Below are 133,412 nucleotides of genomic sequence, written 5' to 3' on the forward strand. Positions count from 1 at the left end.
AACAGAGTTTCTGTGTGAAAACAATAAATGAATGATATATTTTAGCTAAATCCGATTTATCATTTGAGTCAAGCCTTTTGGCTTTGCCTTATTTCATATTAAACAAACCTTCTACCTCGATTTTGTATATAGAGCGCAAACGACCGAAAATCGGAATCGATCACAGTTTACGGTTAACATGATATATACCGAATGAGATATAGGCCTACTATCGAATTAAAAAATTTGGTCTTCCTTGTGCGTAATAAGCGTCCACAAACTTGTCCGAACCGCAACGTCTTTCACATCAGTACAAATATTGGCAGTATTATTTTTTATTCCAAAATCTACATTTAAATTGATACAAACGCATATTTCTGGGCAAGCTGATGACTGTAACGATTCCCTATTGAGGCATTGCCTTAATGCATATTAACTTACCGGGAAAAGTCGGAGCTATGTCGGTAAATAGCTATATATACATAGCTAATGTTTGCTGTTTATACATGCACCGACTTTAGATAAATTTGTATTGAAGTTAGCTCCTTTAAATTTCTAGATTCAAGTTTCAACCGACACCTAGCACAACATTATGACGACATTCAGCCGACACCCAGCACGACATTCAGCACGACATTCAGCCGACATTCGTTTTTTCTACGAATGACGAGCTAAATGTTGCGCTAGCTTCGCATGTCAGCTGAATTTAAAAAATCAGATGTCATCCTGAATCTCTATTACCTTGTTGATAATGTTCGAAAATTCATAAAACGTCACTCCAATCAATTTCACCATCCCTTCCGGTCTGCCCACTGGCACCAGACCAGATAGAAAATGCCTCCGTACATGTTATACCTACCCCTAGGTATAATATAAGAACCATGGTTCTTATAGCATACCTAGGGGTAGGGTATAACATGTACAGTGGCATTTTCATTCCGGTCTAGTGCTAGTGGGTCTGCCGTAGCTTTAATTTCGTCATAATATACTTTTTAAATTATAGTAATGGTATAGCGCTCCTAACATACACGCATCATATCGTGCATGTATTTAAATTAATAGTGTTAACGAGGCATGAGATCTAAGCAAGTCGGCAATTAAAGTCCCTCGTGAACGCATTTAATTCACGTTGCATCTGAAACGTCAATAACGTTGATTAATCACGTGCAAAATAAATTGATAAATAACAATAACATAGTTTAATATACAGTCTATAAAACAACAATACAGAACTGATCAAGCAATCGTATAATACAATAGCTTGCCATGTACTAATTGATATTGCATAGGCCATAGTGTAAAAATATGTGAAGCTCTTGTTAGTCCGACATATTCTTTTTTTCTTCTTTTTGTGTTATAGTGTTTGAGATTACGACTGAGCCAGATGTACTATCGGCAACCAGGGATTTTCAGTTTTATTTTAGCTCTTTTGTCTCTACATTATTCCAGGTCACACAACAAAACAAAACAAGAACAAAAAAAAAATAAAAAACAAAAACCCACTCGTTTCACATTTTTTGTAATTCGTCTTTTCCCCCGGAATATTCATTCTTTTTTACACGCTATCAATTCGTTCTATACACTGAAATCTTATTTTAACGAAATTTTCTTTCGTTGTTACTAATATATTCTTTATAACAAATTATTGATTCTTTATAATGGAATATCATATTATTTTATTTGAAAGAGAGGTTCATCATGCATGTCCTTAGATGGACATTTTATTATTCTTTTGTTAAGAAAGTATACATAAACATCACATATGAAAGGCATTAATAAAAACAAATTTGAGCCTTCGGATTTTATTGCGGCAATACAGCAAACTTGCCCATCATTAAGTGCAACCATTTCACCGTTTTCTGTCGTCTCTAAAGTACATGTGTTTAGGTGATTAGCGAAATATAATTCAGCCGCACCATGAGAAAACCAACATAGCGCATTTGCATCCGCGCAGTCTGGTCGGGATCCATGCTATTCGCGTTCAAAACCTATTGCAATTAGAGAAACCGTTAGCGAACAGCACGGATCCTGATGCGCAGTCTGGTCTGGATCCACGCTGGTCGCAAATGCACTATGTTCGTTTTCTCACTGTGCGGCTCATTATAATAACGTGCAATTCGTCTATAATAGCTCTAGGAAGAGTGGACATAGCATGCATTTTCCAGCAACTGTTTCTGTAAAAGCATTTAGAAATGAATTTAATGTTATGTATAAAACAGAAAACTTGACATGGTTTCTTGTTGAAGGTTACAAGAATAAAGTCATTGCTTATCAAGAGAATTAATTGAAAAGACAAAACAAATCAACATGAAAGTCCTTTATGTTGCTCTTATTCCTGTACCCAAAATGGATCATTCTTATTAACTAGGATAATTTTTAGCAACCCGCGGTGTCCTGGCAGGAGCCATTTTACAAAAAAAAAAACATCCCATTGTATTGTACAAACCATAAGGGTAGGCTATGACATGTAAACAATACTATACTCTGTTTAGATGGCAATGTGTGAAGTTCTTAGACTATAAGCAATGCTGTAAACCACTTTTCAATAAAAATTCTGGTTCCGCTGGGGCTCGAACCCAGGACCTCTCGCGTGTGAAGCGAGCGTGATAACCACTACACTACGGAACCAGACAGTTACTTAACAAATAGTCAAGACCCTCGAGTGGTTTGTCGTCCGATTTATCACGTTTCAGAGTTCAGATGCGCAGGGATTGAATCACGGGGGCGTTAGCCTGAATGGTTTAATATCTAAGCATATGAACGATGAACCGTGGCAAATTTAATGACAAACCACAAGAAGACATTACCTGTTTTCATTCTTATATGTTCACTGAAATAGTTTAATTAAAAATTGCAGTGTTTCATTTATCTTAGTAGGAATGATCTGTTTTACCCGAGGCCTCGTACTTTATCTCCCAAAAAATTAAATGTTTCAACTGTAGTCGTTAAAGATGTACGGTGTTCCGTTAGGGCCAGCGCCTGCTCCCTGTGAGCGCGAAGCGCGAAGGTACGACGGTACGATGGCGAAGTGTCGTAGTGTCGCGCTTCGCCATTGTACTGTCGCGCTTCACCTTCGTAGTGTTGCGCTTCATTATCATACTGTTGCGCTTTGCCAGTGTCGCGCTTCGCCATTGTACTGTCGCGCATCGCCATCGCACTGTCGCACTTCACCATCATAGTGTTATCATTGTACTATCACGCTTCACCATCGTACTGTCGTGCTTCGCCATCGCATTGTCGCGCTTCACCATCGTAGTATCACCATTGTACTGTTAGGGCCAGCGCTTGCTCCCTGTGAACGCGAAGCGCGAATGTACGACGATACGATGGCGAAGCGCGCAACAACGATGGTGAAGCGCGACAGTATGATGGCGAAGCGCAACAGTACTGTCACCATCGTACTGTCGTGCTTCGCCATCGTACTGTCGAGCTTCGCCATCGTACTGTCGTGTTATCACTATCTTATTGTCGCGCTTCCCCATCGTACTGTCACGCGTCGTACCTTCGCGCTTCGCGTTCACTGATGGAACACCGCAGTATACTGTTTAAACATATTTATTCCCAGCAATATACATAATTATAGCAACATACAAACTTTACAAGTACAGTTGATGGAAAGGATTAGAATGAAAGAAAATCTTTAATATAGAGTTCTTCTCCTACAATGGACAGGTAAATAATTGTTTCTTAAAAGTACAGTGAAGCTTTAAATATGATAAATATGGGAATATGGTCTAGTATAATCAAATTTTTAACGCTTATTGCTTTGCACCAACGCTTATTGCTTTGCACTGATTACAGATTAAATAACATCATTCGTGTATATCTACAAATATTACAGAAACGTATACATGATTTCTTAGCCGGTTTGTAGTAAGATGGATCACGGTTCGTAGTTCAGATGCTTAGAAATTGAACCACGAGGGCTTAGAGATAATGTTAACATGAAGGGGTAAACGTGAACCGGCAATTAATGACAAACCACAAGAAGACTATTGTTTTCATTCTTTATGTTCATGAATATTATTTAAATTAAAATTGCAGTGTTTCATTTATCTTAGTAGTAATGACGTTTACCCGAGGCTCGTACATATTCCAAAAAATTAAATGTTTCATATGTAGTCGTTAAAGTACGGGTTACTGGGTTTGACTGCGCTTAGCGCGAAGCGCGTAAGGTCAGACGGTACTGGCAAGTGTCGAGTGTTCGCGCTTGGCATTGTACTGTCGCGCTTCACCTTTTAATGCGGCATTCTTACAACTGTTGCAAATTTGACCATCGTAGTGTCCGCTCGGCCATTGTACTGTCCCAGATCGACCTACGTCATGTCAACTTCACTCATAGTGTTAGCATTGTACTACAGCTTCCATCGTATTGCGTGCATCGCAATATTGTCGCTTCATTTCACTGTAGTAAACATACTTACTTTAGGCGCGCCGCCCCTGTGACGCGAAAGCCAAGTACGTCGATACGATGGCGAAGCCGCACACGACGGAGCGCGACATTATGATGGCGAAGCGTCGACGTAACTTCCAATAGCTTAAGCGACAGCCGGTTCGCCATCGCATGTGGTTTGCACAGCTTATTGTCGCCCTTCCCATTGTACGCACGTCGTTACCTTCCGGCTTGCGTTCACTGATGAAAACACGAGTATTATATCTTCTTCAAGCAATTTAGATTCCAGCATTATACAAATTAAGCAACATACTTTAGCAAGATTGGGAAAGATAGAATTAAGAAAATCTTAAATAGAGTTCTTCTACCTACAATGAACAGGTTATAAATTGTTTCTATAATTGCAAACTTTAAAATATTCAAATGAATATACTATATAATAAATTTTTTCTGTGTTAATAAATCAACATATCTTTGCACTGTTTACAATTAACAACATCATTCTTTACACGGTTAAAAACATGAAATTAACATGTTTACTTAGCCGATTTTAGCTAGATATCACGTTCATATCAATGCTTAAAATTGATCCATGCTGTTCGTAACAGTTTCTCTAACCCATATGTTTGAAAAACGAACACATGGATCCTACCAGACTGCGATGCGAGGTGGTCTGATCCATGTGGTCGCAAACGGCTACTTTGAGTTTATTTCATGGCGTCGGAAGATAATACGAAAGTTTTTAATTCATCTTCCAGACCAAGGATTATGTTTACAATACCTATTGGTTAGGCTAACCAGGTTAGGAAATTCAATTTAGAAATACTCCAGGAATAGCACTTTGTGAACATAATTAGATAAAAGTTTGAACCTAAGTACATAGCTGCCAAAATCTGATCCTACCTTCAAGAAGCTGAAACATAAAAATAAAGTTTAGTGTCCACATGTATAATTTTTTTATTAGCATACTTGCGTGTTTCTCCTAAAATATTCTATCTCCGAGGTTGTTAACAATTGGAATATAAACTCGTAAATCAGTAATACAAGTTTATGCTAAAAACATGCCACATTTCAACTTGATAAAAACCAATCCACAAGCTTCTTTCTAAGCACACAATTTTGATGACAAAAAGAATATATGTTATAGAAATATAAATATTTTTTTCATACTTTTGTGTTTACACGTTATTCACTACAGGAAAAATAGTACCGAGAGAATTTTGAATGTCTTACATGATGGTAATGCGAGCCAGTGAGTCCGATTTCGGCTCTATACTATCGTGTTGTTTCTGTTAATCATATTGAAGACAGCGTTACTGATGACGAAGTCTAGTATTTCAAACACCGTCATAACACTAGCGCCTATAAACAGGCCTATAGATCCACCAATGTCACCTGAAGAAAAGAAAAAACAGCTTAATGTGATTTGTCACGTAGAAAGGGGACATCTATTTGCGTGAGTTTTCTTCCCTGAAAAAATAAAGTTTGCCAGTTTTTATTTTCATATTGTACTTATATACATGTTTTTCAGTGAATTACCGAAGTAGAGTTAAAAACATCTGGTATTTTCACAGTGAAAAAAAATCAAATACAAAATGTATATTCTTGACTTATAAGAAATTGTACAATGAAACATGAAATAAAAAGATTTATTTTATGCTAACTAATGAAATACTGTATTCTATCAGTTAAATATTTTCATATTTCATCACTCACACTGTGAAAAATAGGGGAAAATCTATATTTTCACACTGTGAGGATATAGCTCCGCCCCTCATTACATTTAAATTTTAAAAATATTTGCTTAAAACAGGATGAAAATTGTAGCCGCACTTTCTTCTTTATAGTATATTTCTCGATTCAAATTATTTTACTTTTTCTGTTTCCCGCGCTGAGATTAAAATAGTTGCAAAATGCACATCTCAACGTAATTGAGCATAAAATAAAAAGATTTTTTTTTCGTGAATATAGAATATATCTCACCTCGAAGTGAGAAATTTTTCACATTTTCACTCGCGCTACGCGCTCGTGAAAATTTTTGAAATTTTCTCACTTCTCAGTGAGATATATTCCATATTCACTCAAAACAAACAAATATCCTCTATATTGTGTTTGTTTTACATGTAAGATAATTAATTTATTTATTTTGTTGGGTTTAACATTGCACCGACACAGTAAAAGGCCATATGACGATATTCCAGCTTTGATAATGGTGGAAGACACCATATGCCCCTCCGTGCATTATTTCATCACGAGCGGGCACCTGTGTAGAACCATCGTCCTTCCGTAAGCCAGCTGGATGGCACATGAAGAATTCTACATGTATCTTTCAGTCATGAACACCAGATCCTAATTTTGAGAGTAGGGGCCAGCATATAGTCCCCCCCCTCACACACACCCGACTTTTGACCCCAAAAACTGATTTTTTTTCAGGAAAATATAGTAAGTTAAAGAAAAAAAGCCCATTTGGGAGAGAATTTAGATGTATTGATATAGGTTTGACGTGATGTCTGTTGTCACTAATGGGGAAGAACGTTTTTGTATGTTTTTTTTTTTTGGTTGTACGAAACTTTTCAGGCAAAATCTGGATAGGTTTAGCTGGCCGGCCCCTTTCTTGCCCCCCCCCCCCCCCTCTTACCCCTGAAGTTTGAGTTCGCTCCTACGCCACTGTGTAACATGAAAATATAACGCTCTTTGTATAATTTAATTCAGATGGTATACAATTTGAATAGTAAGTACACAAGAAACGTTAAAACATTATTTCTTGACTGGACGTCCGGCGTTTTGTAGGATGGTGCCGTTTTTACCGCAGACTACAATGCCAATGTCCGAAACAGGTTTGTTTAGCTCAAACGCAAAATATATATATATAGGCAAAACTAAGATCGCATTATACTTCAAGGCTATATTAATTGCAAAATAGTAAATATATAAATGCACTTGCTTTAATGTATGATCTTGGTTGCATTTAAAGGCACAAAGTACTTGATGTAAAATGCGTATTTACATAAAATGAATTCATTTCTTGCAGACCAGACTTGCGTTTCCGGTGAATTTATTAACGATTCGTGCGTTGATTGGCAATTAGGCCTGTGTTATGTTAAATTCATTAAAAGTCAAATTCTTTGATAGGTGTTCTTTAATCCTTAAAGCAAATTTCTCGATTAAAAAATGATTCTTTGTGAGGAAAAAAACATAACTTTGCGTAACAAATGATAAAAGTAAACTGTTGTGCGTCACTGAAACATCACGACCTCATTCAACGGGTTTAATAATTTCAATTTGATTATAACGCATATTTTTTTTTTGGCATTTTAATATCTTCAGAATCCCGAGGAAATGGTTGGTACCCAAGCCTGGTAGGGCGAACCAACACATCCCTAAGGATTCTGTAGATGTTATGAAACGAAATTAACATTTGCTAATGCTGGCTGTTCTAGCATAATACGTGTAAAAAGCTCAAAAATGGATTATTGTCCATGAACGTCATTAATTAAATGTCTATGAAATGCGCGTGCCTGTCAGCGTACCTTTATGACGTTGACGTCATGCCTATTTGAATTAACCGTTATGGGACCGCAATACATCACACGGAACATCAAAATTTCTTCTTTATCTATCTAAGACCAAGTTAATTCGACCAACGTTTCCTATACTTAAAACGAAGTAAATGTCAAAGCTTTATTACACTAGTGTAATACCGAAGACGGAAGTTATGTGGACCTGATGGCTTTACTTCACTCCTACGACGCCAAACATGTAATAAAGTACGGAAGAATAGTCCACCACTGGTTGTAAATACAATAGGGTTATTATAACATTAGCTTGATCTGGAATGCAATATTCGGCTCGAGTGGATTTTGCTAGATCGGATCTCACGAGGCGCGCAAGCGCCGAGTGTGATCCGACCGTGCAAAATCCACGAGAGCCGAATACAAAGTCCCAGATCTAGCTACTGTTATAATGACCCTTTTATTATAGGCTATACCTTTACCTTTTTGATTCTTGTTTTGTACATGAACAAAATCTTCAATGTTTATCGATATTAGATGGAACTTAGTGAAATTTTTATGTGCGCTATTTATAGAATTTATGTCGGGTCATGCATAATAATGAAAATAGTCCGGCAGCATACAATACGGAAGGTACAATACGGAATTTAAAAGGTACAATACGGAAATTTTTGCCTGTCAGTTCATATTTAATTGTGAAATACAAGCCGATTTTTTTACAGAATTTATATAGGTATATAATAAAGATGGTTATATCCAGTTCGAGGGTACCTGTATTGGTGATAATGAGGCTGATCAGTTGTATAAAACAGACACAGTATAACTTACACAGAAGTGCGATAGCATCATACGCTCTCTGCTGCTCGATTTCTTCATGTCGTAATTCTTTGTAGTAAATATCAAGCTGTAGAAAATTGTCCCTGAAATTATCATGTTTTCAAACTTATTCTATTACTGTAACTGTAACATTATAGACGTAAAAGATGATTAAACAAAATTCAGTATCCTACACATAGGTCATGATTCATCACATTTGTTTTGGTCAATAATGATGCTATTATGATAATTATGTGGTTGTATTTCATTTGTAGAAGCTTTTATATGGCTGTTTAGTAGTCACATTCGCTTCGCCACGATCGTTTCTTACAGACGCAATTGTAATTTTTGTCAATGTATAAAAACTTATTTCTCAGAAATGAACAATATCATGTAGGCTAAATGATCTAAATCTATCGGGAATTGAAAGATACATGTCGTGGGTGTTGTTGGCATGTGGATATTTGGCCTTTCTTTTTTGGTTGAAAAAATGTTAGAGCGTGAAACGAAGGTCGCTGTGAAATGCAGCACTGCTGACATTCATATAATATACTAGTATAGTAAATGGGAGCTGGATTTATTTTGGGTCATTGAATATCTATAGATGTTTTATTATCATATATGGCATCATTATTGAGCAAACAAATGTGCAGAATGCTTATGATCCTAAAAATTAGTCTCCTCTTATAGTAAGATATTAGCCTGCAATGTATTGTTTATTGATAAAGACGAGTAAATAACTAGATTGCTCAGAATATTGTAAACGAAAGAAAATCAGGAAATTGATAATTTAAGAACTGTTTACATAACAAGACCATTGTAAAAATTGTTTTTGAACAAGTCTAGTCTAATGTAATACTTACCGAATGAAACTTTCTCCCATTTCGTTTCCATGTAAGAATTCGCGGAGCTCCTCTGTGAGCGTCTCTGTGGCCTTGACGAAAACATTATCCGTATTGCGCAATACATTTCGGAGATCGTTGTCGTCCTGAAGCATTTTTACTATCGAATTTAAATCTGTGGCAACGCCTGTGTAGTTTTGCAGAAAGTCTGTCATGTTTTTGTACTTGTAATATTCCACGCTGTCCTTATCTTTGAGAATAGTTTCCCATATGAGGAGGCTCGTCGATCTAATGGCCTTCCAGGTTTCGTAAATAAATTGTCCTTTCTGGCGAATTTCCGTGAAAAATAATGAAAGCATGTGCAAATCATTACTGACAGATTTGGATGTAAATATCTCTGCCAATCGCAGTTTGGTTACATTTTGTGTCGAGTTTTCTACGAAATATTCTTCTGCTAACTTGATTCCGCTCGCTAAATCTGTATAAACCCCACTTTGAATAATGAAAAGAGAGTTTCTCAGCGTTCGTAATGCATTGAACTGTTCGCCAATGTTTTCATCAAAATCTCTCCTCATGTTAGAGAAGTTCTGCATGCGCTCTTGAATAAAGCGTAAAGGTCTATCCACAGACTCGAAATAAAACGTACTTTTACTGTGGAAAAAGTCTTCACATGCGTCAATAAACTGTCCGCTGAGAGTGTGCATTCTCAGAAAGTCAAATGTGTCAGACGTATTGTGGTAAGTTTCATCAGTAAACATTTCAAAACGATTTGTCCATTTCAAAACACGTTTTATGTCTTTACCAACGCGCCTGGAATAACGTCTGGCATATGCGTTATGTGAGAGAGATTCGTTCAGAAGCAGTTTTGGGACTATCGCCTCGTTATCCTTGCGTGGAATGTCCTTAAACTTATAGTTGAATATTCTTTGACCCGTTTCGTACGCCGTATAAATCTGTGTGTAATTTTGATAAGCCCTTCCCGCTGTTTCAATCTTACTTTGCAAAATAGTTTTCAAGTATGTGTGGATCATACCTGCGGGAACACTTTTATTCTGTTGAATTGCCTCAAACATCTGACGTAAAAGAAGTTCGGTTTTAAACACGTGCTCATGAAACCCAAAACACAGCGTATTCAGTGTCCTTTCCTCCATTGCGTCACGCGCCCGCAAGAAATTCTTCTGAATAGAATATTCCTGGTAATCATACAAAAACTGTTTCCGGTTTATCGTTGATGTCATATTTTCCCGCCAATTCTTAAGAGTCTCCATCTGATTATCCAAACGCTCTAGAATATCGACTGCAAATAAATATTTTAGTTTTTTGTAATTTTCGACTGTTCCTTGTACCGTCTCTTCGAATCGCTTCAGAATTGCCGTGTTCATTTTTGAAGTGACTTCCCTTGCCCTGTAAAATCTGAAGAAAATGGATAATGTTATGGCCAGTCTGCAGTCGATATGTACACATTCGCGCAGTGATTATCAATAAACAGTCAGATCAAAAATGGATTTCATTCTTTCTATGCAACTGTAGACAGAGGTAGATAGATCCTCCGTTTGTAAGCTTTAAAAGGAGTTCCTCAAAGCTCTCTACTGGCGCCTTTGTCATTTGTGCTTCTTGTGAATTAGTTTGCTATATGTAAAGCGCCTTTGAACGTGTAATCATGAAAAGGGCGCTATATAATAATAAAATTAATAGTAATAATGATAATAATAATAATGAGTTGCCGTTACTGTTAAGATATGCACAGCAGATAATTTCAAAAACAAGACTGTGGAGATCTACCAGGTGATCTCAGTAATGGCTCATTACACTTTCACTATGGTCTAAACTACGGCTGTTGAACTTCAATGCTTAAAAGACTAGAACTTTTATTTCTTACATATATACAATTCAATGACATTGAGCTAGAAGATGCTGATCTTCAGACAGTTCTAGAAATTCTTATAACCTAGGAAACATATTTAGACACGCACCTATTCAAAAATGTCTGTTCTAATTATGGGAATAGGAGAAGAAATGCTTAGTTGCATATCAACTAGGTAAAGCAGACTTACGATTCCAGAAACTTACTTCTGTTTCAAATCCGCTGATTTAGCGAGACCTAGCAGGTTGCCTTTCACATTAGCTGAGGTCGTGGCGTATGAAATGGAACTCTCGTATAACTGATAATTACATGAAGTCGGACAGTCACATTCGACTACTGTTCTTTTCCGTATATGTTCTGAAATAAAATTGGAAATAAGACAAATAACACAAGATAAAGTATTTTGACATCTTGGAACACTTCTGCGAACTTTGGTCAATCTTGTTGTTTAATTTCTTTGAGGAACCTTCTAAAGTATTAATTAAGGCTTATATCAGTGAAATGAATTTCTAATTCCAGGTCAATTCTTTAATATATCAATATTTTAGCTTTTACCGGACAGTATGAACGGTTCTAAATTAGTACATCCGGCCATGTAACATCTAAGATTAGGTGATCACTTACCGTATGCTTTGAGGTAACAGTTAAAATATTGTTTCACTGTGCAAACTGGAAGTTTTCCTGAAACCCAACATAACAAATTGTACTTTGTATAAAAATGTTTTTATATGTGTGTGTGTGGGGGGGGGGGGGGGGGGGGGGGCGGCTGCGGCTGTGTCACAGTGTGACGGCTTTATTTCAGTATCGCATTCAGTTTTAGTTGTTTCAATACATGCATACGTAATACATATTATAAGTATTAATATATAGATAATAGTTACATTTGCATTCAATATTCTAAGCACTGGAACTATTTTTTTCTGAAAAAAAATCCATGTATAACATGACGTAAGAATATGTTCTAAATACACAGTTCAACATCAAAAACAAGCGACTACAAGATTACGTAAAAAACTGCTCACCATTTATATTAGGCATGTAGAAATTTCGACAGTTGCACTTTTTGCCAACGTAGTCCGTAACACACTCTAGGATGCACATTTCCGGTGTATATCTTTCGGTTGAAATCAATGTTCGCTCTCCGCAGTCGCCATGAGGTTTGGGTAAATTTTTTATCTGAAACGCAGAATGTTGTCAAAATTGTTTTCAGTTGAATTGAAAATTATTCTAAATATGTTCACACTAACAAACAAACATGTGAACGGATCTTGATACAATCATACACCATAGGAGTCTGAAATTATATCAATAAGACTCCAGAAGTTTGTCTTAAAAATATCCCCTGTATATAAAATAAACTTCTGCGGTCTTATTGATAGAATTCTAGACTCATGTGCATACACATTCTGTCTTTTCTGATCTCTGAAAAGTTCAATCTATGATACTGAAAAGTAGAAACAATGAAACCACGATACTGAAAAGTAGAAACAACGAATAAGCAATACGGTATGACTCCTTGATGGAAAATTATTTCCTATTAATTTTCAATCACTGGAGGAAAGATGACACTAGTAATTCATGGCTACTTGCCCACAGAGGTTCTTTTTCACCAAATGTGACGTAAATTGTATTTATATATATGACACTGAAAAATGATAAAGTGAGTGAAAGCGGTATTATATGTTGGTATAAAAGCAAGAATTTAGGAATATATTTCAAAAGCGTTGCAACGATTTACTCCCTCCAGCATAATATTTTTGTTAACTAGTTAGGATATCTTGCAAAATTCACTTGTCAATCACTTTGTACCATTGGTCACTGACACAATATTTTATAGATTTTTAAGAGAAAGAAAAAAAAAAACAAGTCGCTAATCTGTCGGAGCAATCCCAAGGACAGAACAACGTATACGAGCAATTATGAGGGCAGAATATTCTACAATAGCAGATTGTCATAACTATATAATTGGTACATAAATTTCGTATCATGTTTTCCTAAACTGCATGCTTATCAAAATTCATATTATTTATTTAACGATGCGTAAGTCGTTTATGGTAGATATGAAATAAGAGAACTTTCTCCGCTGTTCTATAGTCGCAGCTAAAATCATACTAACCACAAGTACGCCGAGTCCCACGAACGCATGCGCACCCGCGGGTATGGCTAATCCAATTTCCTCCACGCGAGGAAATTCCGACTCTGAGGTGGCCAGAAGTTTGATCCCGTTTGCATCGTGAGGGCCTGGCATAGCATTATATCGCTCCACATTAAGAGTAAGCCGAAGGCCATGTTCAGCCCCTATCAACAAAATAAAACAGATATCATAATGTTGTGTTTAGTATTGAAATTATTACTATCGGCTCATAATCAAGCTATCCAGAATATATGTCAAATAACGATGAGACCGTTTCCCTGAGTTTCATAAAAAATTTAAAGAAAAAAATCAACGAAAATGCAATTTATTCAGATATAAATCAACGTAACTCGGGGGAAAGTACGCTTCATAACTCGGGAATGCACGTGTCGCAACTCGGGGAATGCACATGTCGTAACTCGTAGAATACACGTGTAGTAACTCGGGGGATGTACGTGTCATAATTCTGGAAGTGTGTGTCGTAGCTCGGGGAATGTACGTTTCGAACTTTGGGGGAAAGTCGTGCCATAACTCCGGTAGTGTGTTTCGTAACTCAGGGAATGTACGTGCCATAATTCGAGGAATGTACATATCGCAACTCAGGGGATATACGTGTCGTAACTCGGGAAATGTACATGCCATAACTCGAGGAATGTACATGTCGTTACTCGGGGAATGTACATGATGTACGTGTCGTAACTCGGGGGATGCACCCGTGGTAACTCGAGGAATGTACATGTCGTAACTCGAGGAGTATATATGCGTTATATGGGAAAATATCCGTGTCGTATCTCGGGGGATACATGTACGTGTTGTAGTAACTTGGGGAAAGTACATATGGTAACTCGAGGGATGTACGTGTCGTAACTCTGGGAGTAAAGGTGTCGTAACTTCGGGATTGTACATGCCGTAACTCGGGGAATGAACGTGTCTTAACTCTGGCATTGTACATGCTGTAACTCCGGCATTGTACGTGCCGTAACTCCGGGAATGAACGTGTCGTAACTCCGGCATTCTACATGCCGTAACTCCGGGAATGAACGTGTCGTAACTCCGGAATTGTACATGCCGTAACTCGGGGAATGCACGTGTCGTATATCAAAGTTTGATAAAAACACTAAAGAAACAGAGCACAGTAATGGCATTGATCGATTACACGTTTACACTACAGAACTGATTTGTAAACTAGTAGTGTGGTAAGGGGCACTGTGTAAGTAGCAATGAAGGGGTCTCTTAGAAAATTACACCTTACCTGAAAATGACACGTCTAGCTGAGATTTGTCGTTAAATGTATAACACATCCCGTGGTCGGTCAAGGTCGTGGTAAAATTATCTGCCGAACACCTTTCTCCGGCCCAGGAACAACTGAAAATGGCGTAAATATAAAATTTTGATATACAGTTTTAGGTTTTTCTAAAAGCTTGTCATTCATTACACTACTCAATATAAACTGCAGCTTATATTGAGTAGTATGTATTCGAAGACGAGGATCGTTCGTTTTTTGCAGAGTTTGCGATGTTTTCACGAGTGCTGGAGAACTTCATCTTACACCACCCCGGGTGTAAGATGACTCTCGTGCTGTAAATGGCGTATATAACGACCTACATCCGTTTGGTAGCTTTGTGCATTAATCTTTTTAAGTAAAAACCGGATAAAAATCCAATACGTTGATAGTAACTGTTCCTTTTTGTTCCTTCCAGTATACTTTTCGATAAAAAATACACTGTACGTAAAAAAAACCTTAAAGCTTTCTTTTTTCACTGCCTTTGTAAAAGATGACGTATTTCCTGTGTATGGACGGTAGTTTAGACACGCTACTGTAAGAAAACAGTACTATACAAGCAAGTCATTTGTTTGGTTTTATTTTAACTACCATTTGCAAGAATAAGATACTGTCAGTGGCTGCAAGTCTGTGCAGATCTAGGGGAATATCCGGCTCTTTGGTAACTGTTAAGCGGTGATCTCATGTCATTATACACTTTTCCATAATTATTCAGGGCAATCTTTAACTTCTAAGTAACCATCTGATATACTTATGTCTACAAAAGCAGTGGCTCGGGAAATTAATTCTTCCAGTGCGACACCCTCTGCATAACGTAATAGTTATGACAACGACAGTCATGATACTAAGTTGTTGCTGCAGTAGTTATTGTTGTTGCTACTATAAATGCTGCCGCGCCCGCCTCGGGTTACAAAGCTGAATTTTGAGAGCAGTCAACACTTTTGGTCTTTTAGTCCTGATGAGTGCAATCTTGTGGTTAACCAGTTAAAATGTAGAATTCTGAAACTCAGTCCTTATACATAGTTTTTAAAATCAACTGTAGCACTTAAAATTAACGCAAATTAAATAAAACTTCTGAGAACGTTCCAAATCAGATGTAACCCAATCCAGTTGATAATGTAATGTATCATGTATATAGTGTATCAACGCTAGACAATCTACAAAAAGGTCTCGATTGTTTTCATTCTTGCATCATACTCATTGAAATAATTTTGATAAAATCATACTGGACTTTATTTGTCCGAGGTATAATGACCCGAACGTCATGCGGCAAGTTGACGTCATAATTGACGTCAAATTTATTTCTCCCCGGTCTGCGCTTCAACTTTATCGCAGGATAAACAAAGCTTGACTTTGTTTAACTGGCAACGAAAACATGATTAAAGCATTACCTAATTATAAAATCGTCCTTGCTGTGTCCAAGTTTGGTGTACAATTCGTCCAAACCAATGTCCAAATGCGAGCTTTGTAGCGAAGATGTGTTAATCGAGTCTTTACTTCCGTCATGATACATGTCCTCGATAAGCTGGTAAAGGTCAAGTTCACTGGCTTCTGTCGCCCTATTCAAGTTGTAAAAAGAAATCATTCAATATTTAGTTAATAGTAATTTCAACACAGTGTGAAAGAAATTCAGCTAATCTAAAACTATGGAGACGAATGCGAAAAGAACAGCTACCCAAAGAAACTGGCCGCTACAATTAAAGGGGAAGCAATCCCTAACTATAAGATGATTTTATATGAAAGCCATCGAAGAAGCATTTATATGGCTGGAAGGTTTTCAAATGTGGTCACAATACCCCTGTTGCATTGAAGTTTTAAAAATGGCTAACCACGGAGGCAGTCATTTTAGTGTGTTTATGGCGTCTTTACACAGTGCTAAAATATTTGTCTAGAAAATAATTGATAAGAATAAATTGTGTAGTTTGTTGAATTTCAAGTGTAAAAAAACTTGATAACTACTTTAAATTTGTTCTACTTGCAAAAGTGGAGAAACAATTTTACATAATGACGGAAAAACAGTTCAAATAAATTTCTAAAAAGTCATTAAATCCGCAATTGTGTTTTGTTGCCACGGAGAAAAAATTGCTGTCCTTTTGATTAAATTATTAAAATATTCACAATTTTCAATTCTGAGCCGATTTTAATTCTTTTCTTTTTTCTTTTTTTTTGTTTTTTTTTTTTTTGTTTCACTGTCATAATGATTTTTAAAGACCTAGCAGGCATAATCTTTAAAGTACCATAACTAAATGGTAATATTTGAAAGTGTTTTTAATTTTGATCACAGCAGATTGGAGCAACATATTGATATGTTATGCAGATGATAACGGCTTCCGTGGCCAGTTAGAAAGCAATTATGGTGTTGGTCAATCTCATATTTCTAACATTTTTTAAAAAAATAGTCGAGTTATATTACCGGAATGCATTCTGGTTGCAGATTGTAATGGTGGGAAACACGAGACTCTGGTTATAGTTAACTTTGATGTTGACAGCGATCGGCGACTGTAGTAAGTACTGGACACGATCAACAACCTGAACAACCATCAGACTGGAGCAGGTCACTGTCAGTAGCAGCCAGAATATCCTGAAATAGAATAATTGTGAGTTTTAGACAACTACCTGTCCTAAATTTACATAAATAATACGGAGTTAGATCCCCGGGCAAAGTTTACGTTCTACGTGACATTTTGGAAGAAGATCATTCGATTTCCACCTCAGATGCAAAAGTGGCAGCTACTTACAGAGAATTTGTTAGTACTGATATGGAATCTTGAAATACTTGTTAGCGTGACTGAAATACTGACGGGAAACGGAGCTCTCTTTCGCTCCTTGCCTCACATTCACTGAGGCGGGAGGTTGACACACTGTACCACTCTGTATTGTTATGCCCTCTCTTATTTTTTTTTACAGATTTGAATTTTCATTTCAAATGTATAGAGTAAGAAATCATGATTTTTGTAATATTTTTTTTACTTGAGTGTTAATGTACCAATAAGCACCGTCGCGGCAAAAGGGGACCTTCATCTTGTTTAGACTCAAAGATGATAATATTAACAAACTTCGATCGAACTGGTAATAATAGGATGGGAATGACGCTGGCCTTGTACATCATTGTATAGCCCTACATACCTTCTTAACATACACGTATATGCATTATTCTTTCATACATTTGCTCTAAATTATTGTCGCCTAGAATTTACAAAAGACGGGATTTTATTGTCCCTTTTCCAAAATAAAATGAGAGACAGACGAGTGGGGTAAGAGTAAATCTCGGAAATATCTATTCACTGAGTCAAGCCGGAATATTACAGTCATATTTTCTGATATTGTAACATTTAATTTTATTCGAGCTAACTCGATTTTAAGTACCACTTACAAAATTCCGTATAAATGAGACATACCCATAGATTAACCTCATTATTTGGAAATAACTGTGATGAACATAATTCTAGGTTAAACTATATAAATAGTCAGTAATTGGCATAGTATAATGATATAATTGATATCCATTCATATAATTTAATGACCTCTAGGATATTAACATTATTAGGCTATTTAATATTTAACAAATAATCAAGGCCTTCGAGTGGTTTATCGTCTGATTTACCACGGTTCAGAGTTCTGATGCGTAGGAATTGAACGCCCGAGTGGTTAAAAATGCTGAAGCATCTAAACGATGAACCGTGGTAAATTAGAGGATAAATCACAAGAAGGCATTGATTGTTTTCATTCTGACATGCTCATTGACATATTTTAATAAATATTATGCTGGACTTCATTTACTCGAGGAGTAATTATCGAACGTCATGTGCCAATTTGACGTCATAAGTGACGTCATAATGTTCTCTTATCGTCAACCGTTGTTTATCGCGGAATATACAGAGCTTGATTTCCTTCTTTGTTTAACTGGAAACTTAACCGAGTCATGTTAGAATAGGTATTTAACCCGACCTAGAATCTTGGTTAAACTTGTTTTAAGGTCCGATCATACAAGCTCCAACTTGGACTCGCTATCCCGTCCAGCCTGCAGCGGTAGCCATTGCATTAAATTACTTTTCTTACAAAATGAAAAAAAAAATACATTAATGAATTATAAGTTTCGAATTGTAAATGTATAGTTAAACATTATCATCCATCTACTCATGAAATGCACCAGGTTAGGAAACAGAAAGTAACCAAATTATTTATTATTTAATTGCGTTGTGTTTCCGACGGTCATAAAAGTCCCATGTGGACGAATTAATGGATCGTGCATCGAGTTGCTTCTAAAACTTGAAATAAAGTAATTAATCAACTGCAAAATTAATGGACAAATCAGAACAAAATGATTTAATCAACTCTGTTCGAAGGACTGATTAGGGAATATGCTCGAAGACCTAATATACTTTTTTATCCTACCCTCATACAAGATATAGCTTAAAATCGGCCTGCCTAATAAACTTTGCTTTATCTAGACAGTGTCAAGATATCATTTTTGCGGGAATTTTTGAAATCACATATTTTATCATAATTTTGCATTGAAAGCGTCACCATTGTATTGGAAATGCTTGAACTTAGAAATGAGTGGTCAAATTATAGGTTTTTATCCAGAAACAAAAATGTTATTGCAATTTTTCACTTTTACAGCACTTCAGCCGGAAATTTTGAAAAAACCTTTTTTCCGAATTTTTCATAGAAACCGTTATCATTGTATTGGAAATGTTCTAACTAAGAAAATAAGCGGTAATATCAAAGGTTTTTATCCAGAAACAAAAAAGTTATTGCAATTTCTCAATTTCATCCACAAATAGAATTGCACTTGCAAACGTCGTATATGACGTCAAGTCTGCACGCTGTTGCTCTTTCCAACGACTTTTCCCTATTTTCTGAACAGGTAGGATAAATAGAATATTAGATTACTGTCTGAAAAATTTAAATTTATTAGGCTCGTCTACAAAAAAATATAAGGCTCGGCACAGCCTCGCCTAATATATTTTCTTCAACTCGCCTAATAAATTTGAATTTATCAGACAGTAACCTAATATTCTCTATCTAATGTTCTATCAGTACACTTTTTATTTTGCCAGTATCTTGAAAACAGCTATAAGCTACTAGTAAACATTTTTGCAGTTTTTTTGGTTGAATTGTGTGATTAATGACACTGACCATTTCAATAAAATCGAATATTGCTATCATGATTTTATACACTTTTCAACCATTTGATAAAATAGGCATATTCAACAAATCAGTGCCATTTACTTCAAACATAAATCCTTTCGAATTATCTTTACTAAAGGTGTTTGCGTGCGGGATGGGGATGTGTGTAGAAGGGTGTGTGTGTGTGGCCGGGGGAGGGGGAGGTGGGTACGGGAGAGAGTGGATGAGGTTAGTTCTACGAACATGCAATAAAACCCCGCATTAAGACCTCGTTTTATTTATTTTTTTAATACATGTACCAAGGAATGAAATTACAGTGCAATTTCTGAAACATGCCTGTTCACAGCCTAGTATAATTTGTTAAATACAGGAAGCGGCAAATGTGATCTCATTCAAAGCTGTATAAAATGATGGGAAAATTGTTTTGAAATTAAAGTGGCATTATGCGCATCTTACTGCACATATTGTGTTGTTGGTGAATGTTTTATAAAAGCTATTTTTGATTGCTGTGCATTTAAATGTGTTAAATTAACGATAATGCAGCATAAGTATTTGAAGTTGATGCTTTAGAATTAAAGAAATCAAACTAATAAAATAAAAAAATGTAGTTCTTTTCTCCAATCTTCAACACCGTGATCTCCCTTACCTATAGGTAGAGATTTCTGAAGTTGAAGGGAAGCAACTCCTGTGTGCAGTTTGACTTTTCTTAAAAGGACTGCCCATGTCATAATAAGAAAAGTCATATTTGGAAAGATATTATTTCGTAGTGGTAACAGGAAGAGTTTGGTATATTGGGTTAAAAGCTATAATTTCCTCCACCCTTTTTACACACACATCTATTTCAGCTGGATTTTTACTTGAAAATTCCGCTTTAAGGTACATCAACAAGTGTAAAGTACATCTGTACAATAATAATCTGCGAATCATCCTATGTAATATTCTATAGTTACATTTTTATTGGCCAGAGGCATGATATAAAGATGAGATCAAACATTTAATAATGCATGTATAGTAGGTTTGATGTATTTCAACAGGTGCAAACTAATAGTTTAGATTTTACCTTGAAGCTTCTAGTCTTACCGAAACACCAGAAACAGGAACTAATATCTTGTTGTTATCCTGTGTTACGGTTTATGAATGGATTGTGATTAAATCTATGTAAAGAAATGGAAGCGTTGACGGCCTCGATGGCTGGATGGTTAATGTAATTTGCTCGTCAGATGTTGTGTCAGTCTGGTCGCTTAAGGCCTGAATTAGTGTATATAAGGGCACCGGCGGTCTTCCTAAACGATTTAAGCTGGAAGGTTGCTACATGACCCTTAGCAGTTATCTGTACGACATAAAAACAAAACAAACACTCAAACAAACAACAATAAACCATTAAAACGAGGCCACACAAGGTCTCGTCAACTTGTCATTTCAGACTAAAACTCCACAGGTCTTGCGCGCGATCCCTGACCAAGACAGACGATGATTGGACATATTGTCTATTTCCAGCAATCTTTCATTACCAGTTTTATTTTAATATGTAGATGAATTGTTTAAGGTTTAATAGTACATCACCAAAACATCACATTTTTATAAACGAACAACGTCTTTACCAACAACCGACTTGTTCTTTTCCTAAGTATATGGATACTAGAACTATTCTCAAAAAGTTGCTCCCCGAAAAGAGAGATAAAAATCAACAATTTTTGAAAAGGATGTTAAAACCAGTTACGTGAAGTTTAAGCGCTGGGACATTATTGAAAAGGCATCAAAATAAAGACATGTACGTGTAAATGGTTTTCTTTAAAAAATGGTGAGTTTTAAAGGCGTTACGTTGAACTGTCCTGAAGTGTGGCCCCTTCATGCAGTCCCTTTTCGGAATTATATATGCATATATGAGCAAATTGACCGTTGTCTTGTAGAATAATATGCATGTTTTATATGCTGTTTAATTTTCATGTAAAACAAAATTTTGTGAGAAAAGAAATGCAGTAAATACTAAATGTACCTGAAGTCCAATTATATAGCTTGTGAAACAATCTTCTTTCTTCTCATAGAAATAGGTTATCTAGTATCGACAATTTCAAAGGTTCGTGGCATCGTAAAAAAGATGTTTTCAATGCTTTGGAATCTTTCATATACTGACACGAAGAATTGAAAGTAGGTTTAATCAGGTGCATTTTATAATGTTGGAACATCACCTACCGGAAAATGTTGCTTACATAACGTTAAATGAAAAGGTATTTTGAGTCATTAAAGTTTGGAGTGCATTTTTTCAATGAATTCAATTTAGCATAAACTTAGAAGAATATATATATATATATATAATAACATAATTATATTGAAACGGGTATCGAATGTACTATTATTCATACAGATGGCTGCTTAGTCTAAAATAGATATTAAAAAACAAGGAGCTCAATTAGTAATGCGGAAATGTGCTGCCAAGCTTTTACAAAAAGCCGCTTCAATGTGAAAATTACGTTTTCACCAAGAAAATCTTTAAACCAGGACTAAGTAAGTAGCAATAATGTTTGTGAAAACTGAAAGATGAAACTGGGATGGATCACAAACTGCCACAGCAATATACTAGTTCTATAGCTGATGCCCAAAAATGACTGAATCAATATTTTTGAAAATCTAAAGTAACTTTTAAAAACAAATTCCTTACCTTCTTAAGATAAATGCATCCCGGAGAGCTATATATCTGAGGCCATGTAAAGTTGTGTACTGCGTAAATTCGTAACTTAGATCACTCCACGTCACCTTAGTGTCTTCGTCGTTTGGTCCGTGTATACGAGGAGTGATGCTCCGTCGGCGCCGGAACTCCGTCTGTGGGTGTAAATGATCAGGCTCCGCGGGGGCACCCCCTATATCTGAGTTTTTCATTTCTAGAAAACTTCCATTTCTAATCCCAATCGTATTGTCATTCATTAATGCACACTGAATCCAGTCCACAGATTTTTAAATTTTTTTTTATCTGCAAAGTATATCGTAATATTTATCTGTATACGGTGCCAATAACTCTTCGATTTTCATCTGACAATTTAGACTCAACTTTGCATTATATAGGTATAGAAGATATCGATAATTGTTACGGAATCAACATTTTCCCTAAACATTCGCAATACATAATGTACTTTTGCAGACTTAACCTTTTACTCAAAACAGTTTCTGTAAATGGCATAATTTATAGAATGATTAAAATGGTCCCAAATGTCATTTATCCATAATTACGTACACGCTTAATTGCATCGTTTACTGACTCACTAATCCTGCGAAAATATTCATATTACATACAACATATTTAAAACTAGGCATAGTGTGCTGAACGTATGTTACTATAAAATGTTGATATTGGGCATGGATTGAAAAGAAAACCGTGGGATGTATCGGAGATATTACGAGCCATTATCCGGCAGGAATCACGGCGGTCGGTCTGTTCTGATAATAAAGTAACATATCTCTATCAAACCCCATTATGTATAAGTCAGGTACGTGGTCAGTCAATTATCTACAACGTTTCAATCTCTCCGAGGCTTTACAAAAATGCATTTACTTCTCGCCGTTAGAAATTAAAATCCCTTCCACTTGATACGACAGCAGAATAGCTGTTAAGTAACTTTCCTACATACATGATTTATGAGAGAGACAGGTTTCTTATTTTGAGAGAGAATAATATTGTGCTCCTAAAGTCGCACTATATCTCCACTGCAGGCCTCCAGACGTCGATTTTTGCAATAAAATCGTCGTACCATACAAAATGCCACGCACCGTATCATTGGCGTTAAGGAGATGCAAGTCTTTAAGTTTCTTTTTTTTTTAATTGTAATATTTCATTTTATATACGTCACGCACACACGCACGCACACAAAATAGTCATGGACGACTGTACTACTATCTGTGTATTAAAGAAAAAATCGAATAAATTCCTAACCGCTTCTTTAATAATTCAACGTTTGTTGTATCATTTAATGCAGTTTTCTTTTTCATTCTCACTTCTCTGGTAATGATGTTTCCAGCAAGATAAAAAAATAAGGCGTCGTTATTTCTTGTTTGAACATGAAGAAAAACAATATAGCAGTGATTTTATTGGCAAACATCATGTCTTTCTACAAAATGTACTATCATTCACAACAAGCGTTGCGGTATTCTTGTTTCATGTCGTATCACTATGAACTATGCCAATAATTAGATCGGCAAAGTTCCAGTTCCAAAAGTGATGATCTACAATTCTTTTTCCAAGATCGAGAAATCAGTGGCTTTACATATTTATCTGTCATATATATTTTCGTGCATGGAATCTTAAACTTGTGCCATAATGTCTTCAGGTTAGCACGTTCTAGACTTACGCCCCAATCCGTGAATCTAGTTCCGTCAATATCAGACTGAAATGAAATGAAAGTGATAATTACGTCATGAGTTGGACTAGTTCTAGACATGGCGCTTTCTATTCTGTGGTACGAACTCTTGTATACAAATGGCGAATCCGTTTCCGAGTGGCATGTGATTTTCACAATGGCTTCCTAAATTATGCATTTCTGTGGCCTTGACCTTTGGCATACAGACCCTTCGAATAATAGACCATAAGCAAGCATCCTATAGCAGGTAAGTGATAACTTTAGAGTATAGCTCAGTAGTGTGAGTTCCCCATTTACAAAACAACAACCGATTCAGTCATAGCTCGGCATGGTTCATCACCGGAAATTGCTCGACTCGAGATCAGGGCAGCATCTAGAGGATGCTAAAATCCTTTGACTTCACTGCAGAGCAGAAGAAGGAACGCAAGACTCGCCTGCTGGTGCCAGCAATGCTAATTATTTTAGTTTTTTTTATTTAGTTTGTCCCTTTAAGCGGCCAAGAGACTCCCTTGAATAACACTGGAAGAAGACCTTATCATGATGCTACAGACTTTAGTTTAATGAAGATATATTGAACGGTTCATTAGAAGTAGTTGTTAAAGTTGTTTTTCTATTTTAGCTCTAATAGCCCCTAAAATGGACCAAGTGCCCCCATTTGGACAAATTGGGGCGAGGACCTTATAAGGATGCTACAATCCAAGTTTGATGAAGATCTATCAACTGGTTAATAAGAGGAAGTCATTTAAAGATTTTTCCTATTTTTATCTCTAGTGGTCCCTATAAGGTGCTCAGTGGCCCCATTTGAAAAAAAAAAAAAAAACATTTGAAGAGAACATTATTGCTACAGACCAAGATTGATGAAGACCCATCAGGAGATTCATGAGAAGTTGTTTAAAACTTTTTTTTTGTTTTTGGCACTAGCAGCTCCTAAAACGGACCAAGTGGCTTTAAATAAAACTAGGAAAAGACCTTAATTTCGTAATTTTGTAAATATTTCAAGCATAGAAAACACTGTTATAAATAAATAGCGGATATAGAAAGTCAAGCTTGAAAGCAGACTGATCCTGATAAGTATATCTTATGAAGTTTTCAATCAGGTCTGTTGCCGCTTGACAATCTAAGTCCGTCGATTGAGTGTCATCATGAATGAGACAACTGCGTCTGTCGCAAATCATGAATCAAGCAAGTGGCATAGTCATAATACAACTAGATGTGTGTCTTCAACCTAAACATGACAAAGAGATATAGACACCCCCAGAATTAACACCAATTCACCCACACGTCTGAAACTTATTCCGAAGCCGACCGAAACACTGACATCCCAAGAATATCTACATAAATGTCGATACTAGTTAGTGAAGTTCTGTTCCATTGATATATTGGACCAGTCGGTATTTTATTACATATGATTGTTATGTTGTTTTATTCTTTTTTTGTATTGGAGTAACAGAAAGCACATTTAAATGTTTGCTAGGCATGAAACAAATATAGTCTAAATGTGCATGACGCGATTATGTAAGCACAGCAGGACTGTGCCTACAGATAATTTAGGAAACTGAAAAACTAAACACACCAAAAATGCAATATTAAGGGACATTGAAAAAAGCAAACGATGCATCTAGAACGTGCCCAAATGTGTCATAAAATGCTAAAACACAGGCACCCCTGAACCCACAATGGCCTAGGCAGTCTCCTACACCCCTTCGCTACAACTGAAAAAGGCCAGCTACGCCAGTGTGTCTCAAAAATTTTGAGGCCAACTACACCAGTGCATGTATTCAATATATAACCCTCCCTATAATACCCGGTCAGTATTGTACATGTGTAAATACAGTATAGCAATAGGATCAATGCATCAGTTGTCATGGGAACTGAAGTACAGTTGTGTGACCAAAAGTTTTGTTCCACTTTTATTTTTTGCTTTTCAGTTATTTTTAAAAATGTTAATAAAACTGACAATCTGCATGGTAAAAGTTTATTTATTATTTTAAAACATTTTATAATAGACATACCTTAAATGCATATGCTTATTTCACTAAAAACACATTTTAATTAAAAAAATATATGACCCTTAGTCACAAACTGTTCGAATTTCAAGAAAACGAATACGAAATAAAATTATTTTTTGTGAGTTTGATAGGAATATAACTTATTTATGAGTATTTGAAGCCATTATATAAAACTAGAATATGCTTTTGTAGAAAAGCGCATGTCTCCCCCAGCGCACAGTAACAGGCAAGAAGTCAATAGGGGACAAAAGCGAAAGTCAAAGAGACACTGATGGTTGGCTGCAATAGGGATCATCTACTCGGCTTGTTATAACACCTTTTCAAATTATGTGACGTGGTTGCCATGCGTATTGGGTGTACAGGACTACCTATAGACATGGTATAAACATCTATGGGATACTTGACTCGAAAGTTCATGTAGATCCAAGTTTGACCTTTAGCCTGCAGGCGGCAAGAAGTTTGCCTTTGCGACCAGTGCTGACCAAGATCGGCTGATCATGGTCAGAACTGTCGCTATCCGGTCCGTAGATTTTTTGTGTTACACAGTGCTACACCATCTGTATTTCCTTAGACAAAAACACGAACACGGAAGTCCCCAAAGAAGAGGCGCGTAGAAGACAGTGACACTGACATTGCGTCAGAAAACGAGGACAGAGTTCATGCTGAAACCCAAACTGATATACCATATATCTGCAACCATCAGTTCTCATTCAAATATTGAATCAAACCCAAAACTGAAATAAATGCAGTTCTACACAGGATTTCCAAACTTAACTATGTTCAATACTATTCTACAGCTGCTTGTTCCAAATAAAGACAGAAGTCAAATAATTTATTGGGATAGACGCAATCCAAATCAATTTACATGTGGTGCTGATTATTTTGATTCCGATGATGAAGATGACGACTCAAAGCAACCATTCAGATTACACAAACTGTCGCTTGAAGATGCGTTTTTGTTAACATTAATGAAATTAAGATTGGGATTACTTAAATGCGCTTTCACATTTCACTTGCGACTGTATTTAATACTTGGGTGAATTTAATGTACGTTGTACTCGGCTCCGTAGTGATATTTCCACATCGAGACATTATTTCAAAGTATATGACACCTGAATTTAAAAAGCAATACCCTAGAACAGCGCTTATAATCGACTGTACAGAACGAAAAATTGAAAATGCCATCATCATTAGTAAGAAATTCTCAGACATATTCGGATTATAAATCAGCTAACACATTTTAAGTCTTATTGGTTCGGATAGCAGAGGTGGAATCATGTTTGTGTCTCACCTGTACACAGGAGGTATATCAGACAAAGCTATATGTCAACGAAGTGGCATATCCGATCGTTTAAAACTAAAAATGAAACGTGGAGATTTAAAACAAGGTGACGCCATTATGGTAGATAAAGGTTTTACCATTGCAAATGAACTGTCTGAAATTTGACCCACCATTTTTGGGAAAACGAAAACGATTATCTACGGCTGATGTTCAGGACGCACATGTTATAGCACAACACCGCATACACGTCGAAAGAGCAATTGGAAAAGTGCGAAATTTCCGCATATTTGATCGAAAGCTACCGATAAAATCTGCTGGTGTTGTCAACCAAATTTGGACTGTTTGTTGTCTGCTGTCTAACTTTCAAGATCCCATCATTACTACAGCACAGAAGAACCTGATTAGTTTATGTCTGCAGATTTCAAGTATGGAACTGCAACATTAATGTAAAATTGTGCTAAATTTATTTCTGTAGACAATTCATGCGGTTTTTCATTCTTCCTTTAGCTTCTCTAACATTTTGCTTTGATATGGAACTTGTTAATTGTCTTACAAACAAATGTGTCATGAATGTAACTTTCAACAAAGACATTATATCCTTTATCAAATGCCCCGTTTTTACCATTTTCCTTTATGCAATCAGCAATTTGAATAATAGAAAATAACTTTGGTTTCCCAGGCAGCTTTTTAGTCCATTCAACAGAGCTTGAAGTTGCCATTTTCTGCTTTAATACAATGATAGAATGGAAACTCTAGAAATTGTGAGAAATGCAGTAAACATGTGAATAAATGCAGAATACATATTTTGTGAATTGTTTGATGATGCTAATTGTTTATTTATTATGGGCTAATCAGGGATTTATCTAAGGTTTAACAGCTAATTATCAACACCACTCTCCTACTAGCCAGTGTATTGCTATTGTAAATACTGCCTAGGGTTCAGCTGCAGTTTATCTGTTTACCTAGAACAGACCACGTGACTCTTCGTTGATATGGTCTATAGGGTTTTCAATGTTCAAGCACGTGACCTTGTTCTTTATACAAGCGACCCCAAAACTGATAAGGGTCATCTACTCAAGTCCTATCATCCTACGAAGTTTGAAGGTTTTGGGTCTAGTGGTTCTCATGTTATTGATCGAAAATGAAGTGTGACAGATGGATGGCCCCTGTGACCTTGACCTTAGATCAAAGTGACCCCAAAAACACTAGGGTTCATCTACTCCATAAGTTCTATCATCCTATGAAGTTTGAAGATTCTAGGTCAAATGCTTCTCAAGTTACTGATGGGAAATGGATTTCCATGTTCTGAGCCCTGTGACCTTGACCTTTAATAAAGTGACCCCAAAATCAATATGGGTCATCTACTCTGCAAGTTCAATCATCCTATAAATTTCAACATTCTGGGTCAAGTGGTTCTCAAGTTACTGACCGTAAATGTATGTTCAGGTCCCTGTGACAATGACCTTTAACAGAGTGACCCCAAAATCAATAGGCATCAATTACTCTGCCTGTCCAATCATCCTATGAAGTTTCAACATTCTGGGCCAAGTGGTTCTCAAGTTATTGATAGGAAATGGTTTTCAATGTTCAGGCCCCTGTGACCTTGACCTTTGATGGAGTGACCCCAAAATCAATAGGGGTCGTCTACTCCATAAGCCCTGCCACTCTATGAAGTGGAGGTTCTAGGTCAAAATGTGCTCCAGTTATTGATCGGAAATGGATTTCCATGTTCTGGCCCTGTGACTTTGACCTTTAATAGAGTGACCCCTTAATCAATAGGGGTCATCTACTTAGCATGTCCAATCATCCTATGAAGTTTCAACATTCTGGGTCAATTGGTTCTCAAGTTACTGATCGGAAATGGTTTTCCATGTTCAGGCCCCTGTGACCTTGACCTTTGATGGAGTGACCCCAAAAACAATAGGGGTCGTCTACTCCATAAGCCCTGTCACCCTATGAAGTTTGAAGGTTCTGGGTCAAATTGTTCTCCAGTTATTGATCGGAAATGAAGTGTGACATATAGACTGACAGACAGGGCAAAAACAATAAGTCTCCCCCAGTGGGGGAAGCCATAATTATCAGCTGTTGAAGTCAAGAAATGGCACTGAAATTTGGGCAAAATCCCTAGCATTATGTCCGTTGTTCTTTGTTGTGATTCAGACCAGTATTTTCAGGGATGTTTACGTAAGTTGTGGAGGATGGACCATCCGCCATTTCTAATATCTCACCATTAACCTTTAGTTCAGGTGAGCTCATAAATTGACGTATAAAAACAAAAGACAGGGCCTGTAGATTCTATTTTTTCAGTAAGTTATGTGTGTGTGAAGGTGTATGTTCATTTCTAGCACACCTGATCCGTGGTATATAAAGTTCCCTCTGGAAATTTCAGGCATGGAAATGTCACTCGTAGGGCTTTTACATGACAAAGAAGATGCTGGCACTGGTGGTGATCCAGTTATTCAAAGACAGTGAACTCTCTAAGACATGGAGGCCCATCCTCCTCCCTCATCATCTCAAGTTTTTGAGTGTAATGTCTATGATCAGTATCAAGAATAACCTCGAAGCAAGACATGCTTTTCTATGTTTTATTCCTACATCATAAAATGGCAACATGAAAATTGACCATGACATGTCACAGCTAATTAAATGCACCAGTATATCTATGCAAGGTAAAATTCTATAGAATTAATACAAATATACAATACAAATTTTTTAACAAAAAAAAATTCTTGAAATTTTAGAACAATTCTAAACAATTTTACATGCAAAATTTATACTATGACAACTTTAGTGCAATTTATATTAATTCTTAACAATAGGCTTAATTACAAACAATATGATACAACAGTAATGGCACAAATTACATCTGAGCCGCGCCATGAGAAAACCAACATAGTGGCTTTGCGACCAGCATGGATTCAGACCAGCCTGCGCATCTGCGCAGTCTGGTCAGGATCCATGCTGTTCGCTAACAGTTTCTCTAATTCCAATAGGCCTTGAAAGCTAACAGCATGGATTCTGACCAGACTGCGCGGATGCGCAGGCTGGTGTGGATCCATGCTGGTCGCAAAGCCACTATGTTGGTTTTCCCATGGTGTGGCTCATCTTAATTAATGAACAACTTCTTCACTTACCCAGACACCAACTCCACAATCACTGTACTCAAACTATCCATATGGGCCAAAAACTAATACAATAATGAATCATGAACACTATATGAACTGTGCAAGTCATTTTTTAAGATTCACAACATTTTGAGGTAAATATTTTAGGTAAAGTATATTTCAAATCGGGGCTCTATATTTATCAAAATTTAGAGTTAAAACAAATTCTCAATATGTCACATCTTTGTCTAATGCAAATAAATTTTGCTAAAATTTTTGCTGACCTATCTGAAGTAGCAGGATGCACGTACGTGCCAAGTTTTGTTACAATCTGTGCTGACTGAACCTTTACCCCATTAAATTTCTAAAATGGACTGTTCTATCATTCAATTTGGACAGTGGAATTTATCATTCGAACAGATTTTCACTGAAAATTTACTGACCGAATACAGAACAGTGTAGACCATGCCGTATTTTCTCAAAATATTTTGCTTTGTACAAAACATTAATCAAATATGCTAACCTACCTCAAGCGTTAACTTTAGACAAAGTGTTGAAAGTGACAAATATTTCAATTTCTCATATGTTTGTTACTTTATAAGAAGCTGTATCAAAATCTGTTTTAAATACAGCAAAAGTATGGCAAAAATGTATTTTTACAACTTCAAGTCTTAATCTATATTTGGAGAAATAGAGGAAATATTTTGAAATCCTGCAGGAATTTATTAATGCTAACTGACAGGACTTATTTTCATGAAACTTTGCATTAATAAAATTCTGTAACATTCTATATGGTTTCAGCAATGAAGTAGCATCAGCAATTTAAATATTTGGTGCTTTCATTCCTACATAATATTGATGAATGTTTTGTAACCCTGTAAGTCTAAAAGTACATTCAACCACTTTCTTAAATACTAGAAATTACAATATTTGGTCAGGTCAGTGCAACAGATGCTTGAACCAAAATACATAAACATACCTGAATATCTCAATTTCTTTCATTTTGGTTTTTGATTCTCTCTAAAAAAAAATTAAATTTACAAAATATTCTTTTGACAAGACCGCTCAAAAATATAACTAATGTCATGGTCATGTGATAGATCATTGTTACAAGCATTCAAGCAATTTTTTTATCCAGTTATTCCTATGCAAAAGATTTACAAAAAGTGAAGAGAAAAACAGATTTTCACTGGACATGTGCTAAAATCAAAGTCAAGAATTCATCAAGATGGAAGTGCAAGAATCAAAACTTAACAAGTGTATACTAAATGCCAGAAAAACATAACAACATTGATTGTATGAGCACTACCTGTCACACCTATGCACCATAATTAACATCAACATGCATTGCATAAAAGAATAAACAAAACCAAAATACAGTGAAAGCTGAAAGGACTCTAAATCAGGACAGTCAATATACGCCTTCTGTTTTCAGTGTACATGTTATACCTTAAAAATTAAAATACATTCTAAACGTCAAATCTGAAATGAAACTAGAGGTTTTACAGGTCTGCAGTTTAAATAGCTATTTCTGTAGCAAGGTTTTTACTTGAATTCTCTATAAATATAACACAATACTATTATTATACATCATCTTACAGTGATAACTAGATCTTTAACAATTTTCAAAATAACTACTTAGTTTTAAATCATAAAAAAAAAACACAAAAAAAAAACAACAACAAAAACTGATAGTATTTTCTCCTGTAAATTTCAACAGTTTTGAACATGAAATTAAATTATTTACTGAAGGACTGTTATAAAATTTTCAGGATATTTTGGATAGCGTAAAAGCAGCATTTCTTTGTAAACTTTCTGAGAAAAAATTGTTTCAAAATTTTATTTTCATGGGCCACAGTTTTACACAGGTATAAAAGTCACTTTCGTCCATAAAAACTGAGAGTATTAAATTCCCGAAGTTCCAACTACCAGCCCTGGAGACAAAGAGAATGATGAATAATTTACATGGTTATCTGGAGCTTGTAAAATCAAGCTGCAATTCACTAAAAACCTTGTTATCTAACGATTACCTTGGTCTACATGTTTGACTGTATCCTAGCCTATATTGCAGTAGTTTCAGAAAACATATTTTTTATTTCTTCTCAACCCAAAGATCACACAAAGAAATAATTTATGGTAACCTTTCAAAATGTGCAATTCAAACCTTTTCCAACAAAATACAGCGATTTTCTGCACCATAAAAAGTCTTTATTATAGTAATTAACAAAGATTTATTTGCTGTAACCTAAATAATGTATAAAGTAATTAAAGAACATTTTGCAAGGCAGAAAATGTGTTCAAACAAACATTTCTGGTACAGCTATTTCATCGACAATTTTCAGCAATAAAATAAACTCAAATCATGCATCTACATTTCGCTCTGTTTTAATATCTATCTAAAGATGAGATTCATAAAATCACAATTTCCTAATTAGTTTAGTTCACAGGAACTGCAAGTACCTTTTAAAGAGAGACACAAGTTTCCAATTATTTTATAATACAAAGAAACTGCAGGTACTTTTAAAGGGAGGTGCATGACTAGTCTATCATTCAGTTTGTGTGGTACCATTTATTATTCGAAGGGGTGTTCACAGAAAATTTACTGTCTGAATAGCGAATTGTGCAGACCATGATCAGCCTGCATGGACGTGCAGGCTGATCTTGTTGCACTGGTCGCAAAGGCAAAATCCCTTGCCTTCAGCAGGCTAAAGGTTAAAAGGAGAAACGAATATCCAATTAGTTCAGTACACAGAAAACTGCAAGTACTCTCAAAGTGGGACACCAAGCTTTTTATGAAACAAGAGGGCAATGATGGCCCTATATCGCTCACCTGAGTGGAGTTGCTTGCTTGAACAAATTTCTTAGCTAAAGCTTTAAAAACAAGAAAATTAGGAGAGTAGGCCAAGGTAAAGATTATGCAAGATTACTTTTAAAATCTGTGAAAAAAATATTACAGGTGGTCCAAATCCTTTTGTTGTAGCTCAGAAAACAAGAAAGAAAGCCAGTAGGTCACATTGATGGTCACTGAAAGTCTAAGATCGGCATGCAAAACTATACAAGTCATCAAAATTTCAAAGCTCTATCTTATAAAAACAAGAAAGTAGGTCAGCAGGTCACATTCAAGGTCACTGAAAATCAGTTTTAAGATCAGTGTGCAAAACTGTACATGTCATCTAAATTTCAAGGCAGTATCTTAAAACACAAGAAAGTAGGTCAGTATGTCACATTCATGGTCACTGAAAATCAGTTTTAAGATCAGTGCGCAAAACTGTACATGTCATCCAAATTTCAAGGCTGTATCTTAAACAAGAGCTGTCAGTTGACAGCGCGGTCGACTATTCTCAGTGCTTGATAGCATAATTTAAGCTATGAGCAAAACTTTAACATTACAATGAGCATATTCTGAGTCGAAAAGGGGCCATAATTCAGTCAAAATGCTTGATAGAGTTGCCTCCTCCTTTTTACAGACTGGGGTCATGATGGTAAACAAGTATGCAAAATATCAAAGCAATATCGCAATGGACTTTGAAAATATTTGGGGTGGTATGCAAACTTCAACATTTGTGTGACGCTAACGCCGATGCCGGGGCAAGTAGGATAGCTCCCCAATTCTTCGAACAGTCGAGCTAAAAACAAGAAAGTAGGTCAGTAGGTCAAAGTTACAGTCAAATGACCCCTAACTACTTGGGGACATACAGTAATTATAATTAAACAGTCTAGGAAATATGATCAGATCATTTTTGAAGTATTTTTTCCTGTATAACTCATATAAAAAATATGACCTTCGGGGTGGGGCCTCTTTTCACCCCAGGGGCATAATTCGAACAATCTTGTTAGAGAGCCACTAGGTAATGTTACATACTGAATATCAAAAGCATAGGCCTTGAACTTTCAGACAAGAAGACTTTTAAAAGTTTTTTTCTATGTAAGTCTATGTAAAACTTGGGACCCCCGGGGCAGGGCCTCTTTTTACCCCAGGGGCATAATTTGAACAATCTTGGTAGAGAACCACAAGGCAATGCTACATACCAAACATCAAAGGCCTAGGTCTTGTGGTTTCAGACAAGAAGATTTTTTAAAGTTTTTTTTCCTATATAAGTCTATGTAAAACTTGGGACCCCTGGGATGGGGCCTTTTTTCGCCCCAGGGGCATAATATGAACAATCTTTATAGAGGACCATTAGATGATGTCACATGCCAAATACTGAGGATCTATGCCTTGTGGTTTTGGACAAGATTTTCAAAGTTTTCCCTATATGTCTATGTAAACCATGTGACCCCCAGGACCACTAGATGATGCTACATACCAAATATAAAATCCCTATGACCTGGCCATGGCAACCAGAGTTCTACATGGAATTCAATTCTTTGAACAGTTTTTAAAGAAGACCATCCAAGGAACATCCCTGTGAAGTTTCATCAAAATTGGCCTGATGGTTTAGGAGGAGATGTTGTTTAAAGGAAAGTGTGGACGGACAGCCGGACGCTGGACGGCGAGTGATCACAATAGCTCATCTCGAGCCTTTGGCTTAGGTGAGCTAAATATGTCCATGCCGTATTCAAACCATTTCACTGATCACTGTTATCAATCAACAATTTTAACTCAGAAAACAAAATAGTAACACAATTTCAAATAATGCCATACTTGGCAAGATTAGAATGTAAGAACCTAATACATGTATGTAAAAGAAAATTTAAGCAATTCAAGCAACAGTTGTTTGAAAAATGTTTAGTTTCAGAAAGTCTTAAAAGTATTCTCTAAAACAAGAGGGCCATAATGGCCCTATATCGCTCACCTGAGTATCATTGCTTTAACCAAAAAAAAAAAAAATTTAAAGAAAAAATTCTTACAAGGTACAGTTATGTCAAATTACACCTAAAAATTGGAGGTATCATCCATGTTGTACCACAGAAAAGTGGTCTCAGGTTTTCCCTACGGCCAATAATAAAAAATTACTAAATAAGCTATTTATAGTAATATAAAAGGGAAGTAATATAAAAAAATATTGTAAGCCAACAAAAGAAGGATCTGCCAAATAAAAACAAGAGCACTGCAATGCAACACAAATGCAGAGCAATATTCACATAAAACAAAGTCATATGACCTTTAATCCCTAAGTGTGACCTTGACATTGAATTTAGCCATCCGAAACATGCGCTCTGCACATCCTTTCAATGAGTGAACATTTGTGTCAGATTTCTCTGAAACGAGCATGGGAAATTGCTAACCAACACACAGACAGACAGATGGACACCGAGGCGATAACATAATACGTCCCTGTGGGCGTATAAAAAAGAATCGAGATCTTATGGTGATACAAGTTGTGTGCAAGTCTGGTTAAAATCAAATCATAAATGAAGCTGCTATTGTGCAGACAAGGTCAAAATAGCTAATTTTGACCCCTTCAGGGGCCATAACTCTGGAACCCATAATGGAATCTTGCCGGTTCAAGAAGGGAACCAAGATCTTTTGGTGACACAAGTTTTGTGCAAGTTTGATTAAATTCAAATCATAAATGAAGCTGCTATTGTGCAGACAAGGTCAAAATAGCTAATTTTGACCCCTTCAGGGGCCATAACTCTGGAACCCATAACGGAATCTTGCCAGTTCCAGAAAGGAACCAAGATCTTATGGTGATACTAGTTGTGTGCAAGTTTGGTAAAAATCAAATCATAAATAAAGCTGCTATTGTGCAGACAAGGTAAAAATAGCTGATTATGGGCCTTTCAGGGGCCATAACTCTGGAACCCATAATGGAATCTGACCAGTTTCAGAAAGGAACCAAGCCCTTATGGTGATACAAGTTGTGTGCAAGTTTGGTAAAAATCAAATCATAAATAAATCTGCTATTGTGCAGACAAGGTCAAAATAGCTGATTTTAGGCCTTTCAGGGGCCATAACTCTGGAACCCATAATGGAATCTGACCAGTTCCAGTTCCAGAAAGGAACCAAGATCTTATGGTGATACAAGTTGTGTGTAAGGTTGGTAAAAATCGAATCTTAAATAAAGCTGCTATTGTGCAGACAAGCTCAAAATAGCTCAATTTGGCCCTTTTAGGGGCTATAACTCTGGAACCCATAACGGGATCTGGCCAGTTCAAAAAAGGAACCGAGATCTTATGGTGATACAAATTGTGTGCAAGTTTGGTTTAAATAAAATCACAAATGAAACCACTATCGTGCAGACAAGAAATTGTTGACGGACGCACGCACGCACCGACGACGGACGAAGGGCGATCAGAAAAGCTCACCTTGTCACTATGTGACAGGTGAGCTAAAAAGAAAACACAGCAAAAAAAAACATTCTTACAGTTGTTTTGCTTTTAAGGTAGCGAGTCCACAATAACATTTTGCAATTTTCCTGTAATTACATTTTCTCATCAGGCAATTTGGCATTCTTCTCATGTAAATACATCTCAATGAGAACATGGTTTTACACAGAGAAATGGAGAATGCTGAATTCATATATGGAGAAGAAGTAACTGGCTGGTTGACATAAGAAGTCCACTGCTTTAACTTAACATGTTTATATAAAAACTGACAATTTTTTTTTGTGCCACTGTAGTTTGGGAAGTTCTTTGCTCATTTTGATAGACAACAACCCTCTTTGCATACTTAACCTTTACCCTGTTAAATTCTGAAATGGACTGGTCCATCATTCAATTTGGGCAGTACCACTTGTTATTCAAAGGGGTGTTCACTGAAAATTTACTGACTGAATAGCGGACAGTGCAGACAATGATCACCCTGCGCATCCTGGTCTGCACTGGTCGCAAAGGCAGAATCATTTGCCGCCAGCAGGCTAAAGATTAACAACTCAAGCTTTGCAGCTGGTTTTACTTTTTTGGCATACGACCTGGCATAACAGTTTCATGTGACCTGGCACAAGATTTTTATGTTGAAAACAGATTATTTTCTTTGTTTGACTGTTTTATTAAATAAACTTTCTTTTAGCATATGGTGAAATGTCATCAGGATGCTCTGAATTTCTATGTTTAAAAAAAAAACTGAAACAATCTTAAAACATAAAATCTACCTGAGCATGCATCCTGATATAATTTTGAAGATGAATTAATGCGGTATGGACGCAGTGACATTACGACCTCGATCAACCTGCATACTTTCAAACATTCTGCAGCATTTTAAACAGTCATTATTACAAACTCATCTTTATACAACAGAACCTGAAACATCAATCTTTCCCATACTGATGTCATCTGTGACATCATATTGTTGTGTCCTGTTATTGTCAAAAAGTTTATCAACAACTACGTTTTCTATTCGCTTCGGCAAATAATATATTTATTTATTTGGGTTTTACGGAGCACCAACACAGTATAGGTCATATGGTGCCAAACAGGACTACAAATTTTGGTTTCATATCTCCAAACAAATCTGTTTCATTTATGCAATAATTGTAAGTCTACATGCGCATGTAATAATTAAGAAATAATGTAAAGAAAACAATTGATTTAACATTATTAATACACAGAAAGAGGTTATAAGTCCGCGGAATAATTTCATCAGGGCATAGCCCGAGTGTTATATTCTGGTGAAGTATTGCCGATTTTGAGTGTATTAATTTAGGTAAAACACGCTTTTGCTAAACATTATTTCGATTCTAATATGCTCTTAATCTAGTAGTGCTCTTTCGTGGTTGCAACAAAAAACTAGATGCCCATGGGCAACATGTCGAGCCTGCCAGCTGTCAAAAGGACTAGGAGTTGCACATGACACCCTGTCTCATTGAGGCAAACATTTATGCCAAATAAAAAATGATAGCAAAAAGTTACAATATAAGTTATTTATAGTAACAACAAAGGGAAGTAAATCTTTAAAAAAAATCTAAGTCCACACAAAAATCCTTACAAGTAGAGATAGGTCAAAATACACCTCAAAATTGGATGTAACATGCATATTGTACTACAGGAAAGTGGTCTTGATTTTTCCCTACGACCAGTAATAAAAAAGTACAATATAAGCTATTTATAGTAACAACAAAGGGAAGTAATTCTAGGTTCTTGCACATGACACTCAATCTCATGATGGTGAACAATTGCCAAGTTACATCAAAATCCCTCCATGCATGAAGAAGAAATGCTCCGGACAAAGTCATTATTGAATTTAATCTTTGACCTCCAAGTGTGACCTTGACCTTTGAGATAGGAACCTGTGGTTTGCGCATGACACTCCGTCTCACTGAGGTTAACATTCACGACAAATATAAATGAGATTGCTCCATGCATGTCAAAGTTATGGTCCGGACAAACAAATCTGGACGGACGCACGCACAGACGGACGCACGCACATACACCGAACAGCCATTTGGACAATTACGTCTTCCCTTCCGCAAGCGGGCTCGACAAAACCTGACGTCATCGCACGTTAATGTGATGTCATTTCAGCGTATGCGTGTTTTAAGAGAAGCAAGCACATCAGAATAAAGAGTACTAGCTTTGTATAAAAAGATATACGCGCTTGTCGCGGACTGATATTGCGTTCCTAGAGTTGCCCAATATTTCCGCCCCAGAACCTGCGCATATTTCGCCAAACATATCTAATATCCTACAATTACTGCAGCTAAAATGTTACTGGGGAAAACTAGAGACCTGTTAAGATGAAACTTTAACAATGTATATTGGCCATACTGGAAGGTAACGATAAAGGTATAAATGTATAAAACAGTGGGAGTAATACTAGTATTTGAAATAGAGCACATTTACTACGTAACATTGTAACATTTATACATATTTTTACACATGATATTTCGATATAGATATATATATATATACATAAAAATAAATACAATGTCATGATATCAAGAATCAACAACAGCATAAAACCTCGGAACAAATAAAATTCATTCACTGGAGTACATAACACACCAAAGATCACCAAAAAAAAATCTGGCATCAGATTTGCTGAGTATTTATATTATTTTTTAGGGTGGATTTAAACTTAATATAGTTCTGTATTAAGCAAAAACAGGTTTTAAAAATATAGAAATAATCTTATAAAGTTTGGACAAAATCAGTTGCTTTAATGGCCTACTTGCCAATTTATTACCAACTTGAGAACCAACTCTTTACTTAAACAAATGTTCTCATAGTGCTTCACAATTAATCAAACACCTTTTGCCAAATTAATAGGCAGAAATTGTGTAATTCTATCAACAATATACATACCCTTTGCCAAGAATGATAACTTTGATGCTTTAAAAAAAAGTATTAAATCAAATCATTAAAGGCACAGAACTCCAGATTTCACTTCAAAATGATCTTTATTTAAAACTGAAGTTTGGTCATATTATGCCATTTGAACAGGAGTTTTTTGTTTCTAAACTATCAATCAAGAAAAAACAAAACATGCCAGAGTCGGGAAACAAACCTGGGCTGCCATGCCAATAAAAAGTTTTCTGCATTCTTAATCAATACATGACAGAGGAATACATTTGTACGTATTTAATGATCACTAAATACAAAGATTTAAAATTAAGGCTGTTTACCTAGAGAATATGTTACAAATAAAAATAACTAATTCTCATGTGTTTCCTTCCGTAACATATAGTCTGTCAGTAATTAAGTTTCAAAGCTTTCTTAAGAAATATCGCATTAATTTTCTGATACTTAGAAAAATTGCTCTTTTTTTTTTTTTGTTGTTGTCATATGATCTGGAGGTCAATGCCTTTAAAATACTGACGAGTCTTGAGTTATCTGATTAAGTAACTCGGACGCATGGACCTGAAATCTGACTATAAAATAATTTTAGCAGGTGTCATACAAAATATGCTTAATAACCAGAATACCGCATTCAGATCTTTGGCAAAGTTGAGCTCAAAAAACGAACTTACAAACAAAAGTTCAATATCAGTGATTCAAATGAGATACACAAACAAATACACAAATGTAAGCATAAAATATTGAAAATAATTTCTAAAATAACTTTTAACAAGTTTAACAACAGCATTACACATAACCCCAGTACTAAACAACAGACAGTCTGTATTACAAACTAATGATAGTATTTACATATTTCTACATCTTTCTTCTATGAAATACCGGTATAATTTATTATAATTAAAAGCAACAACAATATTCAAACAACAACGCTGTTCTTAAAATGTGAGCCTTCGTGTTGAAAAGAACCATCTTAAAGAATGCAAAAACTGCCAGTCTAGTTTTAGTTTTATGCTAATTTTCAACAGTATCTTTTTCACGGCTATCAGTTCACTTTACTTGTATTACTCGATTCTCTTCTAATCCCTGAGATGTTTTCCTCTAGAAACTCACAAACTGTCCACATGAATCCAAGGTGAATAAATGTCTTTTAGTCAAAATGTTTTGCATGTCCTATATTAACCCTTACCCTGCTAAATTTCTATAATGAACATGTCCATCTTTCAATTTGAACAGTACCATTATCTGTTAAAAGGGGTGCTTCCCAAAAAGATACTGACCAAAAAAAATACTGACAGAATAGCGAACAGTGAAGATTATGACCAGACTGCACAGATGTGCAGGCTGATCATAATCTACACTGGTTGCAAAGGCAGAATAAATCGTGTTAAGCATGATAACGGTTAAGAATGTGGAACTTTTTTTTGAAAATTCAACAAGTGGCGCTATTCAACATGTGCTCACATACAATAAATATTTATAAAGATATATATGAAATGAGTACAGAACATGGGACTCTGATGTTTTCCATCACCTAAGTATAATAAAGAAAGCCTGAATGATGGGAGGTAACTCCTCCCTTATGAGACATTACCACAACCCAAACTATCTCCCTTAGTTGCTACAGCCGGTACTTGACAATTACCATATGAAAGGAAAATTTACACCTTTTAAATGAAACTGTAACTAAAGTAAAACTTCTGTAATGATTCATGATTAATTTAAATTTAGCATATAACAAGAGCAGATCGCCTCCAACTTTATTCAAATTCTTTGAATCTGAAAAACTCATATTATCCAAGAATTTTTTTTTTTCAATTCTAACACGCCATCTAACCAAAAACTTACTTATTTGGTGTCTGGTTTATTCAAAGTGTGATGGTTTATGGAAAAAACGCTATTGGTGTCCGGTTTATTCAAAGTGTGATGGTTTATGGAAAAAACGCTATAATTATGATTTAACTACACTTGCAGTCGTCTTTGTTGAATACAAAACAAACTGCTGGGCCTTGTTAGAAATTAAGTATTTGTATTTTTATCAGCAGTAATCTCGACAACAAAATGACTAAGCACTCTGTAAAATCTGTAGAAAAGCTCTTGATCCCCGGCAGTTACAGGGTAAGTTTATCCTCTTTGGTTATAGTGTAAAATAAAGATTAAAATAGTTGGGGTGTTTAACTGTACTTTGCAGTTAATATGTATCAAAAATATATCGCATTTTAGAACTATAACATCACTTATTGTTATAAACTTGTTGTTGAAAACAAGAGCTGTCACTATTGGTGATAAATGCCCCTGAAGCGTGCCCAAGAACATTACAGCTGTCTGTGCAAAAAAACACACATCATTTCGTGACCCTGACCCCTGAGACCCGGGTTATAAGCGTGACACACCTTCACAATATGGTTAACATTTGTGTCAAATTATTTTCAGACAAGAAACACCTTTGACTTCTAAGTCTGAACTTGAGGTCTGGGTCTTGAGCATGACAAATCATCTCAATATACAGAACATTTATGTCAAGTATTTTTAAAATCCCTTCATCAATGGCAGAGTTATGGACCAGACATGAAACAGACACTGTTAACCTTTGACCTCTAAGACACTGTTAACCTTTGACCTCTATGGTTTATGGATAAACCATAATTTACAAGACAAGAATTTACACGGATGAAAGGCCAGTGCGATTTTAATATGCCCACCTTTGGGGACATAAAAAAACATTAAAATTTTTTATGTGTATTTACCAGCATACTGCTTTAATGTCTAAACCAACTATAACATGCCCTTCAAGCTGAATCTTTATATTTGCTTCAATTAAATATCTTTAACAGTTCTATTATAATATGTAACTGTAATTCTAAACAGCAAGAGAGAAATAAAAAAAATTATAAAAGTCAAAACTGGTCAAAATTTGACAACAGAGCGGTGGTTTCATCCTTATCACTGCCTGCTAAATCTTTTATTGAATCGTCAATACCAGAGAGGTAGAAGGGAGTATTTTGCACGATATCTGACCGTCCAGAGTATATGCCTTGTAAGTGTCGTTTATTCACATCTGGTGTTACATTTGTGTCAAGTGAATACGGACCATCCGTTGAAACATTAGATTTAAGAGAACTGCTGCTCACGTTTGAGGCATATGATGAAGTCTGCGGAAATGTACCAAGAAACGACTGACCAAATGATGAATAGTCTGATTTTTCTTGAAAATTTTGAATGAACTGTCTCGGGCTGAAAGAATTCGGGTTAACTCCAGGAAATGCACCAGCAGAACTGTTTCCGAAGTTGTTCGGCGAAATTGCAGGTTTGTTCGGAGAAACGTCAAACTCCGGAAACATATCTGATTTCATCTGATTTTCTATGTTATCCTTGTTAAATGCATTGCTTCCGTTACCAAGACTAACAGAACTTCCCGTATTTTTTGAAAGACCTTGAGTAAAATGATCAGATTTACCACTGTATGATTTTGATTCGTAACCTAAAGTGTCTAATGAATTCCCAAAATCTGTGCCGGATATCTGGAAACCTGACCATCGTTTATTTTGAGAATTCTGCTGATACACAGTCCCGTGACTTAAATTATTTTGAGAATTAGGAAAATGAGAGGTATGGCCAGCAGATGCCGATCTATGCAAGTGTCCACGATTACCACTTGCTGAAGTATCTGAACTATGAGTGGCGGTAGAATCCGATGACAACAATGCACTTATCTGTGAATTCTGTAATGGCAAATTTCTTGCCGAAGACTGACGCAACAAACCGTGTCTAGTTGTTACACGACTGTTTGAGACTGGAATGGCACCATAAGGCTGAGAGTTTGTCCCAAACCTTTTCATAATCTTCTGTTTCAAGTCTATTGAAGCACTGCTGTCTATCTGTTTAGCACTTGTATTTTGATTTATTTTCACACTTTTATCACCATCTTTCTTTAGCGAGTTCGATACACTTTCAAAGGGACTGAGGTCTAAATCATCACTTTCCGTTAAAGTCGAGAAATCTGGTGAATTAGTAAAATCAGAGGGTTCAAAAAACCTATCACTGTCTAGAAAATCTGGTGATCTAGCATTACTGGAAGTTCTATTTATAGTGCTTTTATCAGGTAGGTTAATGAAATTTTCATCACTCAAGTTACCTCGCGGAAAAGTTGCCCTTTCCTGCATATTAGACTGTCTAGAATCACCACTTTCATCATCAATCCTGAATGTTCCTGAAATAACACTAGCTCTTGATCTGTTGCTAGGCAACCCAGGAATAACTCCAAACATCTCCGATTTAACATTTCTAGCATTTTCTTTCGTATTCAACAAGTTTTCACGACCCGCACTTAAAAATTGAAAATCATTTGAATCAACTTCCTGTTTTATAGTCGTAAACTTCTCAGTTTCCTTCCGGCTTTCAATTTCCACATTATTCAGCACCACATCAGTTAATGACTGGCCTGTTTCTGTAATTTGACTAGATGCAACAGATGTGGTTGGAGTTCTCGGACTATTTCCGACTGACGGTCCCATCACTACATCATGCTGCTTAGAATGTTCAATCAACTGTTTGCGCACTTTAAAAATGTCTGAACAAAAATCACACATAAACGTTCCTTCGTCGTTATCATGAGATGCCACATGCTGATTAAGCAAATCTGTAAAATGAAAAAAAAAAACTATATCATGTTGTGAAAATTCTCAGCTTGTTGTAACAATATTCTCGAGCGATCTGAACATCTTGGTTCTGCTGTACATTACTGCAATATAAGAACCTTACTCAGAGATCACAGTAACATTCCAAAGGACATTTGAGCTTTGATACATTTGTATGAGCTAGATATTTGTCCAATGGACACTGGTGCTTCCACTTCCTGTCCCTGTACTGCTATACTGTACTTGTTGACAATGCAAGACTTAACTAGAGCTATCACTAAAGGTGATGAATGTACCCCCTGCATGCACTGACACAGTACATTGCAATTTGACACACACAAGATTGCATAATTGTGTGGACTGTATGTATATAGACTGTATGTATACAGTATAGTAACAAAAAACAAAGTCCCATAACTATGCAGAATATTTATCTAAAAGAACGTAACATGCACCATGCACAACCAGGGTTGGTACTGATCACTTGTGTGAAGTTTCATTAAATTGTGTGCAAGGGTTCGGAAGATTAGGCGTGCACAAGATTTCATATGCAGACTGTATGTACATAGTATGTTAACAAGAAACAAAGTCCCATAACTCTGCAATTTTTGTTGTTGAAAGAACCTAACATGCCCAATGCACAACTACTGTTGTTACTGATCACTTGTGTGAAGTTTCATTAAATTTTGTCAAGGGGATGAGGAGAGATGGTGCGCACAAGATTGTGTCTATGTATATAGTAAAGTAACAAAAAACAAAGTCCAGTAACTCTGCAAATTTTTTTCCTGAAAGAACCTAACATGCCCCATGCACAACTACTGTTGTTACTGATCACTTGTGTGAAGTTTCATTAAATTGTGACAAGGGGATGAGGAGAGATGGTGCGTAAAAGATTGTGTCTATGTATATAGTATAGTAACAAAAAACAAAGTCCCGTAACTCTGCACTTTTTTTTTCTGAAACCTAACATGTCCCATGCACAACTACTGTTGTTACTGATCACTTGTGTGAAGTTTCATTAAATTGTGTCAAGGGGATGAGAGATGGTGTGCACAAGATTGTGTCTACGGACAGACGGATGGACAGACAGACAGACAACCTGAAACCAGTACTTTGTTGTCGGGGGTACAATTATTAATAAACTTTATATTACAATGTGATGACAGAGTATGAGTCAACAGAGGGTATGGGTACGGGTATGGTAATAGATACTAAACAAGAGGGTCATTATGACCCTGGATCGCTCACCTGAGTAATATGAGCTACATGTTTCAAAAGCCAAAATGATGCTAAAATATTAAGAAAGTAGGTCAGTGGGTCACATTTATGGTCACTGAAAGTCAGTTTTAAGATCGGGTGCAAAACTGTACATGTCATCCAAATTTCAAGGCTGTATCTTAAAAAACAAGAAAGTAGGTCAGTAGGTCAAGGTCATAGTTAAGTGATCCTTATCACTTGGGGTCATCATGTAATTATAATTAAACAGTCCATGATATAAGATCTGGTAATTCTTGAATTATTTTTTCTATATAACTCATATAAAAAGTGACCCCCGGGGTGGGACCTCTTTTTATCCCAGGGGCATAATCTGAACAATTTTGTTAGAGATCCACTAGGCAATGCTACATACCAAATATCAAAGGCCTAGGCCTTGAACTTTCAGACAAGAAGATTTCCCCCCCCTCCCCCATATATCAGTCAGTGGTGTAACTGTTTCAAGTTATTGCAGTTTATAACCCATTTGAGTTATTGCTTATATTTTCATAACTTGTTTCAGTTATCATAAAATATTACGAAGCCATCCTGTGCCAATTTCTCATTTTGAATGTGACTAATGCAATTATTTCCTGAATCCTTGAACTCTTATCTTTCCAGCTATGCAGTAAAAATTTTTTATGCAAGGCTGATAAAGTTTTACACAAAAGGTTTAAAGCTATAAAACTCTTAGCATCCCATTATGCTCATCAGGTCATGATCAGACTAAAAGAGAATTTGATTAACCACAGATTGCTACTTATTTCACTGTATAGGTCACTTTGTGAGAACAGCAAAAAGACTTTTTTTGAATAACTTACCTGAGTTAACTTATATTTTATAACTAATACAGGTTATAAAATGCTTGAAAAAATAACTGAAATAGGTTACATAACTTAAAACAGTTACACCCCTGACTGTATATGTCTATGCAAAACTTGGGACCTCCAGGGCAGGGCCTCTTTTTTGCCCCAGAGGAATGATTTGAACACTTTTGGTAGAGAACCACTAGGCAATGCAACATACCAAATATCAAAAGTCTAGGCCTTGCAGTTTCAGGCAAAAAGATTTTTAAAGTTTCTTCCTATATAAGTCTATGTAAAACTTGGGACCCCAGCGTAACAATTTTAACAATCTAAATTCTTGCTAGAGGACCACAAGGCAATGCTTCATACCAAATATCAAAGGCCTAGGTCTTGTGGTTTATGACAAGAAGATTTTAAAAAAAAATCCTGTATAAGTCTTTGTAAAATTTGGGATCTGCGGGGTAGGGCCTCTTTTCACCCCAGGGGCATAATTTGAATAATTTTCATAGGGGACCATTAGATGTTGTCACATGCCAAATATAAAGGCTCTATGCCTTGCAGTTTTGGACAAGAAGATTTTTAGTTTTTTCCTATATAAGTCTATGTAAAACTTGGGACCCCTGGGGAGGGGCCTCTTTTCACCCCAGGGGCATTATTTGAACAATCTTCATAGAGGACCATTAGATGATGTCACATGCCAAATATTGAGGCTCTACGCTATACGGTTTTGGACAAGAAGATTTTTTAAGTTTTTCCTTTCGGTTGCCTTGGCAACCAGAGTTCTGTGTGGAATTCAATTCTTTGAATATTTTTGAAAGGGGGCCACCCAAGGATCATTCCTGTGAAGTTTGGTGTAAATCTGCCCAGTGGTTTTCAAGAAGATATTTTTAGAAATTGTTGACAGACACACAATGCATGACAGACATCAAGCGGTCACAAAAGCTTGGCTCAGATGAGCTAAAAACATCATCAAAAACACAAGAAATTGTTAAATATTTCTAAGTCCGACTCCAAACATGGCCAAAACTCCAGAAAAAACTAGAGCTATCACTAACGGTGATTAATACCCATAGACACAACTCTGATACAGGGAAAGTAAACTGTAAACTGTTTAAACTGTAAAACTGTTTCATTTGATTAAACGCCTATTTTTACGCAAAACATATTCAATGGCGTTTTACAAATACATAAAAATACGACAAAAATTAAGATATTTAATGACATATAACATAAATGAGCATAAATACCATTGTGAATAAACTATTTAGTAAGCATTAAAAAAAAAAAAAAAAAAAAAAATGATCAGACATCAGATAAGATTAATAAAATATTAAGATACAGTAAGACAGCTGTTTGTTATTAAGTAAAAATAAGTGGGTTATTGCGACATGTCCAGAAGTTATTACAAACAACTGTATTTTGTATTTGTTATAATATAGTTCATTTTCGAATGTATTTACACAATAAAATCATCCAGTTCACGTTCAGTTTCTTAAAAATTACAGTCACAGTCTCTAAAAGAGTGCAAGATAATCTCCAAAATAATGAGTTTTCAACTTCTTTTTGAAAACATCTATTGAGTCCGAGTTCCTTATTTCGAGAGGCAATTCATTCCAGAGTTTAGGTCCAACAGTACCAAAACTTCTGTCGCTGAACGTTTTGCGCTTGTTGAAAGGAACAACGAAACACCCAGTAACGGAGTTTGAAGAACGCAAGTTTCTTGTCTGTGTTTGTTTTATGAGAAGTTCAGAAAGATATTCTGGAGAGTTTCCAACTGAACAATTATACATGTAGGTGAGCATTTTGAATGTGATTCTGGCTTTGATTGGTAGCCAGTGAAGGTCATACAGCGCTTACTTGGAACTGTCATATTTTCTTCGATTTAGGACAAGTTTTGCACACATGTTCTGAATTCGTTGCATTTTGTTTACTTCGCTTTGAGCAATACCATACAGAATGACATTACAATAATCTAAATGGGATATCACCAATGACAGGACAAGGGTTTCGGTAGCCTCTTTGGTAAGATATTTCCGGATACATTTTATTCTGAAGTAGTTGAGCATTGCTGTTCTACACTTTCGTTTTACATGCTCTTTTAGATTCAAGTTTTCATCCAGGAATGCACCTAGATATCGAATAAAACTCACTGATTTCACTTCATCACCTACAATGCATACTTTGTCAGTTGAACACTTAGAGAGCTGTTGCCTACTACCAAACATGATGAAAGTAAAATGCTGTAATCATGGCCCCTGACCTTAAAGTGTACCTTAGTCTTGAACATTGTAGTTATCTAGGTTCTGCACTCTGCATTTCATCCTGATGAGGTTAACAGTAGATTTAAGAAAACTATTTTGAGTGGGTACGAAGATCTAGTGTGTCATGTGAATAAGGTTAACATGTCAACTGATGCTACTTCTATGAAATTCATTCTAGTGGTTTAGAAGAAATGGAGTGACCTGCAAGTGACCTTTATCCTGAAATCAGTGACCCAGGCTGTATGCTCTGCCCATTTTAATGAGAGTAACACCTGATGCTTATTAACTGTTAAATTAAAAGCTTCTCAGTTGCTTAGAAGACATGGAGCAGACAAGCATCTAGCTAATTAAGCTATATGACCTTTGACGCATGCCCTTGACCTTGGAGCCGGTGACCTGAGCTGTATGCTTGGCACATTGTCTTGATCAGGTAAATAATTGATGCTAGTTTTATGGAAATCTCAGCAGTTTAGTTTAGAAGATATGGAGCAAATAAAAAATTTAGCTATATGACATTTGACCATAAAGTGTGACTTTGACCTTGGACCTACATCAAAAAAGTATGTTCCCCCCTCCCCCTCCCATTTCTGAAAAAAAAAAATTCCCTAAAAAAAAAAAAAAAAAAAAAAAAATTTTTTCTTTTTTTACTTTTTTACATAACCCAACCAACAAAACCCTTTCTAGATTTACATGATAAAGTTAACTGTACCATTTAAAACATGAGATAATGTGATTTTAAATCATTTTCTTTTTACTGTAACATATTTATAAAAAAAACACTGCTTTTATCACGACGCAATTTTCCCCCTATTTTAGTGGTAATGGCGCAATTTTCCCCTCCTTATAGGCCCGCCACCATTCCCCCAAAGCTTAACAAGAGCACCGCCTTGCGGGTGCTGACGCTTATCTGATTTTTTTTGTATAATAGAAATATTGTCCTACCCATGATTTTCTAAGTCTAAAAAGGGCCATCTTTCTTGCAAAAAGCAGGACAGAGTTATGTTTCTTGATGTACAGTGTCCACTTATGATGGTGAAAAACTGTTGCAAGTTTTAAAGCAATAGCTTTGATAGTTTATGAGAAAAGTTGCCTTAAACATAATACTCAACCAAGAAAATGATTTTCTAAGTCCAAAAGGGGCAATAATTATTGCAAAAAGCAGGATGGAGTTATGTTGCTTGCTGTACAGGGTCAGCTTATGATGGTGAACAAGTGTTGGAAGGTTTAAAGCAATAGCTTTGATAGTTTAGGATAAAAGCTGACCTAAACATAAAACTTAACCAAGAAAACTGATTTTCTAAGTCCAAAAGGGGCAATAATTCTTGCAAAAAGCAAGATGGAGTTATGTTTCTTGATGTACAGGGTCTGCTTATGATGGTGAACAAGTATTCCAAGTTTCAAAGCAATAGCTTTGATAGTTTAGGAGAAAAGTTGACCTAAACATAAAACTTAACCAAGAAATCTGATATTTTCTAAGTACAAAAGGGGCCATAAATCTTGCAAAAAGGAAGATGGAGTTATGTTTCTTGCTATACAGGGTCAGCTTATGATGGTGAACAAGTATTCCAAGTTTCAAAGCAATAGCTTTGATAGTTTAGGAGAAAAGCTGACCTAAACATAAAACTTAACCAGGCAACGCCGACGCCGACAACCGCTCAAGTGATGACAATAACTCATCATTTTTTTTCCAAAAAATCAGATGAGCTAAAAAGACACTGACCTAGTAACCAGGGTTGTTCCCTGTGCACTTGAGGTAAGCACCCGATCCTATTTTTATGAAAATTTTACAAGCAGTTTAGATGATAAGGACCCGACACAAAGTTAATCTAAAAAAATTTGACCACTGACCTCCAAGTGTGAACTTGACCTTTCATCTAATGTCCTGGGATATGGGCTCTGCACATCATCTTGATGTGTTTAATAAGTGATGTCTGTTTAATGAAGTGGTTAAGAAGATATGGAAGGGACATTATAGACGGACATGTGCGACTCATCTTGTCCCATATTCTTCATGAGGATATAATAAACACTATTGAAAGTGCTGAAAATTTCTGCATGTCCACATTATGTAGATAGCATAAAACAAGTTTCATTTCATTTGGATGGAGACTGAAGGAGAAGTTGAGTGCACAATGTTCTGATCTAACTGTAATATTTCAATGTCTAAACAAATGGCCATTACTATGATGTATCAAATGTGATCTTAGACCAAAGCATTCTCTAGTTATTTGGCAAAAAAAGTTCTTCTGTTCTGGATCAATATGACCTTGACCTTTCAACCTACTGATCTCAGAATCAATAGGAGTCATCTGCTGGTCATGATCAACCTCCCTATTCGTGATCCTAAGCCCAAGCATTCTCAAGTTATCGTCTGAAAACGGTTTAACTGTTCAAGGTCACTGTGACCTTAACCTTTGACCTACTGATCTCAAAATCAATTATTACAGTGTCATGATAAACCTCCCTATTAAGTTTTGTGATCCTAGGACCAAGCATTCTCAAGTTATCATCAGGAAACGATTTAACTGTTCCGGGTCACTGTGACCTTGACCTTTGACCTACTGATCTCAAAATCAATAGGGGTCATCTGCTGGTCAAGAAGAACCTCCCTATGAACTTTCATGATCCTAGGCCAAAGCATTCTCGAGTTATCCAGGGCTCCAGATAAGATGCGTATTAGCGTAAATTACGCTTTGAAATAATGCATATATGCATGTCTGATTATTTTTTAGCATATAAAAACGTATATGAAATTACAGAAACGCACGCAATGACTGTTTACTAGCGTAAACAAAATCTGAATCATCTGGATGCTTAACGTAACAGAGCATGGTCGGCATTAATTCTCCCACAATGAACATACACACGTGTTGAATGGTACTCTATAAACCTAGGTTAAGCTATATTATACACACAATGCGTGCGTAAATCAAATAGTTGGGAATAAATATTGATAGTACCGTGGTGTATTTTAAAGCAGTGTTGATTTGAAATCTCTACATCCTGTCCAGAGTAAACAACAAAATGTCTCTTTCTAAGAATGTAAAAAGTGAACAAACGCTCTACAAATGCTTTAAACCAACAAGAGGACCATGATGGTCCTGAATCGCTCACCTCTTCCCACATGACCCAGTTTTGACGGACGCACGGACTGACGGACGACGGACACCGCGCGATCACAAAAACTCACCTTGTCACTTTGTGACAAGTGAGCTAACAAAAAATGATCACAAAACATCGTTAAAGGTATATTGAATAATCTATTGGATTCGGTAGTGATTGTGAAGCCAAAGAAAGCCAAGAAAGAAAAAGAAGCAAAAACTTGAATGCTGAACTGAAACTGAAGTGCAAACAAATTCACGTGGGAAACACCCAATATGTTATAAAACTGATTTCTGCTTTTTTCTCATTTACAAATTTTCAGGAGTAAAATTACTCCTAGTCAGTTTCTGATTTTACCATTTTACTCATTCACAAGAATTATGATGAGTAAATACTCATAGGCCAAAAAAATTATCTGGAGCCCTGGTTATCATCTGGAAACCAATTGGTCTAAGGACCGCAGTGTTTTTTTTTCAGGCCAATTTGCGGCCTAAATAGGGCCCCAATCCCAATGGCAAATAGTATGGTTTTTTCCCAATTTCAAAGCTAAAATTCCCAAAGTTAAATTTATTTTCTTTCTTTTTTCAACTTTTTCAAACAAGACTGAAACCTTAAACATTTGAAACACATGACAGTTTGCTAACTTAATGCATAATGATAAATTATGGCCATTTTTTTCTTAAATGTGACATTTAAATAAAAAATATGACTTTTAACAATACCCAATTTAGGCACATTTTTCCCAATTGTAAAGGCCCTGTCTACATTCCCAAATTAGTGGGTAAAAACACTGGACCGACCGACCGACAGACATTAATGGATAGTTTTTATTTTATTTATTTTGTTGGGTTTAACGTCGCACCGACACAATTTTAGGTCATATGGCGACTTTCCAGCTTTAATGGTGGAGGAAGACCCCAGGTGCCCCTCCGTGCACAATTTCAGCACGAGCGGGCACCTGGGTAGAGCCACCGACCTTCCGTAAGCCAGCTGGATGGCTTCCTCACGTGAAGAATTCTACGCCCCAAATGAGGTTTCGAACCCACATCGATGAGGGGCAAATGGTTTGAAGTCAACGACTCTAACCACTCGGCCACGGAGGCCCCTTATTAATGGATAGACAATGCACAACAGATAGTGAGTGGTCACTATAGCTCACTCTAAGCACTTTATGTTCTAGTATGCTAAAGACTGACCGGCAGATTTTCATAGTTTTCCATAGTCATATAGGGACACTTGTCACACCTGAGGCATCTAAATTTTTAACACAAAATATGGCTTTACCAATTTTAGTACAGGTCACCAAAAGAACATTTCTGAGAATTATTTCAAAACTGGTCAAGCAGTTTTGAAGAGGATTGTGTTTGAAAATTATTCTATAGCTCTGACGGCCATGTTTTTTGCCAAATCAGACAATTTATATAAACTTTGGTAAAAGGGAGAGGGGAGGACATTAAATGCAAGAGATTTGTAAATAAAATAATACCTTGATCTTGAAACTCTGTTTCACAGATTTCACACGCTAGTTGTTTCTGCTTCTCCACACCCATACCACACATGTGAGTTTCTAGACTATGCTTGTCCTCAAAGATATTTGTGCAGACATTACACGCCAACACACCCAGGTCATGAGCCTTGATATGTTCGGCATAGAGCATCTCGTCACAAAATTCCTCGTAACACTCACTACACACATAAACATAGCTTATGGGATCAACACAATGGTGATTATCCAAGTCAGTTTTCTTATCAAACCCTATAACACATTTTTCACACTTGAATGACTTTCCTCGACTTCTATAATGAAGTTTCATATGCATTCCTAAGCACTCTTTAATCGTAAATGCTTTTTTACAAAGGCTACACCTTTCAACCATCTTTTCACTGCAATGTGCCATGTGTCTCGACAATTCGCTACTGGTAATACATCTTTTTCCACATTTGGAGCAGCAATATGGACGGTCTCCAGTATGAAGCCGGCGATGCACATTTAACTGACTTTTATCTGAAACGCGTTTGTCACAAAATTCACATGCATAAGGTTTTTCACCTGTATGTGTTCTTGTGTGTTTTACAAGGTCAGTTTTTCGCTGGAACCGTTTATCGCAAATCTGACAGGGATAAGGTCGCTCCCCTGTGTGAATCATAACATGGCGACGCAAATCACACTTCTGTCCAAAACCCACATTACAATACTCACATATATGCTTTTTCTCTTTCAGTTTTGTACGCCTATTTGACCTAGTACTATTTCCACTTTCCGCTGGTTCATCCTCTCCTTCATTGGAGTTCGAGTTTGACTCTTGTCCAATACTGTCAACACTTTTAACTTCATCAATCTTTTTTATTTCAAAATTCTCAGATTCACAAACAACCTCACTCTTTAGTACAGCCCCATCTTCATTTTTCTTAGCTACACCACTTTCCACAGAATCTCTACTTTCACTGTCTATTTTTTCAATATCATCTTCCTTTCTTTCTTTTTCTCTTTTCCTTTTCTTCTTCTTATGCTTGTGTTTTTTCTCTTTAAAGGGTATTATTTTTGTCAATTTAATCTTTAAAGGTTCTACTGTTTTTCCAACATATGAAATACTAGTGTCAGCATTTTCATTTTCAGAGTCATTACTTGGAGCAATTTCAGTAACAGCTTCTGGCAGACTTTCCACGTGATTATCAGATTTTAGACTTTCCACAGGAGACATAGGTTTTGAGACAAAAGGCAGCTTTTTCTGGCCAAACAAATTCAAATTGCTCACATACTTGGGTTTAAAACCTAATTTCTTTGGAGTCCTTTCTTCTGTGTCACTCATTTCAGTGTCAGTAAAATCATATACATCTACATCTTTTTTAGCTTGCTGTTGTTTCGCTGTATCAATGTCCTTTGTTCCAGTTATTTCCAATTTAGATTTTCCTTTAGAACCCTGACCTTTCCCTTGTATTTTATTGCCTTTAGGGGTTGTTTTATGACCTTTAGAACTAATAAAAAACTCTTCTTGTAACATTTTTATCCTATCAAGCTCATCATCTGATTCATCAACATTGTACTTCACATTTTCATTTATTCTTTTTCTCAAGTTTTTAGATTTTGCCGTCTCCCCTTCCTTTTGTGCTTCGGCCATAGCTTCATTTACAAGTCTCTGAAATTCATTTTCAACACTATGTTTAACTTTCTTTACCACTTTTTCCTCTTTTATTTCTTTATTTAGGTCCATTTCAATTGCCTGTTTGATTTCTTTTTCACTTACATGCTGCCCTGTATTCTCATTATTCTCAATATTGATTTTGGAACTATTATCAAGGTCTGTACTCTTAGCTTCAAGCTCAGAAGTATCTTTGTTATTTTCATCAGAAAAATTCTTTTCAACACCTGAATTTTGAACTATGGCATTTTCTATTGTATCATTCAATTTCATGCTACATTCTGTAGCATTTTCAACACTGATTTCAATTTCTGAATCTTTAACTCTATACATTTTACCTGAATCTTTGAACTTCTTTTCAATTTTTTGTTCCTTCACTGTTTCATTTTCAACAAAGACATCAGGTATGAAGTCTTTAAATTTATCAGTTTCACCAGCATCTTTCAGTTTCTTTTCAATTTTCAGTTCCTTTTCTGCTTCCTTTTCAGCACTGATTTCAGGTTTGGCATCTTTAGATCTGTCAGTTTTACCAGCATTTTTGAGTTTCTTTTCAGTTTTTTGTTCCATTTTTGTTTCCTTTTCAACACTTATTTCAGGTATGGAATCTTTCAATCTGTCTGATTCACCATCATCTTTAAATGTCTTATCAATTTTCTGTTCTTTCTTTGTTTCCTTTTCATCACTTATTTCAAGTTTGGAATCTTTAAATCGGCCAGTTTCAATTGCTTTTCTGTGTTTCTTTTCAACTTTCTGTTCTTTTTTAGACTCCTTTTCAACAAAAATTTCTGATTTGGAATCTTCAAACTTTTCAGTTTCACCAAAATCTTTAAATTTCTTTTCTATTTTCTGTTCCTTTTTTGTTTCCTTTTCAAGGGTCTGTCCACTTTCACTAATTGCCTCATGTTTTCTTTTCTTCGGATTGAATAACTCAAATGCCTTTTGAAAGTTTGGACCAAGTTTTAATTTCATGGTAACCTTTTTATCAGTATTGTCTGTTGATGTTATGCTAACCATCTGACTTTCGTCTGTTATGTTTGATAAACGCTTTTTCGTTGAGCACTCAGTCTGATCAATCTTTTCAAATATATTGCTTTCTTTTCTGTTGCTTCTTTCGTGCCTGCTTTTATTCCCTTTTCTGCCAACCTTTTGAGATGTACTATTACCCTCTTTCAACTGCACTTTCTCGTTTTCTTTTTTATCAACCTGTTCAGTAACCTTGGGTTCTGAAACATTTGTCAATTTTTCTTCTTTTTTACTTTTTTGGTCCTCATCAGCAATACCTGCTGAACCTTCAGATGTTTCCATTCTTTCTAAATTATCTGTTTGTTCTTTTTCTTTCACACATGACTTTTTAGATTCGTCTTTTTCAGCTGCATTTGATTTTAATTCTAAAGTATTACTCTGATTATCATAATCTTCAACATCCATTTTACTAACCAGCTCTTGTGTTAAACATTTGCCTGGAACATTTGCTGTATTACCTTCTTTATTGTCAGACTTATCTATTAGACTTTTAGCTTTTGTTTCATTATATTTCTCACCTAAATTAACTGAACACTTTTTTATACCTGATTTTTCCGGTGTTGTCTTAATTTTGCTTTTACTACGTGTAACCTTTTCTTCAGATTCAGTATTTGCTTTTTGCACAGAATCTGTATTCACCTTTTGTACAGATTCACCACTCTTCTTTATTTTAACTTTTGAGCCAGAGACATCACCAGCTGCTGTGGATTTAATGGTTCGTTTCCTTAAATTTTTGCCATCTGCATTTTCTGCTTCAGTTCTAGCACTTCTTGTGCGTAACGCTGCTTTTAGGTCTTTCTGTTTTGTTTCATTTTCATTATCTTTATCTTTAACAGATTCACTATTAGATTTAGGAGATACTTTGATAGCTTTAGATTTGGTTTTATCAACCTGAGACTCTATTTCTTTCTTTTTCTCTTGATTTCTTGTGACAATTTTAACATCTTTAGAGACAGATTCTTCAATCTTTTCTTCTGACTTTTCATCTTTTACTTCTTCTATGACTTCCTTCTCACTTTTGTTCTTTTCAGTATTTTCACTTTCTTTCTGTTTTGTATCTGTTTTCTTAGTTTCAGCTGTCCTTGACCCAGTAGTAGCCAAAGTTGCAAAATCTGTTTTTGTTTTTCTTTCTCTTAAATTAAATGTTCTTTTCTCTGGCACTGGTGGTTTCGGCTTTGGACGGTAAGTTTTAGGTGGAGACGTTGTTTCAATATTTGCCTTTGGTTTGCCTTCTAATAAAGACTGCCGATTCAAGTATGGTCCATATTCGATTTTCTTTCTTTTTGAGACTTGAACAAGTATAGTCTGAGGTTTATCTTCAGCTGGGGGTGCTTCAGTTTTTTCATGAACTCTTATTTCTGTGACCTTTTCAGTTTGCTCTTTACGTTTTTGTTCTTGAATTTGAAAATATTTTCTGATTTTCATTAATTTCCCTACCTTGGGTATTTCAAAGTCAACGTGATCATCCTCTTTCTTTTCTTCAGAATCTGCTGACGTTGAAACCTTTGGTTCAGTATTTGACACTGAAGTTACTGTACTTGTTGCTGTTGACGATGATACAGTCACTGAAGAGGAGGTGACAGAAGATGTATTTATTAAACTGCTTAGACGTGCATTTTCCAGTTCAGTCGACTCTTTTTCAATTCTTTCTTTTTCTTGCTCCAAAATATCAGTTATGATACTTTTATTCATTTCAAATTCTTCTGGTGGATTAAAGGCTGGTTCGTCAACTTTAATGCTGGTGTCAATTTTACTTTTAGAAGTATCTTCAATAACATTTTTAAGGAAATCCTCAGTTTTCATAAAATCATCAAGTTGACTCTTATTTTTCATATCTTCTTGTTTCTCATTAAATTCATTTAATAAATCTTCAATCTCAGAATAACCTTTATCAATAATCGGCTCGCTTTTAGTGTCAATGTCATCTATTAAACGTTCCAGATTGTCTTCATCATTAGTGTCACTGATTTTGTCATAATCCTGATTCATAATTACTCCATTCTCAAAGTATATTTTTTGTTTTTGACCATCAGGATCACCAGCTGTACCAGAGGTACCAGGTTTATTAAAATCACCACCAAGAGAAAAAGTCGGATTTATAAATTTTTGTGTGAGAGCATTAAAGTATCCAGTACCAAGTGTTATATCTATAGCAGGACTAGCTAGAGACGAATGACCACCAGCATTAGTAACTGAGCTGCCAAATACTGGTGGTGTTGAAGATGGCACGCCTGCTGTTGGCAAAACCTCAGCTGCTGCTGCTGCACCACCAAACATATGAGGTTTTGATGACAAGGATGTGGAATCAGAATCGAGGATACCACTAGGTACTGCCGGTGACACTTTCGGAGAAACCATAGTTCTTGCTGAATCAGCTCTAAATGTGGCAAACTCGCTAGGCAGTGTTGGTCTTGGCACTGGACTTGAGCTGCTGCTGTGATCCAAAGATCCCTGATGTACTGGCATCTTTATCAATGAATCAATGTCTTTCTTTCTCACAGACCCTGCCTTTGGTGAAATATTTAATGGATCCATTATGTCAGGGAAATATTGTGACTTTGAAGGAACTTTGTCATGATCCTGAGAGCTTATTTTAGTAGGTAAATCCAACTTTCGCTCAATGGGTACTGAAGCAACTTCAGAATCCTGAAACATTCCAAAATGTCTCACTTCTCCACTTGAAGTGTTTGGAAGTGTCGGTGGAGAAGTTAAGAGATTCTCATTATTGCTGTGGTAAGAGATTTTTTGTGGTGTGGAGAGGACATCTAGAAGAGGTGCTTTACTAGTACCTGATTTAACTGGAGACAGCAAACTATCTGACGGATAGAGTGTATTTGCTTTAGTCACAAAACCAGCAGTTACTGTTGTATCAGCTGAGACAAACGGTTGAAAAAGTTTCTTTGATTCTTTGCTTATAGTAATTCCAGAATCTTGTGGGGACCCAGTACTTTTGCGAGACAACTGGCGGTCAAACCCTGGTGCGCTCGTTTTCACTGGAGATGTAAAAATAAGGGCCTCTAAGGGATCAAGCTGTGGTGCTGTAGAAGGGAACACATCTGATGGAATCTTATTTTGAGAGTGCTGAGCATTTTGAGGCTTCTGAGAAATGTGCTCCATTTTTTGTAAATCTTTTGGAAAAGTCGATATATATGTAGAGCTAGAACTTTCATGTGATTTAAATGTCCCAGATCCTGAAGGTGCCTGTGCTGAAGGGGTAGTGTTGGTGTTACTGGAGATACTAGTAGATTTGACGCTTTGAGATTTTTGCTTTTTCTCCTTAGCCCTGCCACTTGGCTGCTGGGGAAGACCCATGTTCGGTAGAGGACCTGTTACAAGTCCCACACCTGAAATAACAAAGACAGAAATTATAACTATGTAAGTATAATTTTATTATTTAATTTGGTGAAATTTTCCAACATGTTCATTTCTAGCAAGTTTGGCATAGAATGTATATATGACACTGAAAAATGAGAAAGTGAGTGAAAATAAAGTTAGAAAATTGGTAAAAATTTTTTGGTAAAAATGCAAAAGGAATGCAAATTTTTCTGCATTATTTCAAAAGCATTGTAATGGTTTACTTTACATGTACCTTCTGCACAAACATTTTGGTTATTTATAAGAATATCTTGCAACTTTCTTATGTCAGTAAGTTTGTACCACTAGCCACGTCCAGGGTACTCATATTTTATGGATTTTTGAGAGAAATTATTTTCTGCCTAAAATGTGTGGGTTAGTCCCTTTAATATCTGAATGTGGATTCAAATCAAATCACCTATACAGCTATAATTTCATTTCTACCAGGTATATATTTCAATGCGTTTGTGTCATGTGACTAAAAACAATTTTTAACTATATTTCTCAGTTACAAACATTTAACTATGGTCAGTTAACCTCATCCATGTTCGTGGACTATGTATCAGAACTGATTTGTTTTCTGCAAGTTGATAACTTCAAAACAAAATCCTGAGGTAAGAACAACTAATTTACCGTATAAGGCCTAAAAAAAAATTCTTTGTTTCCGGTATCATGCTCAAAAAAATTAGGGTAGGTAGGTCGGAAAAATGTTTTTTTGGAAACTCTTTTTTATAAAGGGAGACTTTTCGGAAATTATTTTTGTGTCAAAAAAATGGATACAAATAAGGGGGTTATGCCTTTAGAGCATCAGTAATTGATTTCTAACATCACTGGCCATGTTTAAGCATAAAAAGTGCAGTTTTGCAACTTTTTGTTAAAAAATTGAAAAAAATATTCTCCAAGGCCATAAAAACATTTAGGGTCGGGCCAGGAATTTTGGGTAGGTCGGGATACTGGAAACAAACAATCTTTTTTTACGCCTGACAGGTATTTTTTACCTGCTGCTAATTTTTAGTATTTTTTTACGGCCAATTCAGATTCGTAAATATTGGCCTCGTATAAATTTGCCACGTAAAGTCAAGTAAAGCAGTATCATGTAACAGTTTTCAATCTGTACAAATGACACTTTGATATAAATGGGAGACAACTTTGACGATTTGTTAAATGCCGTACCATCGTACTTTGAATTGGATGTTATACTTGAGTCGATTATACGAAAAAAGACAATATATCATATAGTTTATGAGAAAAGGTGGACCTAAACAAAAATTTTAACCAACGCCAACGCTGACCATCAAGTGACAACAATACCTTGAATACCTTGTAGATTTTTTTTCAAAAATCAGATGAGCTAAAAATGCAGACGGTTGGAAGTTTAATGAACTTTTCACAGGGGATGGGACATGGGTATATTATTTTGGACCTCAAAGGCAGACAAACTAAAAACAGGGCATGAATAACCAGTTATCACAAAAAGAACTGAAAGTTGAGAACAGCTTCTTTACACATTTTTTTTTCAATTCCAAGCGCCCAAGTGGTCATCTGCACATCAAGCTTGTTCATTTTTGAAAGTTTCAAGCAAATCAGGCTGATAGTGTGAGACGAGTTGGACACAAAAATTTTTGGGACGTACGGATGTACCAACAGCAGCAACACTAAATGCCCACACATAAATGTGCGGGGTATAAAAAATATGTCTTTAATAAGTACCTGTGACATTGACCATGACCAAATATTTGGAGATCCTGGTTAAAAAAAAGACAGAAAAAGTAAAACAAGAGCTGTCTGTTGACAGCATGCTTGGCTATTCTAAGAATTGGTTTAGGGTCAAAGTTTCAAAGCTATATATCAAACATTAAAAGACAAAATATAAAATGGTAAGTGAAACTTCACTAACTTATTTGTCTAAAGAATGGCCATAACTGAGCCAAAATCCTTGTCCTAGTTATGTAGTCTTGCCTACATATGGAGACTCTGATGGTTAACAAGTTGTCAAAGTTTGTAAGCCATACATTCTGTATGTCAAACAGTTAAGATTTCCAAGTTCAACAACAGTGCCAGACTGACACAAATTACCCCCGTCAATTCAACGACCATAATCCAAGAATGCCTGGGGCGATTTGGGTTGTTATGTGCCTGGGGCGATTACGGTGGTTATCAAACTTGGCCGAGATATTATGCCGACAAACATTGTCAGTAAGTTTGGTGAAGATCGGATGAAAACTGTTCAACTTAGAGAGGGGACAAGGTTAAATTCAGTTTTTCAAGTAATTCAGGGGCCATAATCCAAGAGTGCCTCGGGCGATTTGGCTGGTTATCGAACCTGGCCGAGATATTATGCCCAAAAACATTGCCAGCAAGTTTGGTGAAGATCGGATGAAAACTGTTTGACTTAGAGAGAGGACAAGGCTAAATTCTCAGTTTTTCGAGTAATTCAAGGGCCATAATCCGAGAGTGCCTGGGGCGATTTGGGTGATTATCGAACTTGGCCGAGATGTTATGCCCTCAAACATTGTCAGCAAGTTTGGTGAAGATCAGATGAAAACTGATCGACTTAAGAGAGTGGACATGCTTTAGATGCAGACCGCTCGCCCACCACGGGTGTTCACTGATCAATATAAGTATAGGATCATATTTAAAAATATTGGCTATGTTTAGAGTTTCCTTAATAACAATCGGATAGTAAAATTTTAAGACGAACAAAATAAACCACGCAACTGTTTGATTTACAACATATGGTAACTTTTGTGATTGCAATGTGTTTAATTAAACAAACATTGACATCTCTGCCTCTTGATATAGAATACATGTAAAGACGTGTTTGTTACATGTTTACAGCTGCCAAAGTTTACAGTTAATACATCCATACAATCAATAGAGATGGATCTTTTCGGTAGACAGTTTAAAGGTTATGATGTGCAACTTTTATGAACACACAACTTATTAAAAAGCCGAAAAAAATAGACTGATTGTTTTTACACTTCGCGAATATAAAACTTCGCGAACATACTCAATATTTCAAAATCGTGAACTTCTGTCCCAGCGAAAATACATGCTTTTACAGTATTCTTGCCCACAGATAGGGACTATTATATAAGTAAACAAAAGATAAAAGTTTCAAAGTCATATCATATGTCAAACAGTTTAAAATACACAAAATATAAACTGGTACTAAAAAACTTAACCAAGATTTGAAAGTTAAAAGGGGCCATAATTCAGTCAAAATCCTTGATAGAGTTATGTACTCTTGCATAAAACTGGACTAGTGGATGGTACACAAGTGTTGAAAATTTCGAAGTTATATGACAAAAGGTTTTGTCAAAATGTGGACTGGACTGGTACAAAAAAACTTAACCAAAGTGTGATGCCAACGCCATGGTGAGTAGGACAGCTCTGCTTATTCTTTGAAACCCTACATTTAAGTTCATAACAAATTATGCAGCAAACGACCTTGACTGTTGACCTTTCTACTTTACCTGGAGAAATCATATGAGGTGTCATAGAAGCAGCCGCTCCTGAGAAAACTGCTTGTGGAGGAACCAAAGGGACACCTGAACCAGTAGACAGGGCATGCTGTGATACCCCACCCATCAGATCCAAGATACTTGCTGGCGTGGGCATTCCAATCCCTGTAAAACACAAAACAATTTAAGTGCAATAAACAGGTAGGAATCTATAAATTCTGTATTGTTTTTCCGTACAGATTGAGTATCTAGACATTTTCCAGTTTCGAGCAGAGCTAGCATAAAATGTTAGTTTGTTTTGTAGGTTTTCAATTTAAGGCCACTGTATGACATACAGTGACCTATGTCACCTTCCAGCTTTTAGTTGTGGAGAAAGACATTACAGTACTTGTGTGACGTTGTGTCCTTCTTTAGAATTCAATTCAAGTATGTGAAGGCACCTGGGTAAACCCATCAATCCTACCTGAGGCAGTTTTCAACTGGCAAGCAACATCAATATTAGTAAGTGATTCTTGCAAATGACCTATTCTACCTTTTAAAAGCAACTGGCCAGGGAGGCCTAAATCATAGATAAGATTCCAATGTGAACAATGCTATTGCTTTTCTAGAGCGAAAAAAAAAGAAAAAGAATTCAAGTAAAAACAAGACCACCGCCTTGCGGGTGCAGACTGATGCTCATTTGATTTTTTTGTCTCTGTATAATAGAAATATTGTCCTACCTGTGTGTTTTTATGATATTTTCTAAGTCCAAAAGGGGCCATAATTCTTGCAAAAAGCAGGATGGAGTTATGTTTCTTGCTGTACAGAGTCAGCTTTTGATGGTGAACAAGTGTTGTGAGTTTTACAGCAATAGCTTTGATACCGTAGTTTAGGAGAAATGCTGACCTAAATACAAAAATTAAACTTAACCAAAAAATCTGACTTTCTAAGTCCAAAAGGGCCATAAGTCTTGCAAAAAGCAATATAGAGTTATGGTACTTTCTGTGCACAGTCTGCTTTTAATGGTGAATAACTGCTCCAAGTTTTAAAGCAATTACTAAGCTTTGACCATTATGGCGAAAGTTGACCAAAATACAAAACTTAACCAAGAAATCTGATATTTTCCAAAGTGACTGGGCCGATTTGGCCCGAAAAGGACCAGAATTCTTGCAAAAAGCAGAATGAAGTTATGTTTTTTGCTGTACAGAGTCAGCTATTAATGGTGAACAAGTGTTGCAAGTTTTAGAGCAACAGCTTTGATAGTTTAGGAGAAAAGCTTACGCTAAACAAAACTTAACCAGGCAACGCCAATGCCGATCAAGTGATGACAATAACTCATCATTTTTTTCAAAAAATCAGATGCGTTAAAAATGATATCAAAATAATGCCAGAAAATCATTTCTGTCAATGTAACAGCTGAAATCTAAACTGATCAACACCCAAAACAGGGGTGATTAAAATAAAAACTTTAATCAACTTTACCAGATTTTGACCTTACCTGGGTCAGGAGGTGGCTGGTTCCCTAACATCGCATTGGCAGACAGTATATGCAGCTGCATGTGATGCTGGTATGTTAACGTGTTGTTAAACATCATTCCACAGAGTGGACACACCTGGGCTACATCATCCAGGAATGCCCCACCCCCAGGAAACAACTGATTGTCCATGTTGTTACTCTATCCCTGACCACATCAAACTAAAACCTTTACAAAATCCTGTACCGTCCCTCTTACAGGACTTTCAAGTACAGAGTTTCAATATTTTCAATGTTTATGAAACATTATCCAAGTGGCTTCTTCAGTCTTTAAGACAACTTCAGCACATGTATCAGTTTTTTCACAACCATTCACACAACCAGTACTTTTCACCACTCACATGATGTTTTTACACAATTTCATCCATTGTAAGTGTAGGGTATTTAAAAAGTTCTGAAGAAATAGGTCTTTTCTATCTTTGAAACAAACTTGTGAAAGTTTATGCTATTCCATGGCCAACTGTTCATTTGAATCTGCTTCGAAGCAGAAACAGGCAACTTCAAAAATTCTTGTCAACCACTGCTGAAATCCTATTCTTGAACTGTTACATCTTTCACCTGAAATAAAAGAGACAAAATAATAAACGTATCTCATTTACAGAAATTTTGAGTTAATATAATAAACTGATAAATACTAATCAAGTACATGTACGTCAATGACAAGAGCTGATAGTTGTTTGCCTATTTTGATGCTGGATAGTGAAATATGGCATATATTGCCTGCTGCACAGTAAATGGGCCAATTTTTTCAAAAAACATGTAACTGCATTTTATTTATAGAGGAACATCTGTTTCAAGTTTTGTTAAAACTGTTTTCAATGTGTCTTATTAGTATTCAAATGCTGCAGTAAAAAAAAAATCACATAATCAACCAAAAAAAATTTTGAAAGCCATTTTATGGCTGAAAATAGGCCGTTTTTTCATGTAATGCGTTAGCATTGGATTTTTACACTTTTCAAAAAATGCTACACTGTTTTCAAATAACAAAATATAAGTTTGATTTGAATACCTTTAAAAAGATAATTTTATTAGCTTTAAAATGATGTAGAACATTGATGATCACTGAAGTCGTTACATTTTTATGAATATGATAATAAAGAGTGACTCATGTAACACCACTGTTTTTAACAAAAATGCTAAATTTTGAACTGAACACAAAATGTCTTAATTTTACATATTCAAAATAATTTTCTTGCTCACTGTCTTACTATGTTTTTGTAGAATATGAAAAAAATGCTTGCAGCACTTATCAATGGACATTTTAGTAAAAAAGTCCATTTAAGCACCCAAAAAACCATTTGCGTGAAAAAAAGTGTAACGTCCGTCCCCCACTATTATTTTATAACTGAATATGAATATATTGATATTAATTACTTTCATATATGCTTAATGACATACCTATCATGAAAAAATGAAAAATAAATAGATCTGCAGCCTTGCTGGGAAAAAAATGACAAAATATCAAAAGTTATGTGTAACGTCCGTCCCTGTAACGTCCGTCCCCCTATATATGCTTTTCTTAATCATGTACAAAATGTAGTGTTTTCATGTTTTGATGGTAATATCTGATACTATTATTTCACAAGAGTATGTAAAAAGTATGAAATTATCAAAAACAATGTTGAAAAAAAATTTTTTTCATACTTTTGAGGATTTTAAATTGAAAACTAGAAAAAAAACTGAAAATTAGAGCAAAAATCTTTGTTTTTTATGCTATGTGAGGAAATTTAAATGAAATTAACTCCTGTTTGATAGGACATGCATCAGTAAGTAATAAATATATAAAAAGATTCATTTAGATTTATATGATGTTGTATCATCTTCATCTGAAACATAGGGGGACGGACGTTACAGAAAAGGGACGGATGTTACAAAAATTGTGATAATTGAATACTTCATGTGTTCTGATTTTGTTATCCATCAATAACTTTTTGAAGGTTATATATTGATAAATAAAGATGCTGTGTGTTAAATCATTCCCAACAAAGCATTTATTTACAAATATGAGGCCATTTTTCAAAAGAATAATATGTCACATGTAACGAGACCTCTGCTGGAACAACAGTTGGCTATAAAAACAACATGAGAAAAATATACAAAACTGATAAAATGGATCCACTTAACTGGGCCCAGTTTATACATGTATATATCTCTGGATCCTTGTAAGATTCTAAAAACAACACTTACCCTCTTAACGAGTCTTGTATAAACACATACTTTGGGAAAACTTAAGCGTTATACAAGGTGCCATAAAACTGGACCCTGTATATACATTTCTGGATCCATACCTAGTCCTTGTAAAAACACTGACTCGTTAATGAACATTGTATATACAAAGTGATTTCTTTTGAAAAACTGAGAAAGGGGAGGAGCTTGCTGTCATATGCAGATTAGGAGTGGGACTAAATGTGTGAAATTCTTTTAAGTTGAACTAATTTTATGATCCAGGCTCATGCCAGTGATGATGGCCATATGGTTGTGTAGACCCTTAAATTGAATAATTTTTTTTTCTAAATTATGATCATTTCATAAACAAAATCTGATGTGTCATGGCAATGAACCACAGATATTTTAAGTAAATGTACCAACTGTTGTACAGGGTGCAGGGTATTTTTTTTTTCAAACTCATATTAAGGACCCAAATAGTATTTGTCATTACGACATATTTTCCCCTCCTAATGGATCCTTCCTTCAATCCCCAAAACTGGGGAATAGAAAATACTGTCTATCTAAATGTATTTTCAGCATTACTTTCAGATTACATACTTAAGGGATTTTTCTTAATCTATGTATATCAGTATGATTTATAGTGGTATCTGTGAAATTCTAAGTGAAACAAAATGATCCTCCTCACCTCGGTTAAAAAAGTGTTTGATGTCAGAGCTCTTATCCCCTTCTTATGCGGAGATGATGATTGCTGTCACTTTCTTAAAAGTGTATGATAGTATATGATACATATCATTTACATGTTCATGAAAAGAAATACATTTGTATTTTAATACGTTTTCTCATTTTGTTCTGTTTCGTTTTGTTTTATTCTTCAACATAGTTTTTGCAAAAAAAATTGTTAGAAATTATGGTGAATTTGTAACGTCCATCCTAATTTACTTAACTATAGAAGTAAGATGTACCATTACCACACACATATCTTTTATTGAATGACATTAGCATAATAATGAAAATTTAGAAACTTTTCATTAAGTCAGTGAATACATAAGACGAACACTATCAATTTCCTGATTAAAAAATATTACTGTTTTCTTTTTCCCTCCATATTTTAAGACTCTTATTCAGCATATTTCTTTTTATTAGCTCATCTGATTTTTTGAAAAAAAATGATGAGTTATTGTCATCACTTGAGCGGTTGTCGGCGTCGGCGTCGGTGTCGGCGTCTGCGTCGGCGTTGCCTGGTTAAGTTTTATGTTTAGGTCAGCTTTTCTCTTAAACTATCAAAGCTATTGCTTTGAAACTTGGAATACTTGTTCACCATCATAAGCTGACCCTGTATAGCAAGAAACATAACTCCATCTTGCTTTGTGCAAGATTTATGGCCCCTTTTGTACTTAGAAAATATCAGATTTCTTGGTTAAGTTTTATGTTTAGGTCAACTTTTCTCCTAAACTATCAAAGCTATTGCTTTGAAACTTGGAATACTTGTTCACCATCATAAGCAGACCCTGTACATCAAGAAACATAACTCCATCTTGCCTTTTGCAAGAATTATTGCCCCTTTTGGACTTAGAAAATCAGTTTTCTTGGTTAAGTTTTATGTTTAGGTCAGCTTTTATCCTAAACTATCAAAGCTATTGCTTTAAAACTTGCAACACTTGTTCACCATCATAGGCTGACCCTGCACAGCAAGAAACATAACTCCATCCTGCTTTTTGCAAGATTTATGGCCCCTTTTGGACTTAGAAAATATCAGATTTCTTGGTTAAGTTTTATGTTTAGGTCAACTTTTTCTCTTAAACTATCAAAGCTATTGCTTTGAAACTTGCAACACTTGTTCACCATCATAAACTGACCCTGTACAGCAAGCAACATAACTCCATCCTGCTTTTTGCAATAATTATTGCCCCTTTTGGACTTAGAAAAATCATTTTCTTGGTTGAATATTATGTTTAAGTCAACTTTTCTCATAAACTATCAAAGCTATTGCTTTAAAACTTGCAACAGTTTTTCACCATCATAAGTGGACACTGTACATCAAGAAACATAACTCTATCCTGCTTTTTGCAAGAATGATGGCCCTTTTTAGACTTAGAAAATCATGGGTAGGACAATATTTCTATTATACAAAAAAAATCAGATGAGCGTCAGCACCCGCAAGGCGGTGCTCTTGTTTTATTACTTTGTATCATTTTTCATTCATCTAGATAGGTTTAACATTAACAAAATCTGTTTTTATTCAGTAGAGCCACATTAAAGCTTGAAAAACAAATGTATATAATTAGTGTAACGTCCGTCCTCTCAAAATGTAAGGTCCGTCCCCCTTTGCCATCAGTTTCTCTTTACTAGTTTTGAAGCCTAAATAAAAAAGAAATATACAAAAAACTTAAATGTTTAATAACTTATGTTCTTGTGTTTTCATTTAAAAGGTTGTTATCCAATTAAGTATAATATTATAAATGGTAACAGGAAAAATATGAGTATGGCTGTTTTTTTCCTTCTCTGCTTCGACAGGTAAAATAACAAAAAAAAATTTTTTCCCAATTTTTGGTAAGTTTCTTGTAAAGATGTACTGGTTTACTGATTTGGTGAATTTTCTCATCTTAATGACAGTAAACAGCTTCAGAAACAAGCTTTTTACATTCCCATGTAACGTCCGTCCCCTTGCCCAACCACTGATAGAAAATGATGTATAAAAACAAAAATTAGCAAAAAGTTATCTATTATTTTACTTTTTCATGAAGTTAAAACATATAACTTCATGAAAAAGGCTTAACAGGTAAGAAATCTTTAACTTTAATTTTTGACTTTGATGCTAACACATTTGGCCCATTTACTGTGCAGCAGGCAATATGAGAAAACTAATGGCTAGCATCACCGAAGTGACTAATACCCTAGATCTATATGCTGATGTTGGATAATAGTTTACTATTTCCTATCTAGAATAAAACGTAAAATAATGCATCAAATGTAACGTCATATTTTGACGTTATGATGTCGTGTTAATTGACGTCATGATGTCATACATATGTTTGTATACATTGTATGTTTGCCTGAAGACGTATTTTAATATGAAACGTGTTGCAAACTCGAGTTGTCTTCTTTTTTTAACCATACCAGAACTAGAGATGCTTTTGAGAAAAGCGCATGACTCCCACAACTGCCTAATCATCTAAATAGTAAGTCAGTCTGCGCTTTCTTGGACCCAAAATGTACCCTATACTACTTGTGCATGCGATTTCTTGCACACCATACCCTATACTATTAATAAAAGTAGTATATATAGATCTAAGGGTACGTTTTGGGTGCACGAAAGCGCATGCGCTCTGAGGATTTTTCGGTAACTCAAGGGCCATAATTCTGAAGTGCCTGGGCCGACTTGGCTAGTTATCGAACTTGGCTGAGGTCTTATGGTCAGACACATTTTGTTCAAGTTTGGTGAAGATCGTGTGAGAAATGTTCGACTTAGAGTGCAGACAAGCTTTGTGACAGACACACACACACACACAGACAGGAGTAAATCAATATATCTCCCACACCACTGTGTGGTGGGAGACGTAATAAAACGGACATACCAGTTCCAAATTCATGGAATATTTCTGCAAGGGTAATATAATAAGCTTTGTCATATGATGTGTATGCTGATGCAGAACAACACTTTTTGTTTGAATCAAGTAACATTTGAGACACAGTTAGAGTCACAGTGTCACAACTTTTACCTAAAACTGGGGTATAATTCATGAAATATTTGCGCAAAAGATATATAGACCTTGTATCATAATCATAATTCTAAGTCTGAATTAAATACATTCAGTAAATATCAGAGATGGAGTAAAATGTGCATTGAAACTTACTCAAAATTTTAAGTACATTTTTTTTTGTAAAAAGAGAGCACGTACAATTTGTGAAATATTTAAGCAAGAGTAATAATAGACCTTGTGTTATGTGATGTTAGTGATGATATATGATGACTATTTTCAGTTTTAATCATATCAAATTAGTAAAAACAGAGATACATAATTTATGTAGACTGAAAGTGTTTAACATCCTAAATAGCCCCGTCAAGCTACAGCCTTGTTCATCTGTGAAAGTTTGAAGCAACTCAGGCTAACAGTGTGGGAGGAGTTGCACACAATGATTTCGGGATGGACGGACAGCAGCACTGCTATAATGCTCCCCCCCCCCCCTCCACCCCAAATGTGTGGGGGCATAAATAGATAAGCATCAGGAACACTGTTTAGATCTAGTAGTAGGTTCCTGCTAAAATTAGTGTTTTAACAAACATGACTTGACATTTTACTGAAAACTGTAACATTAAACCGTAAAATAAGTCCCGGCACTGTGAGCATATAAACGCAAGTGTCATAACACTCAAGAGTATGTTTATTATTGTCACTGTAATGTCACAGGGTGAGAAAAATGTGCAGTCAGTCCACTCCTGGGCTCAAACCAATGATACCTAGTTTGATCTCTTTCTACTGGGCTAACCAAGAACCTATTATTGTTTATACTCCCCTTTAAGTTAATCAATCCCTATCCCATGCTATACATCTGAGATTCGTCCTCACTGAAAATGGTCTTAGAGTATGTATAGTCACAGTCATATTTCTGGCACCAAATATCAAAGAATAAAAAAAAGTGCAGTCAGAGTTGGATTCAAACCTATGACCCAGTAATTACAAACCAAATGCTCTACCGAGCTAACCTGCTGGCTGACATATATTCTTTACTTAAAATATGACTAAAATAGAAGAAGTGGAAACTGCACAAGTCGCTCAACATGACAAAAAATGTTACAGGCTCGGTTTCTCTGAGCCTGTTCATGAACGTTAGTGGAAATGCATGCTAGTTTGTACCAAAAAAACCTAAAATTTCTGTTTGGTTAAAAATATATTTTCATAATTCTCACTATGTTGGTGATTAAGTCACTTATGGCAGCTTTCATAGTAAGGGGCCAAGGTCAGGTTGCAATAACAAATATATATCACTTTGTGTCATCAATATGGAACCCCGCTGAGTCACCCAACCCGTATGGCAATTTTCAAGGCGTCACCTCTACTCCAATAAAATGGGGATAGAAAATACTCAAATCCTGTATAAATATGACATAAATCACTGAAAACTATATAACCAAGGTAATTAACACAACCAAACAATGACACAAATTCCAAACACAGGAGTGGTCGAATTATGTAAAATATTCATTAAAAATGAGTGAAAAGGAGATTAATGGACTCTATACTTAGCTATCATTATGACGAATATCCAAAAAGTGCGTGTACTATAGCAAAGAAACTATAAACAGTCACATTTACTCAAAATCACAAGCTTTGCAACGTGAACATGTTTGTGATCTGGGTCGCGAATACCAGTGACACATATCGTGTTGACAGATTTATTTCAATAACTTCTTGTATTTGTATAATTAAGTTAAATCACTTATTGTTTATGATTCTTTACGATATATCCATGCCAGAAATGTATTGAATGAAAAAAGAACGTGTCTAGAAAGACTACAATACCTATTTTTTAAAATATGCTGAAAGAGCCAGGCGAGACGAAAATTTGTAAGGCGAGACACTGACCCCGTTTACACAACAAACAAGCAAACAAATTGAAGCCCTATTCTTGTCTAAATTTTGTTTCAGAACGTTTATTAGGTGAAAATTTGCCCTTGTTTACCATGGGTACTGCAAATACAACTGGCATATCGCTGAATTTGGAAGATTTTCATGGTTTATTTTCATCAAAACAAAAATGGCGTCAAACGAGAGGGGCGGTTATAAATGTCAGCCATGTTATTATTGATTACGTCCCTTTATAGACAGGAAGTCACGACCACCAAGAGTTCCTGATAGAAAATTACGGCCTATCAAAGATTTATTCATTATTTTGGGATACCCATTCTATTCATTTTTTCTTTGTTATCTACCAATAATTACAGTGATAAATTAGGCTAAAACGTAGGTATTGATCATTCTATCAATTGCTTTAAACTCAGCAGGGGCGTCGGAAGTGGGGCCGCAGGGGCCGCGACCGCGGCGCCAATAATTTGCCCAAAAACGATTTTTTGTAAATTCATAAGTTGGAGTCGCAGGTCCGCGGACCCAATATTTTGTATAGTATATTACATTTTGCTTCGCGTTAAACAATACACGCTGTCCAGATTAGTGTGTTACCGTGGTGACGGTGACACGATCGGGGGTGTTAATTGGAGTCATACACACGTGTCCGTGATTGGACTTAATTACGCATGAACAAATCAGCATGTTTTTAATTGGCATGTCTTTAGTCAATATAACGTTTAAGCTATACCTAGGCGCAAAGATCTAAGGTATTAACTTATAAAATTCAGAAAAATAATTATCATGTTTTTATTTAATGAAAGAGGTATGTGTTAAGATTTATCACACCGCTAAGATGTAAGGAATTAATTACATAAATTGGTTTTACTCAAAAAATGATATTTCAAACAAAAATAAGAAATGAATGTAACATGAATGATTATTGTTCAATACATTAAATACAAAAAAAAACAAAAAAACAAACATACATGCATTCTTTGTATTGCGTTATACATTATTAATTAAAAGAGTTTATTAAGCTTTATTTTGCTTATAGTCATGTAAATAGTAAGAAAACACTGGAGACTTGAGATGCGATTCAGTACCCTTAAATGCATCAGAACTCGCCACTTATGATCCTGTTTTAAAAAAATTTCAGGGGGAGGTCCCCATTACCACCCCCCTCGCCCTCGCGGCCCCAATATCAAACACCTTCCGACGCCCCTGTAAAGTTTTTCATAGGCCTATCCATTTTAGAAATCTATAGGCCTAATAGACTAAATGATACCTTACAGATCTATCTAGATCTACAAAATATAGATCTATAGATCTACTGTCCTGCTGTAAACTTTAAATAATTGCTAATTTTCATTATAGATTTCACTGTACACATACAGACCACTGGCACCAGATCAGAAAGAAAATGCCTCCGTACGTGTTATACCCTACCCCTAGGTATTCTATAAGAACCATGGTCATGAACGGGAAAGTGCACTAACCCGTTTCAATCGTACATTTCTCAACTTAAACGCGCAGTTCGGTGAATGGGTACCTTGTATATTGAACAAGCGATAATTTATCTTCCATCGTGTACCAGTCACATTGTCTCAATATTCCATATTGCTGAGATTATCAACATATTTTATGCTTTCGTCAACGTTACAGAAAAAACTTGCTTGAACTTCCCTAATGAACATCCGGTCTAGCGGTCACGGCAGTGCGCACATGTTTGGCGAAACGTAAACAAACAAAAACAGATTTTAAAAAAATCACAATTTTACACTAAAACTCGAAATGATGAATGAAATTCATCTTGTATATGATCTTTAATTTGAAATCGTACATTGGTCTGCATCTGTTCTGTATATTTTATTCATTTTGCACATTTTGCTGCATTTTCACATTTTAGCGAACACGTGTAGTAAAATGACGATTGACATACATTTTCACAACTGCCAATCAGAATGGTTTTGTAATCTAGAACGGAACTTCACCAGGGAAGTTCAAGCAAGTTTTTTGTGTAATGTTGAAATTACTATAAACTACGCGTTGTTTTTCTAAGATAAGATGTATTGAAAAAATGTGACCGGTACACAATGGAAGATAAATTACTACTTGTTTGATATCCATAGTACACATTTACCACACTGCGTGTTTTAGGTATGAAATGTGCGATTGAAACGGGTTAGTATATTTTCCCGTTCACGACCATGGTTCTTATAGAATACCTAGGGGTAGGGTATAACACGTACGGAGGCATTTTCTTTCTGATCTGGTGCCAGTGATACAGACCATCATCATCATCATCATCACCGCCATCACCATCATCTCGTGTTAATGTTGTAGATAAACTTCTGACCACGTCTTTGTTCCTGCATTGTTAATGAGACAGATTATGAAGATGCCACTTCTGTCATTATGCTATTTGTGATAAGGATCTAAAGAACGATGGTATAGAATTATTTGCATAATTCGATCACATGTAGATCTACTGTTTGTCATGATATTAATCTGTGATTTCATTGGTTGAAAATCGTAAATTGATAAGACAAGATCTGGCGGGAAGCAATAAGGACAGTGAGTAAGTGGACATCCACAGAACAAGTGCGCTCTACTATGATATTAAAACGGCTACGTTCCCGCAAGGGGTTTGACGTCAACGGCAGATAGATATTTAATTTCTTAGTTAGGTCGGTTAAGTGAACCGACGTTGAAAGTGACACTAAAGTTATTATTTAGTTATATTAACTGATAACCAGTGTTCAAAAGCTGACTATTTGTTTTGTTATACATGTAGATCTTTCGTTGAAATCAACGTATTGTGGATAAATTAAGACAGAAACGTCCGTTCTACATACACCCGACTTCCCAGAATTTACGGCAGCACGCTACTAATAAATCAGTTATGGATATCTCAAAGTCTGCTTGATTTTATGATATCCTAAACTCGATTCATGATTATTAATAATTCATACACAATAATACTATCGAACGATTTATATTTTTCTATGAAATCATAAAAGCGATTTAAAGATATCTTATATAGAATGTTGTCTTTATTTTTTTTGATATCAATATATTTCATTTAAAGATATCATAAAATAGAATTTAAGATATCCATGATTAATTTTATGTTCATAATAATGTTGTCCTAAACTCGAAGTTTAGTGATATCACAAAATCGGTTTATTCTATGACATTCTCCGTTCTATTTAATGATCGAATTCATTTTGTGATATCTAAATGATCATTTATGGACGTCATAAAATAAAATTAAAGGTATCAGTTAATTAGATTAAAGACTGGTTAAAATAGTTGATTACATAAAAACGTAATGTTTACTATAATAATAAATTGTGTCAAAACCAAGCAATATGATGTTTTCTTTGAAATACGGAATATTTTATAGGTGTCTGGCCGAATGCGTGGCTTTTTACTTGTAATTTTGTAAAAAACTGGATCGGTTATTACTTTAGATAGTGTCACTAGATATCACATGGAAGAAAAAATACCCAGTCAAGCCTAGTACTATTTTATCTTACGAGTAGCTTCCCCTGCATGAATTGTCGGATAACCGGTGATTTTATACGGACGACTGTTAGGACCATCGTAGTTATGACGTTACGTTTCGACGCCCTACATTATACATCGCACTGTCATATCACTGTTTTCTTTCATTTTTTGAAGTAAAATTGCCTTTATGTTAATCCAAACATATTATTATATTCATATTTTTGCTGTCAAATAATAACACATGAATTTTCCTTACCTTGTGGCTAATTTTGAACGCTAATTTGTAAATGTTCCATAAATTTTCACTTGACAACTGTAACCAGATCGAGGCATAATTTTTTCGGGAAACAATTGTAAAATTGTTGCATATTTGTATTATCATGTGCATATGAATTATTGTTTTGTGATTGATTTTATTGACTTTTAATTTGATGTCTATATTGAAATAGTATATATGTATTAGATATATATAGATAGATATATATATTGCATTTTAATTTTGTCTTAAAGTTCTACATGTAACCAATTTGCCGGACCACGAACTAGATATTTACGAGGTTGTAAACAGCAGATATTATAACTATGAGTGCTACATCAGGTTCCTTATCAACATTTGTCTTATATATGTCCATCTAATCAATATTCTAATTGGTACGTGATGTGTTATATCTGTCATGCCAAATTATAACTTAAAATGCCAATCAAGTCCTGTGGACGAGATCTAATTGTCAGGTCCCAGGATTATGTGCTAAAACTTGTAACTGAACTTGTTGTTAGTAACTAATACGATCACGGTTGTGACTACGTTATACGGTGTTGCATGTACGGGCTACGATTTTACACATATGGAGTTGTGCATATGTGTTAAGGCAGGGTTACAGCGGTCCATCCTGAGAAAAAGTTAAAATGGTGCATTTTAAGCTATCTGAACAAAACAGTTTTGAAATGTACACGCAACTCGCCTGCAATGTTGGAGTACAAGATGAGATCAGGGGTGGTGGTGGTGGAGGGGGCGGGGAGATCAGGGGTGGTGGTGGTGGAGCGAACCTCCTTGAAAATTTTTGACGCTATAGACAGTTCAAAGCTGTGCCATGATTTCAAGCGATTTCAGAAAAATATATGAGCACATCAGAGTAAAATAAACACACTACTCGCTGTATAACTGGAGTACACGCAGAGAGTTGGGTTCGGGGTCCTCCCCAAGAAAATTTGAAATTATACAAGACCATGCCGTGAATTCCCAGTCAAAATTTCGCAGTAGAGAACTGTGGCAAGTCTATATCTGCATGTAGTTTTCGTGTGGCTATCGGTGTGTAACATTAACATATTGCATTGACCGTTAATTGTAGGCTCTAGCATTTATTTTTATCCATCGGTATTTAACAAGTTAGAAGAGTTAAAGACCCACCAATACCTAGTGGTCTACTTTTCCTCCCACATGAACTTTGTGCAAATAATTCTGGTAATACTGGTATCATACAACTATTCTACAAGATGACAGGTGGACAAGCTCAGTCCGGTTTTCATAACTTCATCTGCAAACTTACTCAGTCATTCTCTTCTCAGTATAGTTTTATAAAAAATAAAATAATAACTATCTTACACTGTATATAGAAACAAAGTGTGATCTAAACTCACCTTAATACATGAAGTACCGTGCATACTTCTACATTAATTGAATAATATATTTAGTAATACATTGTCTTAGCCTTATATCTGTTACTGTCAAACTGTAATTAGACACTTGTTATTTCTCATTTCTCCATACAAAAATGTATAATTACAATTATGGAACAATCTGACTGAAATACTTGATCTTCTAAACCAAGATCCGAGAAGGACCCATTCTTAATCGTGTTCTGTATATTTTTGATTTCCAGAATTGCTATTTTTATTTTCGCAATTCTATTTTTTTTTATTTTAACCAATCAGACGACTTGTTCGAATGTCAAAGATTAAGAAAAAAATGTGTAGGTTGTCAGGGACTCGAATTCGGGACCAGTCGCTTACAGAGCAAGTGCTCTACCGACAGAGCTAAGGTTTACCGACAGAGCTAACCGGCTGACACTTTACGTCATAAAAATGTAACTATCAAAAACCCAGTCTAAATATAGATTTTGCATTCTTACAAAATGTTGTAAGTAAGCCTTCTGCCTGGCTAACGGAATGGTCGTCAGAACGAGGCTATCAATAGCACGTCTTCAGATCCGAAGTATAGCGTAATAGGAGATGTACTTTAGTCAGACAGCATTATGGAAATACAAAAGGTTACAGTTAGTTAGTGGTGTGTCTTTAAGGTAACATGACAATAGCCACTACTGACCTTGACATTTTAAAGTGATAAGTACAAATATATGTAACTCTCAAAGTTAGAATTGAAGCTCAAACAAAAGATGGCACTATTAGTGACAAACGCCCCCGAGGTTTGTCCAAGAATGCTACAGTTCGATGCGCAAAATATGCCTTAATAGTTAAGTTATGACTAATTTTTCGACAAGAGAAAAAATTTCTCCGAAGGTAACCTTGACGTTAGAGCTAGGGTCTGGGTCTTGAACATGACACACTAACTCATCATAGGGAAAATTGTGACAAGTAATGTTTGATGATGGCAGAGTTATTGACTGGACAAGAAACATAAATGTTAGCTTTTTAATCTAAGTTTGACTTTGACTTTGAAACTAGAGATTTTGGACTTGCGTCTGACACCTTATTTTAATATAGGGAACGTTTATGCCATGTAATTTTAAAATGTCTTCACCGACGGAATAGGTATGGAACTGACAAGAAACTGACAAGAAACACACCACGTAAACCGTTAACCTCTTAATGTGACAGCGATCGTGGAGCTAGCGGTCTGGTTGTTATGCACGACACGTTTTCTCGTTATCGGGGAATATTTTTAATGTTTTCATTTTCATTCCCATATTTTTGTTTCTTTCTTTGGTGGTTTGTATTTGTATGTATGCCTTTATATAAAACAACAGTATGTTTATTATTTGCATGGCTTAAATGCATGTATTTAGTCAATATCATCTTTGATATAATGGTAAACTTTTCTGATCTGCCATATCGGCTTATGATACTTCTCTGTTGTGTTGTCACATAGTTCATGAAGGAATCTGAATGTTTACGAGAAAAAAAAATGTCGATGGTGAGATTCGAACCCACACGATAAAAGATCTGTTTAACATGGACTGTATGCTTTACCACTGAGCTAATTTGCAATTGGTATAAAATCTTAAAATATTTAGATTGTAACATGATTAATGACAGAGTTACGAATCGGATATGAAACAGACCCTCTTAACCTTTCACTTGACTTCTAAGTGTAAACTTGATCTTGGAGCTAGGGGTCTGGGTCTTGCGCGTAACACATTGCCTCCTTATGGTAAACATTTATGCCAAGTTGTTTCAAAACCCCCTCATGGATAACAGAGTTATATATCGGACACGTAAAGATCTATTATGATATGACTTCTAAATATGACACTGACCTTTGAGCAAGGGATCTGGGTCTTGCGCGTTACACATTGTCTGATTATAGTTACCATTTATGCCAAGATATTTCAAAATCTTTCCATGGATAACAGAAATATGGATCGGACACAAAAATAACCCTGTTAACACCTTGACCTTGGAGCTAGGGTTCTCATTTTGATAAACATTTATGCTAAGTACTTTTAAAACCTCTTGACGAATGGCAAAGTTACGATCCGGACACAAAACAGACTGTTTGACTTCTAAATGTGACCTTGACAGTGTAGAAAGGGGTCTGAGTGTTACACATGAAACGTCGTCTCATAAAGGTTAATATATTTATGCCAAACTATTTCAAAATTCCTTCATGGATGACAGAATTACAGCCCGGACAAGAATTTACAAAGTTACGGTCGGCATTAAAATCAAAGAACATACTGTAGTGTAAATAAAAAGGTTATTTGCTGAAACATCTTTAAATGATGTAAGGATGTTATCATTAAATAAAATCCTAAAATTATCTAATGTTTTTGTTTTTATTTATTTTTTTTTTCTTGAAATAGATATCATGTGATATATACTTAATCACTTAATAACAACATAATATATTAGGCCCTAATAGATCCCTCAGAAGCAATGAGGACAAAACAAATAGTAAATATTGCAGACTCGATTTGTCTGATAGTTGGTTTAATTTGTACGCAAGTTAGCAGTGTACATGTATTTAGACCACGATAATCCGTAAATAGCCAATCGCAAAGCAGACCTGTACTCGTCTATATTTCATATACAACAGTAGCGTTGTATATATATCGGGGGAAACTTGGGCAAAAAACGCGTGAATTTCGTGTCAATTTACCATCTAACAATACAGGCTAACGCCGGAGTTAAATGACCTTGCAATACTCTCACCAGTTATCAATGGGATAAAAAATAAGACTGACTTGGAGGTAAATTCAGTTGACAACGTCTAAATATTAATATCGTAAAAATGACCCCATGTTATTGGATATCAATAAAATTGAATTACAATAAACTACATATTTGTAGTGTAGAACCAAGTGGAAAAAACGTAATTTACACATTTACTGTCTGAAACGTTTCCAACAGTTGTAACTTTTATGTTCACTTGTTATAAAATAGACATGTCAGCACGATCCTTACATTTGCAAACAACTGGATCCAGTTGTTCGAAACTTTAACAGGCGATGAGTTAACGGTCGATTAACTTTATCATTAGATTTCAACAGTTTAGAAAACTTAGAAAATCAAATGTACTTGTTAAGGATTATAAACACTAAATCATCTTTACAGTAAAATTAAAACATCATACTAGTGTTTCCCACCCACCAAGACTAGTATCTTGAATAGAAATTTAACAGGCGGTTAGTTTAACAGCTTAATGCAGTGGTTGTGGGTTCGAGCATCATTGGGGTCACGACCATGACTACTCATATGACCCCAGTAGTGGTTTTCATAGGAAACGGAGTGGTTACAATAAGCTTAAAGCTTTCATCACAATCGAGCTAAAACAAATTAGTATAAACTAAACTAAACTAAACTAAACTAAATTACAGCCCGTTAAAGTTTCGAAGAACTTGGCCCAGTTAGAAAGTAGAACAACTACATCATTCTTACAAGAAGGACACGATATAGTAAAAGGTGTTCGTAGTCTACGAGCATCTACGCACTAACTGTATCCTGATAAACAAAATAAATAAATAAATAAATAAATAAACACCGACACTTGTTCCTGTTTAAATAAGAACAAAAAATGAATATAACGTTAACCATAACCACGCTGTCACTTTACACCGATTGTTGAAAAGTGATTTCTAATAGAATCTGATAAATTGTATGTGATTATGTATATCACCAGTAAGCACTAGTCCATACTTAAAATACCAGATTACTTCAAACAACAATATTTTTTTTATCCAACATGTTTACCTCCGATTTGCTGTCAGCCTTTTTTGTAGTTTCGGAACCTGGCTATCGTCTTGAATCAACGTATCTGTCATCGTGTTTCGCCAACAAGCAAACTCCTCACAAAAACTAATTGTTCAGCATGCAGTTCAGTTTTGAGTATTTTTGAGAAATCCATATTTATCTAATTAGCATTTGTGATTGCAAATGACTCAAAGTGTTAATGAACGTCAAATCTTAGTAAATCCGGTATTTGAGTAAAACTGAATTTATACAAAATAACCTGCATTCTTTCATATGCCCTACTGACAAATAAGCGCTAACGGTACAATGCTAATATCAGTCTTATAAAAACACGTTAATCCTAATTTCTATAGAACACGTGGGAGAGTTTTCAATAATTACAGTTTTTATGTCACGTGGTCTAAGTCGGATAGACAACTCGTGCCGTTGTCTGTCCTATACTTAGATAATTTACAATTATGCTTTGCAAGGAATGAATCTGCAACCATGTTTTGCACGGAATGTCATGGATCAGAGGGATAGACTGGCTATATTCATCACTAAAACCCAGCAAACTGTATGAAATCTAAAGTGGTAGGATATTCATGGCATGAAAGTTGTGCATTTTAAGCCATCTTCGAAAAAGAGAGAATCCGGTTGAAATGTACACATTACCAGTCTGCATAACTCGAGTACAAAAAGAGATTGGGGCTCGGGGTCCTCCCCCGGAAATTTTAAAATTATACAAGATAAAATGGTGCATTTAAGCCATCTCTGACAAAAAATGAGCAAATCAGATTAAAAGATACACACACGCACTACTTGTCTGAGTAATTTTAGTAAAAGTAGAGGCGGGGTTCGGGATCCTCTTAGAGAAAAAATGTGAAAAATTCAGTAAGGCAAATTTATACATTTTAAAGCCATTTTAGACAAATGATTGACAGGTTACCATACTAGACTAGTAAATCGGAAAACCGGTAGTGGGCTCAGAAATGATTAAGTTCCACAAGAAAATGGTACGTTTTTCTCAGCCAGTTTAGACATAAAATTGTTAGCAAAACGTTAGTGTGATTCACTAGCAAAAGTACAAAATTACTAGTAAGTGCCTATGAAGGCTGTTAAAAATGACGTAGACTTTTGCCGTCAAAAGCCGCATATTGTGTAAAGAACAACGTGACATATATCATTGTAATTCGCAATTTTCCCCTTGTTTACTCATACATTTTAGAACGTTTTAATTACGATATTTACGCATTACCGGCGCAGTCGCTTTTTAATGTCATGATTTGACTTTTATCGCTATGTTCGCAAACGTTTGTTTGTTAGAAAATAAGTCAAAGTGCAGCAACACGCCAGGGCTACATGCACCGAGAGTATGGCATCATTCGGACGTAGGGGGCGTGGGGGGGGGGGGGGGGGGGGGGGGGGGGGGGGGGGGGGGGGGGGGGATGGAGAAGTAAACAATGTTTTAAAAAACTAAGTGAGTATTGCTGTCTTTAATGCATGTTATGTCGTCATCGGCTCGCATGCATAATCAGGCAGTTGTTTAGTTTTGTAGAAATTTTGGCGAAAAGCTACTGAAATTTATACTACCGCCTCGGTAGCCTAGTGGTAGAGCGTCCGCTTCGAGTGCGGAAGGTCGTGGGTTCGATCCCCGGCCGCGTCATACCAACGACGTAAAAAATGGTACTAGCAGCTTCCTCGCTTGACGCTCAGCATTAAGGGGATAGTGCTAGGACTGGTCAGCCCGGGGTGTGGTACCATGCCACGTGTCTACGGCGTGATATTCTAGTGAGGCAGCACTATAAAGTTGAGCATTGTGCTCACTGCTACAAGTAGACACCGTCATTTATATGACTGAAAAATTGTTGAAAAAGACGTTAAACCCGAACACACACACACACACACACACACACAACACACACACACACACACACACACACACACACACACACACTGAAATTTATAAACTAACGTAGCAGTGGTCATATGTGTCTTGATATTCAGGTAGTACAAACGATTCGCAAATGATACAGACTTGCTTAATGACAGCGGAGGTGGAGGGGGAAAAAAATCGTGATTCGACGTTAACGTCAATGTTTGACGTCTCGGATAAAGACCAAGTACTCACGTTGAGCACCTGACATAAGTGTTCATACTTTTTCAGTATTCTAACCAAACAACTTATTATGACTCGGGTATTTTTCATCAAAATTATTAAAATAAATTTACAAATATTGATAAATGCAATCTCAACGAAGACATCGTTAACGTTATTATCATTATTATACTTGATTTAAGATATGAACACCGTGCGCCGGGTTCGTGCAAGGCGAAACTCGTGACTGTATGTTCATAATCACGTCAAACCATTTGCAGTGATGTTAATAGAAAGTTGGTCTATAAAAAAATCAAACAAAAAACAACAACAACACCCCCCCCCCCCCCCACACACACAAAAAAAAAACAACAACACAAAAGACAAACAAAAGTAACAACAAAAAATACACGGGCATGGTGCTTGTATATCCCGACAGTGTGCACAGGTTCAGTTCACAGTGATAAATTTCTGGAAGTTTATGAATTTCAAAGGGCCATAACTGTAAAACAGGGTACGGTACATATATTTCCAGGGACTATGCACCAGTTCACTTCATATGATACTTGTCTGTAAAGAATAGATCAAACACCTTGAACATTATTGGGTAATCTGGACGGACGGGCGGGCGGGCGAGCTGGCAGGCGGACGGACAAGGCTGCGAAGATAATCATGCATTTTTTGGGGGCCTTTAAAATACCACAACACGCGATGGTACAATGAAACGTGCGACGGTACAATCAGTAACAATGCAAGATGCGACGATACGATGCGACGCGAGGCGCAGTTAGCGTTCTTCTTTAATATTATCCTGCAAAAGCATTAACTTGGTAATGTTTAAGTCCGATTTTTTTTTCAAAATGTATCTTGAAATTCAAAATCAGATACCCACAATGCTTTAATATTATAGCTTAGGCGTAAAAAAATTGTTTGTTTCCGGTATCCCGACCTATCCTAAATTTTTGGCCCGGCCCTAAATGTTTTTATGGCCTTGGAGAATATTTTTTTCAACTTTTTAACAAAAAGTTGCAAAACTGCACTTTTTATGCTTTAAACATGGTCAGTGATGTTAGAAAAGAACTTACTGATGCTCTAATGGTAAAGCCACCTTATCGGCATTCATTTTTTGACACAAAAATAATTTCCGAAAAGTCTCCCTTAATAAAAAAAAAATGAAAAAAAAAAAAAAAAAAATCCGACCTACCTACCCTAATTTGTTTGAGCATGTTACCGGAAACAAAGAATGTTTTTGGGCCTTAAGTATAATGCAATGTAATTTTTAGCTCCTGTTTTATTTTTCACTCATTTTGTTCAGTACTGCCAACGGCGTAGGCCTAGATTTGTTTATGTATTTTTTGATCCAGTGATGTGTTTCCATAATTATTCTGCCCTGTATATTCAGATATACTTTGATTTAAGATATTAGATCCATAATAGTGTTCCTCCTTTTGAAGAGTGGGCATAGGTTTAAGGCCCACTGGGACCATTTTTCCCCCTTATATTCCTTTTTTTCTAGTAAGTGTTTACATTTTTTAAGACTCTTATTATTGATATATTGTACAAAAGTGAGAATGTGTCATTTGATAAGCGATATTCTTGTTCAAAGTGAATTTATCTCTGAAACAGAGAGGAGCAAAGTAAGACATATTTAAAAATACTGAGTTACATGCGGTAAAAGTTCTCTATTTTGCCTTTACTCTTTAGATTACATATTATGGAAGAAATGTAGGTAGGGTTTTACTTCTGCCCTAAGGTTATTTTTGAATGAAGTGAGCAAAATTTTAAACAGTCCCACAGGACTCAACCTTATTTTTTCAATGTTGAGTTAGAATTCCGTCTCATTAAATCCCTTTACTTGAGGCACCCTGGAAAAAAGATTTTGACGGTTTTATTATGCCCCCGGAGTTGGGCATATTAAAATCGCACTGTCCGTGCGTGCGTCCGTGCGTGCGTGTAAATTCTTATCCGGGTTGTAACTCTGCCATCCATAAAGAGATTTTGAAATAACTTGGCATTTATGTTCACCGTAATTAGACGACGTGTCATGCGCATTATCCAGACCCCTAGCTTTAAGGTCAAGGTCGCACTTAGAGATCAAAGGTTAACAGGGGTTGTTTCTTGTCCGGTCCATTACTCTGCCATCCTTGAAGGGATTTTAAAATAACTTGGTATGAATGTTCCCCATAATGAGACGACGTATCATGCGCATGATCCAGACTCCCTAGCTCTAAGGTCAAGGTCGCACTTAGAGATCAAAGGCTAACAGGGGTTGTTTCTTGTCCGGTCCATTACTCTGCCATCCTTGAAGGGATTTTAAAATAACTTGGTATAAATGTTCCCCATAATGAGACGACGTATCATGCGCATGATCCAGACTCCCTAGCTCTAAGGTCAAGGTCACACTTAAAGGTTAAAGGTTAACATGGTCTGTTTCTTTTCCGGTCCATAACTCTGCCATCGATGAAAGGATTTTAAAATAACTTGGCATAAATGTTCCCTATAAAGAGATAACGTGTCATGCGCAAGGCCCAGACACCTAGCTTCAAGGTCAAGGTCACACTTAGAAGTCAAACGTTAACATGGTCTGTTTCTTGTCTTGTCCATTTATCAAGGGATTTCAAAATAATTTGACACAAATGTTAACCATATTGAGAAGCTGTGTCGGGTCTCTCAGTTCAATGTCAAGGTTACAATATGATTCATACCTAAACTATTCTGGCATATTTTGCTCAGACAACTGTAGCTTTCTTGGGTACGCTTCGGGGGCATTTTTCACTAATAGTGAGAGCTCTTGTTTTGTGTTTAATATTTTTTTACCAATAGATTGACATTTCTTTTATCAAAATTGATGGCATAATGAATTCTCTGCAAACGTTTTGAACAGTGGCCATCACTTAGAAATTTGTCTGTACTTGAGCTTGAGGACATATCATAAATTATACAAAATTTATAAAAAACGTATGGAAGCGTCCTGTTGCCAGCAGAGAGATTTAAATTTGTCTTACGTACGACTTACTATCTCCTACGTAGGAGTTAGTATCTCCTACGTAGGACTTAGTATCTCCTACGTAGGACATAATATCTCCTACGTAGGACATAGTATCTCCTACGTAGGACATATTAAGTACTACGTAGGACTTAGTATCTCCTACGTAGGAGATACTATCTCCTACGTAGGAGTTAGTATCTCCTACGTAGGACTTAGTATCTCCTACGTAGTACATATTATCTCCTACGTAGGAGTTAGTATCTCCTACGTAGTACTTAGTATCTCCTACGTAGGAGTTAGTAACTCGAACGTATGTCACTGACTAAAAGACTCTCAAGCATGCGCAGTGGAACAATATACTTGTATGTACTATTATTTAGTAAGGATTATCTGATTATCTGATACCGGTAGATTACATATTTGTAAATAATTAAACATCTCCCTTCTTTCAATGTCTCACACAAACTTCGTAAGTATAAATTAAAGACACATTTGACCAAGTTCTGAATTTGACAGATGAAGTAGTCAATAAATTTGCTTTAAGAGATATTTTTGAACATTTTATTTTGTTGTTGTTGTTTTTTTTTCTTGTTTCTTGTTTGTTTTTTGTCGTTTTTTTTTTGTATTTTTTTGGGGGACTATGTAGTTTGGGTATAGTCACACTGCGATACCCACAAGGTGCACTTCTAGGCATTGCTCCAGGCATGGGCAGATATCAGGTTATAACCGCCGACAATCCATAAGCCAACCGGGCAGTTTATGAGCATGAAGAATTGAAACATGTCATATGAGGTTTCGAACCTTTACCATTCGGCTATGGAGGCCTCTCTTGAAATAATGTAGAGAGTTCAAAAGTATGATTAAAGTATATCATGAAAGTTACTAAATATAGTGACCGCCAGTTATTGTTTTGACCGATTGCGTGATTTGATTAATAAACTTTCTCTCAATAAAGGCACTGACCTACAAATTTTGGCTAAAAATGGTCTTTCTTTAAAATTGAAGTTCGGTCATACATACTATGGACATTAAAATTCGAGTTTTTGTTTCTAAACTATCCTTAATCTTCTCAATCAAGGAAAAAAGATGCCAGAGCCGGGAATCGAACCCAGGCCACCACGGCAATGAAAATTTTCCTGCAGTCTTTAACAATATACACCACGGAGGAATATGTATACAACGACCCTTGAATGTAGATATTTAATAGTTAGGCAGTTTACCTCAGTAAAACGTTACAAACGCTTTTCAATTTCCAGTGTAGAAGTTAGTTAAGACAACTAGTTCTCATATGTTTCAATAATATATAATCTGTCTGTAATTAATTCAAAGCTTTCTTAAGCGGTATTAGCTTTAATTTCTTGATACTGGTACCTAAATTTTCTCTTTTTCCTGTTGTCGTATGATCTCAAGGACAGTGCCTTTAATAATCAATATCTATTAGGTGTTATCATCGTTTGAGCTGCGCCATGAGAAAACCAACAGCGGCTTTGCGACCAGCATGGATCCAGATCAGCCTGAGCATCCGCGCAGTCTGGTCAGGATCATGGATCCTGACCAGACTGCGCGGATGCATAGGCTGGTCTGGATCTATGCTGGCCGCAAAACCACTATGTTTGTTTTCTCATGGCACGGCTCAATTTTCTTTTTCTACATTCAGGTCAAGCATTAACTTGTTACAGGAAATCACTTTTACTGCATCTAAAGCATGATTTAACATGATAATAAACTATAGATACTTTTTTTTTTGTTTTAAACACCCATTTCTTCTTGATTTGTATATTAAAGATGATACATTTATGAAGTTTATTAAGGTATAAAGTTCATTAACACCTCTCCTATTCATCTGGTAATAAAAGGTACTCGTTGGCAAGCACTTCATTATACTGACTGTGAAGGTCATAAAGGATGTTCTATGATCCAGGGCATTGGGGTCAATCAAGGGTTATGTTACATCATGAACACATTTGCAATGTTCTCTAATGAGATGGTGATTATTATAGCTAGGATGAAAACTGCTTAGCTTGCATTTGTCCAGTCGTTTAGAGTCAGAGGTAAGAGGTATTGAATTTTTTTTTAGAAAGTGGTATCAGAGAGGAAAGTGCTTTAGATTTAATGACTCTAACGACTGATGCGAGTCTATAGTGTTCCGAAAAACTAATGTCAAATCAACTTGTGGTCCGACGGTTTTGCTTTCTTTAACATGGTGTGTGTATCTTCTATATATTGTATAATTATGTTGTGAAAAAGAGGAAGAATAGAATAGTATTTAAATATAGTGAAGCATTTTTTGACAGTAAAATCTTTTAATTACCGAATATCACGGCGAATTTGTAGGTTTCAGTCATTAAATCTGGTTATCCTTTGTTTTGTTAAGTGTATGCCTAGAGAGAAGAAATTAAGGACGAGTAACTTGGTAAACATGATTTATTCCCCTTTATCGCTCTTCACAGTAGAGGCTATTTTTTTTAAATATAAGAGCTAATTTCATGCGAAATAACCTTTACAATTTTGTTTAATCAGAGTGACTAGATAAAAGAATAATTGACTAGTTGAAACTAACTAAATGTTATAGAACATTGATAATCGTGTCATGCAATCAGGTTTATATAAATTCATTCTTTGTTATTGGTTAGAAACAGTGGTTAAGAGATAATTTCACTGATTGCAATGAAAAGTTATTTATTTAAGCCCCTTCTCGAGACAACACATAAAATACAAGTATATATAGTTTAGAAAATAAATTAAATATTGCAATAAATACCATTTATCAGCACGCAATTAAAAAGTCAACCAGCAATGTTCCATTAACACATCTACCGGAAACGCGAGTAGGACCACAGAACGCTGCAGCTCCCCAAAATAGGAACCCTTACGTACGAGTTACTAAGTCCTACGTAGGAGATACTATGTCCTACGTAGGAGATACTAAGTCCTACGTAGGAGATACTATGTCCTACGTAGGAGATATTAAGTACTACGTAGGAGATACTAAGTCCTACGTAGGAGATACTAACTCCTACGTAGGAGATACTATGTCCTACGTAGGAGATACAAAGTCCTACGTAGGAGATACTAAGTCCTACGTAGGAGATACTATGTCCTACGTAGGAGATATTAAGTACTACGTAGGAAATACTAAGTCCTACGTAGGAGATAATAACTCCTACGTAGTACTTAATATCTCCTACATAGGAGATACTATGTCCTACGTAGGAGATATTAAGTACTACGTAGGAGATACTAAGTCCTACGTAGGAGATACTAAGTCCTACGTAGGAGATACTAACTCCTACGTAGTACTTAATATCTCCTACGTAGGAGATACTATGTCCTACGTAGGAGATAGTAACTCGTACGTAAGACAAATTTAAATCTCTCTACTGGCACCAGGACGCTTCCATAAAAACGGGATGGTAAAAGTTGTTTAAAAATTGCAACACAGTGCGAAACAAGGTCAACTTTAAGAATATACCAAGTGAATGCCAATTTTTAAACATTACTATTAGGTGTTTAATACCTTAATTTCACCAGGCACCAGAACAACGTATGATACTGCTGTTCTACCACTCCGTTGCCGTAAATTCTCGACGTGTAAAGTTGCGTAAATGTACTACAGTGTATCCGAATTACACCATTTTGTATCATTTTGTACACTAGTACTAGTTTATACACCAAAATTGGAGTAACCGAACACTTACAATTAATAAGAGCCATGCCATGAGAAAACCAACATAGTGGGTTTGCGACCAGCATGGATCCAGACCAGCCTGCGCATCCGCGCAGTCTGGTCAGGATCCATGCTGTTCGCTTTTAAGGCCTATTGAAATTGGAGAAACTGTTAGCGAACAGCATGGATCCTGACCAGACTGCGCGGATGCGCAGGCTGGTCTGGATTCATGCTGGTCGCAAACCCACTATGTTGGTTTTCTCATGGCACGGCTCAATTAATTCAACAAGATACGATACATACTTTTCTCATGATAACATAAACAGGGTCACTGGAAAGTAGTGCATGTACCTTAAACCTTTAGCCAGCGGTCATGTTTACAGCAATCAAATGCAATGTTCTACATTTTTAAGTGTCTTGATAAAAGGTGGATTACATCAACCAACAATGTTCAAAATGCTGATATCGTGAAAGTAACTGATTGACATCGAGCGAGTATGGGAAATACCTTCGCAATATTTATAGTTACCAAATTGAAACAGTAACTTAATCCCATTCATATTTGTTGTGTACAATATATTTTCATGTAGCAACAACATGTATTATATATATCTAATCAGTATATATATATATATATATGTTTAATCTAACCAGTGACAACAGAGCAACCAGTCTTTGTACATTGTATGGGACAAGCCTTGTTCGTAACATTGTATTACAAGTGTTTAGTCTGTAATATACACTGGCATCAGACCAGAGATGAAATGCCCTTGTACATGATACCCTACGTACACCTCAGAGAAGTTTGAAAGACACGGTCATGAACGGGGAAAATACTAGCCCATATCAATCACAAACTTTTTACTTAAAACGCGCTGTTTGGTAAATAAGCACAATGCGTATTGAAGAATTGATCATTTATCTTTAATAGTATTTACAAATGGTTCTCACCACGGAGATATTCCGCATTTTTAAAACATTTTGTCCACATAGTAGATTTTTCTTGCACGAAATCTCATGGTAAAACAGTAACTACTAGTTTAGCGTTTAGAGCAACACATCTACATTCGCACATGTTGTTGACCACCAATTTACCTCTGTATGGAGACACGCGGAGTCGTGAGTTCAATTCCTGGTCGTATCGTCTTTTTCCGTGACGATTTGATAGAAGACATTGTGTCTAAAATCATTCATCCTCCACCTCTAATCCATGCGCAGAAATTGGCAGTTACTTGCGGAGAACTGGTTGGTACATGACTGAAATACTGCTGAAAAACGGCGCTAAATCAAAAACAAACAAACAAACACTGTGATACGAGGGCCGTATTAAACATAACAATCGCGCGCTTCCGTAAAAGTTTGACATGCAAGAAATCCATGTTTAACATGGATGAAACATGAATAATGCAAAGTTTTATTAAAAACTGTAGTACCGTTTCGGAGATATTTAGTTTTGTACCAGGTGTAGTCATATACACTAAACAAAGTTCCGGAAAAAGCGTACATTAAAGCACTTTAATCTTTAGAAATACCCGCAAGGCAGATGCTCAGTGAACTGAATACTTCTTATAGGAAGCCTGCAGTATCAACAGAGATGGTACATAAATTTGAACTTTCCAGAAATGTTTGCCATAATGAGACCACGTGCTGAACACAATTTTCAGTCATTTTGGTTCAAATTCATGATAGTACGGTGAAATCAAATGTCATAAAAGCAGTAGGCCCTATTTCATACCCGCTCCATTGTTTAACCCTTAAAAAGATTTTCATGTAGCTAAGTTCAAATGTTTGCCATAAGGACACGACCTGTAGAACTCAACTCCATTCACCCTTCCATTGAAATAAAACTGAAATAGGCCCATGTCATTCACGCTTCCTTTTAGAATAATATACGTGTATCAAACAAAAAGCTTTGCAATTTTTACAAAGAAAAACATTTAATGAATAAGCTCATATTTTGATATGATAGAGTTTCAATGTAGTCAAATTTCTACTTCTTGTAAGGCTTCCTTGTTACGAACAGTCAAAATGTTCTGTCTAATATGTATGTCTTTGTTTACTGGTTTCTTGCTATAATTCATAATTAAGAGATTTTACATGATCACAGTTGTGTGCACGCTTATATTTTCTTCATATAATACTATTATAGTTTATTATAGTTTCGTTTTACTTGAACAACTAGTTACCTCTAAACAAGTTTGCTTTGGAAGCAACTGAAAGCTTTGACCAATCAGGTCCGATAATATGAAGGTCAAACCATTAAATTAAACGCTTCTCATGTGATACTAAATCATGTTCCTGGTCAAAAAACAAGCCAAAGCCTGACGTTGGGACATTATACTTAATACTCGTCAATAAGCTATAGTAATTAATATAGAAAGCAGCTGGGAATACATTTTGTTAATTTTACGAAGACTCATATTCTGAGTAGCCGTTGATTTAAAGTCAAAAGGAGATTTAAGGTCAAATGTACATATTACTGACTCAATTTAAGCCGCTCATGAAGGCTATTTATGAAAGCTCTTTTCAAGTAGTTTCGTATTTAAACTTGTAGAAAATTTGTAATTTCAGAATTGTGCGGACGTTGAAATACTGCCAAATTATGCACCTTTTCATGTGTAACGTGTCACATAACACTTTTTTGGTCAGTTTGTTGCATTGCCTTTACCTTGACAAACATGATCATCTAAAATAGTGTGCATGTCTGATGTCTTGAAAATACAGAATATTTCAGAATACTTATTATCTTAATATTTCATTAAGTATGCCTTATGCCTGTGTTTTGTTTTCATCAAAATGTATAATTACTAAATCAACATCATTCAAATTTCTGATCATTGTCAATATTATACTTCTGTTTGGTTTTTAGTCTTCTGCGTATAGTGCATGGGGCTGTGAGTCTTTTAAATGATAACTAATACAGTCAAACCTGTGTTAAGCAGCCATCCAAGGGAGCAGCATAATCTGGCTGCTAAAGGCAGGTGGCTGCTTAAGAGAGGTTGAAATTAGAACAGAAATTCAATTTGGGAAGTAAGCTGACTGGCCGCTTAAGGCAAGTTGCGGCTTAATAGAGGTGACCGCTAAGACAGGTTTAACTGGTCAACGTATAGAACCTAGCGACATACCTGTAGATATCTATAGACAGATAGGTAGGTAGGTAGGTTGGTAGGTAGGTAGTCAACTCTTATCTTTTTTTAGTATATGTTTAGTTTATACCGATATATTTCAGCTGAACTGGGTTGAAAACCTCGCCTATTCAAGTACTTTTGCATTTTCCGTCTGGGCAAAATCATTAAAGGTTTAACACGAAAGAAGTCGAACCTATTCGTGACCGGTTGAGTGCAGCACCTCAACCAATAAATTACAACTCTTATCAAAGAGACACAAACTAAACACATTTTATCAACAGATGGCAATTATGTTATTTAGCAATAGCCGCTCATTTTATTTACATTAATTAGAACAATAATGTTTATCTTCAAGCTTTATTAATTCAATTTACAGTAAATTAAATATAATATCTGCAGTGTCTTTGTTTTATGTGAGAGTCTTTTTAACACCCGAAGATTTTTTTATGTATACCGAATCAAAAATGTTCTAGATTAAAAACGGTGCAGTTATTTTTATGGAACTATGGCGGCACTAACCCGACTAGAAATTCATGGAATGCGTATGGAATACAGGATGAAACATTTCAGTTGTCATTTGCCAGTTGTTATTTCCTAAATGCTAGGGGAGACCGGGGATAGTTGTTACATTTTTCATATTTTATATTGTATCGGATGAATTATTTAACCGATTTTGTCCAGCTTATTATCTTTGTAAAGCTCATTTATTGCAATTTTCAAATTTGTACTATTAATTCTAAAACGAAGAATATTTCTATCCGATAAAGATAGTTGTATCATGTTGGTGAAATGTAACAACTTACCCCACCGTTGGGGTAAATTGTAACAGTGTCTGGGGCAAATTGTTACAATAAGCAATTTTACAATTTTACAAAGAATTTACATTTTTACAACACAACAGTAAACATACAATGCTTTCCAATCTGTTTATAACATGTATAACACAGCATTTTCATTTCACAAATGAATCATTTCACCGAGTTGGTAGTAGAGCCTTGGAAGTTAAACAAAACCCTGCGAATTTCAAACTGTACAGGTCCATACTCTATTTTTTCAGCATTAATTCAAGCCTGATTAATGCTATAGGCCCCTACTATTTACTCAAACTGCTTCTTGTTTTTTTTTTTTTATCTATTTGCATGTATATAGCCTCTAGGCAATACAATATGGTTAAATCAAAACATCTCTTCCATTTCTCCATCATATCCACAATGATGACAAATAGGACGTTTACATCTGTTTACATTTTTCTTTTCTTTTGTTGCTTTCTGTTCTTTAGTTTTGAGCACTTGTTTTGCTCATTTTTAGCAAATTTTCCACAGTTTCATGGTGAATTCTTATTTTACTATGTTAGCACTCTTTTCGGGCGTATTTGTTAAAAGAGCTCTTTTACATTCTTTCCCCATCCAGCAGTCATTCTAAATTGGCATTTCTTATCTGGAGAAAACGCAGGCCTGTTGTAGTTGCTCGCTGCTCTTAGTGCACTTTTAGATTTTATTGACGCCACTGTAATGTTCATTTCTATTCACACCAATCAGGACAAGATATATATATCTCCACTGAAGAAGACATCTTCATAGACAAATTGCAATAATGTTTGTATCGCCAGAGGAGCTCTTATGGTTTAAGATGGCAGAGGTGCCAAGGCAGCTACACAAAGTCGACAATATAATGTATACAGCGCATAATATCGTCAGTTACATTTTTGCCATTTGAAAAATCTATATAGTAAATGGCATGGTCATTTCACTTCATTTTCAGTAGTATGCGCATGGGGTAGTTGACATCTCTGCTATTCAATGTAACTACAGCATAGAGCCAACAATGTCCATCCCCATATGCAGCTTTCTGGTTCAATCGGGCATTTACTATAACAAAAGTAGTGTTCTTGTTTCCCTTGTCTCAAACAGGAAGGTCTAATACGGTTGTTCCAGTCTCAAATTCTCTTGTGAATCTTCTCTTTGGGGTCAACTGCTAGTATGTACCAACGTGCCCCGCACTAATTGTAACAACATGCCCCGACCCCACAACACGTGACAATATCTAAGGTAGACAACTCAGAGAAAGCATGTAACCTCTTGAGATTTTACGATATTTAGCACAATTCCTTGCTTAGTCCAACAACATTTTTAAAGTTTTATATATATTTCCAGTGAACGGGTTGTCTCTTATTCAGATAATTACTTTTTACAATTTTTGCATACCAGTTTTCAGGACGCCAATACTGTTCGTTCATATGCATCTTTCGTGCATTTTCTAAAACCTTACATAAATTCTACTTTACAATAATTAACATTAGCCTCGAACTCGTGACGATCACAATTCAAAAGTTTCTCCAGTTAGTAAGTCTTAATGCGTTTATTAATATTAACAAAACTTTGATTTCTCTATATATTGAAGAAATATGTACATATCTGGATTTCATTAAATAAAACAGCACAACTATAATACGCCATGAAGCGCATATGCATTCTTCCCGCCAAATTAAATACTGCGAGCATACCACTTAACTATGTTTGTTGGCGGCTAAAACAGCGTTTGGGAAAACCGCCGGTACCTAAACTCGCAAAACGTGAAATTCGGAGCTATTCTGCCACGACATAAAAAGATTCCGTCGTCACGGTAGCAATACCACCGATATAACGCACGTATGACACAAATCTGACGGGTCATACGGCGTTGTGCGTGTTACTTTTGTGTAAGCGTGTAGTCGATCCTTTTTTGAGCCCACCATGAGAAAACCAACATAGTGCGTTACGCGACCAGCATGGACCCAGACCAGCCTGCGCATCCGCAATTAGAGAAACCGTTAGCGAACAGCATGGATCCTGACCAGACTGCGCGGATGCAAATGCACTTGGTTTTCTCATGGTGTGGCTCGAAATTTTATTCAGCTTTATGTTCTAGTATCACTATCGTAGGAAAATAATAGCTAAATGAAAAAACAGTAAAAAAAAATATATAAAAAATGAATAAAAATAATTACACAAGGAAACAAGCAGGTTTAATAAAGACGACTGCCCATTCCGTTTGAATATCTTTAATAAATTGAAACTTATATAGACATAGATCAATATTTATCTTATTTGTTGACTTATCTCTCTTGCTTTTATAATTGGTAAGTTCTACTCTGGGGATTAAAATTTATGTTCGGATGTGAATCACTAACGATTACGCCTGGTTTCATACGTGGTTGGACGTAATAGATCTATCAGACTGAAATTAAATGAAAGTGATAATTAGGTCACGAGTAACATCAGGCTGAAATGAAATGAAAGTGATAATTACGTCACGAGTTTGACGAATTAAGTTGGTGGGATATGATAATGCATATATTTATTGATAGAGCTTCAAACGCCTGTGGCATATGTATCGCAACCGCTCTGAGCATTTCTCATAGCGAAACCTCTCAGAGCATTTCCAATGTCGTCGCGTCACCGTCTATGTATCGCAGCCGCTCTGAGCATTTCTCATAGCGAAACCTCTCAGAGCATTTCCAATGCCGTTGCGTCACCGTCAATGTATCGCAACCGCTCAGAGCATTTCCCTTGTCTTGATTTTGATCGGCTTAACGTCGAACCGACAAGATTATATATAACGGCTTTCCAGTTTTGATGGAGGAGGAAGACCCCATGTACCACTCCGTGCATTATTTCATCACAAGCGGGCAACCGACCTTCCATAAGCCATCTAAATGGCATTCTCACATGGATACTTCAACGCCCCGAGTGAGACTTGAACCCACATCGGCGAGGGGCAAGAGATTCGAAATCAGCGACCTTAACCACTCGTCCACGGAGGCCCAAATTTCCCTTGTCACCATCTATGTAACGCAACCGCTCACCATATATGTAACTCAAACGCTTAAAGCATTTCCCAAAAGAAGTTTGAACTAAAGTGGGGCATCACGATAAATTAAAACATTGAAATCTATTTTAGGTCCCAGAAGGAAACTTCTCCCCATAATAAAGGGCAGTGTTGGAACAGATTTAACACAAGCTAATATATACCTCGTTCCAAGCTTCCTCATCCAGTATCCCGTCCATTGTAATCGTTTTACCATTTAAATGATAAGCAATATAATTTCTCGGCAGTCCGAAATTCCAGCAATCCTTTTTTGACGCCACACATACGTGCTTTTCATTGTGTCTCTGTACGAATCGGTCAAAGTATAATTTGCCTGAGGGTGTCCGAATCATTGTATCCCCACACGCGGAGCGGATCGCCTCTGCCACACTCGCCATTGAGGCTCTTTTATTTGTCGATCCCCAACCGGTGTCATAGCCAATGCCTATTCCTATTGCGAAGAGTACAAGTCCTATCACAGAGCATATTATCAGAACTTTTCTAGTCTGTACATCTACTAAAATATAACTTGGCATTTTTTTCAAACGAAAATGAAAGTTTTGAAATTTAAAATTTCGGTTATTTTGGTAATTACTCGCAAAAAAAGACCTTTTAACACAGTTGTATTACTTTGTAATCAAACATACTTATTCGGCATACAAGTGTATCTACGTACTTGTTCACTAGTACTGATGTATGGTCACTCGATTGCTTATCTTGATGGTATGCTTCTATAAAAATATCGAGAAACTGAAAATATGTAAATTAATGCATGTTCGTGACCAGAGATAATGAACAAGACAATTAAATTTTTGTACACAAGCCATCATGTGCAGAATGAATGGTCCTCTTTCTATGTCTTTAATTTGGGTCTTTATTGAAATGTCTTGAGCAAAAATCGGCCAGAAAACACCTTTTCACATGTCGGATACTTATACCCATGTAAAAATCTTGTAATTCAAGTTGTCATGGCAAAACATACGCAATACTTTTGAAATTCAACACACATGCATACATGATAATGTGTGTCATTAAGTGGATGGGTAGACATTTAATTGGTCTTTTCGTTGTTCACCACGGCCCTTAAACGGTCATTACGTGACCTGCATGTTGTGTTACAGTAGCGAGCAACATCTTGCACCAGATTTATTTGAAATCGTACATTTCAGTATTTTATCGTTTGCAATTGTTGTGTGTATCAAAGTTATGGTGGCTGATTTCAGCTATTTCGTGTTTTTGTGTTGGTGAGGCGAAAACACGACAACACGAAAACACGAAAACTCGACAAAACCTAATTTGTCGAGTTTTCGTATTGTCGTGTCGGCGGGGCGAAAACACGAAAACATGACAAATTTTACGCGAAAACTCGACGTTTAAAGAGCGCCGACACGACAGATTTATCTGTCGAGTTTTCGTGTTGGCGGGTATAAATATGTCGTGTCGGCGCCCTTTATTTATCGTGTTTACGCCCCGCCGACACGAAAACATGACAAATATATTATTTGTCGAGTCTTCGTGTTGTCGTGTTTTCGCTCCGCCGATACGAAAACACGAAAACTAGACAAATTAGGCATTTGTCGTGTTTTCGCCCCACAGACATGACAACACGAAAACACGACAAATACATTATTTGTCGAGTTTTTGTGTTGTCGTGTTTTCGCCCCGCCGAAAACACGAACAATTCTTTTCAGACATGTCTTATAAAATGTAGAGTTATTCTGAAACCAGTGACAAAATGTTTTAGAAGCATCTTTCTTTCTATTCGAACGAACCGCCAATTCATTTTTTCATCTTTATATTCATTAAAGCTGCATTAGGAGATTTGAGATTATAAAACAGTACAATAATATGTCAGATGTCAGTTATCGTTTTAAGAATACGAAGTGTATGTATTACTGACACGGTTCCAGAAATATTTCATTGGGGTACGGGGAACGGCTACAGTTAAAAAATGAAGGTGGCATCGGCGAGCCGAGTGGGGTTAGGTACGGAAGGGGGTAACTCCTCACGTTAGAGGGCCAGGGCGTGTCTGCCTTTAAATGTTTGAAATATATATATAAAATGGTGGCCTCTGCTGCAAATTTTGAAGTACGGGGGTTAACCCCTTCCTGACAGTGGAGTCATGCCCCTCTTTCAGGGGGTCAGAGGGTATCCTCACGGACATTTTTGAAATATAGGAATGAAATGATGGCCTCTGTTGCATTTTTGTGTCTAAATTGCGAAAAAAATATTATTCCTTTGCCAAAATAGTTGGCTTGGGTGCAACTATGACGAGTACAGGTCACTTTTGGGGTTGGGGATGGGGTTTGGGGGAGGATGGCACGGCCATTGGCCCAGGCCCAGGACCCGAGCCTGTACAAATAGAAAAATAATTACGTATATGCATGGGCCTCAATGGAGATTATCTTATTCAAACGAAATACCCAACCCCCGTACCTCAAAATTTGGGCTCAAAAATGCAGCAGAGACCACCATTTTATACATATATTTCAAACATTTAAAGGCAGAAACGCCCTGACCCACCTAACATGAGGGGTAACCCCCTTCCGTACGTATGAAACATTTCTGGAACCGTGTCAGTTATACATACACTTCGTATTACTCTACATTTTATAGGATATGTCTGAAAAGAATTTTTTAGGTTGTCGTGTTTTCGTGTCGGCGGGGCGAAAACACGACAACACGAAAACTCGACAAATAATGTATTTGTCGTGTTTTCGAGTTGTTATGTCGGCGAGGCAAAAACACGACAATACGAAAACTCGACAAATACCTAATTTGTCGAGTTTTCGTGTTGTCGTGTTTTCGCCACGCCAAGACGAAAACACGAAAACACGACAAATAAATGGCGCCGACACGTCATATTTATACCCGCCAACACGAAAACTCGACAGATAAATCTGTCGTGTCGGCGCCCTTTAAATGTCGAGTTTTTGTGTTAAATTTGTTGTGTTTTCGTGTTTTCGCCCCGCCAACACGAAAACTCGAAAAATAAAGTTTTTGGCGAGTTATCGTGTTGTCGTGTTTTCGTCCTGCTGATACGACAACACGAAATGGCAGAAATCAGCCACCATACAAAGTGGTTCAATCTTTCTCCTCGCTGGTGATCAAAAATCATTGCATTGTTGAAGGAAGATTCTTAAACGATTTGGTACCGCCATAATTTGACTTTAGAGAGCAGAAACCTTTAACTTTGTATTGGCCCAGTTTTCTCCTGTAACTTTAGAAACGCCAACCAGTAGAGTAATAATGGGACCTATGCTTTCGTTATCTTCTTTAAATGTCGATCTTTTAAAATGATATAATCTTAATCACAATTAACACTTGGTTGCTTCAATTAATTCTTTACCATTTGTATGTAACATCACGTGCAATTTCCAGTATTAGTAACTTGAATTAACAATCTGTAACTGTTCTAGCGGTGGCATTCGACAAGTTATTAACTAAATTAAACCTCTCTATGGATTTTTTTGCCACACACCGTTCCTCGGCGGCGGTACCGTTTGACGAAATTGTTCTGTTCTTGTTAACTACTTTACTATAATGCTGTTATTACTTTTGCTATTTACTATAATGCTGTTATTACGTTTGCAATTGTCATGTTTATTGCAACACACATATCACTATAATGCTGTTTTTAAACATTATTTAATAGTGGCCTTGTTATTTGTGTGAAATCAATTTTATAAGCAATCTTCGTTTTGGTCCCCTTAGTTTAACCACACAAAATGATTGAATTCCGGATTGGTCCGGTTCATTTGTACAGTTTACATATTTGCAATGATTTGGCTCATATTGGCCGAGATTTTTAAAAAATGGCTAAATATTTGCTCGGTCCCTTTATATAATACACACAAGTTATCTAATGTTGTGTCCAATATTGCAAAGTTGAATAAAAATATTGGGATTTGTTTCAAGAAAGCTGTGTTTCAGGAACGTAGTTAATCCTTTAGGACCAATGTCCCTGTAAATATGAAATATATTGCCCCAATGGTATCATTAATATGCAATTGTTTTAAAAAATTCTTGACTGAGAGGAGTGTGCTTCCGAGATTTGTGAGCTACATTTGGCCAGGGGTAACCATCTTGATTTGAATGGTTGATTCCCTCCCCTCCTCTAGATAGGAATGTCTGACACAAATTTCATTACTTTTTTGTGATAGCCTTTGGCATCATCCATGCTGTATATATATGACACCAAGTCAGAATTTAACAGACACAGCAAAGCTATGTCTTACCGTAGTAAAACACTAGGATCAAACAAATAACTTGTGTACACTCAAGTTTATTTACGGTTCATTAAAAACTGATATTCCAGTACTTGTTTCCGCAGACTGAGAGGACTAAGACTCCGAAATTTCGGATCCTCTTTTGCAGCGCCCATTAGAATATATGGTATAAGTCAAAATGCCAGAAATGCGAACTGATGAAAAACATCTTATCAGATTTCACTGACCATGTGAAGGCCATGACATTAAGAAAAGCTTTAAGCACATACGAGTTATTTTCCAGTACCTTGGAAATATATGTTCAGAGCAGCCCTGATTTATCCTATAGAGTCTAGTGTCCCTGCTTGCAATGTTACAAAGGCACATCAGAGAGCTTTTCAACTTTTAATTGATGTTTTATTTTGGACCGGCCAAACTGGGATTAAATGATGTTGATACATACATACATACACACATACGTACATACATACATATCAAAATAATGTTAACAAAAATGGAAATGTTTAGGAATTTTAACAAGCATATTTTGGTACAGTCTTAGAAGCTTTTATACTGTATGCTACTAACCTCTTTATTATACAAAGACCTTCACACATTACTGTTAAGACTAATTTAGGATTTTCTTAAGTGTATACAGTAACTATTTCCGTTGATACTTCGGTATTTGTAACATAATTTATTGAATGACTATCAGTAGTTCTGTTCGAAATTAGCTATTGTTTAAGCTTAATGATTGTTCTCTTTATTTGTAAATATGAGGCTTATTCCAGCATATGAATGACTATTTATAGCACATTTTTGGAAACTTACCAATGACAAAGCAGCATGTTTGATTTGATTAGTTACGCATGTGAGTGTGGAGAAAGTTGGGGAACCGTGAACAGTTCTTTCACCAATACAAAAATAACTGGGTACAAATGGGGAATTGTATTTCCAATCGAAGTATTAAGTGAGTGTGAATTTCTTCCAGTAACTTCTTAATTATTCCCAAATGATCAAAAATGTAAGCAAACACACGCCTGGTAAACTACAGAGCTACCTCTTTAAGAGGTATACGGTAACATGCTTACAAATGCATTGCCATGTACATATTCTAATGCTTTAAAACTGCAATTGACAACCAGTCTAAACAATACCTGCTGTCATGCAAGCTGGCATGATTACATAATTGTAGCTGTTTCACGCCTGGTAATTTGTGGTCGTGGTGATGTTTACCAACAAGCTGATTTAGCAGTAAATTTGGCCATTTCGTCATGAAAGCACTTTCATTGTCAAATATTTACATTTTAACTAATATTAAGAAGAAACCGAAGCTAAATGTTAACTGAGAGACAGACAGATGACTGATGACGGACATCCAGATTGTTGGTAAACATTACCACGACCACAAACTAAGAATGAATTAGCAAACTGAAAGTTCTCTGTAAAGTTAAATCATATCTACATCGCCTACCATTCCCCGATTTTTGATATTCGATACACTGCTTGTTAAAATGCAAAAAATATGATGACACTAACCTTTGTTGATGTTCTTTTATTGCGACGTGCACTACATCGAAAGTTGCGACAGAGCATTTTACCGTATACCTCTTAAAGAGGTAGCTCTGTAGTTTACCAGGCGTGAAACAGCTACAATTATGTAATCATGCCAGCTTGCATGACAGCAGGTATTGTTTAGACTGGTTGTCAATTGCAGTTTTAAAGCATTAGAATATGTACATGGCAATGCATTTGTAAGACTTTACGAAAAATGTTTGTTACAAAAAACAGAAAGATATACTTGTTCTAGTTAAAAGTTACTACTTAAAATGAAAACATTATGAATGAAAAGACGCCCTCCCCTCTCCTTAGATGTCACGAAAAGTAAAATTACTGTATACATGTAATATAACTGAAAACTATTCCTCAGCTGTTCATAAGTATCTAAGATTTAGGAACGTAACTTTAGTTGGCAGTAAAAATGCATACGTTAAAGTTAGCCAGTAGAATAATTTCTTTGCAAAACGTTTATTGTTTTATTGCAAATTCGCATAATATAGCAGATGTTATTTATAATATATCGATACACAGTGATATTATATAACGTTTGTATGTTACCAAAACAAAATAAATGTGTAACAACAGAAACACATTTATGAAATTAGAAAGGCATAGCCTATTTCATTAATTGTGCGCAAATACTTTAGTATACAACAGTTAGCTCTTTTTCTAAATATAAAAGGTTTCAATCAGGTAGTGGTTGACATTTAAAATACTATACAACTCCCTCCACCCCCTCCCAGAAAATAAGCATTTTATTGTCAAGCACCGGTCTGTTCAGAAGTCTGGCACTCTTATGCTTAAAGTCTGTAATCATAATTATAATGAAACACTGTTTTTACTTGAAAGTAACATACCGATCCGATCGGATATGTGCCGGTTTATGCGAAATCAATTTTGACTTCACGGTCACTTCAAAATCTTTCACTGGATTTGTAAGGACACTTGGGAATAATGTTTCATTTGTACGTGTAATAAATTTGATTTCGGGAATGTCTACACAAGTCCCCGTGAGTAAATATGGCGGAACATCAAGTTCTTCAATATCAGTTGTGTATTTGCCGTTTATAGATTGATATTTCCTCATGGCGTCCATCATATCAAAGAGCGCTTTGTAAATATGCCATCGGTCGAACCTGAACTTCTTGTCATCTATGTTTCTTTTAAACTGAACTAATCCCCATCGATCTTGAAGTAGTAAATTAATGACGTCACATGGTTGCCATGACCACCATTGTGCTTTTGATTTTGGAACTTTCTTGTATTGTCCGTCTACAACAGTCAGATTCTGCTCAGATCTGCCTAATTGTAGAAACCAGACCTCGTTTGCGGCCGGATTAGGTTGCACTCGTTGCGAACTCTCTGCGAGCTTTACAAATGAGAGCGAGATTTCAACGCTCCAGTATTTGTCCTCGTCACCAGGCGTGTTTACCGTTCCCTCAGTGAAAACCGCTTTCCTAGCGTCTGGATGCCAGTCTTGATATTGTACAGTGATGTTACGGGCATCCCAGGGGGATTTATAAATCAACTGATCCATCATTGTACCTAGAACGTTAATCTGCATTTGTTTGTAATTGAACATAGAACCATCTACGTCCATTAAAAATTCCACGCCATTTTCCTTCCAAATCTGCGAATCAGGTGTGTTCATCGTCGCCCATAGATTTTTTTCTTGGATGTATACACCAATATACATTCGTTCATCGTCCCATCGCATTTTGTATTTCGTATCCAAGTAAGGTTTTGGATATACCGTACTGCGCATGTCAACAAAATTATCGCTCCAAGGAACCTGTAAAGACAGGGTAAAACCCATTAACATGAAACAAGATTTGTAGGAAGATGGAATGAAGCTAGTACATGTACAACAAGTGAAATAAATACAGCCAGGAAATACACTGTCTCTAAATATTAAATGTGAATAAATGTTAAGTAATTTCTGTAAAATCAATGTATATTCAATTTTGATTGCTTTAAAACAGACAAAGTTCATGTTTCATGGCTATGTCTCCTCCGTTTTTACTAACATTTTCCCCTCTCCTTTATTATAACTTCTCTTTCTTTCATATATTTCATAAATAGCTACGATTTTGCAATATGTCAACAAAACCACAGAAATATTTGGTAAACGAACAGCATCTTTACCAGCAATCTAACTGTTCAATATATGTTGCACAGTACCGTCCCATGCGACTGGATACTAAAATATCCCCCAAAAGTTGTCGCCATATAAAGGGTGTCATTTGTAAAGAAATAACAGTAAATGAAATTAAGCTGAACCTAGTTATGTGAAATTTCAGCAATCGAAAGTGTGACCTTTTATGCAGGAAATCAGTAAATTTACAGACATTTTATAGGGTAACAGACATGTTTTCTATGTTGTACAACTATTTACGTAATATAACTATTTCTGTCTATGATTTGGTAATGTTTGACTTTTGTTTTTCAAAAACGTGAACCTAGCCGTGAACTGTAAATTGATATTTTAAGTAGCCCGTCTACTATATCTTTTCACTACAGTTTCTATCTGAGATGTGTGGCTGTCCCTCTCTTTTCTATGCCCAGAGCTTCAAACTTGGCCTTTTAGTTGGGTAATTAGGTATTCCATGCGACATATTGTCTTGTTTATTGTAAATGTTTGTGTCAAGTTACATAATGTCCATCTATTGACAAAAACTGGAACTCAGTATTGAATGGACTATATGATCTCAAAGAAACCCTTTTGGCCTGAATTAAATTTCGTCCTCACGTTGCCATTATTTAAATATATAATTACCAGAATTACAAACTTTTTTCTATGTAAAGCTAATTATCAAGTTGTATTGAATTGTTAAATGTTTTTAAACTAAATCGAAAATAAAATTATTTTTAAGCATATATGTTCTGTCAGAAATGACTCGATTAGAAGTATCTTTTAGTATATTCTATCTACATATTCCTCAGAGCAGTTGCGCCATCTACGTAGCGCAACCGCTATGAGCATTTTCCAAAACTAGTTTGAAAAAAATGCCGGACACCGCAATAATTCAAAACGTTTGAAGCTATAGGTGTTTGCAGAAATCAGAATTTAAGATAATACAGGAACAGATTAAACACAAGCAAATATATACCTCGTTCCAAGCTTCCTCATCCAGTCTCCCGTCCATTGTAATCGTTTTACCATTTAAATGATAAGCAATATAATTTCTTGGCAGTCCGAAATTCCAGCAATCCTTTTGTGACGCCACACATGCGTGCTTTTCATTGTGTCTCTGTACGAATCGGTCAAAGTACAATTTGCCTGAGGGTGTCCGAATCATTGTATTCCCACACGTGGAGCGGATCGCCTCTGCCACACTCGCCATTGACACTCTTTTATTTGTAGATCCGCGACCGGTGGCATAGCCAATGCCTATTCCTATTGCGAAGAGTACGAGTCCTATCACAGAGCATGTTATCAGAACTCTTCTAGTCTGTACATCTACTAAAATATAACTCGGCATCTTTTCAAATGGAAATGAATATCCTTGTAAATCACTTGCTCAAAATGTCCTGTGGTTTGTTAATATACTTAATAAATAGACATGCGTTTACATAATATGCATATATTACCATATTACAAGTGTATCGACGTACTTGTTCGCTAGTACTGGTGTATAGTCTCTTACACGATTGTTTATCTTAATGGTATAATTCAATATAAATAACGATTAATGTAAAGATATGAAAATTAACCCATGCTCGTTACCAGAGTTGTATCAATAGACAGTTTCATTTACATTTACTGGGTCTTTTATGAAATATCGGCCAGGAAATACTTGTTCTTCATGCCGGATATAAATATTCAGTAACTTAAGTTGTCATGTTAGAACCTCCGCGAAAATAAATCCTTTTGATCTGGCTTTATTGGAAGGAAAACAGATACAAGGCATTGACATTACCCGAAGGGTCGCACAACACCCACCTCTGTCAGCTCGATTTTATACGTTTACACTTAAATATTGAGGGTGCCCGAATCATTGTATCCCCACACGCGAAGCGGATTGTCTCTGCCACACTCGCCATTGAGGCTCTTTTATTTGTCGATCCCCAACCGGTAGCATAGCCAATGCCTATTCCTATTGCGAAGAGTACGAGTCCTACCACAGAGCATGTTACCAGAACTCTTCTAGTCTGTACATCTACTAAAATAAAACTTGGCATTTTTTTTTCAAACGAAAATGAAAGTTTTGAAATTTAAAATTTCGAATATTCTTGGTAATTACTTGAACAAAATGTCATTTTTAACACAGTTTTATTACTTTGTCATAAAACATACTTAACCGTCATACAAGCGTATCTATGTACTTCTTCACTAGTACTGATGTATGGTCTCTCGATTGTTTATCTTGATGGTATGCTTCTATAAAAATATTGAGAAATTGAAAATATGTATATTAATGCATATTCCTGACCAGAGATAATGAACAAGACAATTAAATTTTTGTACACAAGCCATCATGTGCAGAATGAATGGTCCTCTTTCTATGTCTTTAATTTGGGTCTTTATTGAAATGTCTTGAGCAAAAATCGGCCAGAAAACACCTATTCATATGTCGGATACTTATACCTATGTAAAAATCTTGTAATTCAAGTTGTCATAGCAAAACATACGCAATACTTTTGAAATTCAACACACATGCATACATGATAATGTGTGTCATTAAGTGGCTGGGTAGACGTTTAATTGGTCCTTTCGTTGTTCACCACGGCCCTTACACGGTCATTTCATGACCTGCATGTTGTGTTACAGTAGCCAGCCACATCTTGCACCAGATTTATTTGAAATCGTACATTTCAATATTTTATCGTTTGCAATTGTTGTATGTATCAAAGTTATGGTGGCTGATTTCTGCCATTTCGTGTTTTCGTGTTGTCGTGTCGAATACACGACAAAGTTTACGGGAAAACTCGACGTTTAAAGGGCGCCGACACAACAGATTTATTTGTCGAGTTTTCGTGTTGTCATGTTTCCGCCCCGCCGATACGAAAACTCGACAAATTAGGTATTTGTGGTGTTTTCGTGTTGTCGTGTTTTCGCCCCTTCCCCCCCCCCCCCCCCCCCCCCCCCCCCCGACATGACAACATGAAAACATACAAATACATTATTTGTCGAGTTTTCGTGTTGTCGTGTTTTCTCCCCGCCGACACGACAAGTACTTTTCAGACATCTCTTATAAAATGTAGAGTTATTCTGAAGCCAGTGGCAAAAGGTTTTAGAAGCATCTTTCTTTCTATTCGAACGAGCCGCCAGTTCAAAATTTCTTTATATTCATTAAAGCTGCATTAGGAGATTTGAGATTATAAAACTGTACAATAATATGTCAGATGTCAGTTATCGTTTTAAGAATACGAAGTGTATGTATTACTGACACGGTTCCAGAAATATTTCATTGGGGTGCGGGGAACGACTACAGTTTAAGAATGAAGGTGGCATCGCCGAGCCGAATGGGGTTAGGTATGGAAGGGGGTAACCCTTCATGTTAGTGGGTCAGGGCGTGTCTTGACTGAGAGGAGTGTGCTTCCGAGATTTGTGAGCTACATTTGGCCAGGGGTAACCATCTTGATTTGAATGGTTGATACCCTCCCCTCCTCTAGATAGGATGCCTGACACAAATTTCATTACATTTTTGTGATAGCCTTTGGCACCATCCATGCCGTATATATATGACACCAAGTCAGAAATTAACAAACACAGCAAAGCTATGTCTTACCGTAGTAAAACACTAGGATCAAACAAATAACTTGTGTACACTCAAGTGTATTTACGGTTCATTAAAAATTGATATTCCAGCACTTGTTTCCGCAGACGGAGAGGACTAAGACTTCGAAATTTCGGATCCTCTTTTGCAGCGCCCATTAGAATATATGGTATAAGTCAAAATGCCTGAAATGCGAACTGATGAAAAACATCTTATCAGATTTCACTGACCCTGTGAAGGCCATGACATTAAAAAAAGCTTGAAGTACATATGAGTTATTGTCTTTACCAGTACCTTGGAAATATGTGTTCAGAGCAGCCCTGATTTATCCTATAAAGTCTAGTGTCCCTGCTTGTAATGTTACAAAGGCACATCAGAGAGCTTTTCAACTTTTTATTGATGTTTTATTTTCGACCGGCCAAACTAGGATTAAATGATGTTGATACATACATACATACATACCTATATACATACGTACGTACGTACGTACCAATATACATACATACATACATACATACATACATACATACATATATATATATATATATATATATATATATATATATATATATATATATATATATATATATATATTATATATATATATATATATATATATATATATATATATATATATATATATATATATATATATACACATTAAAATAATGTCAACAAAAATGGAAATGTTTAGGAAATATTCTTTTAGTTTTACGTGTATTAAACCTTTAACAAGCATTTTTTGGTAAGTCTTAGAAGCTTTTATACTGTATGCTACTAACCCCTTTTTATAATACAAAGACTTTCACACATTATTGTTAAGACTAATTTAGAATTTTCTTAAGTGTATACAGTAACTATTTCCGTTGCTACTTCGGTATTTGTAACATAATTTGTTGAATGGCTATCAGTAGTTCTGTTCGAAAATAGCTATTGTTTAAGCTCAATGATTGTTCTCTTTATTTGTAAACATGAGTCTTATTCCAGCATATGAATGACTATTTATAGCACATTTTTGGAAACTTACCAATGACAAAGCTGCATGTTTGATTTGATTAATTACGCATGTGAGCGTGGAGAAATGGAACAATAACTTTATATTAATTCTAATGAGGACAGCCCAAAATAAATATTAAAACGTTTTAACTATGAACACAGAGCTCTGTTCATGCAACACAGAGCTATCTCCTTAGCGACATGACTATCTCCTTCACGACAGAGCTATCTCTCACAATAAAAAGTGAATAATTTTATTCCCCAACCATTTTCAGTACATATTTTATTTCCAAATGCATTGTATATTTTACAGTTATCTCACGCCTACTCGGTTTGCTTCTTAATATTAGTTAAAATGTAAATATTTGACAATGAAAGTGCTTTAATGACGTAATGGCCAAATTTACTGCTAAATCAGCTTGTTGGTAAACATCACCACGACCACAAACTAAGAATGAATTAGCAAACTTAAAGTTCTCTATAAAGTTAAATCATATCTACATCGCCTACCATTCCCCGATTTTTGATATTCGATACACTGCTTGTAAAAATGCAAAAATATGAAGACACTCACCTTTGTTGATGTTCTTTTATAGAGACGTGCACTACCTCGGAAGTTGCGACAGAGCATTTTACCGTATACCTCTTAAAGAGATAGCTCTGTAGTTTACCAGGCGTGAAACAGCTACAATTATGTAATCATGCCTGTTTGCATGACAGCAGGTATTGTTTAGACTGGTTGTCAGTTGCAGTTTTAACGCATTAGAATATGTACATGGCAATGCATTTGTAAGACTTTACGAAAAATGTTTGTTACAAAAAACAGAAAGATATACTTGTTCTAGTTAAAAGTTACTACTTAAAATGAAAACATTATGAATGAAAAGACGCCCTCCCCTCCCCTAAGATGTCACGAAAAGTAAAATTACTGTATACATGTAATATATCTGAAATTCATAAGTATCTAAGATTTAGGAACGTAACTTTAGTTGGCAGTAAAAATACATACGTTAAAGTTAGCCAGTAGAATAATTTCTTTGCAAAACGTTTATTCGCATAATATAGCAGATGTTGTTTATAATATATCGATACATAGTGATATTATATAACGTTTGTATGTTACCAAAACAAAATAAATTTGTAACAACAGAAACACCTTTTATGAATTAGAAAGGCATAGCCTATTACATTAACTGTGCGCAAATACTTTAGTATACAACCGTTAGCTCTTTTTCTAAATATAAAAGGTTTCAATCAGGAGTGACAGACATTTAAAAAACTATACAACTCCCCCACCCCTACCCCTCCCAGAAAATAAGCATTCTTTTGTCAAGCACCGATCTGTTCCGAAGTCAGGCACCATCATGCTTAAAGTTTGCAATTATAATGAAATAACGTGTTTACTTGAAAGTAACATACCGATCCGATCGGATATGTGCCGGTTTATGCGAAATCAATTTCGACTTGACGGTTACCTCAAAATCTTTCACTGGATTTGTAAGGACACTTGGGAATAATGTTTCATTTGTACGCGTAATAAATTTGATTTCGGGAATGTCTACACAAGTCCCCGTGAGTAAATATGGTGGGACATCAAGTTCTTCAATATCAGTTGTGTATTTGCCGTTTATAGATTGATATTTCCTCATGGCGTCCATCATATCAAAGAGCGCTTTGTAAATATGCCATCGGTCGAACCTGAATTTCTTGTCATCTATGTTTCTTTTAAACTGAACTAATCCCCATCGGTCTTGAAGTAGTAAATTTATGGCGCCACATGGTTGCCATGACCACCATTGTGCTTTTGATTTTGGAACTTTCTTGTATTGTCCGTCTACAACAGTCAGATTCTGCTCAGATCTGCCTAATTGTAGAAACCAGACCTCGTTTTGGGCCGGATTAGGCTGCACGCGTTGCGAACTCCCGGCGAGCTTTACAAATGAGAACGAGATTTCAACGCTCCAGTATTTGTCCTCGTCACCAGGCGTGTTTACCGTTCCCTCAGTGAAAACCGCTTTCCTAGCGTCTGGATGCCAGTCTTGATATTGTACAGTGATGTTACGGGCATCCCAGGGGGATTTATAAATCAACTGATCCATCATTGTGCCTAGAACGTTAATCTGCACTTGTTTGTAATTAAACATAGAACCATCTACGTCCATTAAAAATTCCACGCCATTTTCCTTCCAAATCTGCGAATCAGGTGTGTTCATCGTCGCCCATAGATTTTTTTCTTGGATGTATACACCAATATACATTCTTTCATCGTCCCATCGCATTTTGTATTTCGTATCCAAGTAAGGTTTTGGATATACCGTACTGCGCATGTCAACAAAATTATCGCTCCAAGGAACCTGTAAAGACAGGATAAAATTCATCAGCATAGAATACAATCTATAGGAAGATGGAATGAAACCAAGTACAGCTAGTACATGTACAACAAGTGAAATAAGAACAGCCAGGAAATACATTGCCTCTAATAATATACCCATACTTGATATGTGTTTGTTTGCAAGCTTATTTATGGCCGCCCCTGGAAACCGATTTAAGCGACTTCCTGTTTGATATTTGTCTTTGTTTTTTACAGTAATTATAGTTTGAGGATAGTGAAAGACACAAAAGACGCTCAAATTCGAGAAGCTTCCCTGGTTCTTCTGCATGATAGGTTTTAATGTATCCGTTAATGTAACTCTTATCGTTGTAATTCTAGTTGCAAGAGAGGGAGCTCTACATCTGGTTTCCTAGTCAGATAGGCTAACAGTGTTACCATTAGACCACTACGTCTGCTCTGTTTTACTGACATTATGAGTTTATATGAGTATGAGCTAAATTCTTCCCTTTTATTCCTTTCCATGAATTGATATGTAAAAAATCAACAGTGCATTAAAATTTAGAAAATACAAATAAAGTCTTTGGAATGAAACGGAAGTTATGTAAATAAATGAAATAATCTTTTACAGTCAATTAGATTTGAAGGGCAGTAATCCGGTCATAAAAGAACCTATATTTTTCAGAAATCATGCAAAGAATTACAACTTAACAAAGCTAATACTTCCTACGTACAACCGTCATTTTCGGGGTGACAGTTTATAAACTATAGAAGATAAAACATAATGCTTACTTTATGAAATAAACTGTAGGAAACTTTGTCAAACTACATAATAAAGCATGTTCGATGACTGACACCTCTACGTTTTCCTGGTTCGGTGACTTCTCAATTTTTCAATTGAGATCAATATTAGTGAAATAGCCGTATGGTGTCAGCCAACATTCATCATGGTACTATTCCTGCTGAAGACCATGGAACATGGAATTTGTCTATTTTAAAGCTATCAAATTTGAACATACATTGATTTTACAGGAATTGCTTAACATTTATTCTGTGTTTCACCTTACACAGAATTTGAATATCAGTTCTAACTGTGTTTAATCTCTTACTAGTGACTACTGCGAAAACTCTATTCAACGGCATATCCAGTGTCAAAGTGAGTCTATTTGTCTATTTTTAAAGCTACCAATCTCGAACAAATCTTAATTTTACAGAAATTGCTTCAAATTTATACTGTGTTGCAGCTATGTTTTTGCTTTGAACTTACACATTATGTAAGAATAATTAACTTTTTTTGCTTTACATCAATACTATATCTTAAAAAATGTTGCAGCTTAAACTGAATTCGACACTGGATAGGCCATTGAATAGAGTTTTTACAGAAGTCACTAGTAAGAGATAGTCTGTATCGATTAAATCCCAGTTAGAATCGTTATTCATTTCAATAATTGTTATACACACAGAATAAATGTTAAGCAATTACTGTAAAATCGCTGTATTTTCAATTTTGATTACTTTAAAATAGACAAATTCCCTGTTCACTGGTTATGCCTCCCCTTTTTATTAACATTTTCCCCTCTACTTTATTATCACTTCTCCATTTTTCATATATTTAATAAATATTTAAGATTTAGCAATGTGTTATCAAACCGCAGAAATATTTGGTAAACGAACAACATCTTTACCAACAATCTAACTGTCCAATACATGTTGCACAGTACCGTCCCATATGCGACTGGATACTTAAAAGTATCCACCGAAAGTTGTCGCCATTCAAAAAGAGTGTCTTTTGTAAAAAAATAAAAGTAAACGATAAATGAAATTAAGTTAAACCTAGTTATGTGAAATTTCAGCACTGGGATATTTTTGCAAGTACATCAAAACAAAGATATGAAATGGTATGTTTTTAATTTGTTTTGTTTTCTTGGGTTTAACGTAACATCGACACAATTATAGGTCATATGGCGACTTTCCAGCTTTTATGGTGGAGGAAGACCCAAAGTGCCCCTCCGTGCATTATTTCATCACTATGGAAGGGAATCTCCGCCAGGACATGCATGCTGCTAAATGACATTGCTATGTTATTTACTTACATATGCGTTCTGCAACATTGCAACTGCGTTTTAGGGAATTTTCGCCAGGACACGCATGCTGCTAAATGACAAATGCATGTTGCCTTGTGTTATTCGCTTTAAACTAAATGCAACATCCATGCGTCTTTGTGTTACCTTCCATCCGTTAGTGGCACATACCTTGCATCTTTCGTCACTGCATGTATGTAAAACGCATATTCTTGCGTGTAAATGGCAAATGCATCCATTCTGTCGAATATTGGAATGTTTATGTGGACAAGTTCTAAGTGTTTTGTACGTTTTACTTTCTGAAATTGATTAAATCGTTCCTCGATTATATAAAACTAACACATGCATGTTAACATTTAGTTGTTGTCCGTTGTTTTTTGTTTTTGATATATAGGTCCCTGTTGTAGACCTTTTCTATGTAGGTCCCTACTAGTATACTATACTTTAAATTTATAGATCCTTAGTATTGCAATGATTGAAATGTATGCAAGGCGAAAACAGTGCTAAGTAAGCACTAAGCAGCACGAAGTTAATCAAATGCAACTTTAACATTTGTAATATGAAATTCGTAGAAAGCTGGGAACCAGAATTTCCGGCAGTTTCCGTAAAATCAGTGAACCATGAACGGTGTTTTAGTAAAATAGTACTCATAATTTCCAGCTGTCCAGGGACGTAATTTCCACCGAAAACAACACAAGTATACACGGGTAAGTTTAGACTCTCTCACCGTTTAACCCACGGAAACTACCGAACACGTGAATTTGCTGTCGAGAGTGGTCTCCCGTGTATACTAATTTGCGCTAAAAATTTTGCTTTTTGTTGGTTTCCTGTAATGTTGTAATGCACTACCGTGCTTAGATTTTTGTTATACTGCAAGTTTAAATATTTATGAAAGCCATATGTTTTAGTATATTATTTTTGCCGGGAAATTGTAATATAAACAAGAACAAAGTGGTTGCAAGCATCACTAATGTTAAATCCAAAAAGCAGTAATAATGAAGTTATGAAAATTTCGGAACGTTGTTAATAGCTCTTTACATTCAGTAGCAACAACGTCAAACACGCGTAAGAAAACATAGAATACAGTTAGTAATAGCATGAGTATACATTTCAATATTGCACTAAGCAAACAAAAAGGTTGAACGCACTTGTCAATTACATGCAAGAATAACCGATATTCATGAAAGGACTGTTTTCTTAGCATTAAGAAGCATTAAAGACGAATTTCTTGTAAGGCAAATGTAAGAAACTAAAATGCAGTTGCAATGTTGCAGAACGCATATGTAAGTAAATAACATAGTAATGTCATTTAGCAGCATGCATGTCCTGGCGGAGATTCCCTTCCATACATCACGAGCGGGCACCTAAGTAGAACCACAGACCTTCCGTAAACCAGCTGGATGGCTTCCTCACATGAAGAATTCAACGCCCCGAGTGAGGCTCGAACCCACATCGGTGGGGGTCAGTGACCTTAACCACTCGGCCACGGAGGCCCCGTATGTTTTAAAAGGCCCTGAATTTTTCGAACGTGTGACCCCTTTATGCAAGAAATCAATTTACAGACATTTTACAGATTGATATACATGTTTTCTGTACTGTTCAATTATTTACGTAAAGTAACTCTTTCTTTCTGTAATTTTGTGATGTTTGACTTTTCTCCAAAAACGCGGACCTAGTCGTTATTTGTTAATGGATATTTTAAGCAGCCTGCTTTCTATATCTTATCACTACAGTTTCAATTTGGGATATGCGGTTCTGTCTCTGTTTGTTTTGCTCAGTGCTTTATCGGGGTATCTTACCTTTCAATTTTAGTAATGTCGCCAATACTCTTAAATTTGACATTCTATCTACATATTCCTCAGAGCGGTTGCGCCATCTACATAGCGCAACCGCTATGAGCATTTTGCAAAACTAGTTTGAAAAAATGCCAGACACCGCAATAATTCAAAACATTTGAAGCTATAGATGTTTGTAGAAATCAGAATTTAAGATAATACAGGAACAGATTAAACACAAGCAAATATATACCTCGTTCCAAGCTTCCTCATCCAGTCTCCCGTCCATTGTAATCGTTTTACCATTTAAATGATAAGCAATATAATTTCTCGGCAGTCCGAAATTCCAGCAATCCTTTTGTGACGCCACACAGGCATGCTTTTCATTGTGTCTCTGTACGAATCGGTCAAAGTACAATTTGCCTGAGGGTGTCCGAATCATTGTATCCCCACACGTGGAGCGGATCGCCTCTGCCACACTCGCCATTGACACTCTTTTATTTGTAGATCCGCGACCGGTGGCATAGCCAATGCCTATTCCTATTGCGAAGAGTACGAGTCCTATCACAGAACATGTTATCAGAACTCTTCTAGTCTGTACATCTACTAAAATATAACTCGGCATCTTTTCAAACGGAAATGAATATCCTTGTAAATCACTTGCTCAAAATGTCCTGTGGTTTGTTATTATTCTTAATAAATAGACATGCGTATACATAATATATATATATATATTCTACCATATTACAAGTGTATCGACGTACTTGTTCGCTAGTACTGGTGTATAGTCTCTTACACGATTGTTTATCTTAATGGTATAATTCAATATAAATAACGATTAATGTAAAGATATGAAAATTAACCCGTGCTCGTTACCAGAGATGTATCAATAGACAGTTTCATTTATTTACATATCTTATATCTTCCATTATGTGCAGGATAAATGTTCGTCTTTCTATGTATTCAGACTGGGTCTTTTATGAAATATCGGCCAGGAAATACTTGTTCTTCATGCCGGATATAAATATTTAGTAACTTAAGTTGTCATGGTAGAACCTTCGCGAAAATGAATCCTTTTGATCTGGCTTTATTGGAAGGAAAACAGATACAAGGTATTGACATTACCCGAAGGGTCGCACAACACCCACCTCTGTCAGCTCGATTTTATACGTTTACACTTCAATATTTCGCAGTATAACCTGACATAAACTTACAGTAAACAATGTAGCCCACCTTTTGTTTCGATAATCAGGAAAGCCGAGACAACACGAAATATATGCCTCACTAGCCTAGTGGTAGAGCAACTTCTTCGAGTGCGGGAGGTCGTGGGGTCACTCTCTTGCCAGAAATACAAAAGTGGGGGATGGGGGAGGGGGTGGGGGATGGTGCTAGTAGCGTCCTCGATTCGCGCTTAGCAGGATAGGTCAGGTCATATGTTCCAGTTAATTTGGCATTGTGTTCACTGCGTTTTAAGTAGACACCTAAAAAATTTAACCCGAACTCACATACTGGTGTTTATTAGCACTTTCCGATGTATACACACAATTATTGTGTATCGATACCTCATAAGGTCATCTAATAAAACAATTAAAATTATTTTTCTTTTGATACGATAAAACTCTGTTCAACGATTTATTGTTTGTGTTGTGCCTGTTGTTAACAATAGTCCAAACATTTAACAAGAATACCACCAAAAAGTTGTATGGGAAAATATTTGATAAAAAGTATGGTAGGAAACAATGAATAAGCTATGTAGAACTCATTTCAGTAAAATGCAGCAAAAAGAAACTCCGCCCAAAACGAAGCAGTGTACGTTAGAACTAATAGAACAGGAGATGATATAACGATACTGGTGTCTTTGTTGTAGACCCTAAGCAAACAGACAGTATGATTTGGTTTCATGAATGTTGGAGAGAAAACATTGCCTTTCTAGTGTTAGTAGGATCTTTATTGTTGTGACCTCTAAGTTTCGGCATATGGAATGAAATGTATTGCATACACAAGGTTGTGCTTAAATGCAGACTTACGTAGTTGCTCATCCAAAATGACTGAGTTTCAAACTTAGCCCAGATGTTATCAAGACCATTATTCTGATAAATGTCTAATCAGGAATGTGGGCTCTATATTATTATTATTATTATTATACCACATTTATATAGCACTCTTTTCATGCACTTGTACACGTTCAAAAGTGCTTTACAGAATAAATTGCAAAAATACAAACAAATACGTATACAAAGATAATGCATTCCACATTAACAAAAATCATGAATGAAAACAAGTATAATTTAAAAAAAACAAGATAAAAAAAATAAATGTATCGGTCAGTTAACAAAATATTGTACAAAAAAGTGGGTTTTGAGCAGGCTTTTGAAAGCAGCTAGCGTGTCAGCTTCCCTGATTTTGACAGGAAGAGAGTTCCAAAGCTTTGGAGCAGTGCACGAAAAGCTGCGATTGCCATACATCATGGTATTAGATTTTGGCATAACCAGTGACAGCGTGTCTTGCGATCTTAGGGTCCTGACCGGGTTTATACACTTCTAGCATATCCCTAATATAGGCAGGGGACTGATTGTGTAACGCCTTAAAGGTGTGGGTCGAAACCTTGTACTGCACCCTGTATTTCACTGGCAACCAGTGAAGCTCCTTCAGAACCGGTGTTATATGATTGCGACGGGGCGTCTTAGTGATACGCGAGCTGCGTGTTCTGGGACATGTTGCAACTTGTTAAGTGTGCTGTTTGGTATACCACTTAACAAGGCATTACAGTAGTCTAACCGTGAAGTAACCAGGCTGTTTATAAGGGTTTTTGTGGCATCACTGGTAAGATACCGTCTGATGTGACCTATTCTGCGAAGTTGTGCATATCCAGCCCGGCACACCGAGTTGACTTGTTGTTCCATATCCATACCGCTGTCAAATACTGCTCCAAGATTCCTAACACATTTCGTGGATTTTATCACAGAATCACCGACCTTCACAGAAACGTCATCAATGTACTTGGAGTTACGCTTTGATGTCAATAGCATTACCTCAGTTTTGTCAGCATTGAGCTTCAGCATGTTGGAATTCATCACGAGACAATTTCAGTCAGACAGCTCTCAATGCGGCGCAAAGCTTCACTTCTGGCCACAGCCTCTATCGGCTTAAAAGATAGGTATAATTGAGAGTCATCAGCGTAGAAATGATGAAGAAGTCCATGACGTCTGCATATGGCACCCACGGGTTTAGTGTACATGATATAGTTTTTTGGACCAAGCACTGATCCCTGGGGCACACTGTATTTCATCAACGTAGGCGTCGACAACTCACCATCAACGCATACAGTTTGATAGCGGTCACTAAGATATGATGACATCCATGCAAGTGCTTTGTGTGTGACTCCAAAATGATGTTCGAGCCGGTGGAAACAGTGTTTGGTGATCAATCGTGTCGAAAGCCGCGAAAGATCGGTAGCACGAGGACTGTTACAGAATTTTGATCGAGAGATGTGAGGATGTCATTCTGTACCTTTATCAAAGCCGACTCAGTTGAATGAAACTTTCTGTAAGCAGACTGCAGTCCCTCATGTAGCTCATTTTCACTCAAGTGCCGCTCAAGACGCGCATCTACTACCTTTTCTAAGATTTTTGAAATGAAAGGGAGGTTAGATACAGGCCTGTAGTTTTTGAGAATGTTTGGTTCAAGACCTGGTTTCTTAAGCAGGGTCTTATCCTAGCACTTTTAACTCTTTTGGTACATAACCTAATTCCATTGATGTATTTATGATGTTTGTTATCAGCGGCAAGAGCTCATCGAGACATTTCTTCAGAAGCCATGTTGGTAAAGGGTCAAGTTCGCAGGATTGTTTGGAGATTTTTGTATAATTTGTTCTACCTCTTCTATCGTTGTAGGAGCCAAATCAATAAGACAGTTTGCTACTTCTTGGTGTTCTGGACAATGCAAGTCTACTGAATCACGATCAGTTTGGCTATTGCGAAATAATATCATTCCTAATGTTCTCAATTTTCTCGATGAAAAAGTCACTAACTTCTGCGCAAGTTCCTTGGTGATGTGTTAGAGGGACGGGAAGCATCTTGGCTGTCTCCTAGTAGATTTTTGGTTATCTTGGCCAAACTTTTGTGGTCAGTGCCACACGACTTCACCTTATCAGAGAAGTAGTCGGTTCGGGCCTGAATAGGAGTTTATTCATGTAGCACATTGGTCCCTATAAAGTTGATGGTCGATTGTTAGTTTGGATTTACGCCACTTCCGCTCAAGCTTGCGTTTTAAGTGTTTAGCCTCATGAAGTTCGTCTGTAAACCACGGACAGCTAGGTCGAAGAACGATAGTTTTTGTGCGTAAAGGAGCGTGTTTATCTATCAGTAGGATAATCCTTTTGAATATGCATTTACTAGCTGATCCACGTCTGCGCCTTCTGGAAGCGTATTAGTGCAAGGGACGCTGAGATGTCTGTTTGAAAGAACTTACGTCAATAGAGCGTAGTTTCCGAAAAGAAACTTGCTTCCGTATCGGAGCTGGTTTTGCGGCACTGGCGTTGAAGTGAATTGCATGGTGATCTGTGACATATTACCAGTATTGTCACAAAGACTGGATCGATGACCTCGACACATGATATTATTTTGCTGTCGTTCCTGGTTATTACAACATCTAATGTATGACCGCGGGCATGGGTTGGTCCGTTCACATGTTGATGCATACCACTGACTGAAGTACACTTTTAAATCTGACAGCATCTCGGTCTGATGGAATATCAAGATGGAAATTCATGTCTCCCACAATGATGATGTCTTTAGTCAACTGTAGCATACCTGCCTAGGAAAGTAGGCCATTCTTCCTCTAGAACACACTAGTCTTTAAACCGTTTTGTTTTGTTGGTGGTGGTCTATATATCACTGCCACTCGTGCAGAAAATCCATTTGATGCTCAAATTACAATCCATGTATTCAAATTGTTTAAAATCTTTGTCACGACTAGATGCAACAACACGAAGAGTAAATGCAGACTTATGTATGAGAGCCACACCCCCTCCACGGCTGCCGCTGCACCGTGCCACACTTTTAATTGAATATCCATTCGGTACAAGTTCGCCAATACACGTTTTATCCATGGTAGTTCCGAGCCAAGTCTCAGTGAGTGCTACCAAATCAAATCATTGAAACTATGTGATCACACAGAGAAACTGTCTTATTTTTGACAGATCTTGGATTGAAACTGCATACACGAATTTTCTTCTCACTTCTTCCTGTTGTAATGGATTTACATCTAATTTTGGTAACATTTTTGGTATTTTGCTGCTGAATTTCAAGGTTTTGGCTATCCATACAATTTGAACTGTTTATACAGATTTCATTTCGTGGTCGAACTATATTATGATTTCTTCAGGCAGTACTTGTAAATTATACAAATGGACCCCTTTATTGACATCCCATATTGATTTAACTTTATGTTTACCTCCTCTTGAACCTCTGTATTTAAAATACCAACTGTTTTATTGTTGTTAAAAGAGGAATATCTGGCCGAAATTTCCCCCGGGCATACTTTCCAATATCAAGTATGTTCACGTTATTGTATTGGTGTTTGACATGAAAAGCTACAAGTGATAATTGGCCAATCATTGTGTGTGAAGAGAAATCAGTTGAAAATTTCAACGTTATTCTGAAAAAAAAATGCACAAATAAATTGAAAAAATACCAACAAAATGCAAGTATTTCACAATATTTCACAAAACTATTTACATCAATCTTCCCACAATCAACCAATACAAACTCAAGACAACTTCCACATATATATGTTTAGTAATTCTCGAGAAATAATCAAATAAATGTCAGCGAAATGAAATGCAGCCTACACTTGGCGCAATATATAACGGTAAATGGTATATGATACTTTCAAGTTAAATAATGAGGAAGCACTAAGATGTACAATGAATGAAACACAACAAACATCATTTTATCCCGCCTAGGGGCGTGAAACTCACAATTTAAAAAGAACAAGAAAATTATAACTCAAGTGTTATATGTTGACGATTCGTTGGTGTATTTACTTAGAGGGTATTGTTGTTGTTGTTGTTGTTTTCTTTACCTCCTCCTTAGGAGAACAGCTTACGAATACGCAGCAATGGATATAAACAGTTCACTTCTATAAACACTTGTATACAGTCATATGCTGATCAACTGGTATTTTGGAAAGACAAACTGTCAATATTGTGCAATCAGCCACCTCTCAAGAAAGACCATTGTTCTAATATTGCTAAAGGTCAGTCTGTAAGAGACCTTCATTGAGATGATAGAGCAAGGTTACTTTCACATGCAAGTCACCTAGGTTCAAAGGCCAGTTTTTGCCTTATTGGCAACGTTTGGTGTTCATTACCGAAAGAGGAATGGTCATATCTAGACAGAGCCTTTTTAAGGAGTTGCAGAGTGAGTGAGTCACAAACTTAATACATAGAAATAACGACATAGTAACAGCACGATACACAACATACTTATACAGAAGTAGTAGTATAAAACTTACTTATATACATACCAATAAAAATATTACAATAAAGTGGATTTAAAATTAGCATAAATTAATTTTACAAGCATCAACAAAGCAGTATCCGGAATTTCGGTTGAAATGAAATGCCTGTACCCCTCTATCATATGAAATAAATGTGGCAAATAACAATGCCTATACTATAACAACTCAATATTCAAAAGAAAATAAAAATAAAATTATTACACCTGAAAACGGTTACCTTCTTTTTGACGCATTCTTCAAACTGAAACGAAAGGAATTTTTCCACGTGATGGCCGACACAAATTGTTTCCATTGGTGCTCTTTAATTTCTTTCCTGCTTCCTTTTTTCTAGACGAAGTGAAACTTATTTTTCTCATTTGTGTTGTTCAATCTGATGCCATTATTACTGGCCAGATCAGACTTTAAAATAAAAACTAAAAATTTTGCGAATTTAGAGCAATCTGCACCACATGGACATACATAAGACTAGCACACATGGACAAACATACGCAAAGACAAAGGCAAAGCAAACACACGAGGACTAAACGAACAAATAAAGAAACACAGTAGGGCACCGCCTAGGAACAGTCTGTGGCAAAACAACTATTTGGGAGCTTAAACCAGGTTTATGGTATGCACCTAACCTAACTCTTTTTGGTCATACACGTTTGACTCTTTCCTATCTTTCGAAGAAAGATCAGCTTGAATTCGTAACATGTCAAGCACCATTCACTGTCAAACATATTTTAATTGTTTGTGTGAACTTTGCACAATGGACGGATCCAAAAATGTGAATCATTAATGTTTACATAAAACAGACTTGGACTGTCAAATACGATTGACCTAGTTTACACAATAGACCACGTGCGTTTTGTTTGTGATACCGCTTGTGATCACTTGACCCTGGTATGAATAGAGTAACAATTGAGGGAGGACTTAGATGAAATTTATCGACACAAACTGGGACTGTCCATAGTACAGCATTTGTTTGACGTGCAGTCTTTGAAAAAATTCTATCTATGTTTTGGCTTTTTAAAACAGGCATGCATCTGTCATAAAACCTTAACATGAAAAGTTCTTATTTTCATCTATTGTAGCGATATATGCCGATTTGCCGTAATATCCAACTCACTCAGTCATTCACCCCGTTCAGACCACCGTTGTTTCAGACCGCCTCGGTAGCCTAGTGGTAGAGCGTCCGCTTCGAGTGCGGGAGGTCGTGGGTTCGATCCCCGGCCGCGTCATACCAAAGACGTAAAGCTTCCTCGCTTGGCGCTCAGCATTAAGAGGATAGTGCTAGGACTGGTCAGCCTGGTGTCAGTATAATGTGACTGGGTGGGGTATCATGCCACGTGTTTACGGCGTGATATTCCAGTGAGGCAGCACTATAAAGTTGGGCATTGTGCTCACTGCTACAAGTAGACACCGTCGTTTATATGATTTTTTTTTGAAAAAGACACACACACACACACACCGTTGTTTCACCCATTTGCTCTAATTTTCTGTGTAACATTATTTAGTACGTCACAAAACAAACAATCAGAGAAATTAAAAAAATTCATAACACGCCATATCATGTTTTCTACTGTGTTCGGGTAGGGCCCATTAGGACTGTAAATTGGTAAGGGCGACGATGCGATAATACGATGCGAACAACATCGCACTTCTGCATTGTGTTTTCGCAATGTATCGCCCAGTCGGCTTAATGGAAAGATGTGAAAATTGCGATATTAACACCGCCTAACATACTTTCGTAATAACGTCCTTAGATCGAGCAGATGAAAGTGCATTGAAATGATTCGTAAGTGCTGTGTTAATATCGTGTCTTCGCATCGTGTTATTGTGTTATCGCCCTCGCCAGTCTACATGGCGAAGAGGCGAAACAACAATGTCCCCAACGGAGCACCATTAGTTATTCTTGCCGAAGTTATCTTTTCAAACGTCCTATTTTGGCATCAATTACATGATGTTTTAGTCGATTATCTTTATTACATGATAAGTTGACCACAAGGTCTGATAAAATCTTTGAGATAGAAGCCAGGAATGAAAATTAGTAAAATAATGCCATACTATGAGCCAGAATGTTTATTCTACTGACAACTTTAATGTGTCAAAAAAGTTCTTCTTGTAGTGTTATTCCGCTTTTATTTCAAACTATTCTCTAAGACGATTGCCCTGGTGCAAGTAAGTTTACCTTCGCGACAGCGTCAAACGCCAGCAATATTTATGAAGATTTTGATTGAGCGGGAGAGAAAGTGAAAATACGAGAAGTCGCGTTTTGATGTTTTGACGAAAGATCCGTCACGAATAAAACTACATTACAGCCTCACCGACAAAATAAATCAATGATTCAAATAGTGTGTATCGGTTAGCTTAGCTGAGTGATTCGTGTAACGATTCAACGGCAGGATATTTGTTTCCTGTCTTGACGACAAATCCAGGGGCAGCCGTTATGTTAACTGATCGCCGTCGTCCTTACTAGTGTTACAGAACTATCGGTTGTAGGCTGATTATGATTTCAAACAGTTAAATGAAAATTGGATTGAACATAGTCTTATTTACCATGTTTTCTGCTTTTACCATTTCAGTTTTCTTCTTTACAAGGTAAGCACGTTTGATTCGGAAAACAATATAAGAAATTCACATGACGATGGCTAAAAATATTGTCAATAAAGGTACAAACATAAATATTTTGTTCCCAAACTCAAGGTTTTGAATTCGGTTTAACATTATAACCTCTGAAAAGTCTTCGAACGAAGAACACTTGAACTATAGAACAAACAATTACTATACAGCACTGGCACATAGACCATGTCTGGATATACGTATTGTTGCTAGTGACCAGGTACCAGTCCCTAACCACGTGCATTCTTCTTTCAGCCTGATAAATAAAGGCCGCAGCTAAAGATTCCTGAACATTTTGCATTGACGTCTGAAACAAAAATTGAAATAAGCTTGGGTACTTATTTGATATACTTGAATATGTCTGAACTGATATTCGAAATAAACTAAAAGGAGCTTTTGTACAACACTATTGACTAAAATATAGTTAGAACTGGGTCCAAGGTTACAAAACTAAGTATCGAAACCAGTCTCAGAGTGCAGTTTTGCTATTGGCCGATTTCACGTTAGAACTAAAAAATCAACCAAAGAAGCAAGCTTGGGTTTTGAGACTGGTCTTTAAACTCAGTTTTATAACCTTAGACAACATGCCTTTAGACTGTCAAGTGCTCAGCTTCGCGTCCTAATGTTTTGTATTGATGTCTGGCCCGGATGTAGACGAGATTTTGTAGAAGATTCTAATACAAACTAACTCACGGAGTTATTCTGTCTGAATATTTCACAAAAATGGAAATTAACGAAATAATACTTGGAATAGATTTAACAGACAAAATATTTTACGAACTAGAATAAGCATTTGTAATGTATTTAGAGAATAAAGGTATTAAAATTGATTCGTAATACTTTATTGCATTTAAGAATTAACTTAGCATTCAAAACAAATTGTTTGCATTGATGGTAAAAGTCGGCATTCTGTTAAGAGAAATGTTCTCTTTGTAAAATGCTTTAGCTTATAAATGTCGTATTTTGAAGTGCTTGGGGAAACAGGTTAGAATTGTTTAAAGTAATGCTTGAATTTTGGGAAAATGTCACAAAGTAATAAATTTATTAAAGTAACATGTGTAATATTGTCAATTTGATGTTAAAATAAAGAACAATCTTTAAGATTAGAGCTTTGCAGCCTTAAATGTTTTATTTCCCCACACTTTGACAACTGATGCACTGTCACAAGTCCATACGGTTTCTAAAACTAAATTATGCTTGGGCTGAAATGTCATTTTAAATTAATTTGCATTTGCTTTTCTTCAATAAAAAAGGTAAAACATTACAAATTCCTACCGTAACGTTTTCTTCGGTAAGTCTATTATCTTTCTTTAGATCCATGTACCAGGTATATTGCTCCTCTATATGGGTTAGAATGAACATATAAACCAGCTTTGATGTCATACGAGACATGGTATTGTCTACACATATTGCATAATCACCTGATTGGAACGAAAATAAAAGCATATTAGAAATGTATAATAATATGAAATAATGAACCGAAAGTTTCGAGGTCTTTCACCTGATACAAGGGGACGACGCTTTCGTTCTGATGGTGTTCATTACAACGTTACATCACGCCTTCATGTCACCTCAGACTTACTCTTGGACATAAGGGTGAAAGAGACATCTCAGGGCAAGACGGTGCAATGAATTTCCTGGACCGTGACTGTATGAAAAATGCTAGAACAAATCTTACAAACATCTTTGGGCTTGACGGTGTATTTTGCCTTTAGACGTTTCTTTCACCGTTATGTCAAAGAGTAGCATCGTCAAGTCCGAGGATGTTTAATACAATGTCATGTCCGAGGATATGTACAAAACCATCATGGGCGAGGATAATCTTCATTCATTACACGCTTAAGTTCGAAGGTTTTTATTTCACCATCCTGTTTGAGGATGATAATAACACCTTCATGTCCGTTCGTGAAGCCCTGTAATCGTTATTACACCGCCAAGTCCGGGGATATTCATTATATCGAAATGTATGAGATTTTTATTACACTGTAATGTTCGAGAATTTTTATCACATCATCATGTCCCGAGATGTTTTCGTTACAATGTTATGTCCGATGATATTTATTACTTTGTCATCTCTTGTGAATTTCGTTACACCGTCACACTCTAGGACGTCAATTACACAACAATGTCCGAGCATTTTCATTACAAACTTCGCTGTTTAAACAGCACTATTTGAGAATGTTGGATGAAGAAGAGTACTGAACAGCCATGATAGAAAAAGCCTTTTGAGCCGCCCACTATTGAAAAATACTTAATGTAGTTTATATGTAGATGTCAATTACAAATAAGTGATACAAATCAGCGCTATTACCGTCTTCTGTGGTCGGGCCATACTGAAAGTATCCTCTAGTGCTAGGCTCTATTGAATGCAAGATGTCCAATGGGTTTTGTTCTGGTTTTTTAAGAGTTAAACCTATAATCCCATCGCCTCCACGCAGAACCTATATATATAATTTCATGCATAATAAAACAGATGGAATATAAGATCAGCAACATCTATCAGGCATGGTACACCTAATGTTAGCATAGTATATCAGGGCAGCTCAAGATAATGAGCCGTTGGGGCTTGTATATTTACGATTTCGATTTCAATCAATATCGATAACGCTTCTTTTTTTAAAATCCTTAATACTTGCAAGGAAGTCTTGCCAAATGATTTAAAGTGCGTTACTGGTTCAGTGTAAAAATACAGCAGGAACACAACACATTACAAATGAAAATAAATGACCAGTATTTCAAAAGTTTCATTGCGAGAACTTGTCGAGTTCATTTTGTCTAAGGCTTTAGCTTTGTTTTTATTTCTTGTTTGCTTCATTTATCTTTCAATGTTCAAATTATGTGTTTGACAATTCCACTCAGGGGATTTTTTTTTGTTTGAAGAATTTTCGTCTCACTGACCTTTGTTTTTCATACGAGTACTGAATTTTTCAGAACAAGTAGAATATGCTTTTATGGTAAACCTGGGTTTTGGCAAAGAAATATATTGCTTTTGTGAATATTTATTTTATAAATTCACTGTTTGGTATTGTTTGAAGGACAGTAGCTTAGAGAACATCTTGTTACGCAACTTTACTGTAAGTTTCAAGTTAATCGGGCTGGTATTGATAAAGTTATAGGCAAAAACATATTGCACTCAGAATATAGCTGCTGTAAAATCAAAAACATGCTCCTAAATACATATTTTTCCATGATATTTCTACTTTGAATATGTTGTAAATATAATTAACATTTTTGTAAAGTTTGAGGACATGGCACTTCGTACCTTTAAAGTAATCTTGAAAAATGTCCTTTTGTTTTCATTTTTGCTAGTCCATTTCTTATGTGGCTAGAGCTAACCAATGAAAATGATTTATTAAAAGTATTTAGAGATATTGTTCAGGTCTGAAACTTAATTGTCATGTCAAGGATGATATATTTTAGTTATATTGAATTTTGTAGATTTTTTTAAAGCTTTGTTCTCTTGTAATCCCTTAAAATGGCCCTTAGATGTGAAGACCTGATTTTGGCAGCCATATTGGATATTTTAGGGAGAATGTGTGTTCATTCTTTGACACTTAATTTAAGTACTTTTAAATCGTTATTTGTAATTAGAAATATACTGATAAGGTGTAGTTTTTTTCTATAGTTTATGTTTGTGTAATTGGTTTTTGATGACATTCTTTCCATTTGCTGCATTTGGTGAGAAAAGTTTTGCATATTTGGGAAGATGTCATTGACCAATCAGATTACAGCATGTTTTGTGCTTCTCTATAAATATAGGCCCTTCTAGTTTACACTTTTGGATTAAACACTTCTTAGATTAGAAATCATTGGAAATTTAGGGCCAATTTTAGGGACTTCATTTCTATTGGGGAATAAATTAGAAATTTGGAGTTTAATTTATTTGCTTAAGAAAATTACTGAAATTCCTGTGCATTTTATTTGGAATAGTTGTGGAATTTTCTGATGATACTGATATATATTTTTAATAGAGGTAAATTTCAGAATTGGTGTTTATATTAATTGTAGAAGCTTGTTTAGTTGACATAATTTAGATAATTGTAGTTGTGAATGTGTGGTTATGACTGGACTTTAGATTTAATAGATTTATAAAACTGGACTTACTCTTGTGTCTTCATTCAATTTTACACATGTGTTGATTTTTTCCTATTTATAATCTATATAGTGTGATAATAATTAAACTTATTATTACAGCACTTGGCATTATAAAAACTTTGAGGTAGCCTAGAAAGTGGTTTTATAAGCTTAAGGTATCCTTGCTTTTCCTTAAAATAATTAAGCCAGTGGTGTCGGTCATCCTTGAAATTTACCCCAGTACCCGAGCAATGTAGGTCCTCGTTGAACAGATTGCCCCGGGGACTGGGGTTTACGACACTTTCAAGAGAGCTGTTCCTTTTAGAGCAACAAATGTCATCTTACAGTACATGTACTTTTGACTGTCCATCTTCTGTTTTTGTTAGAAATATCAAGTTATATATTCTTTGTTTTAGTTGTATGCCTAACATAAAATGTTTTTATCTCGTGACTACGAGGTATTCACTCGTGGGAACAAGATAGTATTGTGTAGCTACGAGATAAAAACGCGCACTTGTCACCTCGGCGCTTTCGTATATCTAGCTATTCCCAGAGATGATTTTTTTCCATATATATTTTATGAAATAAAGCAGTATTTTGTTTGTAGCAGTAGGTTTGATAGTTCTACTTTCACTTTCATTTTGCATTTTGTTTTGCATTTTAAAGTACGTCCTCTAAAATATATCATTAACAACAGAAGTGCAAGTTATGAAGTGCAGAAAATGTGTTTACAAATAAGGTAGACTTTGTAGAAGGTATTTCATTATATACACAATGAATGCTAATTGTGCACGAGGTATAAAATTAAAATTCAGCTAAGATGGGTGTGTGTGGTGGGGGAGGATGGGGTTACGGGTATGTCTTGACATACACGTTCTGATTAATTGTTGAACTTATCTCATGCCATTTGGGTTATCATTTGTCACTTTATTTGATTATTGATGTATTGTTATAACGTATCTGTCAGTCAGAATCGACACATAATTGGTGTTGTAACGATCAACAGTAGAATTAATATTGAAATTTACTAATAGGAGTCTGAGACTGCCGGACTCTCAAACTGGTTTTCAAATGTAGGGCGTTAATAACTGTTTGCATCTTACGGTAAACTATCTTTAATATTCATCTAAAACACACTGTACAAATATGATTGTGATGAAAGAAAAGGTACCTGAAAGGATATATGAAGGGTTCCACCAGCAACGAGGTTTTGATAAAAGCATTCTTCCTTTCCGGCAACAAGTTCAAATTTAAACTCGTGTGACGCGCCAGGAAATCCGTCAAAATCAAAGTCGTCTGTTTCTCGATCAAATATCTTCTCACACAGACACTTTGTCCGAGTGTAAATAAATGTTGTAATAATAAATATTGGAAACAACTTTGCCATTTGTTCTACACTTAGCACTCGGTATAAAATACGTATGTCCTAGATTTTACTTAAGGAGATAATATAAAATGATCGTTTAATTTTGCGCTTATCTCATGTAAGATATACATGTGTCCGTGCTCGTATATGATATAGTATCAGTGAAATTCTCTACAAAACACCTCACACCACAGTTAATGCACAGGCGCTTGAAGCTCTATCAATAAATATATGCATTACCATATCCCACCCACCTAATATACTATGAAATAGTACAGGTTGGCAAGTAAATCTTGTCTTTTTTTATCAATTTTTATCGACTGATAAATCGAACCACATGTCAACTAGCAATGAAAACACCCTTTCAAATAGTAAAATAATCATTCCTCTTACGGGACGCTGAGCACATCTAGTAAGAAACATATCCAAGTCGTTCATTTCATTCGTTATCTTACACTATCGAAATTGCCGTACTGGTATTCCGCCATACCTTCTCCAGCTTCCGGTTTTAAAATTCGAGGTGAATCACTTCTGAGAAAATCATAAATTCACCGATAACAATTCATATCGAACAACAATGGTGATTAAAAGATTATAAAACGCCAGTTTGTAAACCATCAGAGCTGAATACAGTCAATAAAACTTTTATTTACTTTGGAAATCCCCAACGGTTTCAAGGAACTGTGACGTAATGTTCGTGACGTCATAACAGCCTTGGGATGAAGAGGTTCTGCTGTGTGCTTATTTTATCGAGATGAACGACGACGGAAACTTAGCATTTTAGTAGATCTATGTATCATTTTCAGTTTTACCGTATTCATTGCTGTTATATTAAAATGTATTTACAATACTTAATGTTTGATCGCTAAACTTTCAATACAAGTCATGGTTTATTTGTAAATCTTAATATACGTCTAACGAAAACGTTTCTCTAAACGATTGGATTAACATTGAATGTTATTGGTTGGTTTCAATAACCTATGCGCCAACCAATAGTTAGGGCAGTTCCAGAATTAATTGTATGAGGGGTGGGGGAGGGGTCGGAAGGCACTTTTTAAAAAAAAAAACACCACCCATATTTTTTTATTTTCCTCCAACCCCACTACCCATGATTTTCAATTTTCCTCCAACCCCATTACCCATAATTATGAATTTCCACTAACCCCCACCACCTATAATTATCAAATCTATGAAAATCAAAACATGGAGAGGTATAGTGTTATAACCAATGACGGAAGCATTTACCGTTTTTCCTTTCTAAATCTCAAAAACATCAAAGAGTCACTGAAATGCTTCATTCCGCTTCGAAAATTTGACGCTAGAATTGAAAAATGTGTATACCCCACCCACCAGATTTATTATAAGCACGTTTCCTAAAACATGTACGTTTACCGCTTCCGACTATTAAGTGTGTTTGTTTGTTTGTTTGTTTTGGGATTAACGCCGTTTTTCAACAGTATTTCAGTTATGTAACGGCGGGCAGTTACCCTAACCAGTGTTCCTGGATTCTGTACCATTCTCTGCAAGTAACTGGTATCTGCCAACTTCCAACAGTATTTCAGTTATGTAACGGCGGGCAGTTAACCTAACTAGTGTTCCTGGATTCTGTACCAGTACAAACCTGTTGCCAACTTCCCAGCTTGAATCAGAGGTGGAGGACGAATGATTTCAGACACAATGTCTTTCATCAAATCGTCACGGAGAACATACACCCCACCCGGGTATCGAACTCACGACCCCGCGATCCGTAGACCAACGCTCTCCCTGTTGAGCTAAGCGGGCGGGCTCCGACTATTAAGAACTCTAATAAAAAATATTATAAATTCAGACATTTCAGAGCCTGTCACGGACGTACAGACACGATATAAATTCAAGCTCTTAAGCATGCATTTTCATTTGGTTGTGGGCATTTTGTTTATAATTATATGAAAGTTTCAACACTGTAACCATTCTGGTGAAAATATAACGCCAATACGTAATTTTCTATAAGCACGCGGTCATTACCGAAGGAGCATCATGGAATGCACGTGCAGTGTTCCCGCGAAAATACAAAGAAGAAACGTCTGCTTCCGGTTCTAACAAGAAATTCATCGGCCCGACATTTACGCATATTTAAGCAGGATTTTTTTTTCGTAAAGGCTGATTCTTTTATTATTCACGTTTCCATCTTAACGTTCACATATGTAGGTGTGTTCAACTAAACATCAGAAAATCTGCCGAACAGTGTACGAAAATGTATAAATCGAACTAGCCAAAGGGCTATAAAAATAAATGTATTTATACTTCTTTGATGTAGCACAGTTTCTACTGAAATATGGCCTTGGAAGAATCAAGTCGAGTCATTAAATCATACACTGTATCATGCCCTGACGCCGACAAGACTTGTCATTCCTTTGGATATGATTCAATGGAAATTTAGTCATTAGATTTTAGAATAATGATTTCACGCAATACATGTTTTAGTAAACTTGTGTTAAAGGCACTGACCTCCAGATCGTACAACAAAAGAAATAGATATCAGAAAATTATTGCTATGTATTTCTTAAGGTTTTAAAACTTAGTTACTGACAGATTATGTTATAGAAACACGTATAAGAATCAGTTGTTGTTTTTGCGATTTTTTCCATTCAAAAATCGGGATACTGGAGGTTAACAGCCGTAATCATAAAAGCTTTACATTTATTTAACGACCGTTCGTGCATATTCCTACATGGTGTATTGGTCAAGACCGCAGGAAATTTTTTATTGCCTCGGCGGCCCGGGTTTGATTCCCAACTCGAGGATGTTTTCTCTCACTCTCTCTCTTGATTTAGCATTTTAAGACAGATTAGAAACAAAAACTCGTGTTCTGATGTTCAAAATATGACCAAACTTAAAGCGAAAATCTCGAGGTCAGTGCCTTTAAATGGCTAAAGTCGAAAGTAACAGCTTGAGATCTTTTTGACCACATTTAACATATAACGGAAATAATTTAGGCAGGTTATGTTTAGGGAAAGAAATGAAATATTTCGCAAGTCATATTTTTGTTTACTTCAACGTAAAATAAGTTTAAAAAAATCTTTTTACGATGCTGGCTTTGTCATTAATACCTTAAACTGCAAAAATGCATTTATTTATGATAGGTCTATCTATCATTTGCTTTAATCTGGAGGCAAAATATGATTTGAAACTAATAGAAGGTAAGTTCACCTTGTAAATCAAATGAACACGTGGCTTTTTTTTTTTTATCATGCTCAACATAAATCATTCAAGTATTTTAAAGAAATTGATGTTCGCGATTTGCATGGATACATAAGCGATATAACAGAACAATTCGACACCGCGTGTGCAACAGTTTAATAGTTCAAATCCATGTTAGGCCACGTAT

The 133,412-nt window shown here is 36.0% G+C and overlaps 5 protein-coding genes and 1 non-coding gene across 7 annotated transcripts; all 6 read right to left on the minus strand.

Annotated features, from left to right (window-relative positions):
- Window positions 1–2,534: 2,534 nt before the first annotated feature.
- Trnav-cac (transfer RNA valine (anticodon CAC)) lies at window positions 2,535–2,607 on the minus strand. Its single transcript has one exon. It is a non-coding gene; the product is annotated as a tRNA-Val (tRNA).
- Window positions 2,608–5,642: 3,035 nt separating this feature from the next.
- LOC123527249 (uncharacterized) lies at window positions 5,643–23,069 on the minus strand. Its single transcript, XM_045306593.2, has 11 exons — window positions 22,615–23,069; window positions 17,236–17,403; window positions 16,214–16,381; window positions 14,793–14,905; window positions 13,523–13,704; window positions 12,429–12,582; window positions 12,031–12,087; window positions 11,613–11,763; window positions 9,564–10,955; window positions 8,713–8,804; window positions 5,643–5,767 (listed from the first exon to the last, which is right to left on the minus strand). Exons 1-11 carry the CDS (start codon window positions 22,875–22,877, stop codon window positions 5,643–5,645), a joined length of 2,865 nt encoding a protein of 954 aa, XP_045162528.2. The 5' UTR covers window positions 22,878–23,069.
- A 7,097-nt stretch (window positions 23,070–30,166) lies between these two features.
- On the minus strand, window positions 30,167–72,409 carry LOC123527251 (uncharacterized). Of its 2 annotated transcripts, none has more exons than XM_045306596.2 (5): window positions 72,282–72,409; window positions 64,395–64,988; window positions 62,930–63,082; window positions 53,423–59,443; window positions 30,167–44,515 (listed from the first exon to the last, which is right to left on the minus strand). In XM_045306596.2, the coding sequence occupies exons 2-5, from the start codon at window positions 64,561–64,563 to the stop codon at window positions 42,774–42,776; spliced, it is 8,085 nt and encodes a 2,694-aa protein (XP_045162531.2). In that variant the 5' UTR covers window positions 64,564–64,988; window positions 72,282–72,409; the 3' UTR covers window positions 30,167–42,773. The 2 variants fall into 2 exon arrangements, with proteins under 2 accessions (XP_045162531.2, XP_045162530.2); XM_045306595.2 differs by lacking the exon at window positions 72,282–72,409 and adding an exon at window positions 72,122–72,234.
- A 30,631-nt stretch (window positions 72,410–103,040) lies between these two features.
- Window positions 103,041–106,216, minus strand: LOC123527253 (uncharacterized). The gene is made up of 2 exons (XM_045306598.2): window positions 105,689–106,216; window positions 103,041–104,370 (listed from the first exon to the last, which is right to left on the minus strand). The coding sequence occupies exons 1-2, from the start codon at window positions 106,058–106,060 to the stop codon at window positions 103,417–103,419; spliced, it is 1,326 nt and encodes a 441-aa protein (XP_045162533.2). The 5' UTR covers window positions 106,061–106,216; the 3' UTR covers window positions 103,041–103,416.
- Window positions 106,217–110,326: 4,110 nt separating this feature from the next.
- Window positions 110,327–116,271, minus strand: LOC123527252 (uncharacterized). Its single transcript, XM_045306597.2, has 2 exons — window positions 115,733–116,271; window positions 110,327–111,648 (listed from the first exon to the last, which is right to left on the minus strand). Exons 1-2 carry the CDS (start codon window positions 116,102–116,104, stop codon window positions 110,695–110,697), a joined length of 1,326 nt encoding a protein of 441 aa, XP_045162532.2. The 5' UTR covers window positions 116,105–116,271; the 3' UTR covers window positions 110,327–110,694.
- A 7,188-nt stretch (window positions 116,272–123,459) lies between these two features.
- Window positions 123,460–130,164, minus strand: LOC123528164 (transmembrane emp24 domain-containing protein 5-like). The gene is made up of 4 exons (XM_045307903.2): window positions 129,851–130,164; window positions 126,917–127,046; window positions 125,881–126,026; window positions 123,460–124,912 (listed from the first exon to the last, which is right to left on the minus strand). The coding sequence occupies exons 1-4, from the start codon at window positions 130,064–130,066 to the stop codon at window positions 124,685–124,687; spliced, it is 720 nt and encodes a 239-aa protein (XP_045163838.2). The 5' UTR covers window positions 130,067–130,164; the 3' UTR covers window positions 123,460–124,684.
- Between the last annotated feature and the right edge of the window lie 3,248 nt (window positions 130,165–133,412).

Source organism: Mercenaria mercenaria, chromosome 14, assembly GCF_021730395.1.
Source record: "Mercenaria mercenaria strain notata chromosome 14, MADL_Memer_1, whole genome shotgun sequence".
Classification (NCBI taxonomy): domain Eukaryota; kingdom Metazoa; phylum Mollusca; class Bivalvia; order Venerida; family Veneridae; genus Mercenaria; species Mercenaria mercenaria.

Excerpts from the sequence above, each read along its gene's own strand:
- LOC123527249 (XM_045306593.2), bottom strand. The coding sequence starts at position 22,877 with ATGAATGACAATACGATTGGGATTAGAAATGGAAGTTTTCTAGAAATG. Across the intron at positions 12,583-13,522 it reads TGGGACTCGGCGTACTTGTG|ATAAAAAATTTACCCAAACC; the intron begins GTTAGTATGATT and ends TCTGCGTTTCAG. Across the intron at positions 5,768-8,712 it reads TGATGCTATCGCACTTCTGT|GTGACATTGGTGGATCTATA; the intron begins GTAAGTTATACT and ends TCTTTTCTTCAG.
- LOC123527251 (XM_045306596.2), bottom strand. The coding sequence starts at position 64,563 with ATGGACAATCAGTTGTTTCCTGGGGGTGGGGCATTCCTGGATGATGTA. Across the intron at positions 63,083-64,394 it reads CCAGCCACCTCCTGACCCAG|GGATTGGAATGCCCACGCCA; the intron begins GTAAGGTCAAAA and ends TGTGTTTTACAG. Across the intron at positions 44,516-53,422 it reads AACAGAGTTTCAAGATCAAG|ATTTGCTTAATCAGCATGTG; the intron begins GTATTATTTTAT and ends TTCATTTTACAG.
- LOC123527253 (XM_045306598.2), bottom strand. The coding sequence starts at position 106,060 with ATGCCGAGTTATATTTTAGTAGATGTACAGACTAGAAGAGTTCTGATA. Across the intron at positions 104,371-105,688 it reads ATGAGGAAGCTTGGAACGAG|GTTCCTTGGAGCGATAATTT; the intron begins GTATATATTTGC and ends CTGTCTTTACAG.
- LOC123527252 (XM_045306597.2), bottom strand. The coding sequence starts at position 116,104 with ATGCCGAGTTATATTTTAGTAGATGTACAGACTAGAAGAGTTCTGATA. Across the intron at positions 111,649-115,732 it reads ATGAGGAAGCTTGGAACGAG|GTTCCTTGGAGCGATAATTT; the intron begins GTATATATTTGC and ends CTGTCTTTACAG.
- LOC123528164 (XM_045307903.2), bottom strand. The coding sequence starts at position 130,066 with ATGGCAAAGTTGTTTCCAATATTTATTATTACAACATTTATTTACACT. Across the intron at positions 126,027-126,916 it reads TGGCCCGACCACAGAAGACG|GTGATTATGCAATATGTGTA; the intron begins GTAATAGCGCTG and ends CGTTCCAATCAG. Across the intron at positions 124,913-125,880 it reads TTACCGAAGAAAACGTTACG|ACGTCAATGCAAAATGTTCA; the intron begins GTAGGAATTTGT and ends TTTTTGTTTCAG.